Below are 144,179 nucleotides of genomic sequence, written 5' to 3'. Positions count from 1 at the left end.
CTCAAATATGTAACCTAACCCTACATCTAAAGGAGCTGGAGAAAGAACAGCAAATAAAATCTAAACCCAGCAGGAGAAGAGAGACAATAAAGATCAAGCATAAATCAATGAAATAGAAACCAAAACAACAGTAGAACAGATCAATGAAACTAGGAGCTCATTCTTTGAAAGAATTAATAAGGTTAATAAGCCCCTGGCCTGACTTATCAAAAAGAAAAGAGAAAGGACCCAAATTAATAAAATTGTGAATCGGGTTGCCTGGGTGGCTCAGTGGGTTGGGCCTCTGCCTTCAGCTCGGGTCATGATCTTAGGGTCCTGGGATCAGGGGGTCCTGGGATCGAGCCCTGCATCGGGCTCTCTGCTCAGCAGGGAGCCTGATTCCCCCCACCCTCTGCCTGCCTCTCTGCCTAATTGTGATCTCTCTCTCTGTAAGTAAATAAATAAAAAGATCTTTAAAAAAAATAAAATAAAATCATGAATGAAAGAGGAGAGATTGCAATCAACACCAAAGAAACAGAAACAATTATAAAAACACATTATGAGCAACTATATGCCAGCAAATTAGACAATCTGGAAGAAATGGGTGCTTTCCTAGAGATGTATAAACTACCAAAACTGAACCAGGAAGAAATAGAAAACCTGAATAGATTCCTAACCAGTAAGGAAATTGAGGCAGTAATCAAAAATCTCCCAAAAAACAAGAATGCAGGGCCAGATGGCCTCCCAGGGGAATTCTACCAAACATTTAAAGAAGAAATAATACCTATTCTCCTGAAATTTTTCCAAAAAATAGAAATGGAAGGAAAACTTCCAAACTCCATTTTATGAGGCCAGCATTACCTTGATCCCAAAACCAAACAAAGACCCTATCAAAAAGGAGAATTACAGACTAACATCCCTGATGAATATGGATGCAAAGATTCTCTCACCAAAATACTAGCCAATAGGATCCAACAGTACATTAAAAGGATTATTCACCATGACAAAGTGGGATTGCAAGGTTGGTTCAACATCCGCAAATTGATCTATGTGATATGATACATTAATAAAAGAAAAAACAAGAATCATATGATACTCTCAATAGATGCAGAAAAAGCATTTGACAAAGTACAGCATCCTTCTTGATCAAAACTTTTCACAGTGTAGAGATAGAGAGTACATACCTCAATATCATAAAAGCCATCTATGGAAAACCCACAGCAAATATCATTCTTAATGGGGGGAAAACTGAGAGCTTTTCCCCTAAGGTCAGGAACACAGCAGAGCTGTCCACTATCACCACTGCTATTCAACATAGTACTAGAATTCCTAGCCTCAGCAATCAAACAACAAAAAGAAATAAAAGGCATCTGAATCAGCAAAGAAGTCAAACCCTTACTCTTGCAGATTATGTGATACTTTATGTTGAAAACCCAAAAGATTCCACTCCAAAACTGCTAGAACTCATACATGAATTCAGTAAAGTGTCAGGATATAAAATAAATGCACAGAAATCAGTTGCATTAAAAAAAGGGAAGAAATCATTTTTTGCATTTCCATACACCAACAAGGCAGAAAAGATAAATTAAGGAGTCAATCCCATTTATAATTGCACCCCAAGCCATAAAATACCTAGGAATAAATTTAACCAAAGAGGCAAAGAATCTGTGCTCAGAAAACTATAGAATACTCATGAAAGAAATTGAAGAAGACACAAAGAAATGGGAAAAAAAATGTTCCATGCTCAATGATTGGAAGTTCAAATATCATGAAAATTATATATATATATATATATATATATATATATATATATATATATATGCTACCTAGAACAATCTACACATTTAATTCAATCCCTATCAAAATACCATCAACTTTTTTCAAAGAAATGATACAAATAACCCTTAAATTTGTATGGAACCAGGAAAGACCCAGAATAGACCACAGGAATGTTGAAAAAGAAAACCAAAGTTAGTGGCATCACAATTTCAGACTTAAAGCTCTATTACAAAGCTGTAGTCATCAATACAGTGTGGTACTGGCACAAAAACAGACACATAGATCAATGGAACAGAATAGAGAGCCCAGAAATGGACCTCAACTCTATGGTCAACTAATCTTCAACAAAGCAGGAAAGAATGTCCAATGGAAAAAAGACAGTGTCTTCAAAAAATGGTGTTGGGAACACTGGACAGCCACATGCAGAAGAATGAAACTGGACCACTTCCTTATACCACACACAAAAACAGACTCAAAATGGATGAAAGACCTCAACGTGATAAAGCAATCCATCAAAATCCTTGAGGAGAACACAGGCAGCAACCTCTTGGACCTCAGCCACAGCCACTTCTTCCTAGAAACATCGCCAAGGGAAGCAAGGGCAAAAATGAACTATTGGGACTTCATCAAGATCAAAAGTTTTTGCACAGCAAAGAAAACAGTCAACAAAACCAAAAGATAACCAACAGAATGAGAGAAGATATTTGCAAATGTCTTAACAGATAAAGGGTTAGTATCTATGTATAAAGAGCTTACCAACTCAACACCCAAAGAACAAATAATCCAATCAGGAAACGCAGAAGACAGGAACAGATATTTCTGCAAAGACATCCAAATGGCCAACAGACACATGAAAAAGTGCTCCACATCATTCTGCAACAGGGAAATACAAATCAAAACCTCAGGGAGATACCACCTCACACCAGTCAGAACGGCTAAAATTAACAAGTCAGGAAACAACAGATGCTGGTGAGGATGCGGAAAAAGGGGAACCCTCCTACTCTGTTGGTGGGAATGCAAGCTGGTACAGCCACTCTGGAAAACAGCATGGAGGTTCCTCAGAAAGTTGAAAATAGAGCTACCCTACAACCCAGCAATTGCACTCCTCGCTATTTACCCTAAAGACACAAATGTAGTGATCCAAAGGGGCACGTGCGCCTGAACGTTTATAGCAGCAATGTCTACAATAGCCAAACTATGGAAAGAGCCTAGATGGCCCAGATGTCCATCAACAGATGAAGGGATAAAGAAGATGTGAGATATATATATGTATATACACATATAAATACATGTGTGTATATATACATATATGTGCATATACATATGTTTGGAGAGAGTCACTTTTTTTATATTTCTCAAATACACATACACACACATTGTACGCATATACATACAATGGAATATTATGCAGCCATCAGAAAAATTGAAATCTTGCCATTTACAATGACATGGATAGAACTAGAGGGTATTACGCTAAGCGGAATAAGTCAATCAGAGAAAGACAATTATATGATCTCATGATAGGAGGAATTTGAGAAACAAGACAGGATAGGGAAAATTAAACAAGACGAAACCAGAGAGGGAGATAAACCATAAGAAACACTTAATCTCAGGAAACAAACTGAGGGTTGCTGGAGGGGAGGGAGGTGGGAGGGGGTGGGTGGCCGGGTGATGGACATGGGGGACGGTATGTACTATGGTGAGTGCTGTGAATTGTGTAAGACTGATGAATCACAGACCTATACTCCTGAAACAAATAATACGTTTTATGTTAATTTTTTAAAAAGGAGGTGGGTGTATCTTTTTGATGTGGATATATCTACTCCATTTGATAATTAAAAAAAGAAAATCGGCAACATTTTTAGAAAAAAATAAAAATAAAAAAAGGTACTTGAGGTTCAGCTCATGAAAGGGATGTAGAACATGGGGGCTCAGAACATCAATTACTTGTCTCTTTTTCTCCCCTCTTTCTTTCTTTTTTTTTTTTTTTTAAGATTTTATTTATTTATTTGACAGAGATCGCAAGTAGGCAGGGAGGCAGGCGGAGAGTGCGGGGGGAGAAGGCTCCCTGCCAAGCGGGGCTTGATCCCAGGAGTCTAGGATCATGACCTGAGCCAAAGGCAGAGGCTTTAACCCACTGAGCCACCCAGGCGGCCCCCCCCCCATTTCTTTGAGATGCTTTAGTGAGCTAACTCCTAGCATGCCAATATAATAAAATACCCAACGTTTAGGTAAATTATAGATTAGCTGTATCAATTGTTCAGTTTCTACAAAAGAATTTTCCAAATAAAAAAATGTTAAAAAAAATAAAATTCCCTGGAATTTGATCAACCAGTCTACAAACACCCATTCTCAAAAAGCCTCCTGGAAAATAGACTGTTGTCAAGTGATTGCTCAGAGTGTGGAATCAGAGGCCAGGGGCCAGGGGATTTCCGCCACTGGTGGCACTGGGGACTGGCCACTCAGGTTTCCCTCACCTCTGCGGGGATAGCTTTTGCTTCCTGGCATACTGCTCAGGGCACCCTCTCCTTGGGATCTGTCATCAGAGGTCACCCCAGTTAGTGTTTGCTCTTTAACTTGGTGGTTTCCAATTTGCATGTGGATTCCTCCAGGCCTACGCTTGAACAGAATGTTCTGTCCTGTTACAAAACCATTAATTCGCTGATACGCCCTTTTAGTTCTAGATCTGACTGTACACCTTTGAATGGTCTTGAGGGTTTCCCCAGACTCCAATGGCAGCATATCCACAAACCTACTTCAAGGGGGAATACTTTCACTTCTGGCTGAATGGGTTGATTTTCATTTCCCTGGGAAGGTAACCATCTCCAAGTTCTGAGGATAGACCATGGGCTGCCTACCATCTTCATTTAGGACATAGCTCCCATTATTACTTGGTGTATCATTTCTTTTCTTTTCTTTTCTTTTTAAGATTTTATTTATTTATTTTGACAGAGAGAGATCACAAGTAAGCAGAGAGGCAGGCAGAGAGAGAAGGGGAAGCAGGCTCCCCGCCAAGCAGAGAGCCGATGCAGGGTTTGATCACAGGACTCTGGGATCGTGACCTGAGCCAAAGTCAGAGGCTTTAACCCACTGAGCCACCCAGGCGCCCCTTGGTGTATCAGTTCATTCGTTCATTCATTCAACAAGCTTTATTGAGCACCTACTGTGGGTCAGGCATTGTACTAGGTGCTGGGGATACAACAGTGGACAAAATGAACATCTGCTCTGCAGAGTGTATGACCTAGTGGACAGAAAACGACCACACGGCAGTGAGATTGGTTTTGTTTCTGTTTTGAGATAGGCATTTCTGATAAAAGACAGAACTGAGATTTCTAAATGAGTCTTCTTTAAAAGTTACCACAGGAAATGATACCCCCGCCCCCGCGCTTCTAACAAGGGTGCCACTGATCAGAAGGTTTTGTTAGGGGCGCCTGGGTGGCTCAGTCGGTTAAGCAACTGACTCTTGGTTTTGGCTCAGGTCATGATCTCAGGGTCCTGGGATTGAGCCCGGCATAGGGCTCTGCGCTCAGCGGGGAGCCTGATTGAGATTTTCTCTCTCTTTCTCTGCCTCTACCCCTGCTCCAGCTCTCTCTCTCTCTCATAAATAGAAGTAAGTCTTTTTTTTTTTTTTTTTTTTTTTAAGAGGTTTTGTTTGGTTTGGCTTGTTTTTCAGCTTTTTGTAAAGAATAGCTTTTAGAGCTTTTGGAACATTCTTTGAATAGCCTCAGTGGTGGCCAAGCTGGGAGTGACGTGAAGCAGATCTGACTTTCAGAAATAGGTAAGAGACACTCAGCGTGAAGTCTGGCAGGTAACTGGCGTGATAAAGCTAGGTAATAACACACTGTGGGTAGAAAAATAAAAAAAAAATAAATGTGACTCTCTGGAGACTGATTCTTGTCATGCTCAAAAACTGTGTCTGGAAGCAAGGCCGGAACTGGAAAGCCAAGAACGGTTGGAATCACAACAGCGTCACTGTGTGGCCTTCAAGAGTGTAAAGGGCAACACTCACCCGGGTGTGAGGTTGCCGAGAACGGCTAAGTTGTTAGACTCCACAACCTTTTTAGTCCTTGTGAACTGGAGAACCTCTGGTTTTATTTTTGTATAAAATGCAATCTTCTCACTTCGTAGTTGTGAACTCCCCAGAGGAGGAAGGGCTCTGAAGCACAATCTTCCCAACCCCCAGCCTGCAGGTCATGATCTTGGAGTTGGGAGATCCTGTCCTGTACTGGGCTCTGAGCTCAGCACATAGTCTGCTTGAGATTCTCTCTCTCCTTCTCCCTCTGCCCCTCCCCCGGCTCTCTCTCTCTCTCCAACCCTCAGTCTGTGCCAACCACACTGAGGACAATTTAGCACCAGGGTGATGGCCCAGTCTCGAGTACCCGCATCTGGATTCAAACCCCAGCTCTGTCCCTCACTAGCTGTGACCTAGGTCTCTCTCTGCCTCAGAGTCTTCATTTTTAGAACAGGAATCATAATTGTGATTGTAACTGCTTTGTAACTGCTTCAAAGAACAGTTGTGAAAATCAAATGAGGTAGGGTACTGGAAGGCCTTGAGAACGGTGCCCAGCACAAGGTCAAGCTCAGTGAGTGAGTAACTTTCCCATGGCATTGCTAGTTCTCTGGGAGCAGAGACCAGAGCTGTTTTTTCATGCTGCACAGTTCCTCGCATGGATCTTTCAACATGGTCCATCCTGAATAAAACATTTTATTTTACGTTAAAAACGTGTTAAAAATGGTTTTTCATCTATATCATTATATAGCTAAGATTTGATTGTGAGAAAAGATTTTATTGTAATAAAAATCTCTCTGGATTTAGAAACCTTTTTTAAAATTCTAAGATAAAGCACACACATATACGTCTTAGAACTCTGCGTCCCAGCACACAGATGTGCCTCCCCAGATAGCAGCCTTTTGCCCACATCCTTCCTTTTGGGTACTTTCACTGTGCTGCTGTCCCCCCTTCCACCTTGGTTCCCCCTGGTATGAACAAAGGGAAGACTCAGAGGCTTCTGCTCTCTGGAAGGCAGAGTGAGCCAGGGCTGGAGTGGGGACAGAGGGCCCTCCATTTCAAGTACTTGCTTCAGTCTTTCCATGGGAACCATCTTGCCACAATTTAAAATAGAGCCCCTCCCTCAAGCACCTGGGTAGCCCAGTTGGTTAAGGGTCCGACTCTTGGGGTGCCTGGATGGCTCAGTCGTTAAGCATCTGCCTTCAGCTCAGGTCATGATCCCAGGACCCTGGGTTCGAGCCCAGCATTAGGCTCCCTGTTTGGCAGGAAGCCTGCTTCTCCTTCTCCCACTGTCCTTGCTTGTGTTCCCTCTCTTGCTGTCTCTCTCTCTCTCTGTTAAATAAATAAATAAAATCTTTAAAAAAAAAAAAAAAAAGGGTCCAACTCTTCAGCTCAGGTCTTGATCTCAGACCCTGTGTTGGGCCCCAGGCTGAGTATTGAGCCTACTTATAAATAAGGAAATAAATAAATACTAAACATTAAGTAAGATAAAATAGAGTCCTCCTGGTGGCCAGGGCAGGCTCAGAATGCCCACTGGGACCCCGCTGACCCTACACGGCAGTGGCGCTGACCCTGCAGCCTACTCCAGGGAAGAGTGGCTCTGTTTCCGGGTCAAGGGGCAGCTACTTACACAGTGGGAGCAGCCAGGGGCCGTGCTGAAAAGAACACTCTGGCTTCTAGAGGGCCACAATGCCTTAGAGGCCTCTCTTCACCCAGGAAGGCCTCAGGATCCCTAACCAGCTGGCTTCTTGCTGGCTTGGCTCTATTTTTAGACACTTGCCGCTGGTTGCATTATCTCCAGTCCTCGAAAACTCCCAAGCTACCAGCAGCATCTTCAGCAACTCAGGCCAGCCCTTTTTCCTCCTTAGGACTGACCAGAAAGCAGAAAATGTGAAGGTCAGAGTAAAGGGGAGGAGGTCAAAGGTCCAGCTGCCTGTTGGCGAAGCTAGGTCTGGGCCTGGGGTGATCTCTTGCTCCTCACACTCCATGTGGTTCAAACACCCCCCAGGCCCTACTGCACCTAAACAGAAAGGTCGGCCACAGTGTCAAGTCTCCAAGCCTTCTGCCCCTCACAGGACTTCCTCAAGCTTCCCTCACAGTCTGAGGTCTTCGAGCTGCCAAATTCCCTCCCTTCCCAGACCTCCTCAGTTCAGACTCCTCCTTCCTGGTCTCTTCCTTCTAGGCAGGTCTCAAAACATAGGTGGCTTGTTAAAAATCACCTGGAGGGCTTGTTAAAAATACAGATGCCTGGGCCCCACTTTAAACTCATTAAGTCGGAGTCCATGTAGCAGAGCCAGGCGTCTGAATGATTTAAACCAGTTTCCAGGTGATTCTGATTCACGCCAACCTCAGAGTCAATGCCCTTACCAGTCACGTTCTCTTTGAAGCTCACTTCCTTGTTGGATTGGAACTGGAAATCCCCAAAGCTCAGATTGGAGCCAGACATCGTTTGTAGCCTGCTAAAAAGTAAAGCTTCTGTTGAAATTATGCAGACACCAGATCTCCAAAATAAAGAATTTCCTAGTTGCCTAGGAAATTGTGACCCGAGCGGAAGTCAGACACGTAACCGACTGAGCTACCCCGGCACCCCTGTAAGTCGGCTCTTGAAGTTCCAGTCATCCCACTCAGGACAAAATTCTCTGGAAGGATAGAGGGACTGTTTCATGCCATGTTTCTCCTTTTCAGAAAGTAAAAGAGGATTTCCCAGGAGCCCCCAGCCCCCCATAGGTTTCCTTCATATTTCGTCGGTTAGGATGTCATCCCATACCCAATCCCAAACTGAGCACTGGCAAAGGGACTGGGAGCCTCATAATTGGCTTAGACTAATTATGGTTCACTCCTGAGGTGAGTAGGGGTGGGAACAGTCATCTGAACAAAATCGGGGTTCTGTCAGCAAGGTGGAAGGGGAATGGCCTTTGGGGAGGCAGACAACAGCGTCTGCGATGACGTGCTCTGTAGGAAACGAAAGCACGTGGTGAAGAGTGATGGGGGCAGGGGTGAAGGCAACAGTGTCAGACAAGGAGGCTGGGAAGGCCTTGCTGAGAAGGTGATATGTCAGCTGATTCCTGACTGACAGGAAGGAGACAGTGAGCAAAACCAGGCACAAAGCATTGCAGGCCGTGGTACTTACTCTAAAGACTCCAGGAGCCAGAGCAAGCTGGCGGTAATCCAGCCTCGGGAAGCTCTAGAACCTCGCCTCCCCTAGCAAAACCTACCCTGAGTGCCTCTCTTTTCTCTTCTTGTCCTCTCCTCCCTCTGCCTCAGTCTACCTCCCCAGAAATAAGGCTTAATGACAGCTCAGTCACCCCTGTGGGCCTGAGTCATTACCAGGGGTGGACACCAGTCTGGCTGGTCGTAAGAGCAGAAATCCCTGGAATAATCATACACCTGAGGCATATGCCTTCTTCATAGCCTCCTCTTCCTCAGACTAAATCCTTCCCCAGTAGGAAAGTGCAAAGCTCCGTGACACCCAGTACCTGCTCACCAGGACACCTGGAGTTTTCCTATCCTTCTGGATACTTTGGGAAACGTGTGCCTGGTCCTGCAGGGAAGGTAAGTTTTACCTGCTGACTGTCTACACCTCTCTCCATCTCATTCCCATCATCTCTGCCTGGGCAGGGAGCCGGGGAGAGTGTAGGGAGCAGACCCTGGTCTCTCAGGAGAGCTCTGGGGTATGTGTCCGGCATCAAGGAAGAGGCATGGCCCCACTGAATGTCAGGCTCAAGGTCCCCCCATTTCATCTATCATTGTTCTTTTTTCACCTAGAAAATATTTCTTGATACTCTCATTATTTTAAAAAATATTTTATTTATTTATTTGACAGTGAGAGAGGGAGCACAAGCAGGGGGAGTGGGAGAGGGAGAAGCAGGCTTCCTGAGGAACAGCAAGCCCAATGCGGGGCTTGATTCCAGGCTTGATTCCAGGCCCCCAGGATCATGACCTGAGCTGAAGGCAGACGCTTAATGACTGAGCCACCCAGGCACCCCAATATTCTCCTTACTAAAATGTGAGCAAATCGGTTAAGCATCTGCCTTCAGGTCAGATCATGATCTCAGGGTCCTGGGATCGAGCCCTGTGTCGGGCTCTCCACTCAGCAAGGAGTCTGCTTCTCCTTCTCACTCTCCCTCTATGCTCACTCTCTTGCTCACTTTCTCTCTCTCAAATAAATAAATAAAAATATTTAATAATAATAATAGAACATGGGCAGAAAGCCATCATAAATAGAGCTGAAAAGGTGCAGTACCTTTGGTCACATTGGTATAGCTACTCCAGAAGGTAACCTCACCTCATCAAGATGAACATGTCCCTAGCCCATGGCCAGGCAACCCCACTCCAAGGTGTGTATCCAGAGAAAGTTGTACACACTTGCAACAGAAGAGGCACTCAAGGGGCCTCTTGAGGTACCTGGGTGGCTCAGTAGGTGAAGTGTCTGCCTTCGGCTCAGGTCATGGTCCTGGGGTCCTGAGATCAAACCCCACACTGGGTTCCCTGCTTGGCAGGCAGCCTGCTTCTCCCTCTCCCAATCTCCCTGCTGTGTTCCCTCTCTCACTGTCTCTCTTTCTAATACATTTTTTTTTAATCTTAAAAAAAAAAAATAGACTACTCATGATGCGTTGTTCCAGAAGCATAAAACTGGCGACCATGCGCAGATCACCAAAGAGAGAGTACCTGTGGAAACTGTTTTATATTCCTACAATGGATTCCTATAAGGCAATGAAGAAATGAGAGAGAGCTGCACTCACCAGCACTGGTGAACTTACCATGCACTACTGAATGAGGAAGGCTGGCCGGATTCCAATGTTATAAGGTTTAAAAAATCATCAACTATTGGTTAAGCGTACATGCATGTGTGGGAAACTATAAAGAAAGTGGAGGAAAGAGGTTTTCACAGGGACCCACCTGAGAAGGGGCAACCAGAGGCACCGAAGATGTGTCCTTTTCATTCTAAGCAGAATGTAAATGGTGGTCATTTTGTAAAATTGTTCTGTGAAGGATTTCTGCTTCTCAGAAGATGTAGTAGACAAACCTTTCCCTGTTCTTCCCACTGCTGTAACTGAAAGCCCCAGATATTCAACAGGAAATAAATATAAGAAGACTTTAGAAGGTGGGCAGAAGTCAAGCCTGAAAGCGACTTCAGGTCCCAGAGAAGGACTCTCGGGTGAGTTCCCTGGATCTCCTTTTTCCTCATGTATCCCAGAGGCAGGGCTGAAGAAGCCAGAAACCAGACAGGCGAATGGGCACAGATGAAAAATAAAAGTCCCCCCAAACGGCTGCTCTCTCTGACCAGAAAAGGGACCACCTAGCGAGACAGAAAACTCTCAGACCATAAACACCAACTCCAGGACAACACTGTGGGGAAAGCTGAAGCTCTCACAGTCTGGGGGAGAATATTTCCCACTTTTGGTTACGAGGGACAGAGATTCCTCCAAGAGAAAGGAAGGAGGAGTGTTGCGAGAAGAGAAACCTAGGAGAAGCCCAATAGAGGACACAAGAGAGCCAGAAACTGGGGAGCCTTGTTTCCCCCCCAGATATCATGGCCTTTCTCAGCCAGACTTTTCCTTCTTGCCCCACCGGCAGCCCTGTGCCCTCTACTTTGGTGTGGTCCCATCTTGAACACAAGCCTCAAGGCTTCCCCGACTCTGTGGCTGCTCAGTCTTTCTTTCAGCTTCTGTCCCTGTTGCTAACTGGCTCAGTCTCTCAATTTTCTCATTGCAAATTCCCAGCAAAGGTATCTGATTGCCTGGGTTTATCTTTTTGAGGCAACTGCAAGTCACAGATTCATGGGTAGCCTACAGATTGCCCTGCTGGGCTCGGGATCCAGCCCTGGCCCAAGTAATCGTGCACACAGGTGGTGGAGTCTCGTCTGAAATAGGGCTCCTTCTGTGCCTGTGAGAGCAGGCGTTGTTCCAAAAGGGGACACAAAAGGGTGTGTCCATAAAATATACCAACTTCAGAGGGAAACAAGCAAACACATAAATTATGGTAGACATGGTTGGTGCCAAACAATGAGTCAAGGTTGAAGTGAGTCCAGCTCTGGGGGGCTGGGGAAAGCTTCACAGAGGAAAAGGTCGTTTGAAGGAGGAGCAGGCGTTTGTTTGCCCAGGAAATACGAAAGGAGGGTGTTCCGGGGGGAGGAATGTATGGGCACATATGGAAGTCGTCGTAGAAAGTCATGGGCTGTTCAGAGCACAGAGAGACGTTCAGGGAGGTTGGAGTGAGACAGCTTGGGTGGCAGAGGGAGGAGGGAAGCAGGGAAGAGAAAGTGAGATCATACTACAAATGACTTTGTATACTGAGCAAGAGGTTTGGGGTTTTATCCCATAGGCAGTAGGGGCCAGCCTATGTGTATTAAGCAAGGAGGTGACATAACTGTTTTCTAGAATCTTCCTCCACAACCCGCATAGAATCATCACTTCCTGCCATGGCTGGGCTTTGCTACTATATCATAGCTACCACACTGGGCTTTTGTCCTGTCAGGGAGGTCTTTCTTTTGGGATGGGAGACTTCTATCCCCCTCCCCTCAAGCCCATCAGAAATCCCTTTCCATGTCTTCCACTGTGGATGAGGTTCTGGCAGATACCCAGGAGAGTTTCACAGGACTTTAGAACCAGGGGCTAGGCCCCCATCTTTAGGGAGCCAATGAGCTTGGCAGCTGTGCAAAGGGTGAATCAGAAAGGAGTGTGGAAGAAGAGAGGTCAGGCAGCTGCTCTAATGGGGGAGATCGGGGCAGGAGGTAAAGACCTGACTCAGGCCAGCAGGAGAGAGGGCTGGAAGACCTTCTCCAGGGGGAATCCACCGCGCTTGGTTACGGATGGGGTGAGGATGATGCAGGGGGCAGAGGCATCTAAGCCGGGTGAGTAGGAAGAGAAGACTGCTCTGAATACACATGGGGACACTAGGGGAGCAGGACTGAGAGAAAGACAGTGGATGGGGTTTGGAGTGATTTCCAACAGGCAGTTGGAAATGTGCAGGGGCCTCGTGAGAGAAGCCTCCTCTTTCACCCCCATTTCAATCTACTCTGCATGGTCAGCAGAGATGTTCTCAATCATTTGCTTGGTGTGTGTAACTGCGGCTAGACCCTGCAATGCCTTCCAGGCTTTGACATGGCTTCAGATCATGCACTCAAGCTGAAGTCTGGTCCTGGAACTGTGGTCTCTGTACAGGCTGGTAGTGGTTCTGTACTTTCATTTTTTAACATTTTAAAATTTGGGGTGCCTAGGTAGCTGAGATGGTTAGGTGTCTGCTGCGTTCGTTCAGGTCATGATCTCTGGGTCCTGGGATTCAGCCCTGCTTGTGGACTCCCCACTCAGCTGGGAGTCTGCTGCTCCCCGTCCTTCTGACCCTCCACTGAGTCACACTCTCTCAAATGACTAAATAAAATCTTTAAAAAATATTTTTTAATGTATTTATTTATTTGAGGGGGGTGGAGGGGCAGAGGGAGAGACAAAGAATCCCAAGCAGGCTCCACACCAGACACGGAGGCCAACATGGAGCTCAATCCCACTACCCTGAGGTCACGCTGAGCTGAAACCAAGAGCCAAACATGCAGCCGAATGAGCCGCCCAGGCATCCCTGTTGTTCTGTATCTTTTCTTTTCAAAATCTACCTTGACTTGCTTTTGTTTTTTCATTACTGGATTGAAAAATCCTTAAGCACAGGTAATCCATCTAAATTAAACACATTTGAAGAGCCTGGCACATAGTCATCTCTCTATGGGAATCTCGACATCTAAGTGGATGGAGATGTGGACCATGACCTCTCTTGCCCTTGCAGAATCAGGGGTGGCCTAGAGTGAGAAGATCAAGGCTCAGCCCTGGAGGAGCAGTGCCACTTACAGGATGTGGTAGGCAATCCAACGTCTCCTCATCTAAAAATTTAGGGTAAATAACACCTGTACCGCCTTTTTCACAGGATTCCTGTGAAAAATTAAATATGGAAACGTTTGTAAAAACTCTTTGTAAAGTGTGTAAAATTATATACAATGTGAGACACTGTGATCGTTATCTGGGACACCAGCCCTGGGAGGTAAGTGTTGGGCAGCTTCTTATCTATTTAGGTTTGTATGCCTACCTTGTGCGACTTAGCTCCTGGATATGTCCAGTGTGTCCATTTTCTTGGCTTGCTAATGATCCAAAGTCATACCAGCTGGAGCCCGAGAGAGAGACAGATGGACAGAGAGATAAACAGGGAGAATGAGAGATAAAAGGACAGACTTCACCTAACGTCAGGACTGAGATTTTGTTGGGTGGCTATTGGTACTCTCTGGGACTTGCTTACTCTTTGTCCAACAAAGAACAACTGTCATGGTTTGGGTTTGAGCTCATAGAGAGAGCCCGTAGTTAGCTCTAAGATACTTTTCAGAAATCCATGGCAAGATATACAAAAGCACTTAAGACCATGGGGTTCGTCATTCTATTCTCTTGATTTTCTATAGATTTGCAAGAAAGGAAGGAAGAAAGAAAAGAAAGAATGATGGTGTATGAGCCAGGAACCCCAGGAAGACGCTGGGTTAGAGGTGTAAACTTGGAGGTGGTCTGAGTACACTTGGTGTTAAAGTCATGGGCGTGGAGGAAGTCCCCTGGGAGAATCAAGGAACAGAGCTCTGGGAGCCTTGATATTTAAAAGCCAAGAAGATAAGAGGTTGAGGGACACAGGACATGGAAGGATGTGTCCTGAAAGACAAGTGATGAAGCAGTTTTCAGGAGGAGATGATCACTGGGTCGACTAAGCTGAGGGCTGGGGATTGACTGTGATCTTGGTAAGCTGGAGACTGTGGTTTCAGTGCAGTGGTGCGGGCAAGTCTGGATCAGGTGGAGAAAGAGACCAATAGGGGGTGTGTGTTGCGTGAAGGATGAGAGATACAGATAACACCACTGATGGGCTTTTGCTTGGAAGAGAATGGGAGTGGTAGCTAGAAGAACAGTTTGCTTGTTTGTGTTACAAGAGAAAAGCTACTACTGAGGGTCTTTATGCTGATGGGAATGATCCAGCGATGGGGCAGGAGGGGAAACCTGGTGAACAGTGCTGATAAGAGACACAGAGAAGGTTAACTGCAGGAGCAACGTGTTTGAGTAGAAAAAGAGGGAATGATCCCAAGGGCAAAAAGATGTTGGAGATGGTCCTAGGAACAAAGATGATTCATCCCTCACTCAGAAGAAGACAAAATATGTTTATCAGTCAGGGCTTAGTTTCAGGAAAGAGAAGTCACTCCAGCAGTTTCCAGCAGAATATGATTTAACATGGAGACCTGAAGGCTTATAAAACTCATTGACACGTTTCCCCAGAGCTTCCAGGTAGATATCAAAGAACCAATCTTCCAGGGCCTCTGCGGCCTCTGCTATGAGCCAGAGAAGTAGGAGACATGTGAGTTTGTTTAAGAATATACCATGTAGTTAGGCAAAGATGCCTTACATATTAGACCCAAAGCGCAATCCATAGAAGGAAAAATGAATAGCCCCATCCAGAAGTCATGTGTAGGCACTCTGGTGGCAGTCCTCATTTCTGAGTCATTGTCATCCTAACCCTGGCTCAGACATGCAAGGCAAGAGGAGGATTCCAGCTCCAAGTCAGCTGTCAATTCACTCCTGGCCTCTGGGTCTTTCTAGCTCAGTCTCCAGACATCATGGAGCAGAGACAACCATCCTCACCAGATCTGAACTACTGACCCATGGAATCCATCCATACAAGAAAATGTTGGAAGGGAGGAAGGGAATTAGTTCAGTATATGAGTCTGTACCTCCAGGAAGGAAGAGGTTGGGTCAGAGATATCAAATTGAAGGTTGTCTTGTAAGGACCTATTTAGGGGACCCAACAGTCTGAGAACATTGGATGGTTTTAAACCACTAAATTTTAGGTTAGTGATGTTGCGCTAGTGACCATGATGGAGGGCGTGATCAGTGAAGTTCTCTGATGGAGGGGGAGGGTAAACTCACCGCCTGGGTAATATGGATGGCATACTGAAATTGTCAAAATTTTAAAGTGAATCTAATCAACATGATTTTAGGTTTTGCTTCAGTGACATTAGACTGAGCAAATGCAGAGTCACTGGACAGTCGGTGTGCTCATTTCCTAGAACTGCTATAACAAGTTATCGCAAACCAAGTGTCTTAAAATAACAAATGTATTCCTTCTCAGTGTTAGAAGCTAGAAGTCTGAAAAGGTATCAGCTGGGCTCTGCCCTTTTGAAGGCTCCAGGGGAGGATCCTTCCTTGCCTCTCCATAGCTTCTGGGGCTGCTGGCCATCCTTGGCATTGCCTGGCTGGGAGGCATATCACTTCAGTCTGTGTCTCTGTGGTCACCTGGCATTCTCCCCTCCTGGGTCTGTGTCCAAATTTCCGTGTTTCTATCAGGATATCGGTCATTGGATCAGGACCCATACTGATCTAGGGTCACTTTTTCTGAACTTGAATACACCTACAAAGACCCTATTTCCAAATAAGGTCACATCCATGTATTCACTTCGTTATGTCTTTCAGTGGGATACAGCTCAGCCCGTGACAGTTAGATTTGAACCAGAGTGGAAGAGACAGCAAGGGCATGTGTGGTGTGGTGCATGTTGTTGTCCCTACAGTGATGGCAATGGATGGAATTATGTTCCCCAAATCCATATGTTTTATTATTTTTTAAACAGTTTTTTTTTTTAAGATTTTATTTGTTTATCTGATAGAGACACAGCAAGAGAGGGAATACAAGCAGGGGGAGTGGGAGAGGGAGAAGCAGGCTTCCCACTGAGCAGGGAGCCTGATGCGGGGCTCAATCCCAGGACCCTGGATCATGTCCTGAGCTGAAGACAGACGCTTAACAACTGAGCTGCTCAGGCACCCCCCAAATCCATTTTTTAAAAAATTTTATCTATTTAAGTAATCTCTACACCAACATGGGGCTGGGATTCAGAGCCCCGGGATCAAGTCACATGCTCTTCCCACTGAGCTAGCCAGGCATCAACCCCCCAACTCATGTTTTGAAGTCCCAATCCCCAGTCCCTCAAAGTGTAACTGTATTTAGGGCTAACGTCTTTAAAGAGGTGATTAAGTTAAAATGAGACCCTTAGGATGAAGCCCTGACCCACCCCTACTGGTGTTTGTCTAAGAGGGAGACACACAAAGGCCACAGAGAGATGACTAGGTGAAGCAGCAGCAAGAGGGTGACCCTCTACAAACCAAGGAGAACAGCCTCAGATGAAACCAACCATGCTGACACCTTGACCTTGGCCTTCTAGCCTCCCGAACTATGAGAAAATAAATTTCTATTATTTCAGTTACCCAGTCTCTGATATTTTGTTACAGCAGTCCTAGCAGACAAATACAGCGATGGACCATGGACTCTAAGGGAATAAGAAGCCAGAAGGACCCGAACAGGGCGTGACAGTGACACTGTAGTGTTCCTCTGAGGAGGTTGAACAATCAATGCCGAGAAGGTCCCGGAGCGCAGAGCTAGCAAAGTAGGAAGTGAAGGTCAGAGTGACAGATTCTTGGATCCTCAATGTGTCAGGCCACCTCTTGGCTGGCTTCTCAAAGGGCCTCTGAGACAGTTGACCCAGCCCCCGAGTCACATGCAGACCCACCAACGTGTCACAAAAGAGGAGGCAATATTTCTTCCACTGTGTTTTATTTTATTGTTTTTAAAAGATTTTGTTTATTTATTTGACAGAGAGAGATCACAAGCAGGCAGAGAGGCAGGCAGAGAGAGAGAGAGGAGGAAGCAGGCAGGCTCTCTGCTGAGCAGAGCGCCCAATGCGAGTCTTGATCCCAGAACCCTGAGATCATGATCAGAGCCCAAGGCAGAGGCTCTAACCCACTGAGCCACCCAGGCGCCCCTTCCACTGTGGTTTTTTTTTTTTTTTTTAAGGTTTTATTTATTTATTTGACAGAGAGAGAGCGATCACAAGTAGGCAGAGAGGCAAGCGGAGAGGGAGGAAGCAGGCCCCCCACAGAGCAGAGAGCCCGATGCGGGGCTCGATCCCAGGACCCTGGGATCATGACCTGAGCTGAAGGCAGAGGCTTAACCCACTGAGCCACCCAGGTGCCCCTTCCACTGTGTTTTAGAACAAAGAAATCTTTCCCAGAAGGCCTGCCCTTGTCTCCCCTTTATGTCTCAGAGGCCAGAAATTGTAGCGCCTTCCATCCTGAAATCTCTAGGACAGGAAGAAGACAATTATTCTTGGTTTAGCGAAGCACACATCTGTGTGAAGGAAGATGAAGTTCCCAAACAGAATCAGAGTTATCTTAGCTAGAAGGAAAGGGAGACTGCGTGCTCAGTTCTTTCTGCTACCAAGGGATGGCAGCTGTCATAGGCTGATGGCTTATGCTTTGAGGAGATGGGGGCCCCAAGCAAGGAGAGAGAAGTGGTTTGGGAGCAAGTGAAGTGGTCAGGATTACCTGACCTACCTCTAGACCTTATGGTATAGAGAATACGGAACCTCTTCTTTCTTTCCTCCTTCCCTGCAATCCTGCCACCCTGAACCACAAAAGCCCATCTAACATGTCACCCTGTACTCCAAGTACACCACTATCTCCCCTCTTGCCCTTTAATTTTGCTTCTCCTTCTTCCCCAAATACCTCTTTTTCCCATCCCAAATCCCTCCTTGGCCTAGTTCATTTAGATGTTCTAGCTCTCAGCTAAAGGATCACCTCCTCCAGAAAGCCTTCCCTGATTTCCTCGCTTTGGGCTCCATGTCCAGACTGAGCATCCCACACATGGAGCAGATATGAACTGTTCAACAACGCCGAGGGTGTCAGTTATATTATTTTTTTGAAATGTGTTTGGCATTAATTAGAACCACCCCAAGCCAACCCACTTGGATTGAAGAGGATTCTGATATCAACTGTTTCAGAGATGGGTTCCACCCTTTTAGATCATTGCTCAACCCTGGAGTGCTTATAAGGGATCCCCAAGACTCCTGGCCCTCCAGCAGAAGAAGATGCCCTGATGTTTTGGCTGAGGCCCTCTGCTGTTTCTATTCTGTGTTTGTCACGGACCTTACAGGAGATCCCGCCACTTCCTGCTCAGAATATGAGCATCCCCATCCCTCCTTCACGCCCCACAACTTTAACCAACCCAATTCAATCCTCGAAGCTCTCCGGGAATCTAGCTTCAGCCCCTTTGCAACTCCTCGAATATCCCACCCCTTTCTTGGACAATAAAATCTAATCTCGCTGATAGGAGATTACACCACCTCCTATTATCACTTCCTGAAGGTAAAGATTTCCTGGGAATCGCAAATAGAGGCCTGCTTTACCATACTGGAAGGGGAACAGGACTTTCATGCCCTGTAAGACATCCACAGCCTCAAAAGAAAACACAAGTTGATTTGTAGTAGACGACTTTGCTGCATATGTCATGAATTTACATCTCGTCCTAACCCCCACCCCCCCAAAAAAGGGAGGGAAAAAAAAAAGAAAAAGATTTATCTGTCCTATAATTATGTATGTTTCAGTCTCCCTGATAGCCTTAGAACTAAATACCTAAGGACAGATATCTCATATTACAAATCTTTGAACTCCCCAAATGGGTGCTTAATAAATGTTGGGGGAATGAATACGTTGCCCGTGGAATTCAGAACTCTTAAGACAATATTGTACTTACTGGCTATGTTGCAAGGCATAAATACCAAAGTCTCTGGCATTCTCTTTAACCAACAAAGAGCTCCTGATTTTCACAGCGTGACAAGCAGCTTATCTTCCTAGACTCGGGACAGGTTTGCAAACAGCTGCAAGTTTGTTCCGGAATTTTCTATCCTATCTGGCCAAGTCTTCGCCAGCTTATGAAGATCAGTTCCATGTTGAATCAGTAGACTGTGATGTTCCTGATTCCAGGCAGTTAATAGTCCATGTATTAATAATTTAGCAAATACAGTCTTGTTTGAGGAAATTTTCACCCAAGGAAAACACTGGAAGACCATTTACATGATTGGGCAGGTTTTTGTTTGTTTGCTTGTTTCCTTGTATATATGGAGAATAATTGTTTTGTTTTTGTTTTGTTTGGGGCTTACTCCATCAAAACCCTGGCTTCAAGGTATTAATAAAACAGACCAAGTAATAAACAACTGAATCAGCCCTACCCCAGAAATCAAGTTACCATGGGATGAAGTGTTTCCACCCCGTGCTACAAATGAACATTATTAGCACAACTGACCACCACAAGTCTGGTTATTTCATTCCAGAAGGCAGACAGCCAAAGGAGGGATCCTTGGCATAATATTCTGACTCAGAAGCTCCTTCCTTTCCCCTAGAAACAGAGGAGGGCTTGGAAACGCACTCAGTTATCTTAAGAGCAGATACATTGTTATCCCTCAGTGAGAGAAATTTAATGCCAGCGATCTGGTGTGGGAGCTTAAGGGACACCAATCAAAACTCAGCAGGGTTTGAGGGAAAGGTATCTAATAACCAACAAATATTTATTTTTCCAAAAGAAGTCGTACCAAACACTTTTATTTCTTTATTTCTTTTGTCTCTCTGACTTAAATACTGATCTGGTAGAGAGCCGGAAAGCAGTGGGAAGCAAACTTGAACGCTGAAGTATTCTCCTCCCTGTGACAGCACACTCATGCTCAGGTTAGACGTGAGGTCGTCCTACTTAGGTGACAAGGGAGGGTAAGCGCTGGTGGGCCTGGCAGCAGAGGTCTCCTCATGGAAGGATGTGATGTGAGAAATCAGTGCCTCATGGGGACAGACAGAATGCAGCAGTGAGGGAATACAATAGGGAAAGGAAAAAGGATGGGAACTAATATGGTTGGATTGGATGGCTCTGCAGGAAATTTCAGGGCCTTCGTCCTTAGATGAGAAGGAAGGCTGGCACAGAAATTCTCCACAGAAATGGGCCATGGCCACCTGAGATAGAAATCTAGAAAGGGGCTTTAGTGAAATGAAAAGGGAGGTGAAGAACTCTATCCAAGAGTTTATGTAGTAAGTCCTTACTGAGCACTTGACTAAGTACACGAGTTGACTCTGAGGGGAATCTACCAGAAGAGAGATGGGTTTTTACCCTCGTGGAGCTTCTAGCTTTGTGAGAGAAATGGATATGACCTATAACATCCTCCAAAACAATCAGTGACATTCCAAAAATATTCTAGTCTCTTGAACTGGCCACAGCTGTGCCTCAGGCCACAGAGTGTGGCCTGGAGCTGTGGCCAAAGACCAATTCAGCTCTGACATGACATTTTGAAGATCTCAGAGGATGGCTCCTTTCTTCCCTCAGCATCCCAGAGAGGCAAACTTATTAATGAACCAAGTTAAGTTCAGGGGCACTTGGGTGGCTCAGTTGGTTAAGGCTCTTCCTTCAGCTCAGGTCGCAATCCCAGAGTCCTGGGATTGAGCCCCATATAGGGCTCCCTGCTCAGTGGGGAGTCAGCTTCTCCCTCTCATTCTGCCTGCTGCTCCCCTTGCTTGTACTCTCTCTCTCTCTCTGGCAAATGAATAAATAAAATCTTTAAAAAAAAATTAGAATGTGATATACAATTACATATATTAGATATACAATTAGTTACACATATTAGATATATAATACACATGTTAGAATGTGATATACACGCAGCAATAATTGAAACAAGAAAAAAAGGGAGGCAACAAGTATCCACAGATCGATCAACAGTTAAACACATGAAGGTACATCCACATGATGGGATAATTTGCAACAGCTAAACACAGTGATAGGAGCAGGTGCACATGATTTAGTAAGTGAGAAAAATTGATACAAACTTATATACACAGTATACTTCAATTATGCAAAACCATGTAAACATAAAAATGAACTATGCCAAATATCAAGGTATTTTTCTCTGGGACATGGAATTATGGGTGACTGCAATTTTCTTTACATGTTCTTTACATGTTCTAAATTTTTCCCATTGGGAAGATACTTCATCTATCTATCTATCTATCTATCTACATATCTATCTTTAAAGTAATCTCTTCAGCTAGAGATTGGGTCTAGAACATCGAGTGGGGCTAGAACTCATGACCTTGAGATCGAGAGTCAAATGCTCTCCCAACAGAGCCAGCCCAGCACCCCAGAAGATACTACTTTCAAATAAATCAGAAAAGGATTATTAAAAATGAAAAATAATAATTTCAGGTGTCTAAGTAGCTATGGTTGAGTTTTGGAATTCTCAATTTTTCTTCCATTTTCCTGCCTGCTTCCCTTTTCTCTTTGTTCCCATTTGAGGAACTGTGGGCCTGCAAGGTAGAGGTGGGTATTTGGTTAACCAAGCTTTGAGGGGCCCCTGCCACCCCTTGAAAAGAACTGCTCCCATGGGGCTCTTGGGTGGCTCAGTGGATTAAGCCTCTGCCTCTGCTTTCTGCTCAGGAGGTCATGATCTCCAGCCCCCACATCTGCACTCAGCTCTCTGCTCAATGGGGACCCTGCTTCCCCTTCTCTCTCTGTCTGACTCTCTGCCTGCTTGTGATCTCTCTCTCTGTCAAATAAATAAATAAAAATCTTAAAAAAAAAAAAAAGAACTGCTCCCCTAGCCTTGGTCTCCCTCATCCTCCCTCTGAGGGAGTGAGGGAGTGGCAGGCCCCAGATGTACACCTCGCAGGCCTAGCAAGAGGCCTTGTTTTGGGGCCTCAAGAGGAAGCAAAAAGCTCTGAGAGGAGTTTGGAAGTGGGGGAGGGAAGCTGCGCTAGGGGAACGAAGTGTCTGGGGTCAGAGCATACGGAGAAGTCTCTGGGGACTTTCTGGCAGCTTCCCTATGCTAAAGACAGGCATTCCCAGCAGCTGATGCACACCTCTCCTCCTTTGCAAGGTGAGGGATGGGTATTTGAGATACTTGAGATCACCTATGTCAGGAATGTAAAAAGGGAACAGAGATGATAGACCAGGCCTGGCTGGGTCTGGACTGGGCAATGTGTTGTGCCCAGCTGCTAACCGGTCTTGTTTGTAGGAAGAGCCCAGCCAGGCCGGTGGGTCTGAGCCCCTTACTGTGTTTCAGAAGCTTGGGGTAGCAGATGTCAGAGGTTTAGCCCTCTCTGGGCGCTGGTCAAAAATCCTGGGCAAGGAGGTACTTTAGATAATGTATCACATACTGGGATGCTTGCTCTGTTGCAAGAGTGTTTCCTGTCTTTATTCAGTGACAAGGAATACCAAAAAGAGTTTCCATTTCAGGAGTTCAAAATTCAAACGGCGCAGAGGTGAACACAGCAGCAAACAAAGGTGTAGGCACCTGTGTGCTCTGCGCAGCCACTGTCCAAGGGGAGGAGAAGAGTCCTGGGGGCCTCCTGGGGAAGCCGGGCTAATCTCTTTAGAGTCTGGAGGAGAAGGAAAATGGCCTTAGGGGACCAGGAAGTCCACCACGAACTTCAGAGGAGGCAGAGCCTGTGTGTTACCTCTAGGGCAGAAGATACAAATGATGAAAGAAATGACAAAGATCTCTTAGGGACTGGAGTGGGGAGCTCTGAGGAAGAAACTTGGGACATTCGGTGGTCCTCTCATTCTCCCTTGTCCCCCTGTGCCAAATGATCTCTTTACTCAGATAAATCAGATTTATTTTCTACCTATTTCTCCACTAAGACACAGGAGGACACAGGGTATCTTCAGCTCATTTCATCGATTCACTAATTTGTTTGACAAATATTCTTCAGACCTGCTTCTTACATCCGTAACCCCCAAACATTCTCGATTAGTGGACCACTTCAGGGGGAGCAAAATATCCCTTATTGCAAGCAAGATTTAGGGACACCTGGGTGGCTTAGTCGGTTAAGTGCCTGCCTTTGGCTCAGACATGATCCCAGAGTGCTGGGATCGAGTCCTGTATGGGGCTCTTTGCTTATCAGGGAGCCTCCTGCTTCTCCCTCTGCCTGCTGCTCCTCCTGATTGCGTGCTCTCTCTCTCTATCTCTCTCTGACAAATAAACAAATGAAATCTTAAAAGACAAAAACAAAACAAAACAAAAACCATGGGGCACCTGGGAGGCTCAGTGGGTTAAGCCACTGCCTTTAGCATCCACTCCACATCAGGCTCCTTGCTCAGCAGGGAGCCTGATTCTCCCTCTCCCTCTGCCACACCCTCTGCTTGTGCACTGTTTCCCTCTCTCTCTTTCTGACAAATAAATAAATAAAATCTTTAAAAAAATAAAATAAAATAGGGGCGCCCGGGTGACTTAGTGGGTTAAACCTCTGCCTTCGGCTCAGGTCATGATCTCAGAGTCCTGGAATCGAGCCCCGCATCAGGCTCTCTGCTCAGCAGGGAGCCTACTTCCTCTTCTCTCTCTGCCTGCCTCTCTGTCTACTTGTGAGCTCTGTCAAATAAATAAATAAAATCTTTAAAAAAAAAAAACCAAAGGGGCGCCTGGGTGGCTCAGTGGGTTAAAGCCTCTGCCTTCAGCTCAGGTCATGATCCCAGGGTCCTGGGATCGAGCCCGCATCGGGCTCTCCGCTCAGCAGGGAGCCTGCTTCCTCCTCTCTCTCTGACTGCCTCTCTGCCTACTTGTAATCTCTGTCTGTCAAATAAATAAATAAATCTTTAAAAAAAAAAAAACCAAAATTTTTAAAAAGCATGATTTATTTCAATACTTCTCAGACTTTTTCATGTCATGGCACATGTCGCAGCTCATGTCACAGTAGGCTTACCATAGGAAATATTTTATGACATAAAGGATAAACTGATTTTGTGAGGCCAGAGGCAGTCTTCAGGAGCCAGCTGCTCCAGGGCTGTGGGAGCCATCTTTCCTCCTACCCACATCTTGGCATACCATTGGGAATCTTCAGTCCAACACTTGGAGCTTAGCCACTAAAAGTTACAATAATAATAAAAAAAATACCAAGAACTAATCAACAGAAGGCAAGCCTTTCAGTAACACAATGGTGACTTGAGCTATGTATCTTAAATACTGGGAATGCATATTTATTTATTTATTTATTTGTTTATTTGATTATTATTTTAAAATTTTATTTATTTATTTGACAGAGAGAGAGCACAAGCAGACAGAGTAGCAGGCAGAGGGAGAGGAAGAAGCAGGCTCTCCACTGAGCAAGGAGCCCAATGTGGGACTCAGTCGCAGGACCTTGGGATCTGACCCTAGCCAAAGGCAGTCCCTTAATCAACTGAGCCACCCCGGCGCCCCCTGGGAAGACATTTTATTTTATTTATTTTTTATTTTTGTAAAGATTTTATTTATTTATTTGACAGAGATCACAAGTAGATGGAGAGGCAGGCAGAGAGAGAAAGAGAGAGGAGGAGGAGGCAAGCTCCCCGCTGAGCAGAGATGTGGGGCTCGATTCCTGGACTCGATCCCAGGAACCTGGGACCACGACCCGAGCCGAAGGCAGAGGCCTCAACCCACGGAGCCACCCAGGCGCCCCTGGGAAGACATTTTAAATTTATGCCACAAACTTGGGGCACCTGGGTGGCTCCGTGGATTAAGCCTCTGCCTTCGGCTTGGGTCATGATCTCAGGGCCTGGGATCGAGCCCCGCATCGAGCCCCGCATCGGGCTCTCTGCTCAGCAGGGAGCCTGCTTCCCCTCTCTCTCTCTGCCTAGCTCTCTGTCTACTTGTGATCTCTGTCAAATAAATAAATAAAATCTTTAAAAAATAATAAATAAAAAAATAAATTTATGCCCCAAACAAAATATGAACATTTTATCTTATTTTAAATATTTTTTTATTTGAGAGAGAGCATGTGCATATATGGGCATAAGGAAGGGGAGGGGCAGAGAGAAGCAGACTTCCAGCTGAGCAAGGAGCCTGATGTAGGACTCAATTCCAGTACCCTGGGATCATGACCTAAGCCAGAGGCAGACACTTGAGCGACTGAGCCGCCTAGGCGCTCCAGCACAATACATTTCAGAACATCATTACCCCCAAAAGAAATCCCATTACCCTTTAGTAAGTCACTTACCATTTCCCCTACCCCCAGCCCAGGAAACAACAAATCTACTTTTTGTCTCTATAAATTTGCCCGTTCTGGACCTTTTAGGTAAGTGGAATCAGCATGTGGCACATTGTGATTGGCTGCTTTCACTTAGCCTGTGTTCAGGGTTCATCCATGTTGTGTGTGTTAGAATTTCGTTCCTTTTTATGGCTGATTAATATTCCATTGTTACGGATATAGCACATTAATTTTTCCATTCTTCGGTTAATGGACATTTGGGTTGTTTCGACTCTGGCTATTACGAATACTCCTGTGAACATGCATGTACAAGTTGCATGTTTTCATTTCTCTTGGGGACACATCTGGGAATAGAACTGCTAGGTCATACATTAGCTCTATGTTTAACATTTTGAGGAACTGCCAGACCGTTTGTTCCAAAGAGGACACACCATTAACTTTCCCAGCAGCTGTGAATGAGCATTCTAATTTCTACCTATCCTCACCAACCCTATTGTCTGTCTTTTTGATTACAGGCAACTTAGTGGGTGAGATGTGGTAGGGACCTCAGAGTGATTTGATGTGCATTTCCCTTATGACAAATGACATCGAGCATCTTTTCATGGGCTTATTGGCCACGGAAAAATTTCCCTTCTAATCCTCTGGCTGGTTTTTAAAATTAGGTTATTTCTCTCTTTATTTTTATTTATTTTTTATTTATTTTTAAAAAGACTTTATTTATTTATTTGACAAACAGAGATCACAAGTAGGCAGAAAGGCAGGCAGAGAGAGAGGAGGAAGCAGGCTCCTTGCTGAGCAGAAAGCCCGATGTGGGGCTCCATCCCAGGACCTTGGGATCATGATGTGAGTGGAAGGCAGAGGCTTTATTTTTAAGGCACCCCCTTTTTTTTTTTTTAAGATTTTATTTATTTATTTGACAGAGATCGCAAGCAGGCAGAGAGAGAGAGAGAGGGGAGGAAGCAGGCTCCCCGCGGAGCAGAGAGCCCAATGCAGGGCTCGAACCCAGGACTCTGGGATCATGACCTGAGCCGAAGGCAGAGGCCTCAACCCACTGAGCCACCCAGGCGCCCCGGCACCCCTTTATTTTTAAATTGTAAGAATTCTTTACATATTCTGGGTAGTAGAACCGTGTCAGATATGTGTTTGCAAATAGTTTTCTGCTTGCGGCTTGTCTTTTTCTTGTTGGGTCCTTTCAAGTATAAAACTTCTCAATTAAAAAAAAAATTTTTGGTTGGACGACTGCCTTCGGCTCAGGTCATGATCCTGGAGTCCCGGGATCGAGTCCCGCATCGGGCTCCCAGCTCCATGGGGAGTCTGCTTCTCTCTCTGACCTTCTCCTCGTTCATGCTCTCTCTCACTGTCTCTCTCTCAAGTAAATAAATAAAATCTTTAAAAAATATATTTTAAACTTTTCAACTTATTTATTTAAAGATTTTATTTATTAGAGAGAGAGCACAAGTAAGGGGAGCAGCAGGCAGAGGGAGAGGAAGAAGTGGGCTCCCCCACTGAGCAGGGAGCCCGACATGGGGGTCGATCCCAGGACACTGGGATGATGACCTGGCCTGAAGGCAAACGCTTAACCATCTGAGACACCCAGGCGCTCCTCAACTTTTTAAAAGATTATTTATTTCAGAGCGAGTACAAGTAGGAGGGGCAGCGGGAGAGGGAGAGAGAGAATCTCATGCAGACTCTAGGCTGAGCGCAGGGTCCACTTCAGAACTCTATCTTACCACCATGAGATCCCAAGTTGAACTGAAACCAAGAGTTGGATGTTCAGCCGACTGCTCCACTCGGGTGCCCCTAAACTTTCCAATTTTTAAAAAAATATGTATCTGATGCATATCTTTTTATCATTTTATGCATGCATATATATTTTTTTTTAAAGATTTTATTTATTTATTTGACAGAGAACACAAGAAGGCAGAGAGGCAGGCAGAGAGAGAGAGAGAGAGAAGCAGGCTCTGCACTGAGCAGAGAGCCCGATGCGGGGCTCGATCCCAGGACCCTGGGATCATGACCTGGGCTGAAGGCAGAGGCTTTAACCTGCTGAGCCACCCAAGCGCCCATATGCATGCATATATTGATGTGTATCTTTTTGAGATATAATTGATGTATAACATTTTATCAATTTCAGATGTACAACATAGTGATTTGATATACATACAAACTGCAAAATGGTCATTTTTAACCAAGTAGAATGAGACCGAATCAACCAATCATGGCATAGCTTTTTCTTTTTTGAAAGATTTATTTTATTTATCTTAGAGAGAGAGGAAGAGCATGCGTGAGTTGGAGGGGAGGGACGGAAGGAGTGGGAGAGAATCTTGTGCAGATTCCCTGCTGAGTGCGGGCCCACCACAGGGCTGACAGGGGGCCAACAAGGGGCTTGATGCCATGACCCTGAGATCGTGACCCGAAATCAAAAGTTGGATGCTTAACTGACTGAGCCACCCAGGCACCCCAGTCATGGTATAGTTTGGTAATAATCCTCCCTCCTTCCCCTTCCTGCCATCATGGGCCAGTCAGCTGAGGGCACATTTCCAGGACCCTTTGCCCTGTGATCGCTGGAGGAAGGCCAGGGTAGCCAAAAAGCCCTGAGGGAGACTTCACTGACTCTTGAGACATTGGCAGAAATCCGAGAAGGCAAATTTAAGGAGGTAAAGGGACTGGGAGTCCCGGTTTCTCGTGTTAGCTTTTTCTTTGGTCAACTGAGCAAATTCATACATCTCACTTTCCCCAATGCAACTGTACCTCTCTAGCAAAATTAGCAGAGGATACCTGGCCAGCACTGAGAGAACTAAGAAGAATTTGGTTAAGTCCCTTAACAAAAATGTTTTTTTTAGTTCCTGGTTCAATGTAAACTCTCCTTAAGTGTAACCTTTCTGGTTTTAGCCAGTGCCTTCTGCCCCTCCCCCCATAGTCCCTCAGGGGTAAGCAGATGAATTCCCTGGACAGCTGGGATTGGAACTCAGAACCACCGATTTTGAGGCCATTTCCCTCAGGGTCAGTGCTTCCCCATTCCTTCCCAGAGAGCCAGATTGGAGCAGTGGGTGTGGAAACCCTGACTCCACTCATGTTGCCTTTTAAATGCAAATGTCTGTTGTTGGCACAGAAAATACAAAGATGAACAAGACCATGCAGAGGGCAGCAGGGAACCCAGACCGAAACGATAGCCACTCCAACCACATGACACCCACAAAATACAAGTGCTTTGTACACATGGAACCTGCCAACAGTGACCTGGACTCTAATAGATGTCTCAAATGGGCGGCCATGTTTGCGCTTGACTTCCAGTAGCCCAACAGTCTGGGGAAAAGGGCTAGTCCCTCATCTGGTGGGACCATAGTCCCTCATCTGGTGGGACCAGACGGGACTTTCTCCCTCTCTCTCTCATAGCACCTTTCTTGAAAAGAAAAGTTGAAGTTCTTCTCAGTCAACAGACTAGAAGATAAAGGACCCTTCCACCATAGCAGGTGAAGCTTCCATTTCTCCAATCCGCCATACCTCTGCCATGTTCAAAAGGAAGGAGAGTCCAGAGGAGGCAGGACTGATTTGTTTTGTTTTTGTTTTTAAGTAATACTCTTATTTACTTTTTTAGATTTTATTTATGCATTTTGAGAGGCAGAGAGGGAGCGTGAGCAGGGGGTGGGGCAGAGGAAGAGGGAGAGAATTCCCAGCAGACTCCATGCCAAGGGCAGAGCCTGACGCTGGGCTCAATCCCATGACCCTGAGACCATGATCTGAGCTGAAATCAAGAGTAAGATGCTTAACTGACAGAGCCACCCAGATGCCCCGAAGTAATACCTCCATTGAGCTAATTCACATACCATACAATTCACTCGAAGTGTATAATTTAATGGTGGTTTTTATTTTATTTTATTTTATTTTATTTATTTATTTCTCAGAAATGGAGAGAAAGAGCACAAGCAGGGGAGCAGCAGGCAGAGGGAGAAGCAGGGTTTCCACTGAGCAGGGAGTCTGATGCAGGACTTATCCCAGGACCCTGGGATGATGACCTGAGCCAAAGGCAGAGTCTTAACCAACTGAGTCACCCAGGTGTCCCAATTTAATGGTTTTTAATACAGTCACAGAATTGTGCAATTATCACCACAATCAATTTCAGAAAGTTTTCATCTCCTCAAAAAGAAACGCTTGCACTCCCTGGCAGTCACCTTCCATTCTTTTTATTCTCCCCAGCCCTAGGCAACTAACTATCAGTGTATTTTCTTTCTCTACAGATAGGCCTGTTCTAGACATTTGGTATAAAAGGAATCACACAATATGAGGTCCCTTGTGACTGGCTTCTCTTCGCAAAATATCTTCAAGACTCGTCCACGCTGGAGTGTGCAGCAGTGTTTCATTTTCATCTCATTCATCGGTTTTAGGGCTGAATAATATTCCATATTCCATTGTATGGACAGACCACATTTTGTTCATCCATTTATCAGGTGATGGACATTTGGGTTGTTTCCGCTTCTTGGTATTAAGAGTATTGCTGCTTATGAACATGTATGTACAAACTTTTGTATGGAGGAGTAGGGCTTTTCAGTTAGTCATTATCAGTCATTTATTAACTGCCTATTGTATACATAGCACAGAGAAGGGAGTAAGGATGAGGGAGGGGATGGAGGGCTGAGACCCAAAAGAGCTGTAAATGTAAAATATAATTCCCCAACTATCCTCTGACTAAAGAGATATAAAACAAAAATATATGACTCTTCAAGGATTCCAGCTCAAAAAGAAGAACTGACATAGGAGGGACAATGAAGAACCTCGGGTTATCAGATGGTCATTACCTTTGCCATGGTGAGCAAATGAATCACTATGTTGCGTACGTGAAACTAATAGAATACTGTATGTCGTGGCTCAGTGGGTTAAGCCTCTGCCTTTGGCTCAGGTCATGATCCCAGGGTCCTGGGAGGAGTCCTGCATCAGGCTCTCCGCTCAGCGGGCAGCCTGCTTCCCCTTCTCTCTCTGTGCCTGCCTCTCTGCCTACTTGTGATCTCGGTCAAATAAATAAATGATATCTTCGAAAAAAAAAAAAAAAAGAATACTGTATGTCAACTACACTTCAGTAAAAAAGAGATTTATTAAAAAAACTCTGATCATGGACTGGAAACTAGATGGTGTTAGGGAATCATTGCTCATTTTCTTACGTGTGATAATGATATGGTTATCAAGGAAAATGTCCTTATTTGTAGGGTATGCACATTGAAGTATATAGGCCCAAAGTGTCATAGTATCTAAAAGTTACCTGCAGAAGGTTTAGGGAAAAAAAAAAAAAAAAAGAAGACACATTTTACACACACATGCCTGTAGGCAGATAAAGCAAATATAACCAATGTGAACAGTTGTTGAATCTGGATGGTGGGTATTTGGGTGACCATTGCATTATTCCCTCAAATCTTCAGCATCTTTGAACATTTCCAAAATGCAAATTTGAAAAGATTACCAAAAAACTAAAGCGAAGGAAGGAGATAAAAGTAAGGGGTATACCTTTTAAGGCAGGTGGTCAGGAAAGGGCTTTTTGAAGACAGGACATCTGAATAAAGACCCCAGTGTAGAGAGGAGGGAGCTGGCCCTGAGGATGTAGGGGAAGAGGATTCCAGGAAATGTCATAGCAGGTCAGAGGTCCTGAAGTGGAAATGAGCTTGGTGTGTTCAGGAATTCAAGCAACTAGAATGTCTGAGGGGATATGGGGGAGGTAGGAAATGAGGTTGAGAATGGAACCTAAACTGAGATTACACGGCATCTCTGAGGCCATAGACTTCAGTTTATTCTGAGTTTCAGGATGACCCCCGGAAGGACTTCAGGGAGTGACTTGGGAGGAATTATATTTTATTTTATTTTATTTTTAAAAAGACTTTATTTATTTATTTGAAAGAAACAGAGAGAGAACACAAGCAGATAGAGAGGAGCAGCAGAAGAAGAGGGAGAAGCAGGCTCCCCTGAGGATCAAGGAGCCCAATGTGGGGCTCAATCCCAGGATCAAGGAGCCCAATGTGGGGCTCAATCCCAGGACTCCAGGATCACGACCTAAACGCCCCGGGAGGAATTTAATTTTAAAACACCTGTCTGGGGGCGCCTGGGTGGCTCAGTGGATTAAGCCTCTGCCTTCCGCTCAGGTCATGACCGCAGGGTCCTGGGAGGGAGCCCCTTAGGGGCTCTCTGCTCAGTGGGGAGCCTACTTCTTCCTCCCCCTCTGCCTGCTTCTCTGACTACTTGTGGTCTCTCTTTCTCTCTGTCAAATAAATAAATAAAATATTAAAAAACAAAAACAAAAACAAAAAAACACCAGCTGTCTGGCTCCTGGGTGGAGAACAGATTGGGATGTGAGGATGAGGGTCATGGGGGCTAAGAGTGGCCAATAAATTGATTTATTGCAGGGAGGGTGGTACTTCAGATGAGGGGATGGACACAAAGAGAAGGAGTTGGGTTTGGCAGACACGTGGAGGTGAGCTCGGGGAGTTTGCTCATGGACTGGTGTGAGGGTGAGGAACAGGACAGTTGAAAGTAGTGCCATCTGCTGAAATGGGGAACACTGGAGACTTTTTCTTTTCAGAGGAACATTCATTTGGTTTAGAATGGCCTGGAAGTTAGTTAGTTAGTTAGTTAGTTAATTTATTCATTTAGCCTGGAAGTCTTCTGGTCAGAAAGGAGGTGGAATTTGGGTTGGGCCTTCAAAGGAATGAATTCAGTGTCAACAAATTACATTTTTCATTTGAATTCACTAACAGGGTGGCACAGCTGACTACAAATGGCATGGGCTTTGAAGCTGAGGACCTGGACTTGAATCCTGATGCTGCCATTTACTGGCTAAGTGACCTTAGGTAAATTACATAACTTCCTGGAGCCTGAGGTGTTTCATAGGCAAATAATATCAGTCCTGCCAGGTTGTTGGGTCCTAAGTAACATACCTTGGCACCGTGCCTGGCACAGAGGAGGTGCTCAGTATATAGTGTTTCCTGACACTCTTCAGAGACCATTAGGAAAAACTAACTTGTGGGGTACCTGGGTGTCTCAGTTGGTCAATTGCCTACCTTTGGCTCAGGTCAAGATCTCAGGGTCTTGGGATCAAGCCCTGCATCAGGCTTGCTGCTGAGAGGGGAACCTGCTACTCCCTCTCCTCTGCCCCTCCCCCTCATCTGTTTTCTCTTTTTCTCGAATAAATAAATAAAATCTAAAAAAAAAAAAAAAAAGGAACTAACTTTGTGAGCTTTTAATGAACTGCTCTAAGCTGTTAATGTTTTGTTGCCTTCTCAGCTAGAGCCTTCCCTTTTTCCTTTTATACATTCAGTATTTGAACATTTACTGTGTACCAAATGCTCCTGTAGGCGTTGGCCACAAGCAGTAAGTGCAAATCCTTGTCTTCACAGAGCTTACATTCCGGTGGGGAGAGAAGATACACAGAGAGCTAAGTAAACTACAGTATGTGGCATGTGGTAAGTCCTCGGGAGAAAAGCTAAACAGAGAAGGAGAAATGGTACTGGGATGGAGTTGGGACTGCAGTACTCAGGGAATGCTCTGCAGAGAAGGTGACATTTCTGTAGAGACCCAAAGGTGACGAGGCAGTTAACCAGGTATTTATCTAAGTGGAGACTGTTTTTGATTGGAAGAGTGGCAAGTGCAAAGGCTCTGGGGCAGGAACATGTGGGGCGTGTTTGAGGAACAGCAAGAACGCCCTTGTGGCTAGACAGAAGTGAAGAAAAAGGGTAGGGGCAGCCCCTGTAAGGCCTGGGAAGCCTGTGATGGCTTTGTCTTTGACATAGAGTGAAACGGAAGTGAGAAGACAAGAACTGATTTGTGGTTTAAAAGGATCACTGGCTTCTATATGAATGAATTTGGAGGTTGAAGAGAGGAGGTCAGCTGGGAAACGATTATAGTAATGATGATGGCTTGATAGAGATGGTGGGAAAAAGATTCTGGATATATTTCATAGTAAAGCCAACAGGATTTCCAGGTAGATTGGATGTAGGGTGTTAGAGAAAGAGAGGGGTCAGGAATGGTAGCCCCAAATCTGACCTGAGCAACTGGCAGGATGCATTAGGTTGAACCAAATGAAGTGGCCAATATTTGACTATTCTTAACTTCAGAAATGACAGTTTCTTATATTTCAACTTAATGTCTGCCATTTATGGACTAGGGAAAACTATATGAGAAAGAGGTGGGGATGGTATCAGAAGTTTATTCTGGGACTTGAGCAGGTAGCAAAGAGGTGACTGTGTATATGTGTCTGGAGTTCAGGGGCAAGGCTCCAATCAGAAACATACACTGGGGGGCACCTGGGTGGCTCAGTTGGTTAAGCCTCTGCCTTCGGCTCAGCTCATCATCTCAGGGTCCTCGGATAGAGCCCCGCATTAGGTTTTCCACTCAGCAGTGAGCCTGCTTCCCCCTCTCTCTGCCTCTCTGCCTACTTGTGATCTCTGTCTGTCAAATAAATAAATAAAATCTTAAAGAAAAAAACGTACAGGGCGCCTGGGTGGCTCAGTGGGTTAAGCCGCTGCCTTCGGCTCGGGTCATGATCTCAGGGTCCTGGGATCGAGTCCCGCGTCGGGCTCTCTGCTCAGCAGGGAGCCTGCTTTCTCCCCTCTCTCTCTCTGCCTGCCTCTCTGCCTACTTGTGATCTCTCTCTGTCAAATAAATAAATAAAATCTTAAAAAAAAAAAAAGAAAGAAAAAAACGTACACTGGGGAGTCAGATCATGCTTGGAAATTTAAACTGAGACTGGATGAGGTCCTCCAGGGATTAAATGTGGATAAAGAAGAAGAGAGACTAGGGCTGAGTCTGGGGCCTCCAGCACTTCCAGATCAGGGAGTTAAGGAAGGGCAGGAGGCTATACAGGGCAAAACAAAGGCTCCCCGCAGGGCAGCTGGCCCAGGTGAGTGCTCCCCCACCCCCATGGAGCCGTGGATCATTTCCAATCTTGCTCCCTCCTTGAGCCTTGGCACTGGGGTGTGTGGGTGTTTGTGTGTATGTATGGGGGAGGGGCATGATAATATTTTATATATGACTGGCACTTCGGAGGATGCAACATCTCTTCTATTTGATCCAGGCAAGGATATGAGAGTACTCTCATCCCCTTTTACAGATGAGTAGACTGAAACACAAAGGTTAGGTTCCTTGCCCAAATGACTGGAAAGGGTTGTCTTTCTCTAAGTTCCATGCTCTCTCTGAATCATGCCGCTTTGGTGGGTGGGGGGAGGGCTTCCTGTTTGTCCAAGGAGGACAGGTAGCAAGCAAAACAACCTGGGTGGGAGATGAAATCTTTCTGTCCTTGCTGCGTCTGACCTGCATGTTTCTGAGCTCCCCCTACTGCCTCTGTGCGGACAGATTGTAACAGGGTTACACAGAGATGGCTTGAAATGATTACATTTCTTTCTTTCCTTCTTCTTAAGTAGTCTCTACACCGGTATGGGGCTCGAACTCACAATCCTGAGATCAAGAGACTGAGCCAGTCAAGCGCCCCTTGAGGTGTTCTTTTCAGCCTTTATTTCCATAACAGCAAGGAAACTGCTGTTATTTGGCTTCTAGAGCGGTCTGGACTTGTGATCTCAGATGCTGAGAGTGAGAGCTCCAAACGAACCTATTTCAGGGCACCTGGGTGGCTCGGTTGTGAAGTGTCTGTCTTTGGCTCTGGTCATGATCCCAGGGTCCTGGGCTTGAGCCCCGCATTGGCTCCCTGCTCGGCGGGAAGCCTGCTTCTCCCTCTCCCACTCCTTCTGCTTGTGTTCCCTCTCTCACTGTGTCTCTTTCTGTCAAATAAATAAATAAAAATCTTAAAAAAAAAAAAAAAAAGAAAAAGAAAGAAAGAAAGAAAAGGAACCTATTTCCCTGATAGAAATGGTCAAATAGAATCAGGAGGCCTTATTTGAGGGATCTTGGCCTTTGGTGGGGATGGTGATAAATTCATTTTGGCTCTAGAGCTCTTGTGTTAAACAGGTACTTTCAGAGGGAGGGTGGCTTTTAGGCTATTTAGGCTTTTAGGCGGGGGTCTTCCACTCACTCCATCAAATGATGGCTTTCCTCTTGCTCCCTCTTAGTGTCTTGCCCAAAGCATTATATTCTCTCCCAACTTGTATGCTTGCCTTTGGGAAGCAGCTCCTGAGATGGGAGGCTCCATTGGTCAAGCCTGGCCCTGCCCTGGGGAGAGATAAACAGGCCCGAATACATTTCCCAGATTGCAACACTGGTGACTCAGGCCGACTGGACAGCTGTTCCCTCACAGCACCCTGGTTGTACCTGATAAGGAAAAACATGGTTCATTCCAGCACATTGCCATGTGTGTGCACACATATAAACAGACACTCCCAGGCTCCAGTGTTGTCTTAGAGTAAATTATTGACCTTCTGAATGGCTAAAACATTGGATAAAAAAGGTGAGTTAAAAAAAAAAAAAGTGGGCTCAAACTTAAAATTGTTCAAGAGGAGCTCCAGGTTTTGTAAGCCAAAAAAAAAAAAGAAGTCAAAGAAAGACAGTCATTTGGCACTTTGAAGTCACCTTTTGAACCTAGGTCAAGGGCAGATTCAGGAATCTCCTGAGGCTCTGGGAAGGGGAGGCGAGGGCTTGCAGTGGAGGAGAGGGGACCAAGTCAGATTAGAGGAAATGGATTTATGAAGGAGCAAATGGCAAAGTGCCCAGAGAGAACAGGCGTGTCATAAAAACGTGAACATACTTTAACCACAAAGAGAAAGAATTGACACTATGACATCTTAAAAAAAAAAAAAAATACAAAACCCCACCTGAAGACCTTTCTCCTTAAATGATAGAGTGTGCATAAGGAGTGGGTAAATGGGAGTTTGAGATTAATAATAAAATAATAATACCACCACCAATAATAGATTGCATCTTGTAATCAACACTTCATGTTACCTTTGTGAAGAGCAATTTATAGTTTACGAGGGGCTTTCACATTCATCCTTTCCATTTATTCCATCAACCCACTCAAGTGGGTAGGGCATTATGGGCCACATTTTACAGATGAGAACACTGAGGCTCTGGGAGGATATCTGCAATTAGCTGAGGCATAATTAAGGGCTGGGGAAGGGCAGGTTTGTCCCGAGTAACCCAGAGCTAAGATCCTTTCTAGACAATAACTCTTCTCTAGGTGATTGCTTTTCAGTGACGTCTCAGAGGGCTAAATCTCCATTGCATTTCTAGGTAGAACAGCCCCACCTTCTCCAGTGTTGTCTGGAACAAGTTTCTCTAAACACCTGTCTGGTTATTTTTGCTTAGAGCTTAGATCCCAGCAGCATAGCATCTGTAAAAATTAAAGCCCACCAGGGATCGTTTCTAGATCCTCCCTATTCCCTTTTTTCTCGAGACCCATCCTTGAACTGTTCTTTCTGTTCTGGAAACACCTTTGGGTCCTCTGAGCCTGCCACCTTGCTCTCAGGTGGGGAGGAAACATCCTTATTTGCACAGGATATTATGGAAACACAAGATTCACCTGGAGAGGTCAGGCAGGCATTTGGAAAGTGTTGAGGCCTATTGGCATCTTCAGACTGTGGTTCTCAAATTTTGACCTGCATCAGAATCATCTGGGGAACTTGTTAAAGACGTGGACATCCAAGCCTTGCCCCAGACCTTCTGAATCAAAATCCCCAGTGGCGGGGTCCCTGGACCTTTGTGAACTTAACAAGCTCCCCAGATGATTCTGAAGCACACCGAAGGTTGAGCATCATTGTCTTAACACTCGAATGGGGGTTACTCAGGTGAAGGAGAGTGAGGAGCAGTGCTGGGAGAGGAGATAATAGCAACAGGAGCCTGGAGAGCCTAGAGGAGACAGTCAAGAACAATTTTTTGCTCCATCCTGATCTCCCTTGAACAAAGTGGTCACATAAAAGGGTTTAGAAATCTCCTCGAGTCTTCCTTCTGACAGAATTGCTATGTGCAGTAGGAAAGACCAATGTACCCTTTTAGGAGCAGTTAAAGTAACCTTTTTCATAGGGGCACCTGGATGGCTCAGTGGGTTAAGCCTCTGCCTTAGGCTTGGGTCATGATCTCAGGGTCCTGGTATCGAGCCCTGCATTAGGCTCTCTGCTCAGTGGGGAGCCTGCTTCCCTCTCTCTCTGCCTGCCTCTCTGCCTACTTGTGATCTCTCTGTCAAATAAATACATAAAATATTTTTTAAAAATCGTCTTTTTCATAGAGTGGAGTAGAGGTTATCAGGGACTTGGGGAGGAGGTGGAGAATGATTGAGGAATTATTGTCTAACGGGTATGGAGTTTCTGCTTGGGATGATGAAAAGGTTCTTGAAAGGGAGAGTAGTGATGGTTGTACAACATTGCAAATGTATTTAATACACTGAATTGTGTACTTAAAATGGCTGAAATGGCAAATTTTAGTTTATGTATATTAAACACAGGCATAAATGACTAGTCCTTTGGGGGGATGGAATGGTAGGAGTAAAGAATGCTCAATTTTGGGGCACCTGGGTGGCTCAGTGGGTTAAGCTGCTGCCTTCGGCTCAGGTCATGATCTCAGGGTCCTGGGATCGAGTCCCACGTCGGGTTCTCTGCTCAGTGGGGAGCCTGCTTCTCTCTCTCTCTCTCTCTGCCTGCCTCTCTGTCTACTTGTGATCTCTCTCTGTCAAATAAATAAATAAAAATCCTTAAGAAAAAAATGCTCAATTTTAGTTGATTGCTGCTGCCCCAGGTGTGTGTGCGTGTGTGTCGAGGCGGGTGGGGGTTAATATAAAGGGACCCATCTCACAGCACATGGTCTGACAAAGCACAAGTGTATTCATAGGAAAGAGGAAACAGATAAAAATTTTGACAGCAAAAATGTTATATAAGCATCAGAAGATGCCTAGATCACTCTTTCCTGTGCCCTTTGCCTGGTTGACTCCTGCGTCCCATACCATTTCTTATGGAGGGCTTTGTAGAGCAGTGACTCTCAAACTTCACTGCACATAAGAACCACCCCAGGACCTTGTTAAACTGCAGATTCTAATGCAGTAGGTCTGTGGTGAAGCTCTGGCCTGCATTTTTAAGAAGTTCCCAGGTGGTGCTGACACTTTAGATCCACAGACCATATTAAAAGGGCTGTGTAAATTTAAGGTCTTAGTTCACCATGATATCCTCATGTCCAGCAGAGTGATTCACACACAGTAGGTGCTCAATAAATGTTTATGGAATTAATGATGGAGTATATAGCATTGGTACAGGAGTGTGGAGGACAGAACAATCTTTGTCCTTTGAACTACAGCATATTTGGGGTGTTTCTGCTTCTATCAGTCATTCACTTTGTGAAATTACCTCATACTCTGTGGGGTAAGGATGCTCTTACCAAATTATTTCTGGTCTTGCCAACTTGCTGCCTCAAGTCTAATCCTTGAAATAGTGGGCCTCTCTATATGGAGGGTGATGAACCCTGGTTTGCAAGCTCTGAGGAAACCTTGCTATAGTCTACAATCGCTGCAAACAGATTCTCTCCATCCAAGGAGGGGCCAGGGTGCAGGGAACCCGTTCCTGTGGGAATTTTCTCATTTTGGTGCCTATCCTAGTAATTGCCACCTCAAATCAAATAAACAGACTTTTTCACAGTGTATATGAGAAGGTGGTTCATTACCCCCAAACACACAAATGTAATATTGCCATTATTTACTATTATCGTTTATGATGATGATAACGACACTGGCAGTTGAGCGATTAAGTGTGCGGAGGGAGTTGGGGGAGGGGGCACAGTGCTGTGAGGGCCAGAGAAAGAGGAACTACATTTCCCAGAACCACCCGGGAAAGGCCACGCCGCGGCCGCGGCGCCCCACCCCTTTCGCCAGCTGGGCCCGCCCCGCCGATGACGTCACAGAGGTGACGTCACGGCGCCCAGAGCGAGGCTGGGGTAGAGAGGCCGACAGAGCAGGAGTCGTCCGCTTGTCGTGGAGGCTGCTAGGGAGTCGGCGAGAGGGTGAGCGGGCGAGCAGACGAGCGAGCTAGAGCAGGCAGGAGGGAGCGACGCGCGGCGCAGAGTAGCGCCGGGGCCAGGCCGCGGAGGAACCCACAGCCGGAGAGGGGCAGCCCGAGCCGGGCGCCGCGGGGTCCCCACCCCCACTCGGCCGGACAGTGCCCGGTGTTCCCCCGTGCGGGGGGCGGCGGCGGCGGCTGACGGGACCGGACAGGACCGCGGGGGTGTTGCCACCTCCCCCGAGGAGCCGGCGCGGCCGCGGGCTCCTCAGAGCCGGGGCCCGGGGCCCGTGATAGACGGGCGGAGGAAAGGAGAGAGGCGGCGGCGCAGGCGACGGGGAGGCAGCGGCGACACCATGTCATCCCCCAGTCCGGGCAAGAGGCGGATGGACACGGACGTGGTCAAGCTGTATCCTTCGTGGAGGGGGGATTCGGGCTGTGAGTGGGGGCGGTGTGAGGATGCCCAGGGCACCCTTGAAACCGAGCCAGGGGCCCTGGGGCACTCCCGGCCACTGTCCGAGGCTCCCTTTCTCTCCTCCCTCCCCCCAGTGCCTACGGCGGCTCCTTGGCACCTCCCAGGAGCCTAGAGCCTTTTCAGCTCCCCCTTTATCTGCAGCACCCCGAAATGTGCGTTGTTCCTCCCTCTTCTGCACCCTCATTGCCTGCGACTTTCCTCCACGACGTTTGGATTCCCAAGACGGCTTTTTTTTTTTTTGCAGGACCATCCACCTCTCTTGACCACCGTGCCCACCTCAGGGTCTCTCCTGTTCCCTCGCTCTGAATTTAGGGACTCCTGATAGAAATTCCAGAGAGTGAAGCCTTTCTTCCTTTCTTGAGATGCCTCCATTCCCTCCATTCACTATGCTTCTTGAACTGGGGTAACTCAAGTGACCTCCTTTATCCCTAATTCCTTTCTATATTAGGAAGAGTAGTCTGCTCCGTGTCCCTTATTGTAATAAAGAGCTCTGAGTGTTTTAAATCAGAGACTCTTGTTACGCTTTCTGGTGCCTAAAAGAACCCTACCGTTTTTTTTTTGTTTGTTTGTTTGTTTTGTTTGTTTTTGTTTTGTTTTGTTTTGTTTTTCACTGACAAAGCTTGTCCCACCCATAGTTGGATGTGGTGAGGACCCCCAGGCCCTCTAGCAAGCCACCCTCCATATTGTGGATATGACAGCTGGGGGAGGGAGAGAAAGAGGATCTCTCCTTGACAAAATAGCCCCTATACTGGCCAGTTAAGCAAACTCCCTCAATGAGGGTAAGGTTCTTGGGGAATAACTGCCCTGATTTTACCAAGTGACACCCTTTATTTCCACCCCCACCCCAACTTTATGTACTCAGGAGGTAGCAGTAGGAAAGCTGTAACTGATAAGAGCCCTTCAGGCCGTGGTTTTGGTTGGAGTCCAGACTGATTATTTCATGACCAGCTCGAGAAATTCGCGAAGGTTCCTGTGATAAATCTAGCAAATTTTTTGAGGGGTAATTTAGAGCTTTGGGGGGGGGGTGAGGGTGGGAGAGGAAATGAGCCCAGTGTTCTGAACAGCTAATCCCTGGGGAGAAGGGGAACCGGGGTTGGGGAGTGGTGGTGTGTGAAACGCAGTTAAAAAGTCCTGTCTCCTGCTTCTCTTTCTCCCTCACCCCCATCCCCCCACCATTTCCCCCTGTTGCAGGGTTTTGTTTATATAACTCAAGTTGTTTGGCTAGATTCTTCAGGTGAATTCCTTCTTTCTTCCTTTTATTTGGTACTGTTTTTGATAGGACGTTTTTCTTCTTTTTAGAGGTTGATGATGATTGTTAAATACTCAGTTAGGAATTCTTTGAAGTTTTAAAAAAGTAGTTTTTGTATTTGGTTTGGAAGTGGGGGATGGGAGGGAAGTTGCCTGGGCAAGAGATTTTTTTTTTCTCTTTTCAGGAATAAGGTGTTTTTCTCCTCAGGAAAACTTCTAGCTGACTTCTAAGTTTTAGGGTTTGAAGCTTAGAGTTTTTGGGAGGTGGGTGGGGGCATTACAGAGAGGAGCAAATAATAAAATACATGTTCCAAATATGTCTAGGCACAAGTGAAATTGATTCTTACGAGCTGTTTGTGACTGTGATTGAGTTTTGTAAATGTGTGAATGATGCCAGTAATGTTGGCTTTCCATAAGGTTGCAGGAAAACTTGTAACTATGGTTGTGTGTACATTTTACACAAAGCAGTTTCGGGTTTTATTTTTGTTTAGAAACTAGGAAATGACATGGTGGCAGAATCTGAGTTATTTTTATCCAGAATTGAGAGTTACTGTCGCACCTAATGCAAATTTCTACCTAATGTTTAATTGGGATGGAGGTGGAGAGAGAATTCCAGCTGTTTTTGATCAATGTCAGAGTCTCAAATTATATACATATATATTTTTAGAAGATTGAGGATAAAGGGTGAGGCCTAACTTGACCTGATGCCTTTTCCATACACTGCCTTTTGTTCATTTAGTAGTTGTGGCATCTAGAATGATTACCGCATTTAGGAGTCGGGGTGTGGGGGTGGAGAGGGAGAGGAAAACAGACAAAGAACAGCAGGGTGTCTTTCTCTTTTTTCTTCCCCTAAGTGGCTTATTTCATAGCTTATTTTTAGTAGAATATGAAGAAAGGCAAAGATGCATTGGCCTTCTGTTCTTTCCCCACCTTCCTCCTCTCTGACAAAAGAAAGCAGAGGCCCTTTAAAATCATAGATTTCTGAGATAGGAGGGCAACAGTCTCAGGACTCAAAAGCCAGAGGTTATCTTTGTTTCGTATTGGTTATTTTCTGGTCTCACGTAGTTTGGAAGTTAAAATTTTTGTATTTCCTTTTGTGTGTGCATGTGTGTTGTGGGGATGGGAGGTTTTGTGGCCTCTTTTCTCTGTTGAATTCATATTAGTAGGCCCAAATGGAGCCAATAATTTTTGAGCAAGGTATATTTAACAAAAAATTGAAGGAAAAATTTTGCAGCCCACTATTAAAATTAGTACAATTGTGTGAAAGGGCTGGGGGTTGAAAATGAAAGATGGTGGAGAGGAAGTAGAGAAGGTCTGAAGGAATGTACTTGCTTTTTGCCCCTCAGTGCCCCTTGATGATTTCTTTGGTTTGGAGGCCGATAGCTGGTTTCATTGCAGTCTCCTGTTTCAGCCCATTTTTGGATGTCTCCTGAGTGTAATTATGCCACCGCGATTTACAGCTTGGCAGGGAACCTATATAGTAGGAAAGTAGCGGTGTGGGGGTAGGGAAAGAAGGGGATGTGTAACTAATTGGCCATTGCTTTCCACCAGCTCGCTAGGTTCTTTTGGAGACACTGTCTGTGGTGGTTGTTGGGAGTCGGTGATATTTCTTTTGTGACGGGTTGGTAGGAGGAGAGCTGACTCTCAAGTTATGCAGGGAGTGAGTGTTTTGCACCGATGCACTTAATAATCTGCTGGGCGATTATGTTCTGAAACTCTGACTCATTCATTGTTTCTGTTCTGATCCTTTGCTGAGGGTTGTGCAAACCTATCCAGGAGCCTGGAGACTGATGTACTGACTTTTGGGCCCTGTAGGAAATGTGTCCCAGTCAAAAAACTAGGTTTACCCAAATCCTGTGGAATGGTTGTGAATGGTGTGGCCATTTGTTTTCAAAGTCAGGTTATACTGTGCCGTCCCCAGCCTGGCAAGCGTTGAGGTTTCCATCTCTGATTATTTTGATTGTCTGAGAACTGGGACTCTGGTGACCTTAAAGCGTGATTTGCCCTAAAGGAATATCGGTTTAAATTCTCCCTGGTGGAGGAACAAACAGCTCAGATTACACGGGTTTCCTTGTTGGTGGGGGTTACTCGTCTCACCCTGTTGCACAGCCTGGTGATCCTTTTATCTGCGAACCAGTGGCCCCTGCTGAAGGCTGGAGCTGCTTGTTTTGGAAAAGCGTATGCAGGCAAAAGGCCTCAGGCACAGCTCCTCACAGCTCATTGGCTGCTCTGTTACTACCCGGAAAAGGAGGAGGGGTGGAGCTACCAAACAGCTGATGGGAGTGTGTGACCAGAGTGTGTTTATATACAAAAGAAGTAGGGGCTGGGGAGGCCTTGTGAGTAGTGTTACAGGATCAAGTATATTTGCAAGGGGTAGAAAGAGGAAAACATGATTTTAGATTACAAGAAATAAATGTTAAAGGTTAAATCAGAAAAGTGAACCTGATAATAATGGGGACTTGTCATATGCTGTATTTGTTATTGGTGAGATTTTGGAACTTTGTAATACTAAGTTTTCAAAGATTCCCTTTTCCAGAGGGAGTTGCAGTAACTTAAAATAGGGTATGCTGCCACTTTAAATGTACTTCCATGACTCACGCAGGGATTCAGAAAGTATGGTAGAAATGTAAATTTTCCCTGCAAAAGCTTGAAGAGTGCTAGAAAGGGGCATTGACTTCTACTAAATTCATTTACTGTGTTAGTGAAGTCTTAGAGAATCCTGGGTGTCTGCCTTAGGGTTTCAGAAGTTTTCAATAAGAAGTTCATCCCCATAAAACATTTGAGCACCCTCTTTATGCCAGGCTTGGTGCTGGGGGTTTAGTAGTGAAAAATTTCAGTGTGGGTGGTCATGATGCTTATGTAACTAGTTAAACAATTAAAAAAAAATCAAAGAAGAAGCTGTTTATAGTAGGTCAACTCTCTATGTAGCAGCTTTTTGAATAACTTGTATTTACTTTCAGAATTGACTTTTGAAGGAGTAGAAAGGTTAAAAAGTGAATTTTATGCCATGGGACAGATTTACCGGGGTCTGTATTCCTAGTATTTTAAAGATGGATGTTAAAAAATGGAAACAAAAACATAGCTGTTTGTCTTTCACATCAACTTTGGTATTTTGTTGGTAATGAGTAGTTATTCTATACCCAAATCAGTAGTCTTTGTTACTCTTTAATTTGTCCTCAAAGTGTAGACAATTCTGTGATCTTTTAACTAGCTCCAGTGTCAATTGAGAGAACCTGTGTTTTGCTTTTATTTCCTGCGGCCTCTGTTTTTGTGAGATGATAAGGTAGAAGGTGGAACCGTTTTATGGTCTTCAAGCTAGAAGTTAAAGCTTTGGCAACTCTCAGTGTTCTGAATTTGTCTTTTCTGCCTAGATTTTGGTGACAAATATAATGTGCTGATACTTTGTTGAGCAGGAACCTACATGAGTAAGCATTCACAGCTTCAGAACAGGAGAGTCCTGCAGTGCAGGTCTAGTAAATTATACACAAGCCTAAAAATTCATCTTTTAGGGGAAAAAATCTTTTGCAAATGTGATGCATAAAAGTCACTTAACCCTGTTTGTGTGCATGTGTTAGAAAAACCTGGATTGTTGGTTTCCTAGTGTTTTGCAATTTCCGTAGCACCTTGACCTGCTTTAGATGTGTGTGTATATACGGATTTGTGTGTGTGTGTGTGTGTGTGTATATACACACAAATATATATGAAATTAGTATGTTTACTTTTTTTTTTTTTTTTTTTTAGATTTTATTTATTTGAGAGAGAACCAGAGAGCCCAGGCAGGGGGAGTGGGTGAGGGAGAAGCAGGCTACTTACTCCCTGAGCAGGGAGCAGGACAGGAGGCCAATCCCAGAGCCCTGAAATCATGACTTGAGACACCCATACACCCCTTGTTCACTCTTAATAGTTGAGGATTCCAAGAATCATTGCATTTTTAGGCATGCAGTTCAGACTCGTAAAAGTGCTTATGGTATAATAGCTTCTTGACTATAGACCCATAGTATACCTTTTAGTAAAATACTTTAATGAAAAAACTTAATTGGATTACATAAGTAGTAAGATAATTGAGCAAAGTATAGGTTACAAAAAGGGAAAGAAAACAGTCACCCATAATTCTGTCCTTTAAACAGTGGTTCTCAAACTTTAGTGTGATCTTAATTACTTGGAGGGTTTGTTAAAACAGGTTGCTGGGGTACCAGCTCTGGAGTTGTCTTGATTCAGTGGGTCTAGAGAACTTGTATTTCTTGCAGGTTCCCAGTTGATACTGATAGTGTTGGTCCAGGGACTGCAGTTCAAGAACTACTGTCCTCAAATACTAACATTACAGTGTTTTTTCTTATCAGTCTCCTACACCCCATATATTATTTTCAACCTGTTGATCATACTGTATGTACCCTGTTTTGCTTATTTCTCCTTGCAGCTTATTTTCCTGATTAAAAGTATGAAACATAAGGAAGAGGTCATGTAATAGGTCATTTCATGCCCTTGCCATTGATTTAATTCTTCACCACTATTTCTGTGATAAGATTGAAATTAACATCTTGTGCAAACGGCTTTTCTTGTGTTTTGGGTTATTTCATTACCTACTAGATCAAAGAAAATAACCATATGGATTAAAACATTTAATTTCTTTTTTCTGTCTTCTGCATCAAAGAAAGTAACCGTTGAATTAAAATATTTAATTAAAAATTGTGGGGCCCCACACTCAGTGTGCTCTCATTTTGTTCTGTGGTGTTTTAGTTGGTGTGATTTCAGCAGTGAAGCAATCAGCCTGTCATAGTGATGACAAATGAGTTCTGATCTCTTTGTTTTAAGCTGTGTGTGTGAGAGAGAGAGAGAGAGAGAGAACGGTGATCCTTAAATTAAGGACGCTTTTGTACTTCTCAGAGTGCCTACTGTGAGTTGGTAGGTTAAATATATCACATTTGTAATGAGCTCTGACTGGCAAGAGCTATAGCACTAGTTCTGGTATCTGGATTTTTTTTTTTTAAACTGAGGTATAATTGACATAACTATAAAATGATAAATTAGATAAGTTTTGACATAAATACCACCCATGAAGCCTATCCACACAACCATTGATTTCTGTCACTGTAGATTATTTGCATTTTCTGAAATTTTACATAAATGTAATTATACAGTATATACTTTTATGTGAATTCTTTCATCAGATTTTGAGGTTCACCATGTTATTTTTACTGCTGATGTAGTCTGACATTGTATAGGTAAATCACTATGCATTTATTCTTTATGGGTGTTTGGGTTATTTCTAATTTGGAGCTATTACAAATGAAGCTGCTTGGATGGATGTTTTCATTAGTGTAAATACATATCAGTGGAATAGCTAAATCGTGGAGTAGGTATAAGCTCAACTTCTTAACAGGTATCCTGAATTTAATTTGACTGATGATTGTATTTCACACACAATTAAATTGTGACATTAAACTATTTTTGTTCTGTATTTTATTTAATTTTTTTATTTTTATTTTTTAAAAATATTTATTTATTTGAGAGAGAGAGATCGCAAGTAGGCAGAGAGGCAGGCAGAGAGAGAGGGAAGAAGCAGGCTCCCTTCTGCTTTCGGCTCAGGTCATGATCCCAGGGTCTTGGGATCAAGCCCCGCATCGGGCTCTCTGCTCAGCAGGGAGCCTGCTTCCTCCTCTCTCTCTGCCTGCTTGTGGTCTCTATCTGTCAAATAAATAAATAAAATCTTTAAAAAAAAAAAAAAAAAAAAGAAGAAGAAGCAGGCTCCCTGCCGAGCAGAGAGCCTGATGCGGGCTCGATCCCAAGGACCCTGAGATCATGACCTGAGCTGAAGGCAGAGGCTTTAGCCCACTAAGCCACCCAGGCGCCCCTGTTCTGTATTTTAAAGGAATCCCATTAAATAACATTATAGAGCACTGATTTCTAATCTGTTGAAACTAGTTTTGTAACTTTCTCCCTCTTTATTCAAAATTAGTGAATTAAATTTTTATTGTAAAATATTTTTTGCTTTGTGGCCCTTTGACATGGTAGTTCAGGAATTATGGTCACAAATAACTTTCATTTTTTCATTTGTTAGGACTATCCTTTTCTGAAAAGATAAACACACATTTCGTTGATGGTTCCCTTTTTTTGTAAAATATTGATAAGGGTTTTTTTTTGTTGTTGGTTTTTTTTTTTTTTTAACATGTTAGTTTTACTTAGCACCTCCAGTTACATTTACAGCTGTTTACAAATATTGATGTAGGACTCTGTTCAGGTCTTAATAGTATCTTCAGTTTTCATGTGGACTAAATTCAGGAACCAATGGCCCCTTTTGCAGAACCAGAAACAGATTATATGCTTCTGTAATGTTTTCCTGAAAATTTTTTAAAGTTAATTTTTAACAAAATAGGATTTTTTTGATTATTTGTTTGTTTACTTTTTTACTTTTTGGCATTCGGTGTAAGTTATTCTTGGGTTGATAGACATTGCTGTAAGAAAAAAAGACATTGTAGTAGTTGGTATTGTCGCATTCTTATACATGTACATGACAGACATTTGAATTTATGTGTAGGTGTATGCATGCAGGTTGCTTTAACAGTTAACAAATTACTGGCAGCTGGAACTTTTAACTTGGCTGACAAGAAAAAAGACAAACTCCTGGTTTTAGGAGGCGTTTCAGATTGTAGTCAGTGACGTTTTATTTGGTGGGGAGACTGGTTCAATCATCAAACACAAGGATGATGCTTTGGGCATGTTTATTAAGAGTGTTATTTTCAGGGGTGCCTGGGTGGCTCAGTGGGTTAAGGCCTCTGTCTTCGGCTCAGGACATGATCCCAGGGTCCTGGGATTGAGCCCCCCGCATCGGGCTCTCTGCTCAGCAGGGAGCCTGCTTCCTCCTCTCTCTCTCTGCCTGTCTCTCTGCCTACTTGTGATCTCTGTCTGTCAAATAAATAAAAATCTTAAAAAAAAAAAAAAGTGTTATTTTCAGAGTGCCAAAATGTAATTAAAGTGCAATATAGAAAAACACAGAAAAGTCAGTGTGTACTTTGGAGAGATTGTTGTTACATTAGTGATTCTCAGGTGGGTTGGAGGTATCCTGGTTTAGAAGAACTGTTAATATTTTTATGTGTAGGTTCTATTGTAGTTTCTTCTCTGTACCTCACCAGATGCTTGCAAAGGGTGTCTGGTGGTTTGCAGGCTGGTGCTTGTGCAAGCTGCTATGCCTGGCAGGACCCAAATCCTCAAGAGCCAGGTGGTGGAAAGCCCCACAGGGCAGCTGTATGCGGATGAAGGAACCTTCTTGCCTTCCCCTGCTTTTTAGGCATCTAGGGTGTTTAAAGGTAGGTGGTTTATATAGGTACTGCTGATTTTTTGGTCTGGCCCTGGAGAGAAGTTAGGAGTAGGAAACCTGTGTGAAGAGGGGAGGCTTGGCTGGAGGATGAAAGACAGACAGGGCTGGTGGGTCTGTCTCTGGGCCCACCACAGGTACACTTGGAGGGACCATATTTAGGGATTTAGAATATTGCTTAATTGGTTGCGAATGCAATCTTTTTTTTGGCGGGGGAGATGGAATCTTAGGTCTTACGTTCAACTTTTTGGTCTCTAACTTACAGACACTTTAGGGAGGTGTATAAAAGTAAGAGATATCCCTATGTGTGAAATTGTTATTGATATTGTAAATTAAATTATAAGTTTTCTGTTTAACATTAAGCAAAACCTTTATTTTTCCATGTATTGTGTTATCATGTACACTTTCCAAGGTTTCTTGGATTATAAAATCTTAGTTGAGGTAATATAAATAGAAAAGCAGATACAGAGTGTGCCTGGTTCGTGTTACCTCAGAAGCAGATGGGTTACTACTCAGCTTAGTGAAAATAAATTTAGTTATTTTGTCCTAGTGGTCCCAGTATAACTGGTTATCTGGGTATTGCTCTTCAGTCAGTTGATTTTATGTTGCATAGTTTCAGAAAGGTTGATTAATAATTTAAAAATTCAAAAATTTGGATAAACCTTTCCATTGTGGTTACCTATAGGAAGGTGATTCAGTTAGAATTGTGTTCATAACAGAGATCACTGGGTATAATATAGTTGGTTATATTTTTATGATCTTACAGACAACTGAATGTTCAGTATGCTTTTGCTAATCTTATTTATGTAAATCTGCATATAAATTAGTAAGTCTCCTTGGCAGCATAGCCTGAAACTACATAACCCTTTTTGTTTCACTCCAAAGGAAAGAAACGATTTACTTTTTTTTTTTCCATTAACAGTCACTTTTATATGGCATATATATATATATATAGTCCCACAACTGTGGATTAGTACTTGGTCATACTGCTGATTTAGACTAAGGCTTTTATAATGAAATCATCCCCCATGATGTAGATCTTGGAGATTTGGGGTTTTTATTACACACTATAGTCACATTGATAGAGTCAAAGTATACATTAAAATGTAGAACATGGTACATGTTTGATAACAGAAATCACCAATCTTGGCAACAGAATTTGACATTATTAACATCCGTTAATTTTATCAACTAATTTCATTCAATTTGCTACAGCCACCATTTTCATAATGAGTAAAGGGAGAAAAAAATGTTTCTTGCCCCTTTATACATTTGTATCCTTAGAGATTAGAAACAAAAACAAAAACAAAATACTTTTAAGTCAGATGTGTTTTATGGGTGGAATAAAGAGAGGAAGTAGACCTTTGAATGTGTTCTTTAGTTTGCTTGTCTGGATTGCTGCCCATTTCTCCTGGCAGTTAAGAAAGGCAGGTCTTGAATGCTGTCTTTGATGATCAAATGACATATATTTGAATATACCTGTATTGAATCACTTACATACTTGAGAACACTTCTGTCTTGTCGTTCTATAGACTCTTGGGTTAGAATAGTTAGGTGTACCAGATTCATTCTATCTTTGAATAATTAATGTGTTTCCTTTGAAATTTAGCTGAGTTTTATAACTGATAAACCATGATAGGTCAGAAGATTGTTGGTAGCTCATCAAGACTATCATTTCCTTTCCTATATTTCCATTTGTATGTCTGTTTCCTTTTTCTGTTGGTATTCCTAATTTACACTTCGACTAATTTGTAGAAATCGAGCATAAGTTAAATACACGGGCAGAAAAGTACACAAATAAACCTTTGAAGAGAAGGTCTTTCCAGATCCTTTATGGTATCTTACCTTCAGTCTTAACCAGAAGTAGCAGTGAAGCCAGATATTTTTTTTTTTCCCTAGGAGTTTGGAAATCAGAGTATACTTGGCCTAGTTCCTTTGTGAGGTTCAGCAATTATTTATCAAACTAGAACTTATGCTAAAAATATATAGTAGTTTACAACTTTGCTATGTGTGCTCTGAATAAAAATAGGTTGTGCCTTAGATCTGCCTTAGCTCTGTTTAGTGAAGTCAGACACGATGGAACATGACATAAATTTTGTGTTCTTACATTTTAAAGGTCCTAGTCTTTTTTTTGCATCTGAAGAATTTAGTGTTTCTAAGCTAGTTTTATATAATCTGGCCAGTGTTTCTGAGGTTCAGAAATTGCTGACTCTGCTCTCTTTTTGTAAGTCCTCAAGGTAGGAAGTCTTCAGGTCTTTCTCATCCAGCATCCTCTTACGTTCTTAAGGTGGGGTAAATGGGAACAGTCCCTTACTCCTATGGGCGCTTATTCCCAAGATTAAATTCTAGCCCCTTTGCATCTTGTAATTCAAAGAGTGACTAATGAAATAACATGTTTACTTGTGCTTACTGTCCACTTTGGGGGCTGACTTGGTATGCAGGCACAAGACTTTGTACTGGATTATGGTTTTTCTTTTTTAAATAGATTCTGCTTTTTTTTTTTTAAGATTTTATTTACTTATATGAGAGAGAGATAGCATGAGAGGAAAGAGGTCAGGGGGAGAAGCAGACTCTCCGCTGAGCAGGGAGCCTGATGTGGGACTCCATCCCAGGACTCCAGGATCCTGACCTGAGCCAAAGGCAGTTGCCCAACCAACTGAGCCACCCAGGCACCCTGTACTGGATTATCTTAATTGACATAGATACGTAGTGTCTTACCTTTCCATTTGCTTAATGGGCATTAGAATTAGAAATTGTTTTTTTATAGAATCAGAAATTAGTGTAAAATTTGTATGCTTTTAAATTGGGGCTTATTATTCATTTGAATGAATTGGATAAAACATAAGGATTTTAGTCTGTCAGGTCTGGCTGTTTTATTTCTTAAATGTCATTCTTACAGTGTTTTGTCAGCTCTGATGAAGTTCAGATGACATTTTTGTTATTATTTAAAGTTAAATTTTAGTAGATAATATACTTACATAGGTTTTAGCATGTTTTTCTACTTGGAAAAAACCTGGAATGAGAATAATAGTATTAGAAAGCAATGGTTGCTTTCGGATTATAAGGGCTTTTTGAGTTGAGATTAATTGTATTATTTCTAGGCAGTGTTCTTTGTGGCTTTAAAAAAATACTTAAGATTTATTTTTATTATTTATTATTATTTTTTTAAAGATTTTATTTATTTGACAGATCACAAGGTAGGCAGAGAGGAGGTGGAGAAAGAGGAGGAAGCAGGCTCCCTGCTGAGCAGAGAGCCCGATATGGGGCTTGATCCCAGGACCCTGGGATCATGATCTGAAGGCAGAGGCTTTAACCCACTGAGCCACCCAGGCACCCCCAAAAATACTTAAGATTTTATTTATTTATTAGAGAGCGAGTGCGAACGCATGTGCTTGTGAGCAGTGGGGAGAGGTACAGGAAGAGGGAGAGGCAGACACCCTGCTGAGCAGGGAGCCTAATGTGGAACTCAGTCCCAGGACACTGGGATCAGGACCTACGCACAAGGCAGATGCTTAGCCAACTGAGCCCCCCCCCCCCCTTGCCTTTTGTGGCTTTAAGTAATAGTTTGAGAAATACTAATTCCTGGCTATACTGCTTCAGATTAGGAGAGTAAACTCTGGTAACTTTGTTTTCATTATTGATACCAAAAATAGAAGCCAAAGTTGAAATAATGACTCTGTTTTTCATTCCTGACTTAAAAATCAGTTTTACTATTTAGTAGTCAACATTTGTTACATGAAAAATAGAATCAAATAAAACAGTATAGCCTAGCGACGACTGGGTGGCTGGCTCAGTCTGTTAAGCTGCTGCCTTTGGAATACAAGAAGGGAGAAGCAGGCTTCCTGCTGAGCAGGGAACCCGATGTGGGACTTGATCCTAGGACCCTGGGATCATGACTTGAGCCGAAGGCAGATGCTTAATGACTGAGCCACCCAAGTGCCCTGACCTGTCAATAATTAAAAAAAAAAGTAATATAAGCCGTGTAATGGTGCCTGACTTAGGTAATTTTTATCAGCATAGAATGACACCATGCTGTTCCTTTCAGAACTTTGTATTTAGTTACCTAAATCATATTTCGGTTTTTAAAAGGTAAATTTAGGGAATGGAATACATGTGAGTAAAAGGATATGTCCAGAGCCAGGATAGGATCCTGTCAGTTTAAAACAGTTCATTTTACTGTCACGTCTTTTAATACTCCCTAGGTATTTTGAAGATCTTGTAGAAAATTTAGTTGCTAACTTTTTTTTTGTTCAGTAATCCCTACATCCAACATGGGGCTCAAACTTATGACCCTGAGACTCATGCAGTACAGACTGAGCCTGCCAGGTATCCCAGTTGCTGACATTTTCATTGATGCTTAAACTCTGGGTGCCTAAAATGGATCAGTTTTGCTCCATGTTACTGTAATTTCAGTTATTAAGTCTTAAGAAAGCCAAGCATGTATAAAGACTTAGGATGCTTTTTAATCTTATTTCATTTATTTTTAAATTTTTTTATTTTTATTTTTTGTTTATTAAAAAGGTTTCATTTACTTACTTATTTGTCAGAGGGAGAGAGCAAGCGAGCATAAGCAGGCAGATGGGGAGAGAGAATCAGGCCCCTCACTGAGTAAGGAGCCGGATGCGGGACTCAATCCCAGGACCCTGGGATCATGACCTGAGCTGAAGGCAGTGGCTTAACTGACTGAGACAACCCGGGGTCCCGGATTTTTTTATTTTTTAAGTAGGCTTCACATCCAGTGTGGGGCCTGAGGTCAGGACCCTGAGATCAAGAGTCAAAAGCATGCTCTACCAATTGAGCCAGCCAGGCACCCCTGGATGCTTAATTTTTTAGAAGTTGAGGTGAAGGCCTGGGAAATAAGCAGCCTTTCTCATTTTCTGCTGTTTTTGCCTTAATGTTGGATAGCTTTTTACCTTTCTTTAGATAAGCTTTTAATTTTGGATTTACAGAAAATTTGCAGAGATTGTGTGGAGAGTTCCTGTATCTCACTTCAGTTCCAGTTATGCCTGTGTTGTTAGTACTCTTTTTATTTTTAAAGATTTTATTTATTTGACAGAGAGACAGTGCAAGAGGGAACATAAGCAGGAGACGACTCTCGCAGGCTTCCCGCTGAGCAGGGAGCCGGATGTGAGGCTCGATCCAGGGACCCTGGAATCATGACCTGAGCTGAAGGCAGACACTTAACCCACTGAGCTTCCCAGGCGCCCCAGTACCCCTGTGTTATGTTACGTTACATTACAGAGACAATTGGTAAGAACAACTAACAATGGTTGGTTGGTATGTTACCAGGCTTTCTTCAGAGTTCACCAGTTTTCCCAAGAATGTTCTTTCCGATTCCAGGATTGAATCCCAGATACCACATTACATGTAGTGGCCATGTCTCCCTAGTATCTCTAGTCTGTAACAGTTGCTCACTTCTCAGAGTACTGGTCAGGTGTTTCTTTGGAGTATTCTTCAATTTCTGTTTACTGCCCCCCCCCCATCCCCATGATAAGACCTAATAATAGAAAGATATCAAAATTGGCCAAAATCATTGTGGGGTTTTGGAAAGAATACCACAGAGGTGAGGTGCCCTTCTCATCACAAATGGGCTGTATGAGGGGCATACCTGTGTCCTTACGACATCACAGGTGATGTTAACTTTGATCCACTGGGCCTTAGTGATGCTTGACAGGTTTTTCCTGTAAAGTTACTTTTTCCTTCAGTATTCTATTGTTTGGAAGATAGTCACTAAGTGTAGCTAGCTGACACTTAAGAACCCAAGGGGAATTAGGTTCTACTCACAGAAGGAGTTTCTGTTTTTTGGGGTGGGGGGTGGGGTGTGTGTGTGTTGTGGTGGTAGTGTTTTTATTTATTTTATTTTACTTTATTTTTTATTAACATATAATGTATTATTTGCCCTGGGTGTACAGGGCTGTGAATAATCACGCTTACACATACCCTCTCCAGTGTCCATAACCCAGTCACCCTCTCCCTGTTCCCTTGTTTTGTTCTTTAAATTTTTTTTTTTTTTAAAGATTTTATTTATTTATCAGAGAGAGAGGGAGAGAGCGAGCACAGGCAGACAGAATGGCAGACAGAAGCAGAGGGAGAAGCAGGCTCCCTGCTGAGCATGGAGCCCGACACGGGACGGGACTCGATCCCAGGACGCTGGGATCATGACCTGAGCCGAAGGCAGCTGCTTAACCAACTGAGCCACCCAGGCGTCCCCAATTTTTTTTTTTTTTAAATTTAGATTCCTCCTTCAATGTTGCCTCTTCTCTCCCTTTAGTTGTAGAGTTTGTCCTGTCAGTCTTCAGGTCAATTTCTGAGGGTATTTAGGTGTTTGTGGGCTGAGGTGAACTTCTTGTGGTCCTCCTGCTCTGCTGCTGTCTTCCTGCTCCTTGTTTTTGACTCTTAATTATAATGTATCAGTGCATTAATCTGAATTACTAGCTTTTGTTCAGAAGTCACATTTGATTTTGAATGAAGTATAAATTGGTATGGCCTTATGGAAACAAAATGGGATGTAAATACGAGGATGTGGTCTGGGAGCACACAGATTTGTTGGATATGTTTGTTTAGCAATTTGCAAATGGCAAATTTAACTTTCTGCATTTGGCTCTTTTCAGATCTGTAATAACATTTATATGTGAAAATGAAGATAAACTTAAAGAGTGAGCTACAAAGGTTTTAAAAGCTTCATAAGGGAAAGAATTCTATAGTCTTAGAGTTTTAGGGTGGGGTACTGATAAAATGCTATTGCATTCTGCATGGCTTCTTGTTATTAACCAGTTATATAATTAACTCATAAGAGAAAATAATATATTCTTACTAGCTGCTAATTTGAGCAAAGAATCATTGTTTTGGTCCATAGAAACAATTTATTCTAAAAGGAATTAATTTTTCACCATTTTGATATCTTTTTTTTTTTTTTTAGCAGTTCTGTTTGTAGTTTCGCTGAAGATCTTGACATAATTGTAGTTGTCAGTTTTAACCAGAAATGCAATTTTTTTTAAAAAGATTTTTATTTATTTGACAAAGTGCGAGCAGGCGCATGCAGGGGGAGCAGCAGGCAGAGGGAGGGGGAGAAGCAGGGTCCCCACAGATGACAGGTTGCTGGGACGCAGGGCTTGATCTCACAACTGTGCGATCACAACCTGAGCCAAAACCGAGAGTCAGATGCTTAACTGATTGAGCCACCCAAGGGGCCCCAATACATTGTTTTCTTGAACAGAGTATATTTACAGTTGAGGCTGTTAGGTAAGCAACCTCTGGAAAAATAATGGATACTAAAATTTGTCCAAACCCATTTGGTTTCTAGGCTAAAATGTTAATCTAAATTTTCTCTCTTAGGAGCTTCCTTGAAAATAGCGAGGAAGAAATGTAGGAATTGAATATTAGTTGTAAATACCTTGCTAGTTCTACATGTAGTAGTAATAAATACATTCTTCGAGATTATAGATGACAGTACAGAATTTGTGTATCAACTCATGGGGACACCTGGGCTTTTGTGTGGTATATAGGTCAGAAGTGTTTATAACCAGCTGTTTATTGGTTTAGCAACCCCAGTGGTAACACGTTTAGATCTCTGGCCTTAAATAATACTAACACCTGGATGTCATGTAGTTGCTAAGAGTCAGTTGTGTGACACTTAGAGCCATCTTACTGGCTCGATAACTCTGTGCCGGATGTTGAGCTGGTTCTTTTGTGCTTCTGTTTTCTTTGCTCACTTTAAGTCCTTTAAAAGAAAAGAAACAAGACAATTTTTAAAGAGCAGTTTTTAGGCTTATAGCAAAATTGAGAAGGTACAGAGAATTTCCCATATCCTTCTGGCCCCACTCATGCACAGCCTCCCCCATTGTCGGCATCACCCACCAGAGTGGGGCATTTGTTACAGCGGATGGATCTGCATTGACACGTCATTAATTACCCAAAGGCTGTAGTTGCATTAGAGTTCATTCTTAGTGTAGTAGATCTGTGTATCTGGACATATATCCCATCATTATGGTATCCTACACAATATTTTCACTGCCCTAAAAATTCTCAGTACTCAGACCTGTTCAGTCCCCTCTTCTCCAACCCCTGGCAACTAGTTATCTTTTTATTGCCTTCATAGTTTGCCTTTTCCAGAATGTCCTATAGTTGGAGTCGCATAGGATGTAGCCTCTTCAGATTGGCTTCTTTCACTTAGTAATACGGATTTAAGCTTCTATTACGACATTTCATGGTTTGATAGCTCATTTGTTTTTAGTACCAAGTAATACTGCATTGCTTGGATGGACCACACTTAGTTTATCCATTTACCGTGGTGAGCTGTTTTTAGTGAACAGAGCTAATATTTTTCTAATGGTTCCTCATATTTTCAGATTCACCTTTGTACTTTAAAAAAGAAAGAAAGAAAGAAAGAAAAACACTCCTTGGTAGCTGGTAGTTAACATTTTATACTGCTAGTCCATTCTATCCTCCGTTCTACCTTTCTTGACCCCTAATACTTACTCTGTAATGTGCCGCTTCTCATTCTGGTGTATTTCAGTTTATTCTTATAGCATCTTTGAGGTATTATGGCCCATTTTTCATGGATTAAAAACTTGGGGGGCACCTGGGTGGTTCAGTGGGCTAAAGCCTCTGCCTTCGGCTCAGGTCATGATCCCAGGGTCTTGGGATGGAGCCCACATCAGGCTCTCTGCTCAGAGGGGAGCCTGCTTCCTCCTCTTTCTGCCTGCCTCTCTGCCTACTTGTGATCTTTGTCTGTCAAATAAATAAATCTTAAAACAAAACAAAACTTGGGTTGCAGAGGTTGGCTGAATGCTGATGTCATAGGGGAGGTCCTTCTGAACCCAGTGAGAGTTTGTCAAGCTTTTGTCCCTTGGCATACATTTAACTGGTGCTCAGAAAACACTGTTAAGTGAATTTTAATACATGATATCCCATAGGTTTTTGCCAAGTCCTGGGTCAGTTTTAGATTAAACTTTGGCACCTGTATGGAAAGTCAAGAAACCTGTATACAGAAGTCATGCTGGGGAGAGGCAAACTTTCTTCAAACAATGACTTCAGTTCTTTACGTACAGATGCCGTTTGCCATTTCACGTCACTGCTCATTTTCCCATGTGCGATATGAGCGTTTGTATTCTAAAATTGTCCTGAATGCTAATACTTTGTTTTATTTTATTATTTTTAAAAGATTTTATTTATTTATTTGACAGAGATCACAAGTAGGCAGAGAGGAAGGCAGAGAGAGAGAGGAAGGGAAGCAGGCTCCCTGCTGAGCAGAGAGCCCGATGTGGGGCTCAATCCCAGGACCCCGAGAACATGACCTGAGCCAAAGGCAGAGGCTTAACCCACTGAGCCACCCAGGGGCCCCTACTTTGTTTTATTTTAATATTTTATTTATTTGACAGGGGGAGAGAACACAAGCAGGGTGGGAGGGCAGGCAGAGGGAGAGGGAGAAGCAGACTCCCCACTAAGCAAGGAGCCTGAAAGAAGGGTGCGGTCCCAGGACCCCGGGATCATGACCGGAGCAAAAGGCAGACACTTAACAACTGAGCCACCCGGGTGCCCCACTTTATAGTCATTTATAATCATAATACTCGGTTTCAGATGAGTTCTCTTTTAAGAGTCTTTGATTTCTGGTTTTATTTAAAATCAAAAAAGCTATTAGGATTGTGGATTGGGGAAAGAAACAGTTGGAACTTGTGTTACTTTGTAAAATAGAATACCTTAAACTCCTCAAATCATAAAGCTTTTTAATAATCTGTACTTCGTCTCACGTTGCCCTTTACAAATTAGTGGTTCTCAAGGTAGCTTTTACTAACTTTAAGATTTGATACTATCAATTTTTTTGCCTGCTCAGGACCTGACGGAGTTTATTTTTTGGGTTTTGTTGTTGTTGTTCTTTTTACCTTTCACCCATACTCTGAGGAAGGAGAAAATTTTATTGAGGAAATGTTGTTAAGTGGCGTGCTTGGGTGGCTCAGATATTGAAGTGTCTGCTTTTGGATCAGGTCCTGATCTCCAAGACCTGGGATAGAGCATTGCATTGGGCTCCCAGCTCAGCAGGGAGTCTGCTTCTCCCTCTCCCCCATGCCTCTCCTGTTTGTGCTCTGTCTCCCTCAAATAAGTTAGATCTTAAAAAAAAAAAAAAAAAAAAGATGCTGTAATCGCTCACACCTTTAATTAAAATTACATGTAGCCTTTTTTTTATTACTCAAAATGGGAAAATAAAATAGCAAGATGTTTAAAATCTCATACATGCAAAACTTGAGGTTTAGTGATATATTTAAACTGTATATACACACAAATACAACTTTTTTTCTTTGTGTATGCATGAGGTGTCAGATTATTGATAAATTCTCATCATAGATTTCAAGGTATTGCCTGCAGACTCCTTGGGATCCTAGAGATACTTTCAGGGGGACTGTAAGGTCAAAAGTTATTTCATAATTATCATCGTTAATGTTTTTTGTTTTTTAGCCTTTTTTGTTACATTGACATTTCCTCTGATGGTACAAAACCAATGGTGGATAAAACTGTTGATGCCTTAGCACACCAAACTGGTTATAGTCGACATATGCTTCACCAACACACACCTACAGTTAAGGGCAGTTTCATCTGAGCATGTCGTGATGAGGAGTAAAGATAATTAGTAAATTCTGTGTCTATTAATATTCTGTGTGATGAAATGGGAAAAACTTTCTTGCATGTTAAAAGTATGGGGATGTTTTCTAGAAGAAACAGCTTAGCTGATTTTGAGTTGCCATCTGAACTAGCTGTTTTTCTAAGGAATGTCATTCGTACTTGAAAGTATGTACTTGAAACAGTTGTATGTTGGAAGAGAAATTGTCATGTTGTACAAAGTCTAGGACAATCTTTATTTGGATCTAATACGTAGTGTTCACGAAATAGTAGATCCTTTTTTTCCCCCCTAATTTTTATTGAAATTCTAGTTAGTTGACCTATAGTGTAATACTGGTTTCAGGAGTAGAATTCAGTGATTCATCTCTGGCTCATTATAACAAGTGGCCGCCTCTTAAAAAAGAAAAAATTTTTTTTTAAGATTTATTTATTTGACAGACAGGGAGAGAGGGAACACAAGCATGGGGAGTGTGAGAGGGAGATGTAGGCTTCCCTTCCAAGCAGGGAGCCTGACGTGGGGCTTGATCCCAGGACTCTGGGATCATGACCTGAGTCAAAGGCAGACACTTCACTGCTAAGCCACCCAGGTGCCCCACAGGTGCCTTCCTTAATACCCATCCCCCATCTAGCCCATCTCCCTCCCCCTCCCTCCATCAACCCTCAGTTTTCTATGATTAGGAGTAGATTTTTTTAAAGGTCTGTTTATTTTTAAAAATGTGCATGGACGGGGGAAGGGGCAGAGGGAGAGGGAGAAAGAATCTCAGGCAGACTTCCTTGCTGAGCATGGAGCCCAACTGAGGGCTTAGTCCTACAACCCTGAGATGAAGACCAGAGCTGAAATCAAGATTTGAATGCTGAACTGACTGAGTCACCCAGGTGCCCCCAAGAGTAGATTCTTTAATAAAATATTCAGATTGGGTTGAATTGAATTCTATAATAAGCAGGGTAAATACATATTTAGCCATTGAAGGGAAGTTGGTGTAATGATCTCAGGGTTCTGTGATTGAGTCACTCTCCCAGCTCCCTGCTCAGTGGGGAGTCCACTTCCCCCTCTCCCTCTGTCCCACCCCTTGCTTGTGCATGTGCTTGCTCTCTCTTTCTCAAATAAAAAAATTCTTTTAAAAAATGAACAGTAGAAGAATTGAAAGACTTAAAAAGTTTCTTTTAAAAGATTTTCTTTTTTTTTTCTCTTAAGATTTTATTTATTTGAGAGAGAGAGCTCACATGTGAGCGGAGGTGGTCAGAGGGAGAAGCAGACTCCCGAAAGAGCTGGAAGCCCAATGTAGGACTCGATCCTGGGACTCCAGGATCATGACCTGAGCCGAAGGCAATTAATTGCCCAACCAACTGAGCCACCCTGGTGCCCTAAAGATTTATTTTCAACTGTGTGTGTGCGTGCTTGCACAGCTGGGGGAGGGGTAGAGGGAGAGGAAGTTTATCCTCAAGCAGCCTCCCCACTGAGCATGGAGCCCACTGTAGGGGCCCTACAGTGGGCTCCATCCCATGACTCTAAGATAATGACCTGAGCCACTCAGGTGCCCTTAAAAGTTTCTTTTAATTAAAAAATTCAATATTTACTAATACTGCACTGAAACTTGAAGAAGTTTTAAGTTTACTTTTGGCTTCTGTTACTCTGAACCTGAGCACTGTTAGTATTTATTCTGTGTGGTCTTACGAGGACCTGGGAGATAACAGATGCTCATTTGTGTATCTTCAGAGCAATTTCTGTTCTCTCAGGTCTATTAAAAGATGAGTTATTGGCTTCTATTATTAACCTTATGTCTCTAATTCTGTATAAAAATAAAAAGGACCATAACAGGGGGATATAAAGACAAGTAAATAACGTAAACATCCTTAATAATAAATTTAAAAAGCAGGTAGGACTTTGGAAAAAGTTCATAGTCAATTAGATTTGAGAGAAGGCTTCCTGGAGGAAGCTGACTGTCCTAGAGATAGGTAAATAAGCAAGAGGGCACATGTGGGGATGTGAGGTGTTTGGTGGCTTAACTCAATTAGAAGATCAGAGGTTGTAAATTAGTCACTGTAAGTATGTATATACTAGAGCCATTATGTGTGACCAAGATTATATGGGTTACATAAGAAATAGGCTGACCTTTTTTGCCTTTTATGATCTAATAGACACTGGAACCAGTAGAACCACACCTTAAACACTTTGCTGGAGGTATGATTTCTGATCTGTCAACTAAAGGAGGATGCTTGGTAAAGAATTTACCCATGGGGAGGAGGGCATCTGGGTGGCTCAGTCGTTCAGTGTCTGCTCAGGTCATGATCCCAAGGTCCTGGGAGTGAGCCCTGTATCAGGCTCCCTGCTCAGCAGGCAGCCTGCTTCTCCTTCTCCCACTCCCCCTGCTTGTGTCCCCTCCCCCCACTCAAATAAATAAATAAAATCTTAAAAAGAAAAAGAATTAACTCATAGAAATTGAAATCTGATCATGGGTTGCTAGAGTTCTAATGGTGTTAATAGAAGAGAATGTATGGGTTTGTGGCACATTATATGAGAATGTTTAACATTTTGAAATGCGTGTACCTTTCACGTGTATACTGCATTAGAAAAGTAAGATAAAGTGGAATTACCATAGGCTTTAGTCATATGTTTGGATTTGCAGCTGCATTTGGTTTCTTCATGCAAAAAATGAAGAAAATACCACATGATAGGATTGTTGGTATATGAAATAATGTATGTGACTGCATTTAGTACATAGTTGCTTGGTGAATAACTGAGGAATTGTAGTTGGCTGTTAGTAAAAGATCTGAAATAGTGTATCTGTAATGTGGAGTTAAGCAGGTAAGCAGATAAGGGCAAGATTGAGGTTGTCGAGGACTCAGATTCCTTCTGTTTCTTAATACCCAGCCATATTTACTATCCTAAAGGGATTGCTCCTACCATCACATTAATGTTATATGCAGGAGGAGGAAGAAAGGAGTAATTAAGACAAGCTTACAATAACTAGCTAAGATTGCTTCCCCCCCCCCCCCCCCCGCCATCTTCTAAGAAGCTTTTTTTGAGTGTCCCTCTCTACAAATGGCACTTAACATGCTGGGCCGGAAATGTCAGCTGACCAACCCTAACTGCAAGAGACGCTGGGAAACGTCACTTTTTGACTGCCCTTAATAAAATTACTTTTATTAGTAAGGGGAAGGGTGCCTGGCTGACTTAGTTGGAAGAGCATTCAACTCTTGATCTCAGGGTCATGAGTTTGACCCCCATGATGGGTGTAGAAATTACTAAATAAAAGGAAAAAAAGAGGGGAGAATAACTAAACTGTTGGGTAACCAGTGTTTGCCACAATGAGTATTTCTTTTTCTTTCTTTTTTTCTTATTTGGGGGTATTATGATTCAGGTTTGGCTTCCTATGCCTTGAATTTTGGTTTATAAATTTTATTTCTTGCTTTTATCCCATGTCTTCTAGATTCTTCTTTGGGAGGACTGGGTTTACATGATAAAAATCACTTACTCTGGGGCATTAAGGGAGATGACAAACCAGTAACTTGCCTCTTTTCACTTCTAGTTTATCTTCAGACTTAGGACCTAATTTGGGAGGTTGGCAGAGGAGGGGCAGCATGTCAGTATGAAAGAAGACTGCCTGGCAGACCATCAGCGTTCTTGCCCTTGACTCTCCTCTCAGTGCTGCGAGACCTTGTGCCTTTCACTTCTTGGGCATCCCTATCCTTATATATCGAATAAGAAGTTGGCTTAAGTGATTCTAAGTCTTTGCAACTTGAATACTATGACTTTTATCTGCACACACTTTGCCTATAACTTCATTGTGTGTGTGTATATATAAATGTAAAATGTGAAAGATCTTCAGAGCCGGGTGTGTACCTGGCATTGCCTTCTAGGGAATAGAGAATTGAAGATAGGTTTATGACATATTTTAAATCTTTGAATCTTCTTTTTCTAGATATATATATTGTGGGTGGTTTTTTTTTAAGATTTTATTTATTTGACAGAGATCACAAGTAGGCAGAGAGGCAGGCAGAGAGAGAGGAGGAAGCAGGCTCCCCGCTGAGCAGAGAGCCCAATTCGGGGCTCCATCCCAGGACTCTGGGATCATGACCTGAGCTGACCTGAGCTGAAGGCAGAGGCTTTAACCCACTGAGCCACCCAGGCTCCCCTCTAGATACGTATTGTAAAAATAAGTTCTGCAACTTAGGACTTTCTTGGTTTGCATTTTTTCCTCAGGCTTTTTAGAAGCCCTTAACATCTTTATTTCTGACTTCCTGAGATAAAATTTTGCTTCATGTTTAGAAACCTGTGTTAATGTTAAGTTTGAGTAGGAAAAGCCTCTGTCTTAGGCCAGTAACAGTTGTTGCACTTTCATTTCTAGAAATCATTTCTAGATTCCCGGAGGGACACCTGGGTGGCTCAGTCAGGCGAAACAGACTCTTGGTTTTGGCTCAGGTATGATCTGTGTCGTGAGATCAAGTCCCATGTCAGGCTCCGTGCTTGGTGGTCTCCTTCTGCCCACCATTCCCCCCCCACACCCCACTCTCTCTGCCTCTGTCTATATCTCCCTCTCAAATAAAAATCTTTTTAAAAAAATAAGAGGGGCACCTGGGTGGCTCAGTGGGTTGAAGCCTCTGCCTTCAGCTCAGATCATGATCTCGGGGTCCTGGGATCGAGCCCCACATCAGGTTCTCCACTCAGTGGGGAGCTTGCTTCCTCCTCTCTCTCTGCCTGCCTCTCTGCCTACTTGAGATCTCTGTCTGTCAAATAAATTAAAAAAAAAAAAAAAAAAGAAGAAGAGGGGCACCTGGGTCGCTCAATGGGTTGAGCCTCTGTCTTCGTCTTGGTTTGTGATCTCAGGGTCCTGGGATTGAGCCCCACATCGGGCTCTCTGCTCATCAGGGAGCCTGCTTCTTGAACCTCTTTTATTGCCTGCCTCTCAGCCTACTTGTGATCTCTCTCCCTCTGTCCAATAAATAAATGAAATTTTAAACAAAGTAAAGTATAATTTTAAAAAATGGATCTGTGGGATTAATTGAAGGATTATGAAAGTACAGTTATTAAAACACTATTCAGGGGCGCCTGGATGGCTCAGTTGGTTAAACATCTGCCTTTGGCTCAGATCATGATCCCAGGATTCCTGGGATCAAGCCGCACATTGGGCTCCCTGCTTGGTGGGAAGCCTGCTTCTCCCTCTCCCAATCTCTGTGCTTGTGTTCCCTCTCTCTCTCTCTGTCAAATAATAAATAAAATCTTGAAAAAAAAAAAAAAAAAAACTAACACTATTCAGTGTTAACTGATCACCTGCTCACTTGAGAATTCAAATGCTTTGTTTACCATGTTTAAGTCATACTTCGACTATGAATAAATCAGTTACCATTATTACCGATGGTGGAATTAAAGCAAGATGTTACAGTCCTTATCTGTTAATGGGGAACTGCCAAGTTAATGCCTTCTGATATTGTCTGGTGGGGTGAGTTATCTGTTCCCTGTATATTTTAGGAGAGGGGGACTTGTGGTTCACCCATGTCATGTTTCAGTTCCGTTTTTCATGTAGGGTATGTCGTGAGGGGGTAGTATGGTTTAGTAAGTGGGACAAGGTCATTGTTAAAATTCTCTGAAACAGGGCCCTGGGTGGGGGCTCAGTTGGGGCTCCGGCAGTTGAGCATCCGACTCTTTATTTCAGCTCAGGTCATGATCTCAGGGTCTTGAGGTCAAGCCCCACATGCGACGTCTCCCCACTTAGTGGGGAGTCTGCTTCTTTTCTTCCCCCTCTCCTTATACCCCTCCCCTGCTCTCCCTCTCAAAAAATAAATCCTTAAAAAACAAAGAATTCTCTGAAAATCTATAATTTTAAGATCTGATTTCTCTTTCATCTTTGTTCCCTGATTCCTGTTGTTATGAATGAACAATAGATTTCAGGTTGCTTCCATGTTTTAATTAATTAATTAAGATTTTAAAAAATTTGAGACAGAGCAAGAAAGAACAGGAGGGCAGGGAGCAGGGGGGAGAGGGAGAAGCAGGGTCCCTATGTGGGATGTGATCCCAGGATGTCCATATGTATGTATTTATATTAATTTTTAAAGATTTTTTTCTTTAATTATTTTTATTATTTTTTTTCTTTATTCATGAGAGACAGAGGCAGAGGGAGAAGCAAGCTCCCCTCTGAGCAGGAAGCCCAGCACCCCGGGATCATGACCCAAGCCAAAGGCAGATGCTCAACCGTCTGAGCACGGAGGTGCCCATACTTTTTAAAGATTTTATTTGAGAGAGAGCACAAGTGAGAAAGAGAGAGCATGGTGGGGGAGAAGCAGAAGGAAGCAGACTACCTGCTGAGTGGGAGCCAAACGCAGGGCTGGATCCCAGGACCTCGGGATCATGACCTGCAGTGAAGGCATATGCTGAACTGACTGAGCCACTCAGGTGTCCCAGTTACAGATCCTGTCACTGAAGTTGGTTTATTAGTTGGAAATGCTATTATTTGAGGAAATCGGTAACAGTTTCACGATTTTTCTAAATTACTGCATAACTTCAAATCACGTAAAAAGAGTCTTAAGTTTGGCCAGGCTACTTTAAGTTATGGATTAATAAGCCAGAGCTACTGGCAGGTAATATTTACTGGTTAAAATGTAGTGGTAGGCCTTTAACTTGCCCAAATTACAGAACTTTCTCTTTCAGTTGCCACATTATTATGAGTAAAACTACAAAAGCAGAGAAAACTTCATTTTCTCGAAGTTGGTTGATGAGGGTAATTTAGATAGAATTGCATAATGTTGGCATTACTAAGTTTTTTGTTCAACAGATAGTGACTGGAAATTTTTCTTTATAGTTTACTATGAAAAATCTGAGATACATAAAAGTGGAAAAAATAAAATAAACGAATAACTGTCTTCCCACCATGTAGACTCAATAAATATTTTACTACATTTGCTTTATCATACAGATTTTTAGTTGAGCCTTTTCCAGGTAAGTTGCAAATACCATATTTCTGCTTAAACACTTTAGCACAACCCTTCAAAGAGTCAGGACTTTCCCTCTGCAAGCACAGTAGTACCATTATCACATTAGAGGATATTAACAATAATTTTGCTGGTATCATGTGATTTTTTTCCATAGTGGAAATATTCAAGTGATGAAATTTTTAATTTATCCATTTTCAGAGTAAAGCATATATACTCTTACTCTAAACAATATTAGAAAGACAAAGTTAATGCCAAAACGATTGCTTTAAAACTCATGTTATCCTAGTGGGGAAAATATTTTTCCACACATTCTGGTGATTCATAAACTAAGCTTTTAGAGTTTAAATTGGCTGTTACAGCTGTCCATTTTATCTGAAGATCATTAGAACGCGTGAACCTCTATACACAGGCATGCCTGTGGGGGAGGGGTAGAGGGAGAGAGACACTCAAGCAGATTTCTCCGCTGAGCAGTGAGCCTGGGAGCAAAGGGGTGGGGCTTGATCTCTCAACCCTGAGATCAGGACCAGAGCTGAAATCGAGTCAGTTGTTTAACTGAGCCACCCATGTGCCCCAATAGCAACCCCCTTAAAAAAAAAAAAAAAAGATTAGCAATTTATATAGCATATATTTAAGGTGGCCCCAGTTCATTGATTTTTTTTTTTTTTTTAAGAGTGGAGGCTAGATTAGCTTTTGTTGTATATACATAAATTTTACACAAACTGTGAAGTGTATGGTACATTAGTAAAATTTCATTTGGGTGAAGCTTTGGAATAGATTCTTTGGATTCACAGAGTTCAACAGAAGAAACCCTGTTGATTTGAAGCCACATTACAATATTTCGGAAATAGATTAATTCTTTTTTCTGCCCTCAGAAAATGTGGAGTGGTGAGCATAATTGGACCCTCAGGATTAAAGACTAAGACAGTGATGTAGGTAGCCTGATAGAAAAATAATAGTACACAGAGGGCATTGTGCCAGTGAAGTGAGATTGTGTACCTAGGGTTTTACAGAAGGTCTGACATGCAACCACTCAAACGTTAGCTCAAGAAAAAAATAACGTGGACTATGTATTCATTTGGAACGGTAGACACCAGGACATTTTCAAGATGGAGTTTTGTTTTATTTATTTTTGATGTGTTCTAGTATTTCCTCATTAAAGATTTTTTTTAAAAGATTTTGTTTACTTGAGAGAGAGAGAGAATGAGAGGAGAGAGGGTAGGATGGAGAAGCAGACTCCCCACTGAGCAGGGAGCCCAATGCAGGACTTGATCCTGGGCTCCAGGATCATGACCTGAGCTGAAGGCAGTGGTTTAACCAACGGAGTCACTCAGGCGCCCCTTAAAAATATTTTTTTTAATTTATTATTTTTTAAAGATTTTATGTATTTAATAAATAAAGAGAGAGAGCATGGCAGGGGGAGCAGCAGGCAGAGGGAGAGGGAGAAGCAGGCTCACCCTGAGCAGGGAGCCTGACGTGGGACTTGATCTTGGGACCCTGAGATTATGACCTGAGCCAAAGGCAGGTCATGACGTTAAAACTAATGACTGAGCCACCTAGGCATCCCTAAAAAATTTTTTAAATGGTGAAATATTTTGAGTACCATAACAAATATTATGAGGAAATAGGTTGAGGATAATAGAAGAGAATCCATTATTCACTTTTGTCAAATCTTAACATTTTGCCATATCTGCTTCAGAAATATTTTAGAAAGAGAGAAGACCTGTAGGTATATTGAAACCCCCTGTGTAGTCTTCTCTGATTCTACTCCCCATTTTTTGCTTTCTGGAATTCCTTTCTCTCTCTCTTTTTTTTTTTTTTTTAAAGATTTTATTTATTTATTTGACAGAGATCACAAGTAGGCAGGCAGGCAGGCAGAGAGAGAGGAGAAAGCAGGTTCCCTGGTGAGCAGAGAGCCCGATGTGGGGCTCGATCCCAGGACCCTGGGATCATGACCTGAGCCGAAGGCAGAGGCTTTAACCCGCTGAGCCACCCAGGCGCCCCTGGAAACTACAGTTTTGAAATATTTTATTTATTTATTTGAAAGTGGGGGGAGATAAAGAGGGCACAAACAGGGGAAGCAGCAGGCTCCCGGCCAAGCAGGGAGCCCGATGCGGGACTCCATCCCAGGACCCCGGAATCATGACCTGAGCTGAAGGCAGATGCTTAAGGATTGAGCCACCCAGGCGCCCAACTACAGTTTTACAAAGATAATTTAAAAAGTATTTAGCTGAAAAAATTAGCCATAAAATGTGAGAGATGCATCCTTGAGGTATGTATATATCCTATCTTTTTAGTGCTTATTGGGACCCACATTTGAGAAACAATGACCTAATGTGGATACCCTGAAGCAGAATTGCTAGTCTTAATGGTGTACATCTTCAGCTTTGCTAGAGTTTTAAGGGGAAAAAAAATTACTCTTTAAAGTGGTTTTACCAAAAAAAAAAAAAAAATAGTTTTTTTTTTTTTTCCAGAAGATTTTTTTTTTTTTTATTTGACAGAGACAGAGGGAACACAAGCAAGGGGAGTGGGAGTGGGAGAGGGAGAAGCACGCTTCCTGCCAAGCATGGAGCTCGAAGTGGGCCTCAGTCCCAGGACCCTGGGATCATGACCTGAGCCGAAGACAGACGCTTAACGACTGAGCAACCCAGGCACCCAAAACACTACATCTCTTTGAGACCTGTTTATTCATATCCACACCAACACTTAATTGTCTGGCTTTCTAATATTTGCTAATCTGATGGATGTGAAATGGTATGCCAACATTTTTTCAGTCTGTTTTCTAATCAGATTATTTTGAGTGCCTTTTCTCTGTCAGACTCTTGCAAAGCAGTAAAGATGCTACCAAGAAAAGCAAGACGTGGCTCTTGTGTTCTAGGACAGAGAGGTGAACTTTGTCCATTTGTGAGTGGCAGAGGGACACAGAGGAGGGAGAGTAATGTGCAGCCCACTTGGAAAAGTGGCTCTTGCAAGAGATGAAAGTTGACCTTGGTCCTGAAAGATGAGTAGGCATTTTCAGACAGCACACAAAGTTGAGGGGACATTACCGATGGAGAGGAAGGAACTAGGCAAAGGCATAGAGCTGTAAAACCACATCATTCAAAGAACTTAATAGTGTTACTGAATGTGCATAGAGTCCTGGGATTGGAAAGGCCAGGGCAGAAGCAGACGAGATGCTGCAGACGTGTGGGCAGGCTGAGGAAGTTTTTTTCCGCAGGCACGAGGAGTCCTTGGTGAAGCTTTTAAGCAAGGTATTAACAGGAAATTATTTTTTTAGGTGTAGGTATGGATTTTGGTATTTTAAAGATTATGTTCAGTCAGTCTTTTGTTTCTATTTCAGTTTCAAGTTCATTAGTTTGGCTCTTAGTTAATATGCCCTTTTGAAACAAGTAGATAATACTTTTCTTTTAAACTGGAGTTGGTCATTTCTTTCTAAAGTAGAAATGGTTGGAGCCTGTAGCCTGTGATGCATTAGCTCTCATCTACACTGCTTGGTCTGAGGTGGGACAGCAGATGGTCGTCTTCGTATTAGAAAATATTTTGTCTATTGTCAAATTGGGATAGATGTGTGTAGGTTTGGTAATTTTAAAGATTTGTGGTTTTGGACCTTATCCATCATAGAGGGTATTTTTGATCTTTGCTAGATACATCATAGGAAGTGTGAATATAGTTGTACGAAATTCTTACAAAAAGCTTGAGTGCTTCTTGTTTATCAGCGGTGTGTGTGTAGTTGATGATATGAACTGTCCTTGCTGCTTTTGGCATTCCTGAGCTGCCAGTCCGTTTTTTCTTTTTAAAAGTAATCTCTTTGCCCACTGTGGGTCTTGAACTCACTTATGTTAGATCAAGAGTTGCATGGTCTACCAGCTGAGCTTGCCCGGCATCCTTCTGCCAGTTCTTTTTAATAGAAGCATTTGTCTGTCTGTAAGGCATGAAAGTTGAGACCAGCAGCACATAATTTAAATAGAAGCATTAGAGACTAGGTTGGAGGTAGTTGTAGGATTTTGAAACTCTCAGTGCCTTAAGAGAATAAATGTTACGTGTATAGCACAGAACAGTAAATAGTTTTAGCTCTTGGTAATGAATCTTACACTTAGGTTTGTTAAGGAGAGTATTCAAATGGTATGTTCATTGAGATGCTGAGGCAACATTGAGTACTACATAGATTATATATATATATATTATATTTATATAGATTATATATATAAAATTATTTTTATGTATTTATTTATTTATTTTAAGATTTTACTTGCTCCTTAGCGGGAGCGTGAGCAAGCATGAGTGGGGTGAGGGCAGAGCGAGAGGGAGAAGCAGACTCCCTGATGAGCAGGGAACCAGCCAGATGCAGGGCTTGATCCCAGGACCCCAAGATCATGACCTAAGCTGATGTTTAACCAACTGAGCCACGCAGTTGACTGATGTTATTTTTAATTTAGGAAAATCATATGCAAGTAGCTTTTTTAAAAAGAGCTCTTCTAAACTTTACCTTTCAGAGTTGAAGTTGTTCCTACTTCCTTGATGCTTTAAAAATACCCACACCCGGGGTGGCTGGGTAGCTGGGTGGCTTAGTCAGTTAAGCATCTGCCTTCAGCTCAGGGATCGAGCCCTGCATCAGACGCTCTGCTCAGTGGGGAGCCTACTTCTCCCTCTTCTGCCCTTCCTCCTGCTTGTACTCTATTTCTCTGTGTCAAATAAATAAATGAAAAAACTTAAAAAAACAAAAAGGTACCCACATCCCTCCATGGTATCTCTAAAAGACTTTTTTTTTTTTATTAGTGTAGGACTTAATCCAGGGAGAAGGCTTCTGAGAGCACCATGCCTAGGGTTAAAAGAATTGAACAAATTTGTATTGCCCATTCCTGCCTGTACCCTTGCCTCTCAGAAAAGCCCAACCACCCCCCCAATGTTGGTTCTCTCAGCCTTGTCATCTCCTGTAACCCACCCAGCCTCGGACACACACAGTTCAGCAGGTGGGGAAGGAATTAGGGATATGAAGGGTCTGTCCTGTGTTGTATTTACTTCCTGCCTTTGGCAGATGTAATACATGTTAACATCTTGGCAGCAGAAAGTGGGCCGGATCAGTTGGATACAAGGTGACTGTTTCTAAAATAAACAAAATGAAAGGGCATCATCTTGAATTTGTGGGCAACATGTGGGACTGAGCAAATGAGACTTTTGCAGGTGGTTTGGCCATTAGCTGTGAGCATGCAAGCAGTATGCAAGGCAGGTGGACAGGATGTTTTCTGTGTGCGCTGTATAACCTTGAAGCCTCCATCTATTTCCATTGCCCCAGGAATGAAAGCTATGTTCCTTCTCCTTAGCTTTCAAAACAAAAGTAAGGCTTGCAAATCTTAACCTAGACTGTTGAACAGTGTTGGAGAGGCTGGTTCTTGTCCTGAATTTGATTTTTGGTGGGGCTTTCTTTTTTTAGGGGGAAAAGAAACCGTTCTGTTAAAACTTGAGAATGAGAGACACCTGGGTGGCTCAGTTGGTTAAGCGGCTGCCTTCGGCTCAGGTCATGATCCCAGCGTCCTGGGATCGAGTCCCACATCGGGCTCCTTGCTCCGCAGGGAGCCTGCTTCTCCCTCTGACTCTTCCTTCCACTCTGTCTGCCTGTGCTCGCTCTCATTCACTCTCTCTCTGACAAATAAATAAATAAAATCTTTAAAAAAAAAAAAACAAACTTGAGAATGAATGGTTTCTAAAAAGTGAGCAGCACAGAACTTTATCACTTGTGATTCCGTAGCAAATGACTGGGAAATTTAAAGCAAATCTGTTAAGATCTATATAATCTAAGCATGTTAATTTCTCTGGTAGGTAAAGCCAGTGCTTTGTGTCAGAAGACTGTTTCCCTATTTTTCTTGTAACCCCCTTGACCTGGATATGTTTAATGGCAGAGAACTTCTGTGTTAAGCCAGTTATAGTGCCCGTTAAAAGTTTGTTTAGAGTCTTAGAGTCCTGGATGAAATAAATGTAATTATCTGCCTCTTATTTAAAAAAAGAAAAGAAAAGATTAAGTCATTTGAAGAAAAATTAACAGGTGCAGGAATACAAACTGAAAACTTTTTACCAGAGGAAACCTTCTGTGAGTCAGAGGTCAATTAATAATTGAACTTGGTGTAAAAGGCACATTTTAGCTGGATGGATTTAGGCTGGCAAAGGACAAGGAATTATTATTATTATTATTATTATTATAGATAATCTTTGCATTGCCTTTGATCTGTTTCTAAATCCAGAACTCATAATTGAAAGAAAACTCTGGAACTCAGTATATTTATGGCTTTGGAAGTGGGGGGTGAGGCTCAAAGGTTACTCTTTTGGGGATTGGAGAGTTCTTTTGAAAGACAGGCAGACTGGGGTTTGGGTCTCTTAGCCTGTTGGCTTGGGCTTTGGCCACAGGTGGTAGGTTGTTGCAAAGAGTTAAAATTCTGCTGCTTAGCAGATGCCCTTCCAGTGTTTGTTTCTGGTGCTCTGAAAACCATATGTGGGAAAAAATAGTCTTGTTCTGTTTGGAGGTTAGGGACATTGCCTGCCTGAAAGCACCAGTAGTATTATTTACTACTTATTTTGAAGTTTGAGGCAGCAGATGAAGAAAACTTCATACCATTTAACAGAATAGAACCAAACCATCCTTTTTTTTTTTTTTTTTTTTTTTTTTTTTTTTTTTTTTTTTTGTTTAAAGATTTTATTTATTTATTTGACAGAGAGAAATTACAAGTACACTGAGAGGCAGGCAGAGAGAGAGAGAGAGAGAAGGAAGCAGGCTCCCTGCTGAGCAGAGAGCCCGATGCGGGACTCGATCCCAGGACCCTGAGATCATGACCTGAGCCGAAGGCAGCGGCTTAACCCACTGAGCCACCCAGGCGCCCCTTTTTTTTTTTTTGAAATGTGTTTCTCCCACCCCTTTAAAGCTATAAAAGTTACTTTCATAGCCTCAGGGAAAGATACTGCTCCCCCGAAGGTCAGTTCCAGGAGGGCTGGAAGTGGAATTGTCAGTCGGTCTGTAAGGTAAACTGATGATAAGCCTCTTCAGGTGCTTACTGTGTGTGCCAGGCACTGTGCTTTCAGCACTTCAGAGATCTTCTCAGTCCTCAGTAACCCTGAGATGCAGATCCTGTTGTCATTCTTCCTGTTTTACAGATCAGAAACCTGAGGCTTAGGCCCCAGTCTCATTGCCAAGTAAGTTGCAGGGCTGGGTGATAAACTTGGGCCATCCTACTCTAAACCTACTTAGTACACAACAGTGCTGATACTTCCCCAGACCTCGTGGAAAGGAGGGTGGTCTTATTTCCCCAAGGGAGAGGGCTCCCAGAAGATAAGTTACTGCCATAGGCTGGTGCGGAAACCAGAATTCAAACCTGGGTCAGGTTGAAGTGAAAGCCTGTATTCTTTCCACTGACTCAGTGTATTATATTACCTCTTAGAGCACATTACTCTAATATCTGATTTACCAAGATCTTTTTGTTTCTGGTGCTGGCTGCTCCTTCAATTTATAGACAGCGTTGTTTAAAAAGTTCATATGTGCTTTGGAAACCAGAATACATCGTCTGCTGGCAGCAGGTGCTTGTACCTGGTGGTGGTTCTGAGGCCAGAGCCCACTAGGACAGCTGATACGCTTCCCCTTCTTGGCGCCTGTGATAGCAAAGCCAGTTCAAGACCTACCCTGAGTTCTGAGGAGGAAGAGAAGCAGATAACCGTGTCCCTGGTTGTTTCCAGGATCCGTGTAGTGTCTGCGGATGTTCTCTGCCTTAGTGCAGGTAACACAGATAAGGTATGCAGTTGAGGGTGACAGAGGCTCTAGGTCACAGTTGGTTCTGACTGTGGCTGGACCAGCTGTCAGTTCTCACATTCACTCTACTGGGTGATACGAGATGAGGCTCTTAATTTCTCAAAGACTCAGTTTCCTCATCTGTAGAAATGTGTGTGTGCCCTCCTTGTAGGGCTTTTAAATGAGACAGACAGGCGTTAGGGGCTCAGCGTAGTTACCTGGACATGGTAGGTGTTCAAGAAATGACGACAGTCGTGGTAGAGATGGGAGTGATTTAACCTGCTTTATGGTCCATCCATCTCTTCTATTATCAAAGTCTTTGACGAGGTGAGTGCTTATTGGAGTAGAGTGTGGTATAACATTCTGAATCGGATTTAAGGTTAAGATTGGGGTTCCCTTTATTTTGTAGTTATTGGAATAAGTAAATTGAGTTGTAATTTAAATACTGTGTCCTCAAAGTATATGTTGTGAATTTTTATATACTTTAAAACCTTAACTTTAATTAGAAACATGGTTGTATTGCACAACATTTTTAAAAAAGATTTTATTTATTTATTTCACAGACGGAGATCACAAGTAGGCAGAGAAGCAGGCAGAGAGAGGAGGGAAGCAGGCTTCCTGCTGAGCAGAGAGCCTGATGCTGGGCTTGACCCCAGGACCCTGGAATCGTGACCTGAGCCAAAGGCAGAGGCTTTAAGCCACTGAGTCACCCAGGTGCCCCTCCCACATCATTTTTTAAGGGTTGAACATAAATTTAAATGAATGACTTTGATAATACCAGTCTTCATGAGGCTTCTGAGTTCTCGTTGCATTTATTTATTAAAGATTTTATTAGAGAGAGTGCACATGGGTGAAGGGAAGAGGCAGAGAGGGAGAAGCAGGTTCCCCTGCTGAGCAGGGAGCTGGTGTACTTCTTGTTTCAAATGAAGAAACTGAGTTAGGAATTAGGGATGGGCTTTGCCCAGGGGTTATTGATTAAAGGAGGGGTGGGCCAAAAACACTATATAAAGGGCCAAATCGTAAATATTTTAGGCTTTGTGGGCCATTATGGTCTTTTTTGCAACTCTGCAACTCAGCTGTTGGAGCACAGAAGCGGCTCTCAGTAATACATAAATGGATGGGTTTGGCATGGTACAATAAAACTTTATTTACAGGGGCGCCTGGATGGCTCAGTCATTAAGCATCTGCCTTCAGCTCTGGTCACGATCCCAGGGTCCTGCATCAAGCCCTGCATCAGGCTCCCTACTCAGCGGAAGCCTGCTTCTCTGTCTCCTACTCCCCCTGCTTATGTTCCCTCTCTCACTGTGTCTCTCTGTCAAATAAATAAATAAAATCTTCAAAAAAAAAAAAAACAAACCCACAAAAAAACAGCTTAATTTACAAAAACCCACAGTGCCATAGTTGATAGACCATGGCCTAAAGACCAAGGCCTAACTCCATTCTGTTTCACTGGAAAGTCTTGCCTTGGTCTCAATCTCTCTTCCTCATGAGGATCACCCAAGACTGACCTCTGGGATCCTTTTCTGAGACACTCACCTCCCTCCGGAGCATTCTTCCTTTTCAGAGCCTCTGTGGATAGACTATCACTATTTGGTTTTTTTCTGAAGCCCATTTCCCTAAAGTCCAGGGTGCCTTTCTGACTGTGCCTTGCATCCCCGTCACTGTCTTGAATTAGTGGGCAAAATGTCTGAATGCAGTGTCCTAGCTGTATGTTGATGTAGATTTGTTAAAGGTTGGTTTTCCCAGAGGCTTCATCCTTAGTCTTCTTTTCAGGTAACCGCTTTATGATAAAATGATTGAGATGAGTTGTTTCCCAAACTCTAGGTTGATACAGCTTCCTGTCTTTCAGACTTCTCTCCAAAAGTATCCTAACTGCTCCCGAACACTTTAACGTGTGTGATACCGATTTCTATGTTACATCCTCCCAAGTCAGACTAAGGGTGCGTGTGTGTGTGTGTGTTTTCATTCATCTGTTACCCAAGTGGGAAACCTGAATGATCCCTTAACTCCTATTCTATGTGTTTTGCCTCCTTGGGATCTTTACTCTCCCCTCTTCTCTCCACCACTAGCACCACTGCTTTATTCAGGCCCTTCTGTTCTGCCTGGACTGTTACAGATCATCTCAGCTTCAGGGCGCCCTGTGGCTAGTCTCTGTCTCTTTTCAGCCTACTGTTCATTTTGCTGCTAGACTGATCCTGTTTTTAGTGCATCCGATCCTGCCACTTCCTGCTTAAAGCCTCTTACTTGCTCTTCAGTGCCTGTGGTTTAAAGCCCAACCTGGGTATAGAGGGTCCTTTTCATAGAGAGGGAGGGGCAGTGCCTTCCTATGGTGAAGGCCCAAGATGGGGAGCTGCACCCTCCCTGCAGGTGACCAGCCTCTCAGAGGACAGTGGCTGGTGGTTCTGCAGGGCCCTGTTTCTTCTGGCTAAGTTGCCTTTATTCTTCAGTATTCACCTCAAGCTTTGCATTGTCCTCAGAGCCATCCTGGAACTCCCACACCCATCTCCATATCTGCTGTAGGTCCTCTTCCTGTCTTGTGTGTGCTCCAGTAGCATTCTTGGTTTCGGCCATGAGCAGTTTCACTTCATAATCACTTCATAATCACACTTGCTCTGTGTGTGTGGCTTCAGCTCCTTCATGCTCCCCTTGTTAAGCTGCTCCTTGGAGGGTAGATCCTGTGTGTTTTATACCTTTGTCCCCAGCTCTTAAACCGTACATTACACATCAGAGCTTGGACATTTTGAAGAATGGTAAGCATTAGTAAAGAAATAGGGCCACAGGTATGTCTTTCTTTCTTTTGGGGGGGTTCTAATTTCTACTCTTCTGGGGCAGTTAAAAAAGCCTAAGGATAGTGGTGAAAGGAAACGATCCTTGGACCGGGGTTTATGGTGCCAAAAAATGCTCAGTGGACAGGCCTGGGGCTTTAACGGATCCTTGTATGTTCTTTCTGGCCTGGCAGCCCCTCCCTAAAGCTGCAGCTCTTCATTTGGAATGTTGATCAGAACTCTGGGGGTGCTTCATCAAAGTGTGTGTGTCTGATGAATTCTTACCACCCTCCCACACCCCCAGTTCTCTGTGGGGCAGGAGATAATACCCTGGTGATCCTTATGTATTTCTTCTCACATTTCCAGTCGATGCTCCCTCACACCCCGACATTTCTTCATGCTCCTTATGCTCCGAAATTCTTAACGTCCGTCTTAATTTCCTTCTTCTAAGATAGGGGTTTTAGGTACAGGGAAGGCCACATGATGATGTTTGCATCTCAGTTTAGAGCCCTGAATGCAGGGACGCCTGGGTGGCTGAGCTGGTTGGGCCTCTCCCATCAGCTCATGTCATGATCTTAGGGTCCTGAGATCGAGCCCCACATCAGTCTCTGCTCAGTGGGGAGCCTCGCTCTTCCCCTGCTGCTCCCCGTGCTTGTGCTCTCTCACTTGATCTTGCTCTGTCTCAAATAATTAATTATAAAATCTTTGGGGGAAAAAAAAACGAACCCACCCCGAATGCATTTGTATTTTCTAGTAGAAACTTGGTATAGAGGGGAATTCGTGTTCCAAAGTAAAATAGTGTACTTCAGATACAGGTGAGTTAAATTGGCTTTTATTCATAAGGAATTAACATTCTGAATTAAGTAATGGGCTTAACTTCTGAAACAAACTCAAGTCTGCTAACTAAGTAAGGAATCGCAGAATCGGACATGCCTCAGTGGTCAGCACACTGTACCTCTGGGTGTACCTGCCTACTATGATTTCTTAACAAGAGCTCTTAGAAGCAGCCTTGAACCCTAGGTTGGCTTCTGGAAGCTGGGGTGGGAAATAGGAAGGAGATGCATGTTTTTATTTCTCTGAAGTTAAATTGCAAAGGTTCAAACAGTTATTTGCTGTCATATTGAGACGTATACTTGGCTGGTTTTGAGATTGAGTCTGTGCAGATAGTTAGCTGGAGCCTCTAAAGAAGAAACCTCTTCATTGTTAAGTGATTGCTTAGTAATCTACATAACAAGTGAGCCATTTTGCTTCAGAGATGGGAAATAGGCATCTATAAGTGAATAGTTTTTGAAACTAAAGTTGTTAAGACAAAAGTTCATCTTTTCACGGCAGGGTTTCTTTAGAAAATGCTCTTTGCTCTATTAAAATGCAACTAGTTTAAACTAGGAAAGCATATTCCAATAATAGGTCCATGCCATTAGCGTTTTCCTATAATGGAGTGAATGGTGGAATTTTTTGTGCATTATCATCATCCATTGGTGTTAGTCCCCGGGGAACCACATAATAGCTAGAAAACCTTGATTGAGAGATGCACACAAAGGTTTCGGTCTTAATTTATAGGCATGCTTTAGCTCCCCAGTCTAATAAAATGTTAGGCTCTTAAACCTAATACTTTTTTGGTAAGCATCTGCTTAGGATGAAATTAAGAAACGGTGCTTCAAAACTATGTCATTATTTTGAATTAGAAGAAAATGTTGAGGTACTCTTCGTTCAGTGCCATGTTCATATTAGACCTTGTATTGAAATGGCACAGTGGTGTGCTGTGGATGTTGCACAACTGCCCGGGGGGAATAAAGCGTTGATTTGTAGCATTTGCTGATTTCTGAAGTGTAAATACTCCACCATGGCTGGTTTCAGAGAAAAGGTGTGATGTCACTGAACTTGGGAAGAAATGCATAGAGTGGGGGCACCTGGGTGGCTCAGTGGGTTGGTCTCTTCCTTGGTCTTAGGTCATGAGCTCAGGGTCCTGGGATCGAGCCTCCCATCCCGCTCTCTGCTCAGCGGGGAGCCTCCTTCCCCTCTCTCTCTGCCTGCCTCTCTGCCTACTTGTGATCTCTGTCTGTCAAGTAAATAAATAAAATCTTAAAAAAAAAAAAGAAAACATAGTCAGCTGGCTTCACACTGCTGAATTTACCTCAGCTGTCAAATGTTCAGAATTTTAGAGCCTATATATTTGTTGGCAGCTTGCATTTTTTAATACACTCAACCCTGTTTTTTCCCTTTGTTGTTGATTTTTTCAAACTGGCCTTACTGCTGTATGAATTATGTGTAGTAAAATTCAGCAGTTTCAGGTGTGCAGTTTGATGAGTTTTGACATTGTATCCCCCTACGACAGTCATGATATTACCGCTTCTACACACAGTTGCCAGATTAATCTTTCCAAAATCTTACATTTCTAAAATCTTCTACCACCACCTCTGTGTAAAACCACCCCTGACTATACACTGTCCATAGGATAAAGTATAAAACTTTGTGCCTGGCTCTTTGCGATCGTAGGTCTGGTTCTCTGGCCTTACTGTTGCCTGGCTACAAGAATCCCTTATTCCAAAAATACTGATAGCTGGTTCCTGCATTTGTACCTTCGTTCGTATTTCTATCCTGCTTGCAATACTCCCGTTACCTCACTTTGCTTCTTATCTTGACTGTTTTGCCTTTCTTTAAAAGTCTGGTTCCCACCCCATTTTCTTACACAATCCAGTCTTTAGTAATCCTCTTTAGATCTATCTTAACCACTGTTTTTATTCATGTATTTATTTTTTAAAGATTTTATTTATTTATTTGTCAGAGAGCAAGCACAGGCACAGAATAGCGGGCAGAGGCAGAGGGAGAAGCAGACTCCCTACTGAGCAAGGAGCCCAGTGTGGGACTCGATGATGCTGGGATCATGACTCAGGCCAAAGGCAGCAGCTTAACCAACTGAGCCACCCAGGCGTCCCAATTCATGTATTTATTTAAGACAGAGCGAGTGCACACAGGAATGGGGAAGGGGCAGAAGCAGGCTCCCGGCTGAGCAGGTCTCAGTTCCAGGACCCTGAGATACGACCTGAGCCAAAGGCAGCTGCTTAACCAACTGAGCCACCCAGGCACCTCTGTATACTCGCACTGTTTGCACTTAACTCTGCAACTTGTATCGAAATCCCAGGTGTTTTTTGTGGAGTATTTTGGTCTTCTCCAGCAGAACCGTCAACTATGATAGGTTAGAGGAAGTGTGGTACAGTTCAATTCTTAGCACTTGGCATTGCTCTCAGTTAAATACATAGCTCTTGATGACAGAGTTTTCAGCTCAGTGAGTCACAAACCCAGTGACACTGTTGGGGAGAATACTGTGCCGTATCCTAGACCTCTTAGAAGATGAGGGTTTGGCTTGTTCTAGAGTGTAAGTGTGTAGTTAATGTCTCTCAAAACCATTGTTAGTCATTAAAACACACATTGGAACTTTTATCTCTGCCTTGGAAATTCATCCAAAGGTAGGTAGTTAGCGTCATGGACTTTGAACTCTTGGCAAGATTTAAACATGTAAAGTAGGTCCCAAAAGAACATTCTGTGTTCTATCAACAAGCTTTATTTCACTTCTTGAAGTGTACTGGTAAGAAGTCAGGAGGGTGTCTCTCATTGATTTCCTTCCTGTCCCAGGAAGCCGTATTACGGTATTTGAAAGAAATTACGTGTCTTTTTCAGTAACTTTAAAATTTTTTTGTTTTAAAACTTGTACTTTCTCTGTCAAAAAATTGCAGATGGAGTTGTTGAAATCTGACATTGAATCACCACCTAACAAGTGTAAAATCATTCTAGATACCGGTCTTTGTTTCATAAGACTACCCTGCAGGTTCCTCTTCTCTGTCCTTTAAATCCTGGGGTTTGCTCAGGTTCCACAGTTGGTCTTCATCCCTTGTTAGCTGATGTACTTTCCTTGGGTGATTTCATCTATTTCCCTAATACAGGTGTCTCCAAAATTTAAAAATTCCTTCTCTTTTGAGTTCCAGTCTTGGATGGCCAGATGGCTACTGGACTTCTCCACTAAGCTGTCCTTAGGAGGCTGCAGATTTAACATGTCCTAAATAGTCTTTGTGTCCCTCTCATTGTTCTTGCTCTCTTGCTGAATGGTATTGGCATTCCCAAATGATTCAGTTCTAAAATACTAGAATTATCCTTGGCTTGGCCCTCTTCCTTCACCACCTCCTTCAGATCCACCTCAGATGTTTTTCTTAATTCCTAAGCATCTTTCTTTTGTTTGAAATGAGGCTAACCTCTTTCTTTGTTGGGAGAGAGACTGCCAACCTCCAAGTATATAATTGGTGAAATAAGGGCAGAGCCCTGTCCCTGGCCCGAGGTGAACCAAGCTCATGAGTCTGAAAGGTAAAATTGGAAAACCTGTACATTATTTACAGCACGCGGGCATGGTGCTGTCTCCTTATAGGCAGACATCACTAGCAGCCCATACCATAACTAGAAGGTTATCTGAGAAGGAACCAGAACAAAAACAATGAGATGAATCAAATGTTTAATGGCTTGTCATAATCTGATGATGCCATCATCTTGTAATGGAGAAATCCCTTGTGACCAGAAAACTGTCTTTGAACAAAAACTCCTCCTCCTCCCCTGCTCAGTTTCTTCAGTGGCCCCTGACAACCTTTTTCTCTAATTTTCTTTCAGTGCTTACAGGGCTGACCCTTTCTGTTGATACCTTTTTCTTCTCATACATAAATACATTCAGTTTGGCTCAGGATGGCTTGCACGCTTTTCTTCTCAGTTATTAGCACTGGTATTGAGTTGAGCTTTGGGGGTCATCTTCGCGTGTTTGGGGCAGACTTCTGTAGTTGGCGTGTAAGAACAAAGGATTAATCTCCGTTCCACTGGCATCGCTCCCTCCTGAAAACACCTCTCCCTTCCCACTCTCTGAGGTTAGGAGCACCTTCGTTAAGCCTCCTTAGTTCCACCGGGCAACTTTTTTTTTTTTTTTTTTTTAAAGATCCTATCCTTTTATTAGAGTGTGGACAGCAGGGAGAAGGAGAAGCAGACTCTCTGCTGAGCAGGTTGCTAGATGCAGGAGGCAGGGCTCAATCCCAGGACCCCACTGTGACCTGAGCCTAAGCGCCCATTGTAATCCAAGCAAAGAACAAATCAGATAAAGCTCCTGCCCTCTTGGAACTTGATTTTGTCGGAGGTGAAGGAGGATATAAACAGACAAAATGGTACTTCTCGTAAGACCTACGCAGAAAAGGCTGCAGATCGAGAATAACTGGGGGTGGGTTGGGCTGTGTACTTCAGGTGATCAGAAAGGTATCTGAGGAAGTGGCATTTGAGAGACACCGTAAAGGATAAGAGGAAGCCAGCTATCTGTAGAAACAGGGAAGTCAGCTAGCCAGAAGTAGCAGCCCATTGCAAAGGCCCTGAGGAGGAGGAGGAGAGCTTGTTGAGTTTCAGGAAATGAAAGAAGACGACCATTGTGACTGGAAAGGCTGAGAGGAAGAATGTGGTACGAATCTGTCTTTGTAATAATAACTTGTCTCCCTGGCTGATGTGGGGGTTCAGAGTTAGTACAAAAGGCTTAGAACAGTACTCAGCTCATTTGAGTGCTAACAGGGATAGCTTTAGTATTTGTGACTAAGAAGGGTAAGTAGCAATTTAAAAAATTGGAAAGGGACTTCACTGGCATAGAGGTTAGTAAGAAGGCCATTTTGGGAACAAGTTATAGGTTAATAATCCTCTTGTTAGTAATTGCTAACATCAGTATAATAAGGATCTAAGCAGAGATGCCTGGGTAGCTCAGTCGTTTAAGCATCCAACTCTCGATTTTCGTTTGGGTCATGATCTCAGGGTTGTGGGATCGAGCCCTGCATTGTGCTCCATGCTGAGGGTGGAGCCTGCTTGAGAGTCTCTCTGTCCCTCTTCCTTTGCACACCCCCCTTAAAAAAAAAAAACTGAGCATATTAAAGTTAAAAGTCACTCATGTATATAACTCTTTAATATTTGAGAGATGTAATTTGTTTCATATGTTAGTAACCAAGGCAGACTAAAATGATAGCTGGCCCCTGCTAAAGCTGCAGATACGGTTTTTGGGTTATTATTAATAGCAAATACTGAGCCTTTCCTTAATCTTCTGTTTCCTGTACTTTTTTTACATTGAGATAAACAAGGTATATAGAGATTTAAGTGACCTGCTCAAGACCATATAGCAAGGAAATGATCAAGCTGAGATTCACTTTAATGAGTACATGCCTCCAACCACTAGAATCCTGAACTTGTATTCTTACAAAGTCTGTGTTCTTGGAAAAAAGCCCTCTTCTTTGGAGTTTCTAGGGAAACCCTGAAACCAAGTGGCAGAGAGGTGGCTGGGCCTTAGGACTTTGTTGGTGTTCCTGTCAGTCTCCAACATGTGACTCTACAGTCGTAGATTTCGTCATCTCAACAGTGCAGATGTTGAATATTTTTTGTTAAGTGCTGTTAGTGGTTCCTTTTTAACAGGGAAATTAATTACTCCTGAGCACATTGCGGTCAGGGTTAATCCCTTTCTGGCTTCCTTCAGCTAGCATGTTTTGTGAGTCCCCTTCCTTTGCCTTCCAGCCAGCATGTGCTTAGGTAGTGGCGTGCATGCTACCTGCCCAAGCCAAAGAGGGAGAAAGGTAAATTTGTAAGGGAAAACATTCAAATACAAATACTCGTCTTGATGTGTTTAAACATGTTGAGACAGTTCTGAGTTGAGGGACAGTTTAATGATAGATACATTGGTTTCTTGTTTGCTTAGTTTAAGACAGTGCTTATTTCCTCGGAGGAAAAGTACTGAAAAGAAAAAACTTGGTCATATACTGTATGCCTGTGTCTCAGCAGTGAATAATACTTAACATGGTCATTAGGAGTGTAATCTCTGCATAGGATTTTGACCAGCAGTGGTGCTGCACCTGTGTTCCGTGGACAGGGAGAGGGAATGTGGGGGACGGTGGAAGTTGTGATACTCCATAATGAGAAGGTCAGTTGGTAGCATTTGTAATGAGAAAATCAAGTAGTATATAAATAAATAAATACATGGAAGGTAAGTACCATTTTATGTCTGAATTATTTCCTGCAGGATCTCTTGTTTTTAGGTAGTCAAGTAAACTGCAGCTTTTAGTAAATTTGGAGACCAGAATTATTTCATAAAATGTTAAATAGCTGTTGCTAAGATATTCTCTGTAAATCTGTATAAATCTTCATGAGTATTATTTTGTATCCTGTCATATAGCAAAAGTAGTTTGGTATAAGGAGCTATTTAAAACATTAGGTCTACCCAAGAAACAAGAAGTTAACTTCACATCTTCTTTGGGGCGTAGATATAAAAGTGCAAATACTTTACGTATTTAGAGAGGTAGGTGAAATATAGTGCCTGTCGTCCAATCAGATGATGTCATGTCAGACTATAAACTCTTCCATTTTTTTCACCGTTCTCTGCCCAGGTTCTGGAGTAAACCTGTCTTATAGGTTAAGTGAGATTTATTGGCTAGTCTTGTCTTTGAAATAGCTAATGAAAGGTGCTTCATCTCTTACTGCATTTTTGTTTATGAATCCTAAAGGGCCACCTTCACATGCAGGTGCTGTGTTAGAGAGGCAGGGAGGAAGGTCAGTGGAGTGGATCATTTTCCCTTGGGGCACCCAGTCAGGACTGCAGTTGAATTGGTGAACAGCAATTGGCGGTGTAGATGCCAATTATAGTACTGTTTAAAGATGAACTTTGTTTCAGTGTGAAGGCTTAAATACCAGTATTGGTGAGCGTGTGAGGAAAACAGGTTGGCTTTTAAGATGGTGATTAGAAAGTAACTGAATGCAATCTTTTTGAAGGACATTTAGCAGAATTAGGTATATATCTCTTTGACTTAGAAGTTCCGCTTCTGGAAATTGCAAACAGAAACTTGAAAAAGTAGAGCAATAGGCATGTATCGGGATGGTCGTTGTGACGTTGCAATAGTGTGAAAAACCAAACAAACGGGTGCCTGGGTGGCTCAGTGGGTTAAGCCTCTGCCTTTGGCTCAGGTCCTGATCTCAGGGTCCTGGGTTCAAGCCCTGCAATGGGCTTTCTGCTCATCGGGGAGCCTGCTTCCTCCTCCTCTCTCTTTCTCTCTCTCTCTTTGCCTCTCTGCCTACTTGTGATCTCTGTCTGTCAAATAAATAAATAAAATCTTTCAAAACAAACCCCCCAAAAAACAGACAGTGAACTATCAGTTCACTGATGGCTGCTTAAGTTATGACTCTTTGATTAAGGGGCGGAGGGAGGGCCTCTTAGGTCTGTATGTAGTGATAAAGGTGTCCTCCATGTGATACTTGGAGAAAGGTGTTTACAGAACGCTTTATGCTTGTGTGTCTGTGTGTATTGTGATGTGAATGCATGTGTGTGTAAGCACTTCTGTGCGCAGTAAGCTGGTGGCATCTGGGTGGTGAGACTCTAGAGTGAGGGGGTGGGAAGGCCGCTTTAGGCCCCACTCAACATTTAAAAGACAATTGAGCGGGGTGCCTGGGTGGCTCAGTGGGTTGATCCTCTGCCTTCGGCTCAGGTCATGATCTCAGGGTCCTGGGATCGAGCCCACATCGAGCCCCACATTGGGCTCTCTGCTTGGCAGGGGGCCTGCTTCCTCCTCTCTGCCTCCTCTCTGCCTGTGTCTCTGCCTACTTGTGATCTCTTTCTGTCAAGTAAATAAATTAAAAAAAAATTTAAAAAAAAAAAATAAAAGACAATTGAGGAAGAAAACCTAAAACTCTGTATTCACCAGCGGAGGTTTATTAAGTCTTATCAAAAGGTGTTCTCCAAACAGCACTCTGACCTGTGGTCATGGCATCAGCCAACTGTTTGTCTCACTTGGTGGCATCTGAAACTGTCAGTCCTATTTGACCCTGTGGTACAAACATGAGAGAAGGAAACCTAGTAGTTTTGTCACCTTTTCAGTGCCAAATTTTCTTACTATATATACACCCACTGTTCTGTGTGTCTAGGTTTGTTTTTTCTGGTTTTGCTAAAAAAACAAAAACAAACAAAAACACCTTTTTTCTTTTTCACATTGTTTAATTATTCAGGAAGTACTCCTTGTGAGAAACGTGATTTTTCATTTCCTTCCTGTACCTCATGACAATACAGTCTTTATTTCTTACAGCTCATGTGTATTTAAACCTCAGACTTTCTACTTGAAATTATTAGGCTAGCTTCCCTATCACTGTGTATCACTTGCATACTTCCTGATTGTACCTGACAGCCTGTTTCTTACTGCGTGTTCATTGTTTCTAAGGGTCTTGAGCGAGCAGTCTTGCTGGCATGGCGAGAAAGCGTCCTCTTTCGGTGCTGTCACCTGTCACTTGTATGAGGCTTAGCACAGCCCCAGCCATGCTCGCCGTATCGCACTGCACACCTAGCGCGCGTCCCTTTTTCACTCCTCAGCTGTTGGCTTTCCAGGGTTTTCTGCTTATTTAATCATTTTGGGGTTATTTTCTTATGGTAGGGTGTTTAAAGGGTACTTTAAAAAAGTATTTTTCCCCCACTCCATTTTAACGTTTCTTTTGCTTATTTTCACTGTGGACTTTTCTGAAAAAAACAAAACATTCCAGTTTCTTCTGAAAGTTCTCATCCAAGTTCCATACTAATTACTCATGAAGATGATAAATATAGCTTGTAATAGCTACTTGAACATATCAAAAGGGATATTTGCCTACTAACTACCCTTTCATAAAGTTGTTAGCAGAATTTCAATCAAGAAGACACTGCTGTTTTCCGTATTACATTAGGTTACATTTTAATCTGCCCCCCCCTTATTTTTTTGGCCTTTATTAAACTTCCAACATGGGGCACATGGGTGGCTCAGTCAGTTAAGCATCTGCCTTCAGCTCAGGTCATGATTCCAGGGTCCTGGGATCAAGTCCCTCATTGGGCTCCCTGCTCGCCAGGGCCTGCTTCTCTCCCCCCACCCCCCCGCAAATAAATCAATAAGATCTTTAAAAAATAAGGGACCCTTGGGTGGCTCAGCCAGTTAAGCAGCTGCCTTCAGCTCAGGTCATGATCCCAGGGTCCTGGGATGGAGTCCTGCATTGAGCTCCTTGCTCAGTGGGTAGCCTACTTCTCTGTCTCTGCCCGCTACTCTTCTTGCTTATGTGCGCTCTCTCTTGTCTCTGTCCCTGACAAATAAATAAATAAAATCTTTTTCAAAAAATAATGAAAAAATAAAAATAAAAAATAGGGCACCTGGGTGGCCTAGACAGTTAAGTGTCTGCCTTCGGCTCAGGTCATGATCCCAGGGTCCTGGGATCGAGTGCTGCATTGGGTTCTCTGCTCAGCAGGGGAGCCTGCTTCTCCCTCTCCCGCTGCAGCTTCCCCTGCTTGTGTGCTCTGTGTGTGTGTGTGTGTGTCTGTGTGTCTGTCTTTATTTAAAAAAAAAAAAAATCAGTAAATAAAAAATAAACTCCCAACACATAATTATTGCTGCTACCTCTGATGAATCTTCCAAATGGTTAATAGAAACTAGGCTCAGTTGAATACAGACATAATCCATGTTTTGGAATGCCACATTCTCGGCACTGGTAGACTGTGCTTTAACTTAGCACTCTGTCCCCTGTATTTGTCGGTAGTTCTGCTCTATTCACTATAAAATCATGACAGTGAACTTGAACCAGTTACTTAGTCCTTTGCACATGTATTGCTTTAAAAAGCCTGAGTCTGTGCTGCTCTCTTCCCCTTGCTTAATTTTTCTGAAATCAAGGTTAAGGTGTTCATATTTGGCATCTGCTATGCTTAATGAACATGAAGTAGTAAAGGAAACAGCAGGTGTTGGTCCTTCATGTTCTGGAAAAAAACTAAGGAATGAGGAGGTAACTTAGGACTGGAGCTTTAGAGCAATGATTTGTAAGGGCACACTAACGGTTTGCATGTGCATGTGTGTTCTCTTTCTCCTTTCCTCTGCGTTAATAGGCATTTATATTTGAATTTTAAAGAATTTGCTTTAAGAAATTCTTGAGTTTATTGATGTTACAAAATTACTGTGGGGAATTCTTAGTGTCTGGGGACACAAACTCATAATTAGACAGTATGGACAAGGAAAGGAAAGAGAGTCCTCCAGGTTATGAACCAGGATCTCTCTGTAAGCAGCTCCATGACTTTTGAGATGACTATAAAAAGAAACGGATAACCACATATCTAAGATCTCCTCTTGCTCATTTTCTGTGATCCATTGCTTTTCACTTTACCATAATTTTCATCTGTAGAGTGGGTATCACTGCTTGTATTTATTCATTTTTACACAGCACTTCGCAGTTGTAATATAATATATATTACTTGGAGAGTGGCAAAGAAAATACTTCCTTTAAAAATGTTACTGCTGGGGTGCCTGGCTGGCTCAGTCAGCAAAGTATGAGACTCCTGATCTCAGGGTAATGAGTTCAAGCCCCATGTTGGGCATACAGCTTACTTAAAAAAAAAAAAAAATCCACTGCTTACTGTAAATGATTCACATATGCCTTGATTAGAATGTCTGTGGGTAGGGATTATAAAACACTTTAACTTAACTGTTTTCATTGAGTGATATTGCAGTCTACATCTCAAGTGTTAGGGTGAAAACTGGTCTACTATGTTTAAAACAAAAGGAAGTAAATTTTTCAAAGATTATTAGAGAAGAACACTGGAAGCATGGATAACCAGATACACTGCATAGATATTCCATGAAACTGTATTAAATTTAGCTTCTTGAGAAGCTGCTTCCTGATGCACCTTGTCCTGAAACTGTGGATGGCACGGTAAAGAAGCATACTGCCCAGAAGGGGAGATAAGATGTATTTTAAGTTTTGTTTCCATTAGGATTTTGCAGAGGGCCACCAGACTGTTTGCATGTTTCTGTATCATTTATGGGGAAATTATATGTTGCCTTTGACTTCAAAGTTCTCAAGTTCAGGTGCTGTTGTCATTCTTAAGGTTGTGATTCATTTGTTTTTCTTCTCCAGCCTACTATGATTAGGTAGTCTGCCTCTGGAATGACAGGGTTCTTTCTGTTTACTTCTCTTGACATGTGGACAGTGGCTTCATCTGCCTCCATACTGAGAATAGGGGACCTGGAAGTTGTAATTAGGTACCACTGTCTTTTAATATGTCTACTTTAAAAAATTTTTCCCTTAAAGAATTTTTTTTTTTTTTTAAGAGAGTGGGGGAGGAGCAGAGGGAAAGGAATAGGCAGACTCTTAAGTGGGCTTCACAACCAGCATGGAGCCTACCTAGTGCAGGACTCAATCTCATGACTGAGATCATGACCTGAGCTGAAATCAAGAGTTGGATGCTTAATGGGCGTCTGGGTGGCTCAGTGTGTTAAGCCTCTGCCTTTGGCTCAGGTCATGATCTCAGGGTCCTGGGATCAAGTCCCTCATCAGGCTCTCTACCCGGCAGGGAGCCTGCTTCCTCCTCTCTCTCTGCCTGCCTCTCTGCCTACTTGTGATCTATGTCAAATAAATAAAATCTTAAAAAAAAAAGTTGGACGCTTAACCTACTGAGCCACCCACATGCACCCACCCAAACCAACTTTTTAAACAGTTTTTCTAGATCATTTGTTTAGGTTTTCATTGTGAACTTTATGTCTCTGGGGTGTCTTTGGTCTTGGGAATCTTTTAAGTATTTTTTCTCTGCAGTTCAAAGCTATATCTTAAATCTGTTAGATTTTAAACTAGTTCCTTGACAGTATCACCTTCCATAGAAGCAGAGTGTAGTTTTAGAAATTAAAGTGAATTTTATTATGTTTTTATTTTATTACTGTACACAAAGATAGTTTTTTTTTTTTTTTTTTTAAGATTTTATTTATTTATTTGACAGAGATCACAAGTAGGCAGAGAGGCAGGCGGGGTCGGGGGAACAGGCTCCCTGCTGAGCAGAGGGACTCTATCCCAGGACCCGGAATCTGAGCTGAAGGCAGAGGCTCAACCCACTGAGCCATCCAGGCACCCCTGCAAAGATAGTTTAATGAATCTTTGTCACTTAAAACTTTGTAGTTATCAGGACTTTGCCACACATCTTTTCTTCTCTGAAGTACTTTAGGGCAAATCCCAGATGTTTTCAGTTAACAACTACATAGTTGGCCTCTTTTAAAAATAATGATGGTTATGTAAATAACCATAATGTCATTATCATCCTTAGGATTATAAGGGGTTCTTTGAGTAGATGGCTTGTTTTTAACGTAGTGTTTTTTTATCTTTGAATCAAGCTATAACATCATGAAAAGCTTTTTTTTTCCTCAAGATTTTTTTTTTTAAAGATCTTAACTTACTTGACAGAACACACTTGACAGAACACAAGCAGGGGGAGGGGCAGAGGGAGAGACTCCCTAGGCAGATTCCTGACTGAGTGGACCGAGCAGGACTCGACCTCACAACCTGTGAGATCATGACCTGAGCCAAAACCGAGTTGGATGTGTAACCAAGTGAGCCCCCCGGGTGTCCCTACAGATAACTTTTTAAAGGTTGGTAGCCCAGTGACAGCTCTTAAATCTAGCTAAACAACAACAACAACAACTGTGCGAGGGGCACCTGGCACCTGGCTGGCTCAGTCGATGGAGCATGGGACTCTTAATCTTGGCATCATGAGTTTGAGCCCCATGTTAGGTGTAGAGATGATTTTAAAAAATAATAATAAAGGAAAAGAAACTGCCAATGCCTTCAGTGTACAGTATGGGAAGTTTCTATCTCAGAAAATAAACATGTGCCCTTTTAGTTCTTCGTGGCATCATTGTATTTTGTGATGCTGTACAGTAACCATTATTCATAATAACATCAGGAAAGGTGTGTGTGTGTGTGTGTCGAGTGGAGGGGAGTCTCAAATACATAGAAGAAAACAGTTTTTGAGATATTAAAAGAATTGTTGCTTAAGTAAATTTTAGTCTTGTGGAAACTAATTTTAGTCAGTTTTGTGTATCTTTTACGTTTAAAAAAATTTTTTGCATTTTTTTTTTTTGTGTCAGATGCTGGGCCAGGTACCTTTCTTTGTAGGTGTTTCAGCTTCAGCATCCCTGTGAATGAGGTAGTTAATCTCTCCCCAGCCCCCTCCCCTTGCTTAGAGATTGGGAAACAAGCTGAGAGTTAAGTGATTTGTGAGGTGACTCCTTCTAAATCACCAGTTTTCCAGCTGCTTATAGTATATGGCCACTTGGCTTATCCATTTATACTTCAAATGGCTTCTGTGTTCAGAACCGAACTGAGCATCTTCCATAAAAAACTTGTTCCTTCTGTCCTGTGCTTCACTTCGCTGTTAATAGTATCACCTTCCCTGTCTGACAAAGCTAAAACTATACTTAGATCTCAGACTGGCAGTTCCAGGCTGTGCTTGTCTGGCAACTTCATTCATGTGTTCATTTAATGTAGTTAATTGAGTGCCTACTGTGTGTTGGGTACTCTTCTAAGCTCCAGGAACGTAGCAATGAACAATCCTTGCCTTTAGAAGTTTGCATTGTAGTAGTAGGAGACAAGTGATAAAGTAAAATACATTGTATATTAGTTGGTAACAATGTAGCAGTATGTGGTTGTAAGTAGGATGGTCCCAGAAGAAAGCTTTGCTGAGAGAGACCTTGGAGCACGTTGCTCTGTTTGCATTTAGAAATTAAGATACTGGGACGCCTGGGTGGCTCGGTTGGTTAAGCAGCTGCCTTCGGCTCAGGTCATGATCCCAGCATCCTGGGATCGAGTCCCACATCGGGCTCCCTCTCCCTCTGACCCTGCCTTCCACTCTGTCTGCCTGTGCTCGCTCTCTCGCTCTCTCTCTGACAAATAAATAAATAAAATCTTTTAAAAAAATAAAATAAAGAAATTAAGATACTGGCTTAGAAATCTAGTTCTTTGGTTTCTCATGAAAATGAGATATTCTAGCAACACTGGAGATGTCTTTTTAAAATTTTTTTTAAGATTTTTTTTTTTTTAAAATTTGTCAGGGTGCATGAAAAAAGAGAGTACAGCAGAGGAAGCGACAGAGGGAGAAGCAGGCTTTCTGCTGAGCAGGGAGCCTCATGTCAGGCTTGATCCTGGGGCCTTGGGATCATGACCTGAGCCAAAGGCAGACGCTTAACCGACTGAGCCACCCGGGCATCCCTAGCAACACTGGAGCTTTCTTCTAGCTGTGCTGTATCTAGGCAGACACTTAACCCACTAAGCCACCCAGGCATCCCTCCTGTGCTGTTCGAGGCCTGTGTAAATCTCTATACCCACAAACTGAAAGAAATCTATTCCCTAGTAGCAAACTGCTTTTGCATTTACTCTTTAATGTACAGATCTCATGTTCTCTTGCTAAACTTTAAGCCTCTTGGAGGCTGGCTCATTTAAGAGTATTTTTTTCTTTGGGCACCTGGGTGGCCCATTTGGTTAAGCAACTGCCTTCGGCACAGGTCATGGCCCTGGAGTCCCAGGATTGAGTCCCACATCAGGCTCTGTGCTGGGTCAGGGGTTGGGGGTGATTCTGCTGCTCCCTCTGACCCTCCCCCTTCTCATGCTCTCTCTCTTGCTCTGTCTCTCTCAAATAAATAAAAATCTTTTTAAAAAGAGTAGTTTTTGTTTGCCTTATGGCTCTTGTGTATGAGTGTTTATAGAATATTTAGTAAACCAACTTTTAATAGAATAAAGACTGTGATCCTTTGTGGATTTAAGAGATGCTAACACTGTATTCTCTGTAGCTCAGTTTAACAGATTTCTATCCCTTCATGTGGAAAGCTTAAAATATTTTGTCGAGGATTAGGTAATAAAATTGCTTGACTGGGCGCCTGGGTGGCTCAGTGGGTTAAGCCGCTGCCTTCGGCTCAGGTCATGATCTCAGGGTCCTGGGATCGAGTCCCGCATCGGGCTCTCTGCTTGGCAGGGAGCCTGCTTCCCTCTCTCTCTCTCTGCCTGCCTCTCTGTCTGCTTGTGATTTCTCTCTGTCAAATAAATAAATAAAATCTTTAAAAAAAAAAAAATTGCTTGACTTTAGGAGATACTGACACCTGTATGTTGTTGTGCTGATTGCTCTCAACCCTGTATTACTGCTGCCCAGAGTGAGATGAATGATAAAAATAGCTACTTTTTTTATTTCATCGCTGGTAGAAGGATTTTTCCTTCCCTCTTATTGTCTTGCATCCTTTTCCCCATGATTGTTTTCTCGATGGCTTTTATTTCTGCTGCTTTCATTATTTGTCTTTGGTATAAAAGTCTTCCCTTCAACTAATGTAAAGAATACAAACCTTTCAAAACCTTTTTTTTTTAATTTAAGCTTAAATTTAATTAATTAAATTTAATTAAGCTTTAATTTAATGTCACCCAGAAGCTTCTGTTACTGTACATGACTTTTTTGTGTGTTGTTGTTTTTTTTTTTAACAGATGTACTTTTGTTTAAATTATAATTATTGGGGTGCCTGGGTGGCTCAGTTGGGTGTCCCAAGTCTTGGGTTTGGCTCAGGTCATGATCTCATGGGTTGTGGGTCAAGCCTTTCGTGGGGCTCCCTCCACACTCAGTGGAAGTGTGCCTGAGATTCTCTCCCTCTGCTCCCCCCATGTGTGCCTACTTTCTCTCTCTAAATAAATCTATAAAAAAGAGATACATCGTCTTAGTTCTACACTGTTAGGCTTGTTAAATGTTGAAGTTCCAATAACTGACTACATTCTTAATTTTTTTTTTTTTTAGAACTTTAATGGAAAATTTCAAACATAAAAGAACAGTGTGATAAACCCCCAGGCTTCATTCACATTCAGGAATTCCCACCTCAGGGCTTACACCATTTCTTCAATACCTTTCTTCTAACTCTTGAGGCAAATTGTAGACATCCTATAGTTTAATTAGTAAATATTTCAGTGTATGTCTTTAAAGGAGAAGTATTCCTTGTAAACATAACCCTAGGGGCCCCTGGGTGGCTCAGTCATTAATCATCCACCTTCAGCTCAGGCCATGATCCCGGAGTCCTGGGATCAAGCCCCACATACGGGGCCCCCTGCTTGACGGGAAGCTTGCTTCTCCCTCTCCTACTCCCCTTGCTGTGTTCCTGCTCTTGCTGCATCTCTTTCTGTCAGATCTTTAGGATTTGATTTGATAAGATTTGATAAAATCTTTAGGAAAAAACAACAACAACAGTGTAACCCCAGAAGTATTATTTTCGTGATATTTTGCACATCCATGGTTTTATAGACATGCCACGTTCTTATCAAGAATACTAGGTAGTGGGCGCCTGGGTGGCTCAGTGGGTTAAGCCGCTGCCTTCGGCTCAGGTCATGATCTCAGGGTCCTGGGATCGAGTCCCGCATCGGGCTCTCTGCTCAGCAGGGAGCCTGCTTCCTTCTCTCTCTCTCTGCCTGCCTCTCAATGTACTTGTAATTTCTCTCTCTGTCAGATAAATAAATAAAATCTTTAAAAAAAAAAAATAAAAAAAAAAAAAAAAAAAAAAAAAAAAAAAAAAAAAAAAAAAGAATACTAGGTAGTGAGTAAAGGTTGGCAAGTGTCTTCAATGTTTGTAGTATGATTCATCTCAAGGAGGGTTGGAAACAGACTGGTCTGAACAGAAAGCCACAGAGATTGCTTCTACCTTCTGCACAGAAGCGCATTCTTCACCCCATTCCCTTACTTCGATGGACACAGCTCAGAGAGGCCGCCCTCATTTATTTTATAAGCTCATTATCAGTCAACTTAGGAAACAATGCTGTCTGATTTGTAGGTCTTTGACCTGTTAACGTCAATCCTGTGGCACAGGCTTTTAGCCCTTGGCGCTCTTTCTGGAAAATTCCAGAACTATATAAAAGCCATTTCTAAAATCCCGATAGACATGTTTTGCCAAGAATGTCAGTTATCTCTTGACAGTTTGGCATTAACCTTTAAATATTAGATTGTGTAATCATAATGCCATTGAGGGAAAATAAGGTGGTGGGTGGCTGGCATTTTAAAAGTGAAACGAGCTTGGGTTCCCGTGAATGTTAATCATTATTATACTGAAAATGCTGAGAGTCCTGAAGAGTGAAATGCTTAGTAAGTAAAAAGCAGTATTTTGCGAATAACTTAGATCATAGGTAAGTAAAACATGGCTTCATGGGTTTATTTGACATATGTTTACCGGAACAGTATCTGAGGGGTATTTTCTGTGTTCGAGCTTTGTAACTGAGAGGCGAATCAAGAAACCTTCTAGTGCGTTCCCGCCAGCCTACTAGCCTGACCAGCACGTCTCAGAAATAGATAATTATTTTTGTCATTGTAACCTGCCTTCTCATTTGCCTTCCTTGCCCTTGAGTTTGCAACAGAGGAGAAAGAAACCCGTGGCCTCTACCATAAATACACATGGTTACAGCAGTCAAGTAATTGCATATTTTTTGTGGGCAAGTCATTCATTCGTGGTGATGAAATGGCTTATTTTTAATGCAGTTTTCTTTCAACTAAACTTAAATTCTTTGTTTCCATTTGATTCAGTGGTCTGTACCATTCTAAGGCACTATAAATTTAGCACAGCTTCTTCATTTTACCAACTTGGTAGGAGTTTTAAAGGTTTCATTCAGTTCAGTTTTAGTTTTCAAACAAAATGGACTATAAGAATTCTTCAATTTACAGTATAATGTGTAATTAAAGACAGACCCAGTATATCTGACAGGAGTGTTGTACCAGGGATCGTGGGAAAGGGGAGGTTTGGAGCATTACTTCTAATCTCATTTTAACATGACTGTTGGGAAAGGAGAATTTCTTTGGAAAGTAGATAAAAGCATAGACTGACTCTCGGATCACAAAATGGAAGAAACCCAGATTTATTGCATACCTGTCAAGGATAGAAATATCTTAAGTTTTCTGGAAAAGACATCCATGTGGATAACTTATAACTTTAAATGATTAATTAAGAGTAATTGCTGTCCACTAATGCTATTCATAGCAGATTGGTTCTAATGAGGAATGTTGCTTCTATAGATATTTAGGTTATAGAATTAGTTTATGACTTCTTTTGATAAACTCTCTGAATCCTCTACCTTACTCTGTTCTTTTCATTTTCCTTGTGAATTTATTTGGTTTTGTTTAATGACGGGGATATCTTTACCTGTATTACTTTATTCAGTTACCTATTTCTGGATATCTCAAGTTGAGCAGAAACGTACATTAGAGGAGCTGTGGGTATGGAGCAGGCACCAGTAAACACTAGTGGATATAGTGGCAGCCTGTTGTATAAAATCGCTAATAACCCATTAAATCAGTTCCTTTTAATAAATATTTAATTTCCATTTTTAAATGTCACATATTCCAGTAAACATATTTGCACATTTCAGATATACTTTTGTCTTTCTAGTGAACATTTTGTTAAACAGTAGCATATACATGAAAAGTCCACAAATCTTTGTAGCTCAGTGATAAGTGGAACAAATGTTTAATCAGCACCGGAGAAGTCCCCCTTGAACCACTTGAAATGATTGCTGTCCCCACTAGAGTGACTACTATCCTAATTCCTAACACCATTGATTCATTTAGCTTGTTTGAAATGTGTAGCGAAGGAATCACATTGCATGTGCTCTTTGGTACCTGGTTTCTTTCACTGTAATATCTGGGAGACTCATACACTCAAATGTTGGAATTCATTTTTTATTGCTGTGCAGTATTCTGCTGGGTGACAATCATAGTTTATCTTTTTTATTGACAAGCCTTTGGGTTGTAACCTAAATTTTGGATATTCCAAATCGTGCTGTGAGCATTCTGAAACCTCTGTGTTGGTGGTCATCGCTATATGGCTCTCTAGTGGGAGGAATGCTCTTGGGCGTAGGGTGTATGTATGTGTACTTAACATGCCCACAGTTTTCCAAAGTGGTTGAAACTGTATCACGCTCCCACCAGCAGTGTCTGGTTATTTTTTAAAAAATAAACTTCATAAAAGTGAAATTTGAATAAAAGAATAAATTTATTTTGAGTTTTGGAACACAGTGCTAAATTTATCCTCAGGAATGTGAATTTATACTCCACTGAACACTAGGTTTTCATCAGCCCTTTCATTTTTTTTCTTTCTTTTTTTTTTAGCCCTTTCATTTTCATAGTGAAAAATGTCTAATTTTTAAACTAAAGAGTTGAACTTTTTTAAAACTTAATTTTGCTCATTCAGTTTTCTTGGCTGTCCTGGTCTTTCTCTGTCAAGGGGTTTCTAATTTTTCTTTTTTTCTTTTCCTTCTTTTTCTTCTCCCAAGGGGGCAGGGGGAGGAGCAAAGCAGGGAGAGAAAGAGAACCAGGGAGAAGGGCAGGCGAGAATTCTACCACTGAACCACCCATGCAAGAACCAGGGAGAAGGGGAAGAGAAAGAGAGAGAGAGAGATAGAGAGTCTTAAACAGGCTCCGTGCCCAGACTCTGAGCCCGTGGGCTCCATCTCAAAATCCTGAGATCATGACCTGCGCTGTGATCAGGAGTCAGACACTTAACTGACTGAACCACCCAGGTGCCCCTTTAATTTTGCTTACTGCTTTGTAATAACCTTTTATATTGTAATCTACATTTTTTGGTCATATGCTATAATTTTTTTCTTCCTAGTTTTAATCTTGTCATTTACAATATAAAAGTTTTAAATGTTCGTGTGTGCTTATATCTGCTCATCTTTTCCTCTCTGGTTTCTGACTTTGGTGTTACTCTTAGGGAAGTCTTTTCACCCCAAGATGATTTTCTAAAAAGTCTGTTTTCTTCAAGGGTTTTATTGTTTATATTTAATTTTGTCTATTGTAACTAGATTTAACTTGTAACTCAAGGTGCTTTTTGTTTGTTTTAAAACAAATTTTAACCGGTTAATACTTTGGAATATTTTGCCATGTCAGAGGGTGACTGGTCCAGAAGAGTTTTGTACACCAATGCATGCATGTTTGTGTCATTTGACCAAGTGAGAAATAAAGTGTATTTTCCAGGGCGGATACTATTTGAGTCCTTTCAGTGTGCATGCTGTTAAAACAGTTTTCATTTAGAAAAGAATGAGATCAAATTAGTATAGACTAAATTGTCCTATTAAATATCTCTAGTGGGGATTGTTCAAGGCTTTTGAGGAAGGGCTTTGCCAAATTACACCCAGCCCCTCTGTTCTTTGACCTGTAGGACAGAGGATAGGAGAGCCAAATATGTAATTTCATATCTTTAAAAATACTGTTTTTCTCTGTGTAAGAGAACATTTTAAAATTTCTTTGGTTTCTTTGCCTTTGGTATAATAGTTCTTGTAATTAAAATGTGATTTGCACTGCTGTGGAGAAGGTGAGACCAGTTTATCTTTATTGGGTTGTTTGGGGTTTTCTTGTTGTTGTTCAGTTACATTGTGACATTCGAGATCCCCTTTTCCATATGTGGTTGTTTGGGGTTTTCTTGTTTAATTTCATTGTGAGGGGCCCCCCAAAGTTCATTACCTAAAATCCCCGAGTTATTATTTGTTTAGACCACAAAGAAGAAATAGAAAACAACAGGTCTACTGATGCGGGTTGGTTTGGTTTTTAGAGTTGAATCTTAATACCTTAAACATCTAAGAGTCTCAGGGGCAGATAAGTTTCTGAGGAAGAGAACAACACATAAGTACTCCTGTGATTGGAGCCCTAGAACATGCCAGAAGCTAGAGGCCGACCTAAGCTGGAGAGAGGTTTGGAAGGGGAGGGAAAGGGTAGGTGAAATAAATACTAGAGATAAGATTTATTGATTGATTCTGCTGCTGTTTTGCATTTAATAGTACCTGTAGGAAGGTGACATCACAATTATTTGATTATTCTTCTAAGCCAGGGGGAAAATGGATGGAGACTTTGCTTAAGTAAATCCCTAGCTTTAGGAGCATAGCATTTCGAGTTTAGGAGAATTGGTATTTTGCTAAGTTTTTGAATTTGACTAAAGGGAATAATGGGGTTTATGTTAAAGGTTCACTAGGGGTAGATTAGCGAGGAAAGACTGCAGAGGGGAGAAAAACTAAAACTAAGTGCCTTTATTTCCTTTATATTATCTACAAAATGCAGTTTCCGTGTTTTACATACTTAACCCATTTGATTCTCACAGAAATCCTATGAAGTGGTTTTTCCTGATTGACAAAGATAACAAAAGCTTGGGGAGTGAGCTTACATTATGTTGTGTAGGCCACAGACCCAGTACGTGGCTCTCCTGGGATTTGAACACCAGTGTCTGAATCTGAAGTTTATTCGCATTCTTTTCATAAGAGTATATATTGCCTTCTAAATGACCAGAACGACTACGTATATTTCATATTTTATCAGTTTCAAATCAAATGTCAGTAACACTTTACATAGCATATCTTGGGGATATCATCTTTAGTTCTTCCAGGTAATACAAAGCCTGTGTACTTTCCTTTACTTTTCACCTTAGCATTGAGAGTAAGCATGAGGTTACGATCCTGGGAGGACTCAATGAATTTGTAGTGAAGTTTTATGGACCACAAGGAAGTAAGTACACGTGTTCATATATGTGTTCTTCTTTTTCAGTTTCTCTTTTTCTCTATTCCTTAGTAGGTAATGAGAATATCAGTGGAGGTAGGTGTAGTATTTGAACAGTAAATTTAATGAAACTCTAGAACCAGTCAGAAAATTTTGCTTTTACCATAGTTACTCTATATGACAGTTTAAAACAGAAATTGTGAATACTATTGTTTAGTTTTTTTCATGGATGGTTTTGGGTAAGTTTCTCCCCCCCCCCTTTTCTGTTTTTTGTTTTTGATGAGGGGTGGGTCAACAGGGAAGATTGAAATAGGAAGCTGTTACTTATGAACTAAGTGTTTAATACTTTAAAAATCAGGTAAATGTAGGGGAGAAACAAATCTTATTTTCTTTTTTTTTTAAATTTTTATTTATTTATTTTTTAAAGATTTTATTTATTTATTTGACAGACAGAGATCACAAGTAGGCAGAGAGGCAGGCAGAGAGAGAGAGAGAGAGAGAGAGAGAGAAGCAGGCTTCCCGCGGAGCAGGGAGCCCGATGCGGGGCTCGATCCCAGGACCCTGAGATCATGACCCGAGCCGAAGGCAGCAGCCCAAACCACTGAGCCACCCAGGCGCCCCACAAATCTTATTTTCTAACTCTACATCTTTTAAAGAAAAGTTATTTTAATCTGAACATAGACTACCTGCTGATGAATTAATGTGGAATTAATTAATCTGCAAGATTTTCAAAAGATGCTAGGATTTAATGTTTCACTTAAACTTGGGTTTATTTTTTAATGTGGAGACACAGCTCTAATGTTCAACATTTTTACTTTTATTTCAGCACCATATGAAGGCGGAGTATGGAAAGTTAGAGTGGATCTTCCTGATAAATACCCTTTCAAATCTCCATCTATAGGTATGTAACTACTCAGTTTTTCTCATTAGAGAGTTTTGAAAGCACAGAGAAAAGGAAAAAAAAAATCGGCATTTTGTGAGAGATAATTCCAAAAATGGTTACTTCACCAAAGCCTAAAAAGGAAAAATTCAGTTAATCAGGGACTTTTTGTGGGACTTCACAGTGTGATAGATGATTAAATATACCTTTGCCTGATTGTAATGATTATAACTAAATTTTTCTGTCAGGGTCAGATGAAACAGTCTTAAGGCCCAGTGTCTATTCAGGCTAAGCAGTAAAATAATAAACATACCTTAAATCTCCTTTTAATTGCATAGTGTTTATTCTAGAATTAATGTTACATAGTGTTTATTCTAATTCTGTCATTAAGAATCCTCTCTGGAGCCACCTCTGCTTTTGTTCACTGCAGCTGTGGGTACCTAGGAGTGAAATTCCCCTTTTCTGCTCTCTCTGCTCCTCATCTTTTTAGCCCCCTAAACAGCCGAAGAGAGTAGAGTAGGAGCCTCAGTGGGATTGTATAAAGAGGTACCTTTTTTTCCTCCTTCATCTTCTCTCTGCCCTAATTGGCCATACTACTATAACCCATCCCCCCCCCCCCCCATTAAGGCACTTAGTGACAATGTAGGTCTGTTAGCATCAGATGCTATAGAGGTATAGTTGATGAAAGGCTGACACCTTTTTTTTTTTTTTAAAGGTTTTGAGATTGTGGAATGGTAGTAACTCAGCAAACTTAAGTCAGCTTTTAAAATTTTCACTTAAAGATGAGTTTGAAATACTATAAAATACTGACCAATTTTAAGAAAGAATAAAAAATAAAATTGGAATATATTCATTCTTAGTCACATTGGACCTCATGTTCTGAATTGCCAGGGTTGGTATGTCTTGCTACTGCCATGGGCTTATCTTTGGAACTCATGCCAGGCCTCTTGGACTTTAGACACCACACAGCCCACTCACCTTCCAACAAAAAGACTTTTTGTTTTGTTTGTTTGGGTTTGGTTTTGGTTTGGTTTTTTAAGGAGGTGGACCAAAGTCATCCTCAGCTTTACATTTTGATTCTAGCCCTCCACATTTCTATCTAAGATAAGTAACGTGGAAAAGGTAGGATCATCGTAGACTAATTCTTAGTCAAAATGTAGTAGCTTCTCCTCCACTCTCCAGCTACCCTACTGCTTACAAGCTTTGTGCTGTAAAAGTAATACAGACGGCCTGTGATTCCTTCTTAACGCTGGTAGCTCTTAGCATTCATTTTAAGAATAAATTGGTGATTTCCTTTTAAGGTCCCTTGGATGATTTTTCTAAGCTCAGGAATGGAGAAGATACTTTCTGAATGATTAAATTAGAAATTCCCCCTTGCTGCAAGGGTCTCTGAGGTGAAGGGTTATCAGATGATGAAATAGGAAGGGAGCTTGAGATAATCCCCAAATATATCTGACTTAATGCCTGTAGGGGTGGAACAGCAGTCATTCCCAGTCCATTCTAGGGTGATGGAATGGTGTTACTCAGCTTGGGTTGGGCCGGGGATGAAGAGGGGGTGCTTTTCTGTCACGTTGTGGTCGCCTGTCCCCTGATGATCCATTCTTTCTGTACAGGCATTTGAACTTTGAGTAGTATGATTTTTAAGTCTTTACAAACGGAATGTATAAACCATATAAATTCAGATATATTTCATATATGTCCATTTGCTTAAAGACTAAAAATTGGTATGCTGATAGTTTTGAGCCCTAAATTCCTAGTCAGAAAGAAATCAATATAACTGTTTAACAGTGAACTATACAGAAAAGCTGTTACATATCCTGCAGAAATGTAGTTATTTCTCAAACCTTATCTTAACATATTTTTCCAGATAATTATTTCATCATAACTTTCAAAGTAAACATGTCTAAACTTCAGGCATTGTTTATTTATTCACCAGTGACACAGCAGATGCCCATGTACTTTTAAATTAATGATGTAATATGAAATTGCTTGAGACAAATGACTAGGCTGATTTAACTTCTTCATAATTTTTCTTTTGCCTTTGTATGTGCTTTCAGAACTTAGAAATACCTACAGATGTGTACCATCTTCTCTTAGGGAAGTAGAAGTAGTTGAAATATTTGTACAAGCTGTGCTTGTTTCCTTCAAAGGAACATTGCATAAGAGAGTTATAATCAGTTGGGGGGGTGACCTATTTTCAGGTCATCAACAATATAATAACTGTTGAATTTGCTTTAAACATTTTGAAAGCTAGTGGCTCATTTAGAATAGGGAAGGTTTCCTTTTTGAGTTGTAGGTAGTTGTAGAATTATATAGAAGGGCAAGGAGATTAGAGAATCCCAACCTTAGATTCTTTTAAAATTCTGCCTCTATAGTATCTAGGCATACCCTTCTTCCTGAGCCAGGTTTTTGAGCTCTTAAATATTAAGATGTGCAAATTTAGATGAAGCTTCCTTACTGCTTAGATCTTGGAATATTAATATGTGTGTGTATATATATGTTTGTTTGCTACTTATTTATTTTATAATCGCCCCATAGTCTTAGTAGGAATGTAAGCAGATCCAGGTGACCAGAAATAAAGAAAAATTAAAAATGTCTCATAATTCTGTCCCTCAATGGGTATTATCATTTACATTCTGATGTATTTACTTTAAAACAATTTGCTAGGCATTTTTCAGTATATACTCAATGTTATTTGACATGCTCACCTTTTGGGGTATCCTCTATATAAGTTTTGGAGAATTTTCAGTAGGTCATGATTGCCTAACTAAAAATACCCTTTAAAAACAATTTATATCATTATACAAGTTGGGTTTTTTTTCCCCTCAAAATGGCAATAAAGCTATCTCTTTGGGAAGAGAAGGAATATAAACAGACTTTACAGAAGGAATATAAAGAGGTTATGAAGTTTCTCAATGCCATCATTATTTCTGACATCTTAAGCTGACCTTCTGGAATGTTATATTCTCTTGGAGTATCATTAGTGATAATGTTTATGAAGTCATCTTGATGCTTTGAAGCTGGATATAAGTTTTTGAAATGGCTAAAGTTCATTTAATTTCACAGAATAGGATAAATGGAAAAACTGAGTGACATCAGTTGGGGTGTAAAATGATACACAATTCTGAAATTTCCTTAGTTTAAGAATTATGATTTTCTTATGAACTGGCCCTAAAGGCGCTTTCAAAAGAGAAATTACAAAGCTCCTCTGATCAGTTGTAACATCATTGAGATATTTGCATGGCTTTCCAGAGAGACCACTTTGAAATAAATCATATCTGAATCTTTAAGTTCTGATTTATTCGAAAGTTCAAACTTTCGTGGCACCTGGGTGGCTTAGTGGATAAAGCCTCTGCCTTTGGTTTGGGTCAGGATCTCAGGGTCCTGGGATCGAGCGTTGCATCAGGCTCTGTTTGGCAGGGAGCCTGCTTCCCTCTCTTTATGCCTGCTACTCTGCCTGCTTCTGTCCTCTTTCTCTCTCTCTCTCTCTGACAAATAAATACATAAAATTTAAAAAAAAAAAAAAAGTTCAGATTTTTATCTTTTTCATCCAGAAAGTTTCCTAGCATGCCAGTGCTGCTGAATCCCCAGCTACGTAGAGTTGGGAGAGTGCATTTGGTCCGTAGACTGGTGATCAGGAAAGAGTGCTTCTGGCCCTGGTTTTCCTTGACCAAGAGAATGATACTCATCTGGACCGTTGTGTCCTTTTCTAGAAAATGAGATGCTAGAATTAAGTGAACTCTGCATGTTTGATGGTGACCAATGTATTAGCCACTTGGGATAGATCGCAGTCTTCTAATAATTAGGAAGGTCACAGAAGGCTCTCACTAGTTAGGAGAGAAGACCCACATAAATAAAATAATGCATGGGCTTTAGTGACAACATTTCATTGCTGTTTAGGAGAGGTGTGAGTTAGTACCTCAGTCAGGGAAGAAAGTGTATGGAAGGAGATAGGCTTTTACAAGAAAGATTTTGTTTCGTGTGTTGAGAATATAGTTTTAGAAAAAAGCTTCAGAATTGTGAAGGTGCGCATAAGGATTTCAGAAATAATACTCTCTCAGAACTCCCCATCATCTCCCATCAGTGAAGATTTTGTTTCATGCAGAGAAGCTGCTCCAGAGACTGCCGTATGCCATCCTTCCCCAGATGGCTTCCAGCAGGTGCTCGTCTATTAAGAGAATGCTTTTTCCAGAGAAAACACAGACTCGCAGTTGCTGTGGGGGTGAAATAAAGATGAGTGATCCCATCTACGAAGAGGAGGAATGGAGCAGTTTTGAATAAAAATGGAAAGTAACCAATAAGCATAGGATACAAAACGGTTTTATGTCTATTCCAAAGAATGCGTATTTTAAAAAGTGGAAGATACAGAACTTGTCAGATTGGCAAGTGTCATGTAGCTGACTTTGCAGTATATGTTGATTGACAAAGATTTTATATCCTTTTAGTGATTTTTGCATAAATTATCTTACGATTCAGAGATGTGCACTAAGATTAATGTATCAGAGTGTGCAATTTGCAGTGTTGTTCTTAAAACTTGTTTTTAAAACTTTGAAGCAACCTAAGTGGCCCAGTAGATAATAAAGTAGTTAAATTATGGCATATATTAATGGGCAAAATGCCTTATAGTCATTCCTAAAGTTTTAAACACCATCTTTAAAGGAACACATAGGGACGCCTGGGTGGCTTAGTCCATTAAGCCTCTGCCTTCAGGTCAGGTCATCATCCCAGAGTCCTGGGATCCAGTCCCACATTAGACTCCTTGCTCAGGGACGCCTGGGTGGCTCAGTTGGTTAAGCAGCTGCCTTCGGCTCAGGTCATGATCCCAGCGTCCTGGGATCGAGTCCCACATCGGGTTCCTTGCTCCGCAGGGAGCCTGCTTCTCCCTCTGACTCTGCCTGCCACTCTGCCTGTGCTCACTCTTGCTCTCTCTCTCTCTCTGACAAATAAATAAATAAAATCTTAAAAAAAAAAAAAAAAAAAAAAAAAAGACTCCTTGCCCAGCGGAGAGCCTGCCTCTCCCTTTGCCTGCTGCTCCCCCTGCTTGTGCTCGAGTTCTCTTTCTCTCTCTGACAAATAAATGTAATCTTTTAAAAATAAATAAATAAAGGAATACACAGAAAAATGGTAATCTTCTCTAGTGTAACTGTAATTTTTCCATGAAATTCCAAGTATGAATGCCAAAACATTGATACTGTTATCCATGGGTGTTAAAGAGATTAAAAACATTTTTTGTGTAATTTCTAAATACAATAAGGTCCTTTATATTATAGGAGGATATAGTTTTTAACATATGGCAGATGTGTAACTTCTGAATGTCCCTCTCCATCTTTGTCTGGGTCTACACTTTTCCTGTCCTTTGTTCTAGAAGGCCGTTAAGCTTATCCTTGGCCAGAATTCTCACCTGGTAGCTTGCTAAGAGCCTGCTGGCCCTCATGTTTCCCCACCAGTTTCCTTTTTCCTTTTAGTTTTAATGATGTGTGTGTGTAAGGGTACAGACTGTTCTCTTTCCTTTGTTTTTCTGCTTGCAGTTTCGTTTATTGTATCTTGGGCACTGTCTCTAAACCTTTACACGTAACTTCATTTTTTTTTCTTTCTTGTCCTCTTGTCCCTTCTCTTGGGTTGCTGCTGCGGACAGTCCTCTTTTCTGTCTAACTCTTCCACTTGTGTCTCCCCCCTCCCCCCCGCTCCATTTTTCTCTTCAGATGAACCAGAAAAGGCCCTTGTTCGTAGCTAATAAATAATAATAATATTTTTGATAAACCTAAGACCGGAGGGGGGATTATGTCTTCCAATAAAATACAGACATAAGTCTGCCAGAGGTTCTTAATTAGAAGATATTCTGATTAAGATATTCTGATATTCAGTGCACCTAGATTTAAGGCTTTCAGCATCTAAAGGTCTTGAAAATACCTTGAAGTCTGCCTTCAGGATCTGTAGTGGTCTCCGTCACACCACAGCTACTTAAACAGAAGCATTCAAGAGAAAATTAAGAATTTGTCATTTTATGTCCTCTTTCAGAAGTACAGAGTATTTTAGAATCTTTTGTAATAACCATAGCCTTCCCTTAGTGTGGGAACTCTGTCACCACTTAACACTTTTATTTTTTTCATTTATACTTTTTTTTTTTTTTAAAGATTTTATTTATTTATTTAACAGAGATCACAAGTAGGCAGAGAGAGGCAGGCAGAGAGACTGGAAGGGAAGCAGGCTCCCTGCTGAGCAGAGAGCCTCCTTCCCTTCCTGTCATGCGGGGCTTGATCCCAGGACCCTGAGATCATGACCTGAGCCGAAGGCAGAGGCTTTAACCCACTGAGCCACCCAGGCACCCCTCATTTATACTTCCTAAAAATAGAAAACTATGTTGTAAGATCCAGGTGACAAGCCTGGAAACAAACTTTTGAAATACTGCCTGTGTACATCTCCACATTAGCAGTGAGGAGGACTCTCTCCCAGGAACAGGCTGCAGGCATTGTGTGTCTGGATTGAAATCTGGTGATACCAGAGCAGAGTAAGAGGAATGATTAGTTGAGAACAAGGTTCTGGAGGGACTGCTTAATGGTTTGCTTAATGGTTGATAAAATGGTGGAGGGGGGATACCATGCTCATTCTGCAGTGGAATTTGTTGCCAATGGCATATAGCAAGAGCTAGCCAAACCGTATGAGTAAATGGAGACCAATTGGAAAGGTCATGGGCAGTGACAATAGCTGGAAAACGATGCTGAGCTCTCCCAGTGGCCTTTATGGTTAGGTCAGCTCTTCTCTAAATAGAACGGTTTAGATCTTCCTGTTTCAAGGAAACTAGATTAGATAACCTGTCACAGTCTCTTGTAAGTCTCCCAGTCTGCCAGAGGTTCTTAATTAAAAGATATTCTGATAATCAGTGCACCTTATTAGTTGTATTTGTGCCAGCAGTTAAGGAAAGTGATAGAACCTTTTTCATTGTCAGAATAGCAGACACCTCTAGCATTCTAAGTTTTTGTTTCACTGTGGCCAGAAATTACCTCACAATATTTTTGGAATGGAATTTTATGGTATGACCAAACTATAGAGTTTAGGATGTTTACCATTTTACTTTGTGTTTTCCTAGATGGAAACATTGTACAGTTACCTCCTCAGTGTGTTGTCAGGGGTGGACCAGGATTTGGAGTGGGATATGTAGTTTCTGATAGGGTTTGGGCTTAGTCATTTAGCAGAGGCTTATTTGGACCATTATATTTCCACAAGTAGAATGAGTTCTTAGACTGAGGAAGCAAAATTCCATTCAGATCACCTCTGTATTTCTCTACTTTCATGACCTTGGTTTTTTGAATTTAGTTTCTGTCTCAGTTATATAATTGCTACTTTGTAGTGATCTATATCTTTGGAATTCCAGTAGAGAGAGAAACAAGGTTCTAGTGGGAAGGTTTCGTTAAAGTTTTTTTGTTTTGCTTTTTCAGTTTTTATAGATGATGCTATGAGAATGTAAGCCATTGTTAAAAGCTCCCTTTTTACTGCTGTTCTGAAAGTGAAATTTTGCAGTTACTTGTTTGTTTTAGAGTATAGATGGCAGCTGAAGGAGAACCTACTTTCTCAGAATATGGATACACTTTACGCTATTCTAATCAGCTCCACAAATTTATTAGCTACCATCTGTATACAGGGGATTACTCTAGGTGCTGGAGATACAGAGGTGAACAAATTCTCCTCTTGATCCTTATATTCTTTGAGGGGAAAAAAGAAAAAGCAAAAATTTAAAATGCCTGATAGCTTTATAGAGAATTGATGTGATAAAATTGACATAATAGCTACCTTAGATTAGGTGTTGAGCAAGGGCTTCTCTGACAAAGTAAATTTAAGCTTGAGGTTTAAATGAAAAGGGAAAAATAAGCCAGCCCTGATCCTCCAGTACCAGGGAGGAGAGCATTCCAAGCAGGAGAAATTGTGAGGGAAAAGGCCCTGAGGCAGATGGGAGCTTAGCATGCCCGAGAAAGGTGGAAGGGTGGGTGAACAGTGGAGTAGAAGAGAGGGTCCAAGTGGCAAGTAGGGTGAGGTCCTGTAGGGCTTTGTGGGCCAGGTGAAAGGCTTGAATTTTATTTTTAATGCAGTGGAAAAATCATTGAAAGGTTCTAAGCAGGTGTTAATGATCACTCTCTTATTGTGGGAGAAGAGTAGAAATACTGGTGGTTTGGATCAGGGTGCCAACATGGAGAAACTCTGATGTCTATAATACATTGTCTTGAAGAAGTTTGGCTGTATGAAGGAAAACACACAAATTGGGGGAGATAAAAGGAAGGTTTGTGTTTTACTACTGAAGCGGGAGATTCTGAAGGATGCCTGTGTGCTTGCTCTAGTTTACTACTGAAGCGGGAGATTCTGAAGGATGCCTGTGTGCTTGCTCTAGTTTACTACTGAAGCGGGAGATTCTGAAGGATGCCTGTGTGCTTGCTCTAGTTTACTACTGAAGCGGGAGATTCTGAAGGATGCCTGTGTGCTTGCTCTAGTTTACTACTGAAGCGGGAGATTCTGAAGGATGCCTGTGTGCTTGCTCTAGTTTACTACTGAAGCGGGAGATTCTGAAGGATGCCTGTGTGCTTGCTCTAGGGAGTTGTCCAGAAAATGAGGGAAATCTTGGTGATGCTGGGGATCAGGAGGGGGCTTGAAGTCACAGTGCCTCTGAGATGTTAGAAGGGACAAGATCAGAACACAAATGGAGGACTTGTGTTTTGGAAGACCTTAAATATTTGAGTGAACAGTTGAGGCAGGAAAAATGAGCATGTGTGCTGGGAGGATTTTGATGGCAAAAATGAAGAATCCTGCCCATTGGCCCATAATTTCTCAAAGAAAACGGGCAGGGCTTTTAAGTCAGAGTGAAAATGGAGGAGCAAAGGGAACAGAAGATTTGCAGAATAACGGTAAAATGCCTGAGTCATTGGAGAACGGGGAACAGGCCATCAGTGAAAGGAGAAAGGAAGATTACTGGTGATGTTGAACCCACAGAAGGTTACTGAGCATACTTTTAAAAGTTGGTGCAGATGCTGTGTGTCTCCTCCCTGCCAGCCCAGTAGATACAAACTCCATGAAGGCAGGCCCTGGTTCTGTTGTACTAACATTCTTTCTTCCCTCCTCGGGGTTTGAGACACTGCCTGCTCTATATTGAGGTGAGGGCGTGAACAAGCGAATGAATGAGTGTTTAATGGCACCTTCAAGTCCAACTACAGCGGATGTGAATGATGGGTTTCCTTGTTATAGTTGGGTGTTTTGGAGGGGCGAGGGCACAGGATTTGCAGAGGGTTGTTACAAAGCGATCATGGTGATGGCTCTTAAATCTTAAACTGAGCAAGGATGGGTGAAGATAGGAGGGCTAGTAGGCGGGAAGAAAAGGGAGGGTCAGTGGATTTGCATTCATAGGAGACTGTGGTGGCCAGAGGTGTCTGTGATCTTGGAGGTGAAGCTGTCTGTAAGATGACGAAGTTCGGGTATGTTCTGGCAGTGTGAATGAGATGAGATAGAGGAAGGGGACACTGAGAGGAAGCTTCAGGGACTGAGACGACAGAGGGTGAGGAGTGTGGTCTGTATGGGTGATAGCTAATGTCTCTATAAATGATGAGAGATAGAGACAGACAGAGAGACAGATTTGGGGGCCAGATGCTGAAGTTCTAAGTGATAGAAGAACCTAGTGGTCAGATTGGCCCTATTATTGGAAAAACCCCTGTTAACAGTCTGTAATATCTAAATTCATTCACCTTCATTCTGCTCTTACCAGAATAAAAATAGTAGTGAGCTTTTCCTCCCTTCCCCCTCCGCCCCAGGAGGGCCTTGCCTCTGTACAAGCTTGCTTCTATCAGATTTGTCCATTTCCTTCTTGAAACTGGCTTATATCAGTTTTAATTCTGCCTTTGGCGATTCGTTATTATATAATCTTCCCATTTGCTATATAAAAATTCTGCCTAACTTGCTCTTTAGATTAGTTCCTACTTAATTATAGTAGGTGACCTCTAGCTTTTAAGCTGGTTATTAATTTTGACATCTTCTTGGCATTAGCTCCGTTCCTCCTTTTTTGGATTGTTACCATAATGAAAACGTGTATCCTTCTTGGCTTCCTCTATCTTTAGTTAAACTGTGATTCTTCTAAAAACAAATAAGAGTAATGTCTTAGTTCCCTTTGAAAAACTTGTTCACTGTAATTTAAGATTTGTTTCATATTTCTGGTGTTGTGAAAACCTTATTGCTAGAAGGAATGTCACATATATCACCCAGTTACCTCATTTTAGGGATAGTAAAAACGAGGCTCAGGAAGGTAGAGATAAATCAATACTAACTAGTTGCAGAATCTGACTTCTGGTTTCCAGTCCAGTATTTCACCCCATCCCAAATGCAATTAGAATGGTCTTTTTAGTAGTAAATGTTAGAGTAACTATATTTGCTATTTCCTGCATGATGGGGTTATGGGAAACCCAAAATCCAGTCATCAACACAGCCTCTAATGCTCTGGACAGTTGCTAAAGGATTCAGAGACGAGGAGGTAGGGGCAGATATTTTCATTCTTAGGACAAGGAAAGTGAGATGAAGTTACTTGCCTAAGCTCATGAAGCTGATAGTAAACTTGAGTGCTTACTGTGGGCTGGTTGCTGGTCAGGTGCTATACGTAGATTCGTTGACTCTTCATAACAGCCCTATGATGTGTAGATACCAATATTTAACCTAGCTTTATGAAGAAAGAAAGAGAGAAAGAAAGAAAGGAAGGAAGGAAAGAAAAAGGCAAAGAGATTCAGTAATTCTTGGCCGAGGTTCACAGAGTACAACCCAAGCAGCCTTACTGGAGCCTCATCTTGTAACCATGACTTTGTTTACTCAGAGTGGCCGTGTGTTTCTCTACTGCTCTGACCATGAGAATGAATACTGCCTGATTTCAGACACTGTGGTAATAAGAATGATCAGGAAAGTGAAAGATAAATTGTGGAGAAAGGAAAGAGATTATAATCTTCCAAGGATGAAACTACAGGAGAGTAGATTTAAGGCTGCAGGTCTTAATCTGCTAGGTTGGTAGCAGGGTTTGGCTGTGGAAGGATAACACTTCACCTTTTCTTAGTTATAAATGAACTTTTCTTATCCGTCCAGCCCATTCCTCAGATTCCATATTGTCAGAGAGAAAGGAAGAAACAGAAAAGAGGACCCCTTGTTGAGTTTAGATCTCCTGAACACACACAGGATCAGTCAGAAGTTCCCATGACACAGGGCATTGACAGTGAGCTCCTTGGTCTGTTCCTCACCTAAGAAGAGACCGGCCCAGGTCCATCTCTCCTGAGTCGGAAAGGCTCAGCTCTCTGAAGAGACTTCTGCCCGGGTGCAGGCTGCCACGGGCTGGGCCTGGCTGCTGAGGTAAGATGAAACTCTCCCTGAGCGTGTGCTCATGCGCAAAGCTGGCAGGATGGCTGTCGCTGCCGAAGCTGGCGGCATCCCCACCCACTGGACCATCCCAACCCTGGTCACCTCCTGCATGCTAGAATTATTACTCTTAAAAAAGGTGTAGTCTGAGACACTGCTGTAGGGATGATAAGATGCAATCTTTAATAAATATATTTTGAACAGTTATATATACTTTACAAAATAGAATTAATCAGTTTGCTTTTGAATTCTCTACTTTATGTGGGCATCTATCATGAAGATGGAATATCAGAATAATTGAATATATTCACTTACTGTTTTCTCACAGGAATTCGTAAACTTAAAATTAAATTGCATCAGCCACAACTGCCTCAACCATCTGCAGTACAAGCGCATTTTACCCCGGGATAGAGCTACCATTTTTGCCCTTGGTGCTGCTGTTTGCCTACTTACCTTAGGGTGGATTTACCGTGTTTCATGAGACACTTGTTTGACTTCTCATTTCACAAGATTATTCTGAAGGAAATTTCTGTATTGATAACTGGACCTAGGTATTTCATTGTCCACAAATTTGATCATTAAAAATATCCTCGGGCGCCTGGGTGGCTCAGTGGGTTAAGCCGCTGCCTTCGGCTCAGGTCATGATCTCAGTATCCTGGGATCGAGTCCCGCATCGGGATCTCTGCTCAGCAGGGAGCCTGCTTCCCTCTCTCTCTCTCTGCCTGCCTATCTATCTACTGTGAACTCTCTCTGTCAAATAAATAAATAAAATCTTTAAAAAAAAAAAAAATATCCTCACAAGTAAGAGGTGATGAATTTTTCCCACTTTTATTTACGTACTGACCCCAGTATCAGAAGTACTCAAAAGTGTGTACAACTCTGTACAGATCCCCTCCTGGGATTAGACAACAGAAACAGGCTAAAATAAAAACCAGTTTTCAGCATGACTTGATGTTGATGTCATTTACTTTCTCTGCCTATTAGCCTGTGGGTCAAAAAATTCGTTATTCCAGAACAGTTGAGATTGGAGTATAACAAGCAAAAGCATGGCATATTTTTCTGTTTTAATAGTCTGTTCTTTTACTTTTTAAGATACGTAGTCTTTTTGGTGGTTTTTTTTTTTTTTTTTTAACCTCAACTAAGTACGATTTGGATTCCTCCTCCAGAGTTAAAAATGAGCTGATTCCCTTCTGCTGAAAGACCGAGGGTGAGGTGGTGAGCTGTTTCGCTAAACCTTTATTCCTAACATCCTCCCTTTTACAAGTGCCTGAAGTCATGCCAGAGAATAATTGTCTAAAAGATTTGAAAGCGTTCTGAATTGTATCTGGTCAAATCACTGAAATATATATATGATTAGAAAATGTCTGGTGAATAAAATCTTAAATCATGTAGATTAAAAATGACTTGCTACTTCCACTTACCGTGTTTTCATAAAAGCAGTTTTCAAAATATGTTTTCTTAAAATATCTTCAAAATAGTTCCTGGTTGAATGGAAACAAGTGTTGGGAAAATTCTCTTACTGCAGACGTATTCATTAGTGTGGTGATAGCATTGCCAAAAGGAAGGAAAACGTGCCAGGGCAAACACACTCAGTCCTGAGAATGTTCCTTCTCTGAATTCTGAATTCCTAGCCTGTTCTTTCTCTGTCTCCTCCCCTTCTCGTCCAGAAGTGCCATTGTTGCCATTGTTATCTAGAATGTGAGTGGCTTTGCCAGAAACGCTCTCCACAGCTTGTCTGAGAGCAAAGGTAAAGGAGATACACTCCTGTTTATTTGCTTTGGGTGTTTTTCTAACAGTTGAAAAAGCCTGGTATAGGAAGAGATCATTGTGGTCTGGAGATTGTTTTTTGGGTAGAATCGGTCTGGCTGAATTTGTTCCTCCAAGGCAAGGTTATAAACTCTGTTTCTACCTACTTTGGAGTAGTCCATGGATTTTGTATCTCTTTGTGATATTTTAGCATGTTGTTAGCCTCCTTGTATTACATGCTCCAGAATATTTCTGTACCTAAAAATGTGCCTTGCAGAATTCATTTCCTTTATGGACTTAACTATTGACATTTTCTCTAAACTCCTCTGTTGCCAGAGCTCTGGCCATTGTTACTAAATCCTAGATTGTTAAGAGTTGATAGTCCCTTTATTAACGGAATGAAGAGTGGAGATTTTGGAGATCATACAGTCTGGCTATTCCATGTGAAAACCTAGACCCACAGAAGTGAAGTGATCTAGCCAGGGCCTGCAGTTAATAGCAGGGTTGGGACCAGAACTCAAGTCCCTGTGAATCCTTTCCTATTTCCCATCTGAGTTTGCCCTCTGTCTCAGAGCGCAGATGATGTTTTATACTTAGCAGGGGCACTGGGGATTAGGCTCCAACCCATTTATTACTAAGAGTATGTTTACTAAGTCCTTTTTGGCACTATTATGTATTCTTGGATTCAGCCAAGCCAGAATCTTGACTTAATTGAAAACAGTGTGGAAACTCTATTGATTCCAAATGTAATCTCCAGACCTTGTACCAGGAGGGAGGCACCTTAATCTTTCAGAGACTGTTTTGGTAAACATTTAAAGCTCTTTTGACCCTAGCTATTTTATTAACACCTTTGGGGTTCCCTGCGCCATCAGATTGTTTAAACTTCATTTTTACTGTGGGAGAGACAGCCCACTCCATTTTGCTTGAGACCTTTGTTCTGTCCCCAGCACTAAGGTGCTGTGACCTGATTGAGCTGTTTCCTTATTCACCTGTTTTGTTTTGTTTTGTTTTTTTAGAGATAAGACTTCTGTTAGAAACAAAAATTTTAAAAAGGGATTTATTTATCACTGTTTTAGCTAAGTCTCTGGCTTCCCACCTCAGAATGATTTAAAATCCGTACCCTTAAAAGGGCCCACAAATGCTCATCACCTCTCTGACCTCGCTTCTTGGCTTCTCCTTACTCACTGCTTCAGCCTCACCAGTCTCTCTGCTGGTCTTCAGACACAGCAAGCAAAGTCCTGATGCATTTTGCGCTTGGCTGTTAGTGCTGTATAGATGCTCTTCCCCTAGATACTGAATGATTCCTCCCTTACCTCCTTCTAATTGACACCTCCTCCCTGAGGCCCTCCTTGACCATCCCATTTACAACTGCAGCCCCCACCCCAGCATTCCTGTCTGGCACCTTCTAGCAGAGTACTTCTGTTCATAAAGAGCTCTCCAGGGGCTTCTTGGATTGTAGCACTGGGGGGGTTGCTTTCCTAGGTGTTACTCATGAACCATGTAGCAGAAGCAGGATTTTAAGCATCAAGAACGAATTCTAAGTTTTTAATTGTGTCCTCAAGCCAAAGTACTTTTCATATAATAGAATGAGTCTCTTGAATTAAACCATCTAGTGGCTAAACACCAGTGTTTCCCACTCATCTGGCAGTTTCTCGACAGTTGTAATAGCAGTAGATTCCCATTTGTAACTGATCTGGAGGATCACATGCCTTATAACCTGAAGATCTTTTTTGATTTGGGGGGGGGGGTAATGAATTTACTTAAACAAGAACGTGTAAGATCTGAGATCAAATAAAATAGTTGATTTTCCTTAAAATGGTTCAGCATTAGATAACCTATGTATAATTGGGTCTGCTTTAGTATGTTTGCTACTGCTTGTAATTTTTTTTTTAACTTGAAAGGGTTTTTTTTTCCCCCAACTATTAAAATGACACAATATAGAAATTTTGGAAAGTCCGGAGAGTAATACTAATGAGGGAGTCTCTCTAAGTTGACTATTATTGACACATGGTTGTTTCCTTCTAGCTTTTTTGACGTTACTGTGATCCTACTTTGGGTATGGGATTGGGGAGCGGGGTGGTGATGCCATTTGAAAACTATAATGGAGACAGTATTCCCACCATGAAGAATTAACCACTGTTAAGTTGTATATGTTTGCTTCTAGTGTCCCACCTATGTGCACACTTAAAAAAAAAAAAGAACAAATAATATACAAGCCCATTACCTCTTTTTAAAAGAAATAGTGTTGTAGATAGATTCATCTTTAATCACCATTCCCATTCTGTTCCCTGTTCCCACATGATCTTGACCCTGCGCCCTCACTGAAATAGTTGATTACTTTGGTAAGTTCGTTTTATGTTGGTCCGTACAGTTTTCTGTACTTTTGTTATCATAGAGATAGGTAGCCTTGCCTTGTTGGAGTGTATCTAAATGGTATCATGCTACAAATACTATTCTGCAACTTTTTTTTTTTCCTCCCCTCAGCTATGGTTCTATCCAAATTGATACTTAGCTAGTTCATTACCATAGGACTCCCAGCATATAGATGTACTACAGTCTGTCCAGTCCCTTTGATAGGATTGCATTTGGTTCTTGGCATTTAAAATAATGCTGGGACAAATACCCTCATGGTTCTTCATGGATACATTTATTAGTGTTTTTCCAAGCTCATATAGAATTATTATCCTCTTAACATTAAGACATGAACATTTATATTGGCTTAGTTTAATCTCTTCAATAAACACGTACTTAAATCTAGACTTGGAAGCAACTTATTTCCTTAATGAAAAATTAATACGAAATAGTAATTGGATATAAGTCATTTCTTTTTACATCAGAGTAATCTAAACATTGCATGGGCTCTCGAGAGAATTAGAGAAAACAAGCTATTTCAACATGAAAGAGTAAAAAACAAAATTTAGAAGCATAGTTAGTATTGGAGTGACTAGAGCAAGCAAAGACTGAAATACATAACCAGGATTTTGTGTATCTGTTTCCTGAGTCTAGAGAAGTTCTTTTCCGAGATGACCTTTGTTGAAACTCGTCCTTGAGGACCCTCCTCCAATGCCCCTTCTCAGTACTCCCTGGTACCTTCCTCTTTCCCTCTCATACCCTCAACTCTTGTCAGTTCTTTGTGCGCTCTGTCCTTACTGACTTGTGTCCCGTCCCGCCCCTGTGGTGACCTCCTGGGCAAAGTATGCTGCCTGGCTACCTTGATGCCCTGAACCAGCACAGTGCTAGACAAACAGGTGTTAACCAAGTATATTTTGAATGAAAGAAAAAGAAATGGAAGGTGGGGTGGGGGGAGGGGTGAAAGAGGGTGGGATTGGGAGGGACATAGTGACTCACTGTAGTAGGGAACTTCAATTTATTGGAAGTATGAAATGGCATAAAGAAGTCTCGAGATAAGGATGATAAAATGACAGCTTTGACAGTGGACCTCTTCTTTAGCATATTGTCATTTGCATATATATAAACTGATTAAATCACTGATTTTTTTTAAGGTATTTTTTTTCAGAGATTTTATTTATTTATTAGAGATCACAGCAGGCAGAGAGAGAAGGAAGCATGCTCCCCACAGAGGAGAGAGCCCAATGTGGGGCTCAGTCCCAGGACCCTAGGATCATGACCTGAGACAAAGGCAGAGACTTGAACCCACTGACCCACCCAGGCACCCCAAATCACTGATTCTTTTTTTTTTTTTTTTAAGATTTTATTTATTTATTTGACAGAGATCACAAGTAGGCAGAGAGGCAGGCAGAGAGAGAGGAGGAAGCAGGCTTCCTGCTGAGCAGAGAGCCCGCTGCAGGGCTTGATCCCAGGACCTTGGGATCATGACCTTGGGATCATGACCTGAGCCGAAGGCAGAGGCTTTAACTCACTGAGCCACCCAGGCGCCCCCAAATCACTGATTCTTAATTAGAGAAAAAATAAGTTTCTCCTTGGAACTTAAATGTCAATATATTTGTTAAAGTCTAGTAGATAGTAGAGCATGTGACCCTTGATCTCAGGGTTGTGAGTTCAAGTACTGCATTGGGTGTGGAGATTACTTAAAAATAAAATCTTTTTTAAAAATTACAAATACATAATTTGTTAAATTCTCTCCTTGTTTTTCTAGAATAAACCAAAAATTTGAATCCCTGACAGATAGAGCCATCTGACAGATTTTTTTTTTTTTTAAACTCCTTGCCTCATTTCTTGGTTGCCCCAATTTTAATCAAAAAACTGGGTTTCCTGGAATGAGTAGACTAAAGTTAAAGGAAATATTTTGGTCACCATTCTTATGAAATCCTTCGTGGTTTGGAAGCGGTGCTTCTTTAGTGTTTCAGCAGCTTCATTCATGTTCCCCACACGGTGTAGCCCAGCAGTATACCAGTAACTGAGCAGCAGAAGGAGAAGTTCAAATGCAGAACCTCTAAATTTAGAGATTGAACATAAAACCTTTGGGAGGGAAGTCAGAGTAGCTTTCTTAACTTTCTGATAAAAGGAATCAGCACCAGTTACAACCTATTTAGGACTACGTGTTTTCTTGGCAGGTACCCTTCATAGCTCAGAAAAGTCTCTCAATGATTATTCTGTATATAAGAAGCTGCATTGCTCTCAAAGTTTGCTCATTTTTTTAAATAGAACTCTGATGTGCTTTAAGTAATTGACACTATCAGGAGAATATTTTGTCTTATCAGTAACCAAGCATATAAAAGTAATCAGTATGGGTATCATCAACTTTTTCCAATACTGAAATTGTTTCCAGTACTGAAATACTTAAAAACGAATTGTTCTCTGGACACTTTTTTGCTGCTAATTAACATCTCTTTTTACAGGATTCATGAATAAAATTTTCCATCCCAACATTGATGAAGCGTAAGTAACTGTTTAAAAATGTTTAAATCTTAGCAGCAACTGCTCTTTTTAGCGTTCATCTCTCTCTCTCCATTATTAAAAATTATCTTTTTCTCAATTATCTTTTTGGATTTTATCAGCGGAGAGGACTGTGTGGCCACTTACACTATTGGAGTCCAGGGTTCTGATACTCAAAACCACTTAGTGCACGTCCTGCTGTTGGGCTGCTTAGTTTTTCCATTGTCGTGCATGGGCCCTTCATTCCCTGTGAGACCTAGCTAGCATTTGCCCTGCTCCACGGCTCTGTTCTCTTCGTGTGGACACAATTCACAGATCAGTTTTCTGTATACAAATGTACTGTTTCCAGCCCCTAAGTGTTTCTGGGTTCTTGAGAGTAAAGCAAACGTGAATGGCTATAGTTTCATTTCAGTTAATGACTCTTACATACCTTTCTTTCCTTCCTAATATTTTATTAGTGACGCTTTAAAATGTGCCTCCTGTTGTGTACTTCTGATGCTGTTGGCAGTACATGATTTTTTTGTTCCACAGTTTTTCCTCGTCACAGCACTAAATTCTGCTGTTAGACACATAACCCAGGAGGTATTCTGAGCTCTGAGCGGGTCATGCACATACATCATGCCCCGTTGTCCGCACATATTCTGTGTCCGTCACCAGGGCATGATCCACAAGGATGCTTTGTTAGTCACCATGGCACAGTCAGATGCAGGAATTGAATACAGCCCCGTACTACTAAATCTACTGCCACATTCAGCCCCACGTATTTTTTTGGCACTACCCGCCCCCGCCCCCCGGTCAGTGAAGGATCATCAGCCCAGGACCATGTATTGCATTTACTTGTCATGTTTCTTTAAACTACTTAATCTGGAATAGTTCCTCAGCTTTTTTAAAGTTGATGTTTTAAAAGAATATAGATCAGTTATTTTAAAGACTGCCCCCCAGTTTGGGGTTGTGTGGGGTTTCCTCCTCATTAGAGCCAGAGGATGCACGTTAGGCCTGAAGTGCCACGTCCTGGGCAGGTGCACAGGGTTGTCTGCTTCACCCTCTGCCGGGTCCTCCCTGTGAATCCTCAGCACCTGCTTAAGGTGTTGTCTGGTTTCTCCATTGTGGGTTTTCCCTTTCAGTCTGTAAGGAAACACTTAAGATTTCGTATATATTCTGCTCCTCATCATACTTTCCCTAATTGGGATTCTTTCTTTTTCTTTTTCTTTCTCTTTTCTTTTTTCTTTCTTTCTTTCTTTCTTTTTTTTTTTTTTTTGTCTTGTGTTGTTTTTTGATGATCTATTAAAGGTACTTTTCTTGATAAGTAAAATTAGTTGCCAGTTACATGTGACTAGCTTTCTGATTTTTTTAAAAAATGCCATTCTTTCCATCTGTTTCAGGTCAGGAACTGTGTGTCTAGATGTAATTAATCAAACTTGGACAGCTCTCTATGGTGAGTTTGGCCATGGAATATTTTTTAGAGATGTTGAGACACTGCCTAAAAAATGTTGTTTGGCACTTCTTCTCTGGTTTAGGATGTTTTGTTGGGAATGGGAAGGGATGATGAGGGCCTGGATGGGAAAGTTTTATGAGTGAAAAAAAATTTTCTCTGAAGTACGAACTTCGATTTAGCAGTGGAAGTTTAAAATAATCTTGTGGGATTCTGCACTTAAGGTGTAGTGATGTACGAATGCAGACTACAAATACACACATGTAAACATTGTGTGTGTGTGTGTGTGTGTGCGCGCGCGCGTGCGCGCAGAAGCATACTATCTACCTGTTCACTTGTAATACCTTTGAATTTTGGAAAAACTCCTAGGAATATCCCTGTGAAGTGAGATGGTATATTAAGAAGTTTGGGAGTCTTCTGTTTTGAAGTTCAAAATCTCATTATGAAACAAAGAATAATTTAACCTTGCCTCAATCCTAAAATCAACATCTCTTCTTACAATGAATCATGATACATCGCGATACAATGCTAAGTATCACAGAGAGATACAAGGAGAATCATGCCTTCTCTCCCTGAGTTTGTAACTTGGAGAGTTAAGAATGTTTTGAAATATACTTAATTAGGGGTACAACAAACGGATCTGTATACCCCCACATGTCCAAGTTCTCAGGTGTCACAGACTCTTTGCTCTCATGCCCCTCTCCATGAGGCTTCCCCTGATGCTCCAGCTGCAGGCAATCTCTGCACATTCCTGCATTTTATATCCCTTTTTTCGTGGCCCACTTTTGCTTTGTACCTGTGTGTGTTGTTCATGCCTTTTTGTGCCACTAGATGATTTCCTGCCACATGGGTCACTGGGGCGCATGTGTGATTGGTCAGTATGTCCCAGCACTTCCTTATACAGCACCTTGTACCCATGTGTGGTGAAAGAATGGAAGATGCAGGGGCGCCTGGGTGGCTCAGTGGGTTGGGCCACTGCCTTTGGCTCAGGTCATGATCTTAGGGTCCTGGGATCGAGTCCCGCATCAGGCTCTCTGCTCAGCGGGGACCCTGCTTCCCTCTCTTTCTCTCTCTCTCTCTGCCTGCCTCTCCGTCTACTTGTGATCTCTCTCTGTCAAATAAATAAATAAAATCTTTAAAAAAAAAAAAAAAAGAATGGGAGGTGCACATAATGAACAGCTGTCCAGAGGTCCAAGGAGATCACTGTAGGCAGGGCTTAACCAGAGGTGACCTTTCTTACCGAACAGTGGGGAGACATCTTACTCCAGCCGTAATCTGCAAGCTACCTTGCCAGACATGCCTGTAACTAGATGCATCAGACTCATGGCAGAAGGTTGGTCACCGGCAGCACACGGTTAATCCTTTTTTTTTTCTTTATTTTGCTTTTTTCTCCTGTTCTCCCATTCAAAAATTATTTCCTCTGCCTGGAGTTGTCGTCCCTAGTCTTTGTATGGCTGGGCTCCTTCTTTTCTCCCCTCAGACATCTCTCAGAGAAGCCTTCTTGCCTAGATACTGCATGTAAAACAGCATTTCTCCATAGCATAGCACTCTGTTTTAAAAATCTGTCTTTAAAACCAGCATTTATTGTTTGTCTTACTAGATTGTAAGCTCCACAAGAGCAGGGACTGTGTGTGTGTGTATATGTGTACACACTGGTATACAAATGCCCAAACAGTGCATGGTGTACATAAGGGTTCAGATATTTGTTGAGCTAGTGACTGGATTAATCATGCCTCATATTGTTAAACATGAGAATTTTAGGGATACGACAGCTTATAAGGAGATGAGGCAACAAGAAAGAACATACACTTTGAGGTTAGTTAAATGGGTTCCTTTTAAATTCGGGGTTTTTTTTTGTTTTGTTTTGTATTGTTTTTTGTAAAAATGTCTCATGGCAGGCTGCCTGGAATAGCTGATGTAATGATTTATTTTCTTAAACTGCATTCACATTTTAGAAATGTACATAATAATACTGTGAGCTGGTTCCAATTACAGTAAAATAAACTGGACTCAACTAATTCTTTTACTGTTGACCAGAAAAGCTTTGTGGAAGAGATTTGCTGATTCTCAAGTACTTCACATCTCAGAAACAGATTTTTTAAAATAACAGCTTATTGAATTATAGCTTACACACCTGAAACTCACTCATTTAAAGCATGTAATTTGATAGTTTTTAAGCAAACTCAGTTGTATACAAGCATTACCACATTTTCATCATAGATTTTCTTCACCTTAAAAAAAAAAAATTCCCTTAGGGGCGCCTGGGTGGCTCAGGTCTGTTGGTGAAGCAGCTCAGGTCATGATCCCAGAATCCTGGGATCATGTCCCGCATCGGGCTCCTAGCTCCATGGGGAGCCTGCTTTTTCCCTCTGACCTTCTCCCCTCTTGTGCTCTCTCTCTCTCAAATAAATAAAATTAAAAAAAAAAAAATCCCTTAGTTGTCACCCCCGAAACCCCCAACCCTAGGCAATGACTGATCTACTTTTTGTCCTTATAGATTTGCCTATTCTGGAATTTTTAATGGTGGAATATATAATATGTGGTCTCTTGTGCCTGTTTTTTTTTTTTTTTTTTTTTTTCAGTTCATGTCATGTTTTCAAGATTGATCACATTGTAGTGTGAATCAGTACTTTATACCTTGTATGATCAGATAATATTGCATTTTACAGCTATCACATTTTTATCCATTTGTCAGATGATGGACAGTTGGGTCGTTTCTACCTTCTGGCTTTTTTGAATAGTTTGTATGTGGACATAATGTTTTCATTTCTCTTGGATGTCTGCCTAGGGTCAGAATTGTTGGGTGACATGGTAACTCTCTGGTCAGCCATTTGAGGAACTGACAGACTATTTTCCAAAGTGGTTGTACCATTTTACTTTACTTCCATTGGCTGTACGAGGTTCAGAACAGAACTTGAAAGCAGAAGCCCAATATGACTTAAGATTTCATCACATCTGTAGAATGTTAGGAAAGCTTTCCTTTGTGAAGCACTTAGTAACAAGGATTAAATCACATTGGTCGAAGTGAACTTCTGTTTCCCTATTACATGTGTATGAGTTACCATTCAGTGTTCCATAATACATAAACATGGACAAGACTAACATGTAGGTAAGTACAGGAACCCAAGAAGTATTATTAGAGTGTAGTCAAAAACTCACGGGCCACCTGGGATCACTAACTCTTGACCCCAGGGTCTTGAGATTAAGCCCTATATTACTCAGCATGGGAGAACTGTTCTGACACTTTGTTCAAACCCAAACTACTACTCAAGAAAATTCATTTTTGTTCATGGAAAGTTTTAGAACAGGTAATTATAATTGATATAAAAGTACACAGAAATGGTTGGTACAGATGACCTTGAAGTTTCTTTTAGACTTCCCTGATCCTGAGTTAGAAGCTGAATTTTTACTGCGAACTGCTAAAGCCTCTGGCAAAGTTAATCTACAATTGGTGAATTTATTGGAGTCATTCAGTTTCCTGCTGTGATTCTTTGGAGAATCTTAGTTCCGAGGACAAAAAAAAAAATGAATTTAATATAAAACAACTAATAGGAGAAAGTTGGCATGTTAACACAAATACTCAACTGAAAACCCAAAGGCTTAGCCTGGCAACCAAAACTTGTTTCAATACCTCTACTATATAATATGGTAAGAAGCAGGGAATTACTTGTGAAATTTCCTGCAATTAACTTTGCCCCAAGGCATGTACTCCGCAATGGATGTACAGAGTTTTCAGGTAGCAGCAATTCCCAGTGGAAACTTCAGATGTATACTTCTCATAACCTGCTATTGATCAGTGTCCCTGTTTGTGGCAGCTTTAAGTCCTGTAGTCCCCCGACTCATTGCTTCTATTCTCATTTTGTTTTCTTTTGCCAATTGTCCATGTAGTTTGTTATTCAGAAGCTTAGAATTGGTATGATTGTGGTGTAATCACCCAGTAATTTTCAATTTTATATTATTTAGCCTTGCAAGAGAGCTAATTATAGTGGGTAATATGGTTAATTTTATAAAGATGCTTGTCATCATATGAAATTATTAAATAAAAAGTTAATATTGTTACTGTTGTGACCTTAAAAGGAAAGCAGCAGATGCTACCCCAAAGTTGATTTATTTTCATTTCCTGTATGATAGCATCTTTTTCTTCCTTTTTTTCGCATCCCTTCCCGCTCTTCCAGACAGCAATGATAAAAGCTCTGGAAAACTTAAAATGCAGCCAAGGGGATCTGGATGTTGGTTTAGAAACAACTATAATTTTAAAGCTTGATGGAAGGAAAGTTCATTAAGCCACAGGTAGCTTTTTAAGCGTCCCTACTATTTTCCAGTTTCCCTTTTTACTTCCAAATATATTTTATCCATAGTCGGCTTTTCTCCTTACACTCCTGGAAGCTCTCACACTTCCACTGCAGTACACCTTTCATTTCTCTCCCACCATTCTGGGCCATGCATCCTTCACCCCTGTAAATTGTGTTTCTCTCCTCTTTAATTTTACTCATTTTTCAACTGACTTGGTAGATGACTTATTTTGTGGATGAAGTTGTGGACAAGTAAGGTCAAAAACAATTTTCTTATAAAATTGGGCAGTTTACAGTTTTATTCTTTCTCACCTTTAGGGTTGCTAGCCAATGGACTGGATACTCTTCTTACTTTGCTGGTGAGAAAAATCAACATTTGGGAAATTACTTCCCCTAGAGTCATCTGGGGAGTCAGTCACAGACAAAATGAAGTTGACTACAACAAAGGGAATGGTTCAGGGACTTTAAGATTAAAATTAAACGAGAAATAAAAATTTCTTTCACTAGGCATTTAGAAAATTTTAAACCATAAATTTATTTAATAGTACTATACTGTGGGCCAAGTGAATTTAAGCTTTCTCATGTTGGAAATATTTACTTGATTCCTCTTTTCAGTCAAGTAGCCTGTGAATCTTTCCAATTAAAACTCTGGCTGGGGGCGCCTGGGTGGCTCAGTGGGTTAAGCCACTGCCTTCGGCTCAGGTCGATCTCAGGGTGCTGGGATCGAGTCCCGCATCGGGCTCTCTGCTCAGCAGGGAGCCTGCTTCCTCCTCTCTCTCTCTGCCTGCCTCTCTGCCTACTTGTGATCTCTCTCTGTCAAATAAATAAATAAAATCTTTAAAAAAAAAAAAAAAAAAAAACTCTGGCTGAAGGTAACTGTGTCTTCATATAGTGTTTTATGTTGCACTAGGGATTGCTAACTGTGTTCCTAGCCATTTTAGTGCAGTTACACAGACAGGAGATACATGGGTTTGTCTACACGGGTGGTTGATTGGCCAACAACTTCCGTCTGAGAACAGGCTGGAGAACTCAGTATTGAGCTGTGCATGTTGGAATCCTAAACATCATCCTACCTTCGGAACAGCTGGATGTCCTTGCAGCTCTCCTAGACAGAGGCCAGGTGGAGCAGATTCTCCTCAGCACTATGGGGGAAATGTCAGCTGTAGGAAATAAAGGTAACTTGCTCAGTCTGGGATTTGATGGCCTCCACAGTACTTAGCTAGCTCCATAGTCTGCCAGCTCTGTTAGTTTGCTTGGAGATACTCAGATGTGGTGTTTGGCCTAAGAGTTTAATTAGCTGTACGCAGAAAAACAGGGTCGTCCTAGGTTAAACAGCTACATTCACGTTCACTGGTGGTCAGCATGAGGCTCACGGAGCGGTCTGGGTTTCGTGATGGTGGTGTAGATGAGCCAGGCTGTGGCCTTGAAAGACAGCCACAGCGCTGTTCTACCTTCTTGGGGGCCGTAGTTCAAGGGCTCAGTTGTGAGAGTGTGCATTTGTTTTCTTGCCATTTGCTTTTGATCACTGTGTACAGGTGAAGTCTTTGCCATGTGTGGCCACTTACCTTGTAATTGTGTTAAGTATCTTTTTTGATGTTAAAGACAAACTAAATTATTGTCTAGTAAGTAAAAAACTTTAATAGGAGTTTTAGTATGACTGTAAGAGTACCAACTGGCTTATTGTACATTAACTGCCCTTATTTCTGAAAAGTTAATAACAAATCCCGTTACTGTGTTTCAGCTGGCAGTCTTCTGAGGTGAGCAGGGTCATACCAGGTCTGAATTAGGACAACTGCCTTTAAAGAGCATCCGAGGGGGCGGGGGTGTGTGAGACCAACAAGACAGCAAAGGAAATGGCTTTGGGAAACAGGAGGCTGTGTTCTTTATTCTCATCTCTGTGCAGCAGTCATTTTGCTCTGCGGACCTCTACAGGTTACATGCTTCAGGGGAGGGAGCTGTAGTGGATGGGAGATGATTTAAGTCTGGTGGAGTGCTTGAAAATGTTCCGTGTTCTGTAACAACACCACCTCTGGTTGGTGGCCTGGTGATCTGGCCCTTAGCGGAACAGATCTGGTATTCCTCCAGGTTTTAGTGTCCTATGTCTTTGACCTTGCCCTTCCAACATACAACAAAAATGCCTGTGTTTACCTTGAAATTCTTAAAACTCTAGTGAGATTAAATCTTATCAATTATATTGCAAAAATTCTTTGTTTACTAATTCCTACTAATTGCACTACCCCCCCCTTTTTTTTTGGTGCAAGGAGGGAGGTGTGTTTCGTTTTTTTGCTTGCATTACCCTCTTCATAAGATCTACTCTGTCTTTAAAAGTTCCTCATGGAGGGTGCTTGGGTGTCTCAGCTGATTAAGCATTTGACTGTTGATCTTGGCTCAGGTCTTGATCTAAGGGTTGTGAGTTCAGGCCCCACATTGGGCTCCACAATGGGCACAGAGCCTCCTTATAAAAAATGAAAGATCCCCTTGGACTAACCTGAGAACACTTACAAATTTGATGAATTCAGACCTCATATATTTTATCCACACAGAAACACAGAAGACCCTCTCAGTTAAGTAATGGGATACATTCTTGAATTTATCTCCCAGCAGATTAGTGGCTTGATACATTATTCCATTAGCGGCATGTCAGCCTTCAGTAACTAAATATGGCAAGCCTTGTGGCCAGCTGGTTCTGTGCCACAGGACCACAGGAAGTCTTTGTGGTGGTCTGCTTCTGCTCACCATGTGTGTGCCCTCAAAGCAGCTATAGGATTAGGCTATCCTCATTGAACAGTGTGTTCAAGTTAGTTCGTTTAGAGAATGTGATTTTTGTTTTCAAAGCCATTTCTTTTTGCAAGTCCACCTACCTATTTGTGGGCATTCCTCCTGACCAGTTGTTTTGAAGATTTCCTCAAGATGTCTCTCACCTTTTAGAGCCCCTGCTTACCAAGTTCTTCTTGGTCGCACGAAATGCCATTCTTCAGGTTGAAGAAATACAGGTTTCTGACTCCTTGTTTGTGATGGTAGAATTTCACTTTTTTTAGTGTTCACAGACTATAAACAGAAATTTTAAAAGCCATTATTAATATTCCACCTTCTTAGGAGCTAGTAAAAGAGTGGAAAAGTAAACATCTGTTAATATATTTTAACAGATTTAACTGTTTAATCTGTTTAAATATATATATATTTATATATAATATATATATTATATATAATATATAATCTATAATATATATCTTATAATTATATATTATATAATACATAATTATTAATATGTATATAATATATAATTATTAATATGTGTATATTAATGATTTTATATTATATATTATATTATTGTATAATATATTTATATATAAATATATATTTTATATATGAATATATATAAACAGATTTAACTGTTTATATATATTAAATAACTAAAGGAAATCTAGAAATTTCATTTGCTGTTTCAGTCTTATAAAAATTTGACTACATATATATTCATATGGGTTTTTTGTACATCTAATAGGTAACTCCTCCCCCTATCAAAAAAAAAAAGCTGAATGAATAAAGTGGAATTTTACAGTTCATTTTATTTTGAATACATATTATAAATTTATGACTTGCTTAGCATTTCATGACGGATTAATTAAGTTGCTTATAAGATGAGCAAAAGTCAGTGGAATTTTGAAAGTTCAGCTGCCTATTTTTCTCAATGGATAACATGGTTAATTCTCAAGTGATCTCAACTATTTAGCTAGTAGCTTTAACCATAATGGCCCAAAGTCCATGGACAGAGATGATCTGTGTAAGTCCTAGAGAATCATTAGCTCTAGACCACAGGACTACAATTTGTGATTTTCCCTAATTATGAGTAGGACTTTTATTTTTTAAAGATTTTATTTATTAATTTGACAGAGAGAAATCACAAGTAGACGGAGAGGCAGCCAGAGAGAGAGAGAGGGAAGCAGGCTCTCTGCTGAGCAGAGAGCCCGATGCAGGACTCGATCCCAGAACTCTGAGATCATGACCTGAGCCGAAGGCAGCGGCTTAACCCACTGAGCCACCCAGGTGCCCCATGGGACTTTTATTTTTTAAAAAGAATTTATTTATTTGAAGATTTTATTTACTTGACAGAGAGACCGAGAGGGAACACAAGCAAGGGGAGTGGGAAAGAGAGAAGCAGGCTTCTCGCAGAGCAGAGAACCTCAGGATCTCCGGGATTGTGACCCAAGCGGAAGGCAGGTGCTTAATGACTGAGTCACCCAAGCACCCCTGAGTAGGACTTTAATTTCCTTCCTCTCAGCCCTGCTCCCTGTTGAATTACGGAACACAGAATACCTTGTGTTGTGGCTGGCGCAATGAATCTCGACTTGAGAAGCCAGGGGTTCTCTGTCAGACAGGAGGGGACCAGTGAACTATAAGTTTGTTTGGATAGCACGCTTCTGGAATATGAAGAGTTTTGAAGGAAAACAAGAGGAACTTGCTTTTGATGGGAAATGACCTGAGTGATTGTTTTAAGGAAGCTTCCTCTGATGACAGAGGCAAGAGTGTGGAGCCTGGAAGGCCAGACCCTGTCTGAGATGGAATGGTACATTGGGCCCTCTACATGCCAGGGAACACAGAAGAGGAACTAGAGGCATTTTGTTAGTCTGGAAAACCAGCTGAGTGATGGAATAAAGGAGAAAGCCTAATCAAAGTCTTTCCAGAGGTTGGGAGCCTGTGGCAAGGGTGTTGGAGTCTACCTAGATATCAGGAGAAAAGTGTGTCAAATTTGATAAGACCAGAAATAAAAAGGACCAGTTAGAAAGATTTGGTAGTTATCAGCATAGACTTCTGTAAAATTGTAAGATGATGAGCTTCCCAGAGTAAGAGTATATGAAATTCCTGCTTGCATTACCAACACCACAGAATCCACACTGCTGTGCAAGTGTGTGTTCTTTGTTTGGCTTTTAAAGGCAGGAACCCAGGGCATTGGGGGATTTGGGGGAGTGGGATAGGTGGCCTCTAGCCATGACTACTGTGTGATGGTGATGGTTTCTAAGTTACAGCATTTGGGGTGTTAAGTCTGCAAAACAGATGAATATTATTCAAGTTAAAGTCTCTGGGGGTGAATGCTGGCACGGTAATGACAGGTCCTGGTAGGGCGGGCCACGTCAAGCTCGGGGCATCCGTAGGCCTTTAACCTGAAAGGTGGCAGCATGCTCTACCAAAATTCTCACTCTAACACTCCCAGGAAATTGAGGAAGAAGAAATAATATGGTCAGTGGTTTATAAATAGCCCAGAATAAAACATGATTTGTGATTCATCCCCTCCCGTGTTTTTTCCTTTAAGCCATATACCATCTTTTTGTGAGTCACCTACCTGGAGTAGGGTGGCTTTACTTTAAGAATTGGTGCATTTTTTTTTTCCATTGTGACTCATTTTAATTAACATGTATTCTTTGAGGGATGCAGGTAGCTGAAATTCCTACTCTAAGAAAGTGGATTTTTGGGGCACCTGGGTGGCTCAGCGGGTTAAAGCCTCTGCCTTCAGCCCAGGTCATGATTCCAGGGTCCTGGGATCGAGCCCCGCATCGGGCTCTCTGCTCAGTGCAGAGCCTGCTTCTCTCTCTCTCTTTCTGCCTGCCTGTCTGCCTACTTGTGTTCTCTGTCAAATAAATAAATAAAATCTTTAAAAAAAAAAAAGTGGATTTTTTTTTTTTAACATTTGAGCCTAGTCCTTTGATGACATATGAAGCCTACTTTACAGTCCTTTTTAGTAATGTGTTAATTCTCCCATGTAAGGAACTGCAGTATTATACTTCTCTTTTTTGCAGATGAAGAAATTGAGATGCAGAGAGGAAGAGACCTGCCCAAGGTCAAAGAGCAAGTCAGTGGAAGGCCTGAGATTAGACTTGCAGTCTTCTAGGTTTCCCATCTGTTGTTTACCACTTTTGCTGGAAACAGTTCAGTCTAATGGAATTTGCTCTGCCCGAAGTCTGCAGTGTGTTAGATGATCTCTCTCGCTGCCTCTTACACTCCAGAGCAGCCTGTTAAAACCCCTTGAAAATGAATCCACTTTCTTCTACCTTCCATTTCGAGTACCTCCACGTGGAGGAAGTGAGGGTGACAGCAGAGTGCAGGAAGGAGCTGAAAGGCTCAGGGCGTGGCGCCCCTACAGCTGCCTGAGCAGCTTCGTTCAGAGCCCTGAACCTTTTCAGAGAACCCGCAAGCCAGTAGCTGTCTTCCCGTTTGTTCCGGGTAGGGGTGTACAGGGTAGGTAGCATTTCCTGGCTGTGCAGCTGCGCACACACGTATGCAAGTCTGTCCTGAGCCAGAGGCCATGGTGTAGGTAATGAGGCCTCAGTGTGCAGCGTTTGGCAAAACTCCACAGGTAATTTTGATGGACAAACATTGAGGATCTAGACTAACTAGGAACCACTGCTCTGGGCTGAAGGGGGTAAATGGTGCTGCTTTCGATGAGAGATCAGTATGATTTGGTGTTTTTAAAAATTAAATATGAATATAAATTATTAGTTTAAGTGCCTAAACTGAGGAATGAGTGTTGTAATATTGTTAATATTAATACTGTAAGATCAGGCTGAAGAATCGCGTCTTAATGGACTGCATTTTTGTAAGTGCTGATTTAGTCCAAAGCAAAAGTAAGAGCTGTTTGCTTGTCATAAAGCATACTTCTCAGGGATCTTTGGACTTCCTTTAAAAATTAAGGCAGCCAGTAATGGCACCAGCTGACTGTAATCTTGAGATTGGGGTGTTCTGTGTGTCTGGTTTCTCTCCCTTTCAAAAAATGGACAATTAATATTTTTTAAAAAGACTTTTAAAGTGAGAGATGCTGATATTTTATTACCATTATTAATAATTCTAGGGGGGAAACCCTCTCATTTTATAATGGATTTTTCCAAAGGTAAGTATCTTCATTTCACTTTCAGTTTACAGTTTAGGTTTCTTCTCCTTCTTGTTTTTAACATTTTTATTTATTTATTAGAGAGAGCACAAGCAGGGGAAGGAGCACAGTGAGAGGGAGAAGCAGACTCCCCACTGAGGCTGGGGAGCCTAACTTGGGACTCGATCCCAGGATCCCAAGATCATGACCTAAGCCAAAAGCAGATGCTTAACTGAGTGAGCCACCCAGGCACCCCAATTTAGATTTCTTCTGTCAACACTTATCTTGAAAGAAGATTTTTATCTGTAACTTTGGAGAGATGTTTCCTTGGAGAGGACCCTCTCACTAGTAATCACTCTGTTAGCCACTCCCAGGGCTGTGTTACCTGTTTTTATTTTATTTTATTTTTATTAAGATTTTTTTTTTTATTTATTTGTCAGAGAGAGGGAGAGAGAGCGAGCACAGGCAGACAGAATGGCAGGCAGAGGCAGAGGGAGAAGCAGGCTCCCTGCTGAGCAAAGAGCCCGATGTCCCAGGACGCTGTGATCATGCCCTGAGCCGAAGGCAGCTGCTTAACCAACTGAGCCACCCAGGCGTCCCAAGTGTTACCTGTTTTTAAAATGGCCATGTCAGGGCACCTGCCTTGCTGGCTTAGTTAACGGTCTGCCTTTGGCTCAGGTCATGTTCTCAGGGTCCTGGGATCGAGCCCCATGTTGGGCTCCCTGTTCAGCATGGAGTCTGCCTCTCCCTTTGCCGACCACTCCCATTCTGTCTCTTTCAAATAAATAAATAAAATCTAAAAATAAAAAACAAAATGGCCATAGCCACAACACCCTTGTCTTCAAATGCTGTCCTCTTCACCCACAACCTGGCTGTGTACATTTTCTGCTCCTCTGTTTTACAGGCATGACTCAGCACATCTGTAAAATGGATCAGAAGTGTGTTAATGCAGGAAGACAAACATAGGAAGGTAGAACTAATAATTGAGGGTTCTTTACTTTGGGGAACAAATACCTAGGCAGGGTCACTTCTGGTAGCTTAAAAAACTTAAAAGTAGTGGGGAAAAGGTACAAAAGTCCCTTCTTGGAACACAGAAAACACCTAGTTATAAAGCATGTTATCTGCTGTATTTCTCAAATCCTCAAGCACTTCTGAACATTACTTAAAGAGAAAAAACCTACTGTGTGTGTGTGTGTGTGTGTGTGTGTATTTTAAAGGTTTTTGTTGTTTGATAGGAATATTCATCAGCTAATGTTTCTGAGTAGCCCCTGATATGACAGGAGAATGCCCAGGTCACCATGTGTGGGTGTCTGTGAGGCCGTGGGCTACTTTCTGTGGTTTAGCTCCTTGAAAGTAAGCACGTGACCTCTGCAAAGTATCAGACAGAGCCACAGAAATCCCTTAACATTCTCTGCTTAGAGATCATTCTGTGGGCCTTGAACTTGAGAGTAGGGAAGACTGTGCATGGGGTGGGGGTTGGGGTGGCCATCTGTGAGGATATGCAGTTTTAATTTTCTTTTTAATTTTTTTAGACTTTTTAAAAAATTTATTTGATAGAGATCACAAGTAGGCAGAGAGGCACGCAGAGAAAGAGGAAGGGAAGCAGGCTCCCGGCCGAGCAGAGAGCCCGATGCAGGGCTCGATCTCAGAACCCTGGGATCGTGACCTGAGCTGAAGGCAGAGGCTTTAACCCACTGAGCCACCCAGGCGCCCCAGATATGCAGTTTTAATGCCAAGATGCGGGTAGCTTGTGCCTTCATGAAAGTTTCGACACTGCTCATTTCATCTACTCACAGAGGCAGCATGGGGGATAAGCCCAGGATTGAAACGCAGTTACCTAACCTCTCTGTGCCTCAGTTTCCACCATATGCAAAATGGAGATAGTAATGGTACCGAGGTCATTGGCTGTAGTGAAACTGAGTGTGCACGTAAAGTACTCAAGGAGGTCTGGCTTGGAGTAAGGGCTTTGTAAATTCAGGCTGTTGCTGCTCCCTTTCCTGTTAGTAACACGTTAGTGCTGGTGTCAGTCTTGTTAACTCTTCCCTGCTCCCAGATCATAATCGAGTTTGTAAAACTTCCACACCCTTGTTTTTTTCCTTCTGAATGTATTTACCTTGATTTTTTTTTTAGACTTCGGTTTTACTGAAATATTTCAAATATATGCAAAAGTAGAAAGGACATATTCATAGGAAAATGCTATTTTTAAAGGGTAAAAAAAAGCAAAGTGTCACTTGATGTGTGAAAAGGAGAAGTCGCAAGCATATTGCCTTGAGATAACTTTTTAAATATCCTTATGCACATGTATTGTACATAGTTACAAGTCTAGAGAACATACCATTTTATGGACTTCCTCCCCCAACATCAGAGCATGTTTTTTTCCGACTCTTTAGCCTTTTGAGTAGTTTTCATTGGTTTTATGCCATGAATAATTCCTGGTTTGTTGAATATATTGCTTCCTTTGTTAAAAATTTTTTTAAGTATAATGTCAGTGAAAATCTTACTACAGGTGATGGGGTTATCTTGGAGGATTATTTTTGTTTTACTTTTTTTATTAGGAATCTCTCCATTTATTTCCTGGCACGAGGGAATCTTACTATGACATGGTTCTTTGGGAAGTTAGCCTTAGGAAGGTGAAATAGCTCCAGTCCATGTAATAATAATACCAAGTCTCTTGTTACTTGATGCCTAAGGTAAACCTCTATGTCTGCACCTGGTGCATGGCAACAGGTGACGTTACGGTCTAGACCTGTGCTGTCCAATATGGGATCTATTAGCCGTGTGTACTAACTTAAATGTAAGTTAGAATTAAGTAAAATGAAAATTTTAGTCACACAGTCACACCAGCCAGAGCGTGTCCATAGCCACATATGGCCAGCAGCTGCCATATTGGTCGGTGCCGATGCAGAACATTCTCATCATGCGGAAAAGTTCCATTAAACGGTGCAGCTCCAACTTATTCTCCAGCTGCACACCCTGACCGTTAGGGAAGCCTTACACTGACGAGGAAGAGCTGTTACTCATGGGGTTTTCTAAAGCAGAGGGTGGCACACGTTTGCCTGGTTTTGTATATAAAGTTTGATTGGAACACAGTCACACTGGTTTTGTTTTCCCATTATCTGTGAGTGCTGTTGTACTATGGTGGCAAAGCTAGTTGTTGAGTTGTTAAAAGAGAGTCCAAACGTGGCCCACAAGGTCTAAAGTATTTATTCTGGCCCTCTATGAAAAAGTTTATCAACCCCTTTTACCTAGACCAGGATTTCTTAACCTCAGCACTGTTGAATTTTGGCCCAGATAATTATCTGTTGTAAAGGGCTGTCCTGTGCATTATGGGGTGTTCAGCCGCGTTCCTGCTTCTCTGTGGGAGGGCTGCTAGCACCACCCGTTCCCCCTCCGCCCTCCAGGTGTGACAACCAAAAATCTCTCCAGACATCACAGGGTGTCTGCCAGGGAGCAAAACCATGCCTCCCTGAGAACCATGGTGATGTGACGTGAGCAGACATTCACTTAGAAGACTGCATCAGAGTGCTCCTGTAAAGGGGAAAAAATACAGTAAAAGAGCAGAATAAATGTTAGGAGTGGTTCTTACGCTGCTGTGCTTTAGCATTCCCCCCAGAAACAAATTTTTCCACATAAAACATGATAGAGTAACTGAAGGAGGGCAGAGAGCTGGAGGCACTAAGATTCCCCAGTTGACTACTGAGGGCCAAACAGAACGGATGTTACCCCATCTCTGAAGTGATGAGAATGTGTAGTTTATTTTACAGGTTTGCAAGGCCCATTTCCTATATAAAGCACTATGTGGCTGCAAAGTTCTTGTTGCCTTTGCCATGTGTGAAATGTTACCGCTGTATACCCAGCACCTTGTGCTGCATCTGGCAAGAAGGGAGCTAATATGTGTGTATTAAAATGATTATTAATAAATTCAGTAAATTGGTATTTCTCTGTCTCATGATTATCTATGATTTTAAGTGGCCTCTGTAGGTTCCTACCTTCATTAGCCGGAAGAATCAAAAAACTGGTTCTGTTTACCTCCATTAAAGGGGATGAGAATTGAATTAAACATCAAGGCCTATAAAACTTCTTTTGAGATCTGGCGCTTGAATACTTTCCAGAGTGGGAATTTTCAAAGCTGTAGAAAAAGGTGATATTAAGAGATAACTACTCGTTTTGTAAAACTGTACAGTGCTGTAGAGTTTTGGGGCATGCGTTTAAATTAATGTCTGTAATATTTCTGAATTCTTGGTTTAGAACATGGAGTGAATTAGAATTGGGACAATTGCCTTTGGAAGTGAATATCAGACACCTTCATCTGATTCTTCAAAGCAAAATTAAATTTTAAGTTTTAAAATTGGTACTGAAAAGCCTGTGTGCTAGAGCTCACATGTAACAGAGCACACTGTTATGGAAAACGTCCACGTGGCTGATTATTTTGGAAGATAAGCAGTGTTGACTACTGAACTCAAGTGAATTTTATTCCATGCATGACATATTTCTGTTTGTTTTTTCAGATCTTACCAATATATTTGAGTCCTTCCTGCCCCAGTTGTTGGCCTATCCCAACCCCATAGATCCTCTCAACGGTGATGCTGCAGCAATGTACCTCCACCGACCAGAAGAATACAAGCAGAAAATTAAAGGTAAGAGAGCAAATAGTTTAACCTAGGACAGAAAAACTTAACATGTATTGGGCTTTAAATGCCTTTTAAGATCATTAAATGCCTTTCTTAGTTAATAATTTTTCTCAGGCCTTAAAAGAGACCGCTGTCTCTGGGCTGGAGCAGAACTCACTAGCCCCTGTAGTTCCAAGGGGTCATCCACACCTTGGGAAGGCTGAAGGTCCCAGCAGGGAAGACGAGAGGGAGTGAGAAAGAGCAAAAGGAAAGATGAGAAAGTGGGGGAGGGCCCTTGGCGGGTGTGGTGGAAATCCCCACGGACCCCTGTCCAGAAGAACCACGGCCTTCATTTGCTTCCTCTTGCCTTGTAGAATTAGAAAATTGGGACTCAAGAATGAAGTAATAAAAGAAAGACATAATCTCCCATCTGTTTACAGACCGTATCATCCTGGCCCGTCAGGAAAGCTGTTAACTTTAGAAGTTGGGAAATGCCACATTTATCCTTATACTTCTTTTTTATTGTATCATTTTACCTGTTGAATTAAGAATATCCAGCTGTTTTCCTGGCCCCATACTGACTGACTTTCACTTTGGAAAGTTTACATCTGGGCACATTTCTTGTCTGCTACAGAGAGCTGGCCCTAGGGCCCCGTTTTCTAGTAAAACTTGAAATGTGCTGTGCTAGGTAGAAACGTGCTCGTGGTAGGAGCGTTCATTTGCTCATCCTTTACGATCTGGAAAACTCCTTTCTCACTCTGAAAGTTACCTGCTAATGGGACATGAAGTTCATTAAAATGAACTTGTGGTTTTGAAAGAACATCTGGAACCTCACACCAGTTTACTGGTATTCATTTTTACCTCTCCGTGTGCTTGAGAACCTTCATAGTGAAAAGTGGTTCCACCAAAAGTGGTTTCAAGTTCCACCAGAAAGGAAAGGAATTCAAAGTCCATGAAAGTAGGCCTGCTCTCCTTACCAGATGGCGGTCATTGTTACCTAATTGTTAGCATGACTTGCCTGAAGATTGTCAGCTTCTGCTGGTTGTGTGGCCCTCTGAGGTCCGTTTGCAAGAGGTGGCAGTAGAAATAATTTATAAGAGCCTGGAATATATATGTCTTCACTCTTAACTGTGCAGGCATGAGATAGGCGCATCTGAGGCTTCCCTTTGGTTTTCTCGCTCTTCTCTGATTCCTTCTGTTGAGATAAATAAATCTACTCCAGTTAATTTACTTGGGTTTCAGGTGTCCTTGGAAATTAATACCTAATTTATGTAGCAGAATATCTTTATAGCCAAACATGTATTTCAAGAGGAAAGAAAGCAGTCCATTTCTACCAGATGAAATTCTGTTATGAGACTGTATTAAGCTTGGGACACAGGAATCCCTTAGCAGTGTCTGCAGCCCACAGACATCTCGCTGTGGAGATATTTCTATAGTTCTTACATTCATTATGCCTCAGCAGTGTAGCACTATTCCTGTTTTAGTACATATCTGCTATAGTACCAGCTACAGAAGGAATCCAATCTACATTTTTATTTTAGAATGGCAGGCTCTAGCTTAGGGAATTTTTGCTTTCTGAAATGTCAGTGTTGGCTATCATTTTTGTCTTCCTGAGTAATGAAAATCAGGACTGTAAGAACCATCCTGACGGCTTAAACGTGCCCCCCCCCCCCCGCCCACAGCCAGGGGGCTTGTCCTCCCAGTTCTCCCCTGCCTCCCGCCACGGGTTCTCCTCTGCACCCAGCCTGTTGGAGGCATCCCCCGCTCAGAAGCTTTTGTCTGCACCTGTGGACCTCTTTAGGAGTCCTGCTCTTGATTTCCTGTCATTTTCAAACTTCTCACTTCCTTGCCCTAAACCCCTGCCAGTTCGTTTTCCCTCCTCTTCTGATAATCTATGACTCCCATGCCTCCCTAATCATGTGCAGTCTGCTCAAGACCTGTTCCTCTGACTTCTCTGCAGCTTTTGTGTTCTGCCCTTTCCCTTCCGGAAAACCTTTCTCACTCCATTCCCAGACATGGTCATTGTCTTTAAGCCTCTCAGGTCATTCAGCCCTCCCTCCCTCACCCCCCTCACCACCTGGGGAGCTGATTCGCCCCTCACTGCTTGAGGTGATTCCCTCCAGGTAGGTGATTTCCAAAAACATATCTAGATGGGACCTCTCTCCCAGGCTGCTACCAGGAGACAGTTCTCTGTCTAGCCTCACAGGTCAGCGTGTGTAACTTTTACCATGCATGGATTTTGTCAGCATTCACATTTAGTTGACGTTTTTTATCATGTAGATAGGAGCTGCCTATAGGAGGAGCACCAGGGAACTGTCTGAAGAACTCACGCTTCCGCATCTTAGCCTGCCATTCCCGGCTCGCTCTCACTGGGTGTGATCTCCATCTTCACCTTCACTCCTAAATGAAGCAATATGTGACCATCACACTGGATGAGTTTCAGATACTCAGCTGTATTCCCTTCCATAGGAGAAGTGTCAACCTAAAAAAAAAAAACCCAGAGGATAACTTAACCATATACTCACCATCCAACTACAGTAGGACCTGCTGTACATTTTGCCTTATTTGCTTCAGATACAAATGTAGTTCTTGGTCTTGTGTTTGACATCCTGGCCATGTCCTCCTCTCTTGTGCTTTTTTTAATTTTGTTTTTAAGATTTTTTGAGAGCACATAAGCAGGGGAAGCAGCAGGCAGAGGGAGAGGGAGAAGTAGGCTCCCCTCTGAGCAAGGAGCTGGACGCAGGGCTCCCATCCCTGGACCCTGGGATCCTGACCTGAACTGAAGGCAGATGCTTAACCCACTGAGCCACCCAGGCTCCCCCTCCCCTCTGCTTTTGGTGAGGCTGTGCCTTTCACCTGGAATGGCATGTCCTGTGCTACAGCTGAGAATTCCTTCACGGGTCAGTGCCGCTGTGCCGGCCTTCCTAGCTCTGAGAGGCCAGAGGCCCTGCCTTCATGTTCCCTCCGATCGCACCCGGCAGCTGACTCCTTTCATCTGCATCTGGGCCTCCTGCTCGTGAATGACCTTGCTCTTCATTTTTCTGTCTCCTGAAAGGCCGTGTCCTAGTATGCTAAACACTTAAAACATACTTATTTCCTCGAATATACTCAAGAAGACTAATAATATCACCTTACAATGTCAGTGAGAAATGTCAAAGTGCAGCAACTTCTTCTACAAATGCAGCGAAGTAGCTGACCGATTAGAGGGTAAAAATAACCTTTCTGAGACTATGATAAACATTTCTAAGAGGTAAATTCAGGTGAGTTCTTACCTAAGCAGGAGCTTTTGAAGTCTCATCTCTGCCTAAAACTTCATGTAATGAATTTGTAGGGTTTTAAGTCCAAAGACTGCAAACTTTTTCTGTAAAGGACCAGATGTGACCACATGTAGTCTCTGTCACATACTCTTTCCTTTTTTTAAAAAAAAAAAAACCTTTTAGGGGCCCTTGGGTGACTCAGTCATTTGAGGATATGCCTTCAGCTCGGGTCATGATCTTAGGGTTCTGGGATCGAGCCCTGCATCTGGCTTTAAATATATCAGAAATACTCTTAGCTAGGCCCCTGTGTTCCGTTATTCAAACTTGGCCAGCTCCTTTGGCCATTTTCCTTCTCTCACTCTTGTGCTCGGTGCCTGTGACTCCGTAGGAGAGAAACATGGCGTAAGGAATGAGGGCGTGTGTCTCTCCTGCTGACTCTCTCAGTAGGTCCCGTCTTGTCTCTTCATACTGTGTGTAGGCCATTTACTGAAAATCAGCGTGCGCTTAGAGTTTTTAGGAACAAGTTGTTTGTTCAGCAGTTCTTAAAACTTTGTTTCAGCCTCATATTCAGGTGAGTAGTAAATGATGGAGTCACTCAGGCTCGCTGTGTCTCCAGATAGCAGCTCGTTCCTGAGCGGATGGAGAGACCGTTTTCACCAGCTGCTTCAGAAACCTGACAGGCAGGATCTGTTTAGACTAAAATCTGTTCCTAAAATAATGGATTTGGGCTGACTGTAATTATGTAAGTGCAAGTCTGAAAATGATGGGGGATTTCCTTATAAATTACTGTGGAATCATAACCAGTCCTGCTCTGCCTGGGAGGTGAATAGTTTTTTTAACACAGAGATAAGGAGAAAGTCAGTCCTAATGTCCCCAGTCGTGCAGGTTTGAAGGAGCTCGGCCATACGGATAAGCCAACAAGGCAAGAGCGAGGGCGGCCTGGCAGCCTAACTGGAGGCCAGTTCACACCAGACACCGTCCTGGACATCTGCCGGCTCTCCCCTGCTTCACAGCCGAGGCCTGGGGCGGTGGGCTGCCTCGGACACAGGCACCTGGGAGGGGATGGCGCTGGGGAATTTGGGGCTAGAGGTGCAGTCTGTGTCTCTTCCCTGCACGTCAGATGCTTTGCTTCGCCTCTCTTACGAAGGGGGCAGAATGCACGAACGCCAAAGACATACTCCGTGGGGTTTCCCCTTAGCTGTAGTGACCAGAGCCTAGCAGGTAAGGAAGGCCTGAACTTCCCTGGCCCCGCGCCAGCTTTGGGGGTCACCCAACCACAGACCTGCCTGCTCACCGCCCCTGTGTTTTCTTCCTCCCCACCCCCTGTGCAGAGTACATCCAGAAATACGCAACAGAGGAGGCACTGAAAGAGCAGGAGGAGGGCACCGGTGACAGCTCGTCGGAGAGTTCTATGTCTGACTTTTCGGAAGATGAGGCCCAGGATATGGAGTTGTAGTAGAAAAAGCACCTGCTTTTCAGAAAGACTATTACTTCCTAACCATGAGAAGCAGACTATAATATTCATATTTAAACAAAGCAATTTTTTTTATTACTAAACAAGGTTTTTATGAATAATAGCATTGATATATATATATTATATATCACCCTTTAGATCTTGATTTCTTGGTCATTTCTCAATCTGAGGTGCATAGCATATTCCCACATTCCATTTTGGTAGCAATATGCGGTCTGAATGCATGCGTTCACAAGTCCACTCGGCCAAGTCAGCCTGTGTGCTGCTCAACTGTCAAAAGAAACAGCCGCTCCGATAGATAGACGAGAGTAAGAATAACAGGAAAAAAGTTGCTTCTTTTATTGATGGTTCCAAAGAAACAAACCAAACCATCCAGCTCTTGGACGTGAAGATAGAATAGTGCTTTTTCAAAATGGACGGGAGGAACTGGGGGAGGACCAGGCCTGCTGTGGGAGCATGAGGAGCCGCTCCTTCCTGGGACTCCCAGGTGGCCCCGTTTCTGTGGAGTAACAGTAGAGAACAGGGAGCTAATTGGAGTATTGAAACGTAAAACAATTTCTGACTCTGGATTTTAAGTACATTTTTATATGCAGATTCCTGCCCGACTCACTAGCAGGCCCTGCGGCCACAAGTGTTTTTGCTTTGGAGAACCTCTCGGAAGTGTTTTCTGAACCGGATTCTTTTTCTTGGGGTAGCGCTTGTAATCCATAGCTTTCTGAGGGGACAGGACAGGAGGAGTAGAGTGACCGGGAAGGTGCTTTGTCTCATCCAGCACCTGCAGAGTCGCCGCCTTGTCCTCTAGGCCACTTTGAGACTGCTGCCCTGGACTGAGAGCTTTAAGTTGGAGGGTGGTTGTGGGTGTTTTTGTTTGGGTTGGAGCTTTTTTTTTTCCTTCCCTTTCCTTTCCTCCCCCCCAGCTCTCCCGCCTTTATTTTTAAAATGGTGTGTGTGTGTGAATTGTGCTTAGGTTGCAAATTTAATCTTCACCTATAATCTTCACCTACCAAGAGATGGCCTCCTCCTTGGACAGCCGCTCAGTGGACCATTAGACTCGGCAAGAAGACCCGTCTGGTGGCTGTGACTCCCGAGTACTCTCCTCCCCTTCATGTTTTGGTTTTGTTTTCCCTTCTGCTGCCGCTCTTGGCAGCAGCCTGGTCATCATCTGCTTGTGGGAGTGGGAAATGGGTATTTTAGACCCAACACATATTCTAAATTGAAAATGAGTAATAATTGGAACAAATAAAGGTCCTTGTACCCAAAGTGACTCTACATGGGAAAAACAAACTGCTTTTTTTCAGAGTGTGACTGAATAAGAGGAAAGCGTTCGGAAATACGATGCAGTAGAACAGGTTTTGAAGGAAGAACATATTCTCTCCTGTATGTGTTAAGAGGAAATCAGACAGTTTAAAATGCCTGCTAATCAAATGTTTACTCAGCTCACCATATGTCCAGGTTGCCGGCAGAGTTTCTTTCGAATCTGAGTGTTGCCTGCTGAGTTTGGAGAACCTTAGACAGCAAGTCTGTATCCCTTTTTTGCCACAACCAATAGGACAGAAGCAGAATTAGCCAATCCTAAAACCTTCTAAAGACCATTTTTTAATGTCCCACTGGGATAATTGAGTTTTTCTTTCTGGTGTGTGTTTTTAGTTTAGAAGTGCTATCTGTTCCACAAGATTGGAGTCAGTGAGGTTGGAAGATACCCTATCTTTTTTTATTCAAAAAGCACAATCAATACTTTTCTTTGAAAATCTATATAAAGTACAACTTGCTTTTAGCATGATTATTTTCCTAAAAGACAAAGAATTTTCTTAATTTATGTTAATTACGGGCATGAAGCAAAAGGTTTTCTTTAAAAAAAAAAAAATTTAAAGTGCAGTTACGTAGGGCTGTGGTTAGTTAACCATACCAAGTTTATCTATCTAGCATTTGTGGCTTGTTGGAGGGGTAGTGTTAACTATTTAACATGGAATGGTGTGCTTTAACTTCTCTAGCGCGTTGTCTTCTCTTACTTTGGGGGAGGGAGGGTCTCTGCTGGCACTGTCTAACCTGCTTACCTGCTGAATTAGCAGTTTGCTTGTGCTATAACCGTTTAAATTGTAGGTGCGACTTAGGGTAGGCTTTAAAAGTGCTGGGTGGTGATTTGAGTTCAAACAATAAAAATTGTATTTTTTCAATATTGTATAAACAATAGTGTTCTAATTACCTTTCAAAAAAATAATGTCCAGATAATAATTGCTTTTAATCTTGTCAAAAACAAGACAAAACAAACAAAACACGTAGAGCCAAGTTTGGGGGAATGTATGTGAGCCACAGCTCTGCTCCCCGACTAAATACCTTTTTCTCAAAAAAGACATTGGCTCGCGGCGGATTGAACGCTCTGGCACTGGGAGTCTGGTGGTGCAGAAATTCTGAATGAAGACATGGCGGGGGAGGTCACAGGGGTTAAGAAGCAGATCCCAAGTGCGGCTGCAGCATGTGTGCGTGTGTGTCTGTCCATCCAAGTCTGTCTGATGAAGGTGTACTGAGGCTTCCCTGTTAGTGCAGGAAGCTCCTGGAATGGCTTTGGCTACCCGGATCACGCTGTACCTGCTGGTTCCGTGCAGATCTGTCCTTTCTGGGCACTAACCTTGATCCCATGCATGCTCTGGCTCCATGTGGGGCTTTCCCTCTAGTCTGAGAAACTGGCTTTTGATGAGTTGAACAGAATCCTCCTTATGCTAACTTTTTGTCCCTTCCTATACCTGGGAGAGGTAGCCAGGAGAAGACGACCGTGCTTCTAGGTACAGAGGGAGCTGGAAGAAAGCCTGGCTGGGAATCAGAGGACTCTGGCCAGCAGTGGTTGATGATACAGTAAGGCTAGAAGAGGGGGTATGACAGCTCTGGAAACTTTCCCAGATTTCCCGTCATAACACTCAGAAAAGCATCCAGAGCCCCTCAGTGGGGCTGAACGTGACTGCTTTTAAAGGTGGTGGTGGTAGGTCAGAGATGCTTCTGGCAGTTTCCCTCCCTTTCGTAGCATACCCATAGTTTCCAAGTTTTACCTTGTGGTTGACCAGCGCAAGCCATCCTTTGCCCCTGTCCAAATACCGAGCTCCAGCTCTCGCCAAAACCGACAAGCCAGGTGGCTGCAGCCGCAGCCCACAGCCCACTGCTCTCGGGCAGCCCCGGGACCGGGGCCTGGCAGGTTGCATTTGGTGGTAGCCAAGCTAGATGCTGGCATTGTGCTCTTTTGTCTTTGATCTTGTCACCCTCCTTGAGGTGACTGTGCAGTTTCAACCAGCATTTTATACTAGTAGTTTTCAGAAGTTGCCATGTGTCTCTCCGGTACCTAACGTCGTCGTCCTACTTCAGAAGCTGTTCTCATTGCCAGCTGGCTGAGCTAATCTCCTGAGGAGTGTCTCCCCTCGAAGGAATTTTTTCCTCCTCAAAATGCTCTCTGAAGCTGATAAGGGTTGGCCTGACACTTGCTTTTCATTAGGCCTCCTGTTGCGGCTAGAATCATGAAAGACAGATCCTCTGCTAGCCTTCATGGGTGAAGTTTCTAGACACCAAGTTTCTGGGAACTGGTGTTCGATTTTTAAACGGCGTGTGGCCCTTCTACATTCTAGGGACTCAATCAGAAAAAGTGGAAGCCATTAACAAGAGGTAGCAAGAGTTCTTTTACCAACTTCTAACCGGGTTCACGGCCTTCTTGACTAAAGTTATTTCTGATTGGGCACAAAGACCTGTGTTTTCTTTGGACTTCTGAATCCATGTTCGTAATTTCTCTGGCCACTGAACACCTTGGCAGTTCCATCAAGGACTGGGGTGGAGGCCCCTGGGGAAAGGGGGAGCTCACCCTGGTCGGGCGGGCAGGGTCTCCACACACCTGAGGAAGGGCCAGGACTCTCACTTCAGCAAATACTCGTCTTGGCTGTGGGCTTGGGAAGAAATGGCCATTATTTACTGATTGTATTTGGTACATATTGTGTGATACTTGAAGAGAGAAAAGGGACTTACCAGCCCTTAATTGAAATCCAAGCTTTTTATCGCTTATTTGTTCCTTGCCCTCTCCTCCCTCCTACCTTCCTCCTCGCATTGTGATGATCTAGCGGGCACTTCTGTCAACAGGACAAATGCCGCCTCTGACTATAACCTCTTAATAGTTGTGTATAATGAAAACTGTAAACTTTTTTAAATAAAATGTGTATATACCTTGGCAAATGGCTGGACCTTGATCAATAAGATGATAGCCTCGGTGATTACTCAGCCCTTTCTTAAAAGCAACAACAAACACCCTCCTCGTTCATCTGACTCCTCTCAGCAGCAGACTCTGGCTTGTTTCTGTGTTCGCGAAGCCCTTACAGAGGAAGATGACTGGGTGGGTGTGGGAAGGGAGTGTCACCCAGAGACAGTGGTAACTAAGAAGCGCCACTTCCAGAGTCCTGTCTCTGCACCTGGAGTGGCAGGTGTGACTGCCGACTGTA

At 42.3% G+C, this 144,179-nt stretch overlaps 1 protein-coding gene and 1 long non-coding RNA gene across 3 annotated transcripts; both read left to right on the top strand.

Annotated features, from left to right (window-relative positions):
* The first annotated feature begins 39,398 nt into the window (after positions 1-39,398).
* On the top strand, positions 39,399-143,916 carry UBE2H (ubiquitin conjugating enzyme E2 H). 2 transcript variants are annotated; one of them, XM_059171851.1, is made up of 7 exons: positions 39,399-39,900; positions 98,872-98,948; positions 99,766-99,840; positions 117,750-117,789; positions 119,169-119,221; positions 134,881-135,009; positions 139,571-143,916. In XM_059171851.1, the coding sequence occupies exons 1-7, from the start codon at positions 39,848-39,850 to the stop codon at positions 139,693-139,695; spliced, it is 552 nt and encodes a 183-aa protein (XP_059027834.1). In that variant the 5' UTR covers positions 39,399-39,847; the 3' UTR covers positions 139,696-143,916. The 2 variants fall into 2 exon arrangements, with proteins under 2 accessions (XP_059027834.1, XP_059027835.1); XM_059171852.1 differs by lacking the exons at positions 117,750-117,789; positions 119,169-119,221.
* Positions 92,864-97,436, top strand: LOC131829759 (uncharacterized). Its single transcript, XR_009352986.1, has 2 exons — positions 92,864-93,748; positions 94,006-97,436. It is a non-coding gene; the product is annotated as an uncharacterized LOC131829759 (long non-coding RNA).
* Positions 143,917-144,179: the final 263 nt, after the last annotated feature.

The sequence above is a fragment of the Mustela lutreola genome, chromosome 4 (genome assembly GCF_030435805.1).
Source record: "Mustela lutreola isolate mMusLut2 chromosome 4, mMusLut2.pri, whole genome shotgun sequence".
Classification (NCBI taxonomy): Eukaryota; Metazoa; Chordata; class Mammalia; order Carnivora; family Mustelidae; genus Mustela; species Mustela lutreola.
The sequence above is the reverse complement of the archived record's forward strand: the minus strand, read 5'-3'. Positions and strand labels throughout refer to the sequence as shown.

Coding starts and splice junctions, on each gene's coding strand:
- UBE2H (XM_059171851.1), top strand. CDS start 39,848: ATGTCATCCCCCAGTCCGGGCAAGAGGCGGATGGACACGGACGTGGTC. Junction 98,949..99,765: donor GTTTTATGGACCACAAGGAA/GTAAGTACACGT, acceptor CTTTTATTTCAG/CACCATATGAAGGCGGAGTA. Junction 99,841..117,749: donor TTTCAAATCTCCATCTATAG/GTATGTAACTAC, acceptor CTCTTTTTACAG/GATTCATGAATAAAATTTTC.